General features: G+C 38.6%; 3 protein-coding genes across 5 annotated transcripts; 2 read left to right on the top strand and 1 right to left on the bottom strand.

Annotated features, from left to right (window-relative positions):
- The first annotated feature begins 73,586 nt into the window (after positions 1 to 73,586).
- On the top strand, positions 73,587 to 80,514 carry PRDX4 (peroxiredoxin 4). Of its 2 annotated transcripts, XM_026714225.2 has the most exons (7): positions 73,587 to 73,922; positions 76,012 to 76,129; positions 76,974 to 77,090; positions 77,495 to 77,617; positions 77,956 to 78,086; positions 79,317 to 79,351; positions 80,398 to 80,514. In XM_026714225.2, exons 1-7 carry the CDS (start codon positions 73,631 to 73,633, stop codon positions 80,446 to 80,448), a joined length of 867 nt encoding a protein of 288 aa, XP_026570010.1. In that variant the 5' UTR covers positions 73,587 to 73,630; the 3' UTR covers positions 80,449 to 80,514. The 2 variants fall into 2 exon arrangements, with proteins under 2 accessions (XP_026570010.1, XP_087794326.1); XM_087938200.1 differs by lacking the exon at positions 76,974 to 77,090.
- A 6,662-nt stretch (positions 80,515 to 87,176) lies between these two features.
- Positions 87,177 to 122,754, bottom strand: ACOT9 (acyl-CoA thioesterase 9). The gene is made up of 16 exons (XM_026714197.2): positions 122,456 to 122,754; positions 119,803 to 119,894; positions 119,268 to 119,294; positions 116,608 to 116,653; positions 116,072 to 116,242; positions 115,939 to 115,976; positions 114,690 to 114,773; positions 111,753 to 111,856; positions 108,103 to 108,179; positions 106,484 to 106,551; positions 106,128 to 106,239; positions 105,158 to 105,248; positions 97,701 to 97,786; positions 94,280 to 94,367; positions 91,099 to 91,249; positions 87,177 to 90,706 (listed from the first exon to the last, which is right to left on the bottom strand). The coding sequence occupies exons 1-16, from the start codon at positions 122,467 to 122,469 to the stop codon at positions 90,642 to 90,644; spliced, it is 1,314 nt and encodes a 437-aa protein (XP_026569982.1). The 5' UTR covers positions 122,470 to 122,754; the 3' UTR covers positions 87,177 to 90,641.
- SAT1 (spermidine/spermine N1-acetyltransferase 1) lies at positions 122,041 to 140,435 on the top strand. Of its 2 annotated transcripts, none has more exons than XM_087938206.1 (6): positions 122,041 to 122,112; positions 136,141 to 136,192; positions 136,280 to 136,363; positions 138,270 to 138,371; positions 138,463 to 138,503; positions 139,931 to 140,435. In XM_087938206.1, the coding sequence occupies exons 1-6, from the start codon at positions 122,056 to 122,058 to the stop codon at positions 140,099 to 140,101; spliced, it is 507 nt and encodes a 168-aa protein (XP_087794332.1). In that variant the 5' UTR covers positions 122,041 to 122,055; the 3' UTR covers positions 140,102 to 140,435. The 2 variants fall into 2 exon arrangements, with proteins under 2 accessions (XP_087794332.1, XP_026569984.1); XM_026714199.2 differs by lacking the exon at positions 122,041 to 122,112 and adding an exon at positions 134,672 to 134,980.
- Positions 140,436 to 144,179: the final 3,744 nt, after the last annotated feature.

The following is a 144,179-nucleotide window of genomic DNA, read 5'->3' as shown; positions in this document are numbered from 1 at the left end:
GCCACGTTTAGCAACTGTGATGTGAAGAATGATTTATGGGTGGTGGACAGTGGTGCATCCCACTGCATCACGAGAGATAAGACAAAGTTTATAAAAATGTCTACAAGCTCTCAGCATATATCACTCGCTAACGGCTGGCACCTCAAGGCCAAGGGTGAAGGTATTGCATACTGTCCATGCTTAAACCAGAATATAAAAATGTTGTATGTACCACAGTTAAAGATGAACTTACTTTCTGTAAGAGTATTAGACAAACTAGGTTATGTAGTTACATTTAAGGATAATAAGTGCATAATTGAAAAAGATAACAAAAGGGTAACTGCAGCTTTAAATGGAACATTGTATGTATTACATGATAGTAAGAAAGCGGAGGCACAGACTGTATTTAACAATACAAAGCCTCATAATGAATGTATCCATTTATTGCATAGGCGTTTGGGGCATGTAAATTTTAAAATGCTAAAACGCACAGTAGAGTTATCTGATGGAATAAGGTTAAAACCTTGTGATAAATATTTGCGTTGTAATGTCTGCTGTGAAGATAAGAGTAAAATATTGCCTGCAAATAGACTAAATGGTTTCAAAACTAAAGAACCTTTAGAAGTAGTATTTGCAGACATTATAGGTCCAAAGAAACCCAGTATGGGGAGTGCTCGATATATACTGAGCATTATGGACCATTACTCTAGATATGGGTTTTGCTACTTAATGAAAAGCAAAACTGAAACATATCAACATTTCTTCAACTGGTTAAAGTTTGCAGAAAGAAAGTCTAAACGGAAACTGATAACCTTGGTGACAGATAATGGTACGGAATTTGTTAATAACAAATTCCAGAATAGATTAAAGGTAGCTGGAATAGAGCACAAGAAATCTGCACCATACAGACCACAACACAACGCATTTATAGAGAGAAGAGGCCAAACACTACAGGCAGTGGTTAGAACAATGTTAACTGATTCTGGATTACCTGATTTTGTGTGGGGGGAAGCTGCAATGTGTGCTAATAACATATTAAACAACGTTGTTAACTCAACTACTGGTGAAATACCATTCACCATGTGGCATGGCAGGAAGCCTAATCTGAGTTACCTGCACACATTTGGTGCACCAGCATGGGTGCATATCCCTACACAACTCAGGCGTAAAGGGCAACACAGAGCTAAACAATTCTTCTTCGTTGGTTACCAAGCTAACCATAGGGCATATAGATTTTGGGAGAAAGGCACATCTAAGGTTTTATGTAGTGCTAATGCCCAATTTCTAGAGCACGTAGGATGGGATAAGTTAGAACAGGATAACAATAAAGAAGTGATTATTGAATCCTATAGAAATCCCATTAATTATCCCTGTAACTTTAAAAATAAACTAAAGAGAGAAGTACAGGAAGAGATAGAGCCCATAAAGGAAGAAATAGCTGAGCAAGATGAGGAACATGAACAGGTAGTAATTCAAAAAAGTCCTCATACAAGCCCTGTAATTCCCAGAAGAACTACACGAATATCTAGACCGCCTGATAGATACCAGGCTAACACAGTGTGCCAGGTAAATAGAGTTCCATATACTGTGGATGAAATTAAAATGTATCCTTCTAAAGATAAGGAAAATTGGTATGCAGCAATGAATAAGGAACTGAAATCCTTGAAGGATATGAAAGTTTATGAAAATGTGAGATTACCTGTTGATATAAATGGAAATGGATTTTTAAGATAAAAACTGATAAGGATGGAAATATAATCCATAAGGCAAGATTAGTAGCCCAAGGTTTTAGACAAAGTGCCAATGACTATGATGAAGTATTTGCACCTAGTCTTAAAGCAGCAACATTAAGGGCAGCATTAGTGTGGGCAGCAAGCAAGAAATATATAGTTAACCATCTAGATGTGGAAACTGCTTACTTGCACGCTCCACTAAGACATACTGTATATATGAAAAAACCTAGTGGATTTAAAGGTGAAAATAATAATGATTGTTGGTTGTTAAAAAAGAGCCTCTATGGTCTTAAACAATCGGGCTATGAATGGAACCAGTATATTGTGAAGGAACTGAACAATATAGGGTTTAAAGCTGGTTTAGCTGATCCATGTCTGTTTAAAAGGGAGACAAATGGGAAAATATCATTATTATTATTGTTCACTGATGATATTGCCTTGATTACTGAGACTAATGATGAAGCAAATAAAATTATAGCATCATTAGGTAAGAAAATAAAAATCAAGCAATTAGGGGAGATAAAGAGATATCTAGGTTTGAATATACTGAAAACACAGAAAGGTTTTAAGATATCTCAGGAAGATAAGATATCTAAATTGCTAATAGATTATAAGATGGAACTTTGTAAGCCTGCAAAGACTCCAATGAGTCAGGATATTTGCAAAATGGATACTCAAAGTCCCAAGTTTGATAAAGCAATATATCAATCTTTGATTGGTAGCTTATCATACATTAGCAATTGGTCAAGGCCAGATATTGCTTATAGCATTAATCAACTGGCACGACATAGTAATGATCCACTTCAATGTCATTGGAATGCATTGAAGAGAATCTTAAGATATCTTAAAGGAACATTACACCATGCACTGTATCTAGAACCAAAAGGTGATCTAATACTGAGTGCTTATGCAGATGCTAGTTTTGCATCAGAAAGAGATACAAGAAAGTCGACTTCAGGAACAGCCATAATGCTGGGTAAGACATTAATAGGTTGGAAGTCAATAAGACAACAGCATATAAGTTTGTCTACTATGGAGGCAGAATTCTCCTGTTTATCGCTATTATGTACTGAATTAATTATGTATAAACAAATGATGAATGATATGGGTATAACTGTAAATTATCCTATAATTGTACATGAAGATAATCAGGCAGCAATTCAAATGGCCACAAATATTGCTGTAAAAACTAGGAGCAAGCATACAGATTTAAGGTACCTAAACGTTAGACAATCTGTAAAGAGTAAAATGATACAGCTGGAGTACTGCATGTCGGAGGACAATATAGCTGATAATTTTACTAAAGCCCAAGGTGCCATTAAGCACCTAGAGAGTTGTGAAAAGTATGGGTTTAAATTGTAAAGGTATTATATATTTATATCACCCAAAAGGGGAGAATGTTGGGTATATGGATACACCAACTAGGTTTGGGTGAATAAATATATAAACCTAGGTTTAAGTGTTTGTAGCTTTAAGCACCAAACTGCAATGTAATTAGATAATTAAGGGTGCGGTTGCAAGCAGCAATAAAAGGCAGTGAGAGTAACGTAACACTTCCTGGTTACTGCTCCTGGTTCCTGGTCTGCTGATCTGGTTACTGGTTACTGGTCGCTTTCCTGGTCTCTCTGCCTGCTGCCTGCTGTTTACTCCTGTATGAGACGTCTGCTTGTTGGCTACTGAGCTGGATACTGTTTCTACTGAACAAAAGGACTGTTTACTTGGTGAGCTGATATCCTGTGCATACTCAGCGTTGTCTTCGAGAGAAAGGTATCGGAAGGAGAAGATAAGGACATTGTACTGACTAGTTAATGGACTAGGTTACTGGATGGATATATTGGAAAATGACATATGGACTGAATGACAATGCTTAAACTCTAAATGAATTAAATAACTATTTAAAACTACAAACAGTGTTTTTGTCTCCAGTGTATGTATACTCTTGGGCCCAGCCTCTCTCTCACGTGGCTGCCTGGCTTGACTGCTGCTGTGCACTCTGCTTGGGGGTTTGTCCCCAAACACTAACAGGTCTGATACAAGGCAAAGACGCAGGCAGAAACGTGACATACAACGTAAAAGGAAATGTCAAATCAGGGACTGAGAAAAGAGACTGACAGGCCCCTCAGGGAATATAAGGGGGCGTGTTAGCTCTGAATCCCTGTTCAGGTCAACTTGTTTATTTGAGTTAGCAGTTTCGGACAAATTATTCTGTGTAGCGTTCGCCTCTGATTTATGGTTTTGCTTGTTATCAGACTTGGCAGGCAGCTTCTGGGAAAACTGCCAAAGACGGATTCAGCCAAAGGAAGTTAACTCTGTCATTCCTGTTCCTGTCTGTTTGTGTATTTTCCTTTGGAAATTTGGACTCTCACTTTGTGGCTACAGGTGAGACAGAACATGTATATATGTATATATGTATATATGTATATATGTATATATGTATATATGTATGTATGTATGTGTTTGTGTGTGTGTGTGTGTGTGTGTGTATATATATATATATATATATATATATATATATATATGCCATAGGTGTACATACATATTACATTCAAATTCATCAACTGATATTAATTTCATTAAAAATCTTTCATGTTTCTTTTCAATTATATACTTTTTTAAAATCATTGAGAGCCTTATTCTCTTATCCTCTTTGTTTCATTTAATTACTAACAAATATTCCATTACATATCAATACCAATTTTATCTATCACTTTAATTATCTATCATATTTTCTAACTTTTTTCTATTTCTAGTATAACAATGCTATCTCATGTACCCTTGCAGAATCCTTTCTTTAAGTTAAATTTTTAACCATTGTCTCTGTGTCTTTTAAATAGGCTTATACCTTTAATTCTTGTACACTTTTCCTGTTTCTCTATGTCTTGTTTCTGTCTTTTATAACTTCTTTTCCTTTCCATCTTCCCCCTCTTCTTCTCCATCCCCTTTTTGTTCCCTTTTTAATCTGATTCTTCCTTCTGTGATCCTCCCTTCTGCTTCTTCCTAATGTTATAGCTACTTTTCAAATTACTCCTTTTTTTTGGTTGTTGCTTCAAGTCTTAAGTTTTTAACTCCCTTTCCCCCCTTTCCCTTTTTTTACCCTGCTTATAATTGCTTGGTCATTAAAGATGGCTTCTTCTTTGTCCCACTCATCTTGTTCTGCCAGCATTTCTTGTTGTTTTTCATAGTTCAAAATCTCCATTTCTAAAAATTGAAATAGGAAGCCAAAAGATCCTCTTCCCTCTTATGTTTCTTCTTTTGGTTCTTTAAGTCTCATTTTTAGCTCTTCAAGGAGTGATGCCATTTTAAAAATTTTTAAACAACCCCCAATTACTTTTATTTCATTTCATTAGGATCCATCATCCAAAATTCCAGGAATCACCCAATAATCCAAAACTGTTTCTTGCTTCTTTTCTCATTTTCTCTTTCCAGGGGCTTTGTTATCTTGCAACAAAGTTTCAGCTACAATGTGTCCTTTACAAGTCTTGTTAAAATTCCACTATCGATTCTTTTTACTTCCAGGTGATCTCCTCCATTTTTCCAGATTCCACCCTCTTTTTTTTTTCCTCCTCTGCTTTCTTTCTTTTTAAAAATTTTAAATTATCCAAGAATCTTTATCCCTTTGACACTTTATTTTCAGCTAGAAATAGCCTGTTAATGTCAAAGTGGGTTAATATCAATTACTTGTTCAGATCTCTTCTTTTTAACATTCCAAGTCAATTAAAGCTATCAATGTGAGAGAAAAAAACCCAATTCTTTTTCCTTTCCCTTTCTCTTTTGCCGCTTTAAAAATCTTTTTTTTAGGAATGGTATTAGTCTTTGTAATTCAAGTTTCAGGTACCTTAAATAGATGTTTTCTCTGTTTAACCCGGTCAGTCAAACTTTCTCCTTTAAACTTCCTCCTGCACAATCTTGTCCGGTCAGGTTCTTCTTTGAGGTGGCCATTTCTGACCACCGCTGCAACCACCTTTGGGAAAGGGAGTAATGGCCAGCCAAGGAGGAGAGATGCAGCTCTCCCTAACCCCACTGGCAGTCTCCCCCTTCTTCACCACCTCCACGGGGTGGCTTCAGCCCTGAATCCAAGCTGCTCGGGGCACTCCAGCGGCAAGCACAGATCAAAATTGTGCACGATCGCGGATTTTGGTCCATCATTGAAGAAACCCAAACTGGAAGTCCAGCACGTGTTCTAATTTTTGACTAACCTCCCAAGAGGTACTTGACCTGTTTTTGGACCTTTGACAGTCATGCACGTGCACGCACACACACACACACACACACACACACATATTTATGACCAGTTACAACATCCCACACAGTCATATGACTGAGGTTTTCTATGTTTTTTGCCACTTTCCAACAATTCCTTCTGGTTTCTGGTTTAAAATGCCCATTGGAGAAAATGGACTTGTTTAACAATCACAGTGTTTACTTAATGAATACAAGGTTCACTTAACGACCATGGTGTTTGCCTAACCCAGAACTGTTACCACCTGTTCGCATAAACCAGCTGAATCCCACCACTGAATATGGTCTAAAAGGTTTTTTTTTTAATGAAATATAATTAAAATAATATTTTCTACACATGCCAATCCTTCAGAAGTTAAATAAATGTTTCATATGTGAATTTGAACTCTTCTAGTGTGTGTGTGTGTTGCGCAATCATTTGCCAAGTTATTCACAAATACGTGAATTATCTTTTAATTAAATTATAAGAATCTATATATATAAAAATGGGTGTGTGTGTGTATGTGTTCCAGCATAACTCTGGAATGCCTCGGGCAATTTCAATCAAATGTGGTAGATGACTTACCCCCTGGAAAAAAATATTGTGGGGGTAGGATACCCTTAACACCCCTCAGAGTGTGTCTGTGTCTATGTCTGTGTCTGTGTGTCTGTGTATCTGTGTAAATTCCAGCATAACTCTGGAACACCTGGACCACTGAAATGAAAAGGAATGAATTATAACTATAGTGTCAAATCATGGTACTTTTGACAGTGATAGTGTGCATTTTGGGTTCAAATTCTGTTAAGATACAGCCTATTGTGCCTTAAAATGGTTTCTACTGTACAGGGCATGAGTCCTGACTACAGGATAAGAGAGATATAACTGCTACATCTAGACATTCATAGATAGTACAACACCGTGAGGCCTGACTACGCTATAGGAGAGATAGAGCTGTTACATAATTTCTTTATGATTTGTATATTCTACTTATACTTTTAAAACCATGTGAATAAAATTACTTTGATTTGCCACTACAGATAATAGAATAGAATAGAATAGAATAGAACAGAATAAAATAGAATCGAATCGAATAGAATCGAATAGAATCGAATAGAATAGAATAGAATAGAATAGAATAGAATAGAATAGAATAGAATTCTTTATTGGCCAAGTGTGATTGGACATACAGGAATTTGTCTTGGTGCACATACTCTCAGTATACATGAAAGAAAAGACATTTGTCAGAAGTCAAGAATCATAAGGTACGATACCTAATGATAGTCATAGGGTACAATAAGCAATCAAATCATACTAGGAAACAGTCAATATAAATCATAAGGATACAAATGACAAAGTTACAGTCCTACAATCACAAGTGAGAGGAGATGGGTGATAAGGAGTGATGAGAAGATTAACAGTAATAGTAGTGCAGACTTTGTAATAGTTGAACAGTGTTGAGGGAATTATTTTTTTAGCAGAGTGATGGCTTTCGGGGAAAAAATGTTCTTGTGTCTGGTTGTTCTGCTGTGTAGTGCTCTATAGTGTTGTTTTGAGGGAAAGAGTTGAAGCAGTTTATGTCAGGGATGTGAGGGGTCTGTAAATATTTTCATAGCCCTCTTTTTGACTCGTGCAGTATACAGGTCCTCAATGGAAGGCAGGTTGGTAGTAATTGTTTTTTCTTCAGTCCTAATTACTCTCTGAAGTCTGTGTCTGTCCTGTTGGGTTGCAGAACCAAACCAGACAGTTATGGAGGTGCGGACTCAATAATTCCTTTGTGGAACTGGATCAGCAGCTCCTTGGGCAGTTTGAGCTTTCTGAGTTGGCGCAGAAAGAACATTGTTTGTTGTGCTTTGTTGATGATGTTTTTGATGTTAGGTGTCCATTTTAGGTCATGTGATATGGTAGAACCTAGACATTTGAAGGTCTCTACTATTGATTCTATTTTGTCTAGTATTGTAAGAGGTGGTAGTATGGGAGGGTTTCATTCCTTTTTCTAATACAGGATTAATACCTGGGCAGCACCAGGTTATTTGCTAGTGTTCTATTATGACAAACTACTAGAGGTTTTGATTTATATAGATTATAAATAGTTAAGAGTCAGAACATATATTATCCTGCCGAATAAGTAACTTTTTGGAATCCTTCATGATTAGCCATTTTTCTGAGTACTGGAAAGCAGTATAGTGCAGATAGATATGTCTTGCTCCATCCTGCAGTGCTGCAGTAACTCTCCAAAGAAAAAAGCTGTTTCCATGACACTACACCCTTAATTTGAAATACGCATATAAACAGGCAGATAGAAAACAATTGTAGAACGTGCAACTGCATTTTCCCCTTCTTCAAGCTGATCTTTGGGCAGAAACAGAGGATGCTTAGAAAATTAAATGTAAAAATGATTCTGTGCAATAGGCACTCATCACCACCTTGACTTTTGTTCCTTCTTAAATTTCTGGTTGGATTCAATATGCTTTGGCTGATACAAAACAAGATTATTTTAATGAATTATACCGGCATGTATATTTGCCTTTTACCTTTCAGTCAAATTAGTCCCTCCAGTTAATGCAATTTTCTTCTTTATTAGACCTAAGCTGGTTCCATTCCTTGTTCTGTTCTTTGTAATCTGTTATGCATATGACATTTTCTGTTTATTGCGAAGGGTGGGGGATGAGTAAGTCCCAAGACATAATTGTTTGTTTCTTTCCTTCCTGCATTTTAAAAATGAATGTAATGGAAAATCTCTCTCCAAATGAAAGCTGCAATTGTAATGTATATGTAAAATATGTATATGCATATGTATATGTAAAATATGATTTATTTTAGCAGCTAGCAAGGAAACATTCTATGGCTCATACCCAATTAAAATCAAACTGGCCAAGGTGACCATGTAATTTTAAAATCATATTCTCATTTAAATAAAGATAATTGTAGTTATGCCATTTCTGAACAAAAGTGTTTCGTTTAAAGCAGTACAATAGAATTAAAATTAGTAATAAAGATTAATAAACCTGAGGACAGGGAGAGAACTATTTCAAGCAGCAAATATTATTCATGTTCTTACTTTATTAGCAAGCCTTCATACAAGATACAGTTGTACATATGTCACCTAAATTCCTAATCAAAGAGATTTCCGGGTTATCTTGTATTTTCAACTGTGTGAATCTTAAAAGTTCCTACATGCAGTAAATACATCTAGAGGGCAACAGGATAGGAAATGCTGCTATAATTGTTTGGAAGTGCTAAGATGATCAAATACAAGCAATGCAAGTTACAGTACCTTTTTCTGAATTTCTCATTTTTTTTATTGAGTGTTACAGATGAATATAAAATAAAATATAATAAAATAAAATATTATACAATAAAATATTATAAAATAAAATATTATAAAATAATAGAATAGAATAGAATAGAATAGAATAGAATAGAATAGAATAGAATAGAATAGAATAGAATAGAATATAGGCTGAATAGTTAAGACCTTGTTAATGATCCAAACTCTGTCAAGGATCTTGGAGTACTCATCTCTAATGACCTAAGTGCTAGAGCCCACTGTAACTACATAGCCAAAAAGGCATTAAGAGTTGTTAACCTAATCTTACATAGCTTTTTCTCTGGTAATATTACACTACTAAGTAGAGTATACAAAACATTTGCTAGACCAATACTCAAATACAGCTCATCAGTCTGGAACCCACATTACGTATCTGATATTAACAAAGTTGAGAAAGTCCAGAAATATTTCACAAGAAGAGTTCTCCACTCCTCTACTCATTGCAGAATACCTTATGCCACCAGACTTGAAATTCTAGACCTAGAAAACCTAGAACTACGACGCCTTCAGTCCGATCTAAGTATAGTATATAAAATCATATATTGCAATGTCCTACCTGTCAATGAATACTTCAGCTTCAACCATAACAATACAAGAGCACACAATAGATACAAACTCAAGGTTAATCACACCAAATTTGATTGCAGGAAATACAACTTCAGCAACAGAGTGGTCAATGTCTGGAATACTCTACCTGACTGTGGTTTCTTCCCCAAACCTCAAAAACTTTCACCTTAGACTTTCTACTATTGACCTCACCCCTTTCCTAAGAGGTCTGTAGGGGGCGTGCATAAGCGCACCAACGTGCCTACCATCCTTGTCCTATTGTTTCTTTTATTTTTCTTACATGTTTCCATGTATTCATAACTATTGTGACTCCGGAGTTGGAATCTGTTCCGTTGGCAGATGTGAGCTCAAGTGAAGAGGAAATGGCAGTGAATTATGAGCCGGCACTGCTGAGCAATTTGGATTGTAGTCAGGATGAGGAAATGGATTTAACTAGGAGAGACGAACCTGATTTAATAGAGCTGTCAGGACCTTCGACCTCCTCTGATTCTTCTCCTCTGGCTGAGCAACAGCCGGGAATAGCTAACCAGGAACACTTGCGAGAGTTTTCTAGTGGGGAGGAGTCTTTGGAAAGAACCTGGCTAGATGTGAGAAACAGATGTAGGTTGAGGCGTCAATCTCAATTAGGAAGGAGGCGTCGAGCCAGTGACTAATTAAGGAGATTAACACGCCCTCATAGAGGATAAAAGGAAACGGCTTGGCTGGCGAGCTTTGCCAGAAGCAAAGTGATTTATGGGAGTGAACACACGGAGAGAACTCTTTGAGGCTTTGGGATTTATAGCCATGTCAGGTTTGCCGGACAGAGTTTGGATTTATTGCTAAGGACTGAAAACCCTTCCACAGTCCTTTCGGGAGAGTTTGCTTTTTGGTTTGTGAACTGCTTGTTTCGTTTTGCCCTCCTGCATTTAAAGGGGAGACATAACACATAACTATGTTTTTACTTATACCTACTATCTTGTAAGCAATTGACAAACCAAATTAAAAAAATATATAAAAATTATGCTTAATAGGCAATATCATCAAACTTCCTTCTCAGGCTGCAAGTTGGCAATTGATTAATCAAATATTGTAAGGAAATGAATGTTTCAAATGGAAATCTTGATTAAAAGTCCTTCTGAGATTTTCAACAGTGTTAAGCTTATTGCTATTGTTCCTTCTTAGACTAGATCTGCTCCATAGCTACACTACTTTTGCATAACAGTAAAATAGATTCATTAGCTCCTCCTTCCTCATTTAATTTGTAAAGGAATCTCTCCATCAAAATCATTCAATGGCTTCTGTCTTTCATAGTAACAGTAATCTAAGCATCTACATACTGAACTATACTAGTTTAGAACACTAATATCAAAGTTTTTGTCTTTATTAATACAGGTATAAGATCAACAGATGAAATTTCTAAGCATTAAATGGTCTTAGTTCATCTGTAGCTATATTCTTAACACGCTGAATTGACTCCAAGAAAGCTCCCATAGATCTACTGTACACCTTAATATGGATGAGAAGCCAGGAATGGGATTTGGCGGTTCGCCAAACTGGCCATAACATTAACTACGGGGACAGTTCTGGTTTGTCAGGCTTCGGCGGTGGCAGGAATTCATGTTTGTGCGCGATCCCTGCCGCGCTCGCTGCTGGAGTGCCTCCAATCCAATTGGATCTGGAGGCTATAGTTATCCTGTAGGGATAACTGAAGACAGGGGAGATCCGGACAGGGGTCTGGGGACATTGTAATCCCCTTCCTCAGCCGGCTAAACTGCCTTTTCCAAAGGTGGTGGAGCGGCGGTCAGCAATGGTCGCCACAAAGAACCTCTCACCAGACAAGTTTTGCGCAGGAGGAAGTGGAGAAAGTGAAAGTCTTTGGCTGAACCGGGGCAATAAGTAACATCTGAACACCCTGGAAATTTAGCTCTTTAAAGGATACATTGCTCCCAAGGAGATTGTAAAAAGCTGCGGATGAAAGTGAAAAGGGAAAGTTTTTTTCTGCTTCACTCTCCTTCCCTACGGAGATAGCAATGGAAATCGGAAACACCCACTTTGGCAACAGAAGGTAACTAATTTTGAAAATTAAAGCCAAGGGAACATTAAAGATTTCTGAACATAGATATTTTAAAATCAATTTTTTTTGCTATAAGTGGGAAGGAAGAGGCAAATGTTTTATATTAAAATTCTGCTGGAGGAGACTGCTTGGAGTTTATAAGATCAGAGATTAAATTGTAATAAAGACTTCTAAGAAATCATTTTGGAATTGTGTAATTGAACTCTACCCCAGGAAGAGAAAGTATTAAAAGAAGAAATGCTAAATGAAACAGTTTGGGTTGATTTGGATTGCTTGATGACTTTGGAACTTTTGCAAACTATTTTTTGAAAGTTTAAAAACACTTGGATTGTTTAAAAAAAATAAAAATAAAACAATGGCATTATGTGTGGAAGAATTAAAAATGGAATTTAAAAAGCTAAAAGAAGAGGAACAAGAAGGCAAGGGCTCTTTTGGATCTGTTTTCCACTTAGAAATGGTGATTTCTACCTATCAGGAAATACAGCAATCAGAAAGTTGGGATGAAGAAGGAGAAGCCATCTTTAATGGACAAACTATTTTAGTTGATGAAGAAAACGGAAAAGGCGGAAAGAAAATGGAGAATTCACGATTTTAAAAAAACAACCAAGAAAGGGAAAAATAAGGTGAAAAATCGATATAATGTCAGAAAGCAACAGAAAAGAGAAATACAATGGAGAGGGGAGACTAAAAGGGTGGAGATTGAGAGATGGGAGGGGTAAAAAGATTAGATTTGACAAGAAAGGAAGGGAAAAAGGAAAAAGAAGTTATAAAGGCTTAAAACAAGATGCTAAAAAGCAGGGGGGTTTTTAGAGATAAAGGGTAAAATATGATTTAAAGAGATTCTGCAAAAGTACACAAGACTGTATTGTAGTATTTGTATTTGAAATAGAGTTAGAAAACTGGAATATTATATGTGTTAATAGAATATTGTAGGGAATGTGTAAAATATCTAAGATTTAATAATACCTAATATCTATGTGTAAAATATCTAAAATTTAATAATAGTCTAACTAATTAATTTGTTATGGAACATTGTTTTTTACTATATTATACGCTTATTATGTTTTTTTTAAATTTTAAAATGTTATTTAGAATGTACTAAGCAGAATCAGAATGGAAATTATGTAGTATTTTAAGTGTTAAATTGGGGGAAAGATAGAAAGGCGACATACTTCAACCAGTGATTACAGGAAAAAATTTGTATTAAAGAGAAAAGATAAATAGACAATTGAAAAAGAACGGACAAAAGATACAAGTATAATGATTTAAATTGAGATGAAGTAAATAAAATAGAATTAAGAGAGTGAAAAGAGGGGAGAAGACATATAGAAAGTAGAGAATGTTAAATAAAATTGAAATAGTATATAAGGTGAGCAGGAATTTGATTTATGTCTGTACAAAAAGATGTAACCCGGGGTTAAGCCGCTTTCTAAAAAGAAGTTTTATGTTTTCATGTTACGTGTTTTGTTCGTTTATGTTTGCTTATTGAGAATTAAGATTGTTGGATGAGAACATATGAAATTGTAAATAAGATAGATGAAAGTATAAGTTTAATGAATAAAATTGAATAGAAGTAAAGGGAAAAATAGTGAGAATTGGAAAAAGAGTAATAAGATATGAAGTTGAATATATAAGATGCATATTAAATTGTGTCTGTATGGAAATGGGATAATTCGGAACTATGCTGTACTTAAATAAGATGTTTTATTTGCTTTCTTAAAAGATGTTTTATGTTCTTACATTTTATATTTTGTTGGTTTGTATATTGTTTTTGAAAATTAATAAAAATTTGTTCTAAAAAAAAAAAACATTAACTACGGGTTCGCCCGAACCCAGGCGAACCTGTAACAGCCCATCCCTGGTGATGTAATGAACAGGGTTGTGCTCTGAAAGGGTATTATGGCTTAATGGCTTTGTCCTGGCTTGGATCTTGAGTGAGGGCTGATCCTATCACTCTGGAGCCTTTTGTCTTGTAGATAGGATGGCCCAGTCTTTCTGGGGCTATTAACAATGGTGGGGGCTCCTTTCCAAGAGCATGTTTCTCCTTTTCTAATCCAGGGAGGAAGTATAATATTCTTCCTTTTTAATATTTCCTAGAATATTTCATTCTTCTAGGAGAGGGGTGGGTGCTAACTTTCTACAACTCAAACTGGTTGAGAAATGTCTAAGTTTATTAAATTTGTTTACTTTTTTAAAATTAAAAATTAAATAACTTACGTAATTTGATGATTTTAGAATTTAAATATACATGCATATAAATTCCAAGAATATTAAAGCAATCCAGAAACTTGTTTCAAAAAAAAAACACCTGAAAGCAATACTCATGACAAGAATAGAAAAGTTTCACAGGTGGTTTCTAGGAAAATATCTAAAATCAGCATTAGCATGGATGTCAATACAAAGATGTCTTTGGTAACTGTTTGTCAATTTTCAAGCAACCCTGAAATCAGAAGAAACCACCCAGATAATGACCAGAACTACCTATCAGGACACAGTTCTCTCTTAATAATCTTCAGATATGTGTATGCACAATTTACAGGATAACCAGTACATGTGATGAAACAGTGAATATAAGGCACTCACAGAATATACTTGTTGCTTCCTGAAATATTAACCATATATTTTCATGGCAATAATGGAGGCCAATTTTAATTTACAATTTTTGATTTAGTTGGCATACCAAAATGGATCCTAGAGCCAAAATGAGAATATTGTTTAGGACAGACTTCTATAACTTGATGCCCTCCAACGTGTGAAGACTTTCATTTCCAGAATTTCTTCAGAAATCTTCAGCCAAGCTAGCTGAGAATTTTGGGAGCTATAATTTCCATATATTAGGACAACGTCAAATTGAGAAATGCTTCTTGGGCTTAGACCCCCAAGCTTAATCCTCTTCCCTCTAGTAAGAATTTCACTGAATGATCTTGTGCCAGTTATTATGTCTTGGTGTAACCTTGTCTTGTAGTAGATAAAATGAGATAAATATCCAAAAGACAAGGACTGAAAGAAAAAGAGTATACCTGAGATAAGCACATGCTTTGAATATAGAAAGAATCAGATTCAGTCGCTGCCATCTCCAGTTGAAGAACTTCATATAATATATAGATGTGGTTTCTTTAAAACATATAAATTTCAGTCAGGATAGATATGGACTCTGGTCATAGAACACCAGTCCTTAACTGCATAGCCATAGTTACCAATGTAAATCAACATACATAACAAACATAACAGTTGCCACTGCATCACAAGGACAGGATAGACATCCTTAAAATGGCGGAGGGTCCGGTGGGATGGAGCTGAATGAGACTAAATCTCACAGATGAAAGAAATGCAGAGAAAAGAGAAAAGCAACAATACTTATTCCTTTTCAAGTCATCAGATCAAGAAACAGCTATTCAATTTTTGAACAATAGATGATATTGATCGACACCAACTTATCTCTTGAATGGGATGTGGATTACTTTTCTGGAAAGCAACTGTGACACAGAAAGCTAGAGGTAGTATTAAAAAAGACTGAAATCAGATTGTGCTGGATGTTAGATTAAGAATAATCACTGTCAATTATTTTCAAAATGAGATAAATAATTTCCTAAACACAGGGGAAAGCAAGCAAGTAGGAGACCAGAATGAAAAAAAAATTCTCCTGCATGAGAAAAATGAGGCAGCAAAATTTTCAGTGGGTGGTATAAAGGCTTAGTGTATATCAGCATAAAATGTAGGTTCAAATTTTATCAATGAAGCCACATAATATCAATTTTTATCTATTTATCCATATAATATCTGGAGCAAAGATTTTTATGCAATTCTTACACAGAAACTTCCTGCATTTATTCATGTTATTATTTGAAGTATTTAATTAAAAGAAAAATAATAATATGCATCATTTATAATTCTTGGCTAACAACATCCAAAAAAAAATGAACAGATAATTCAGAGACATACAAGATGAAATTTTATGCAGATGATGTAGTACTAACAATTATGAAATCACAAAGCACTATATAGAGCCACAGTGGCCGAGTGGTTAGAATGCAGTACTGCAGAATACTTCTGCTGACTGCTGGATCCATACTGTTGGGGGCAATATGTTGACTCTGTAAAACTACTTAGAGAGAGCTGTAAAGCATTGTGAAGTAGTATATAAGTCTAAGTGCTATTGCTACTGCTATATGACATTTCCTTTATCTTATTATAACCAAAGAAATGTACTAAAAAGAAAAAAAAGAACCTCAAGAGAAACAATCCAAGCCAGGTACAGCTCTTTTTATGGGCATAAGAAGACAGCTGTGCAAAGGAGTCAGTAAAAGGCAAAAGGTAAAGGAGTTCCTGTGGATTTTACTTCACTAGTCATTGCTGACTATAGGGAGTGGCACTAATCTCCATTTCAAGACCATTGAGCCAGTGCTGTCCGAAGACATTTTCAAGGTCATGTGGCCAGCATGACATCAGGGAGCACTGCAAAGGGCTCAGTAGCCCTCTGTTTCCTTTGGGCTCTGTGCAAGCAGATAAACTATGCAAGTTTTTCTTCACTAAGGATCTATATCATAGTCCAATCCTTATATATCTTGTCAGAGTAGCATTAAGTTATTCCAACATTTCCTGATGTTCTGATTGGATAATTGCCAATATTCCAGTACTACAGACACAATTATTTAACCATGGCTCGCATAGTATATATAATACACAATATACTTTGCTTCTATCCACTCCCTAATATCTTATTTTTAAGCCCTAAAAGAACAGAGAGGTTCAACCAAGCAAGACACCTAAATGATTTCTTTACATAGGTGGGCCTCAACTTACGACCACTGATTAAGTGACTGTTCAAAATTACGATGGCAGTGAATAAATGGATTTATGATCCATGTCTGAAATTGTGGCTTGTCAGGTAAAAGCAACAGAACCACTTATGAAGAGGTTTATTGCTAGACACCTATGTTACAAGAATAACATCAGAATGACTGAATTCCTTGGCAATGGTAAGATAAGAAGGGTTCAAGTATTTGTAATTTTTTCCTGGTAAACTATTTATCTTGCTTCAGATTCATGGCTCCATTAGTACTACCAAAGACACTAAGAAAAATATGCTAGCTATATGGACAGAAAAGGCTGAGTTCCATTGTCAGGCTATAGAACTTTTCCCCATTCAATTAACAAGAATGAACTTCTGAAAACCAAACGTATCAAAAGGAATCCTTTATTGAGATGAGACAATTCATGTAGGAGTTCAAAGCAGTGTCTAAGGTCTCTCAGGCATACAGGGAGAGATAAGGGAGTTTAGAACCCCTCCCCTTATCTCAATGTGTATTTAGTGAAACAAAAGCCAGTATGTTAATTTCCCCCCACCCCTTTTGTAAAGAACAATCTTTTTTACAGTTTCCCAGGGCATACATAATTTCCCCCCACCCCCTTTCAGAACGAATTTTTCCAGAGATTCCCAGGACACATCTCACTGTGGAATTTTTATGGTCTTCTCATCTCTTGGCTGTGCCTCTCAGAGGTGATAGGTTCTGGTCATCTGAGTTTCCTCCCTCCATTGTATCATGTGTAGGTTATACAAATTCGATATAAGATTAAATACAGGTGAAACTCAAACAATTAGAATATTGTGCAAAAGTTCATTTATTTCAGTAATGCAACTTAAAAGGTGAAACTAATATATGAGATAGACTCATTACATGCAAAGCAAGATAGTTCAAGCCATGATTTGTCATAATTGTGATGATTATGGTTTACAGCTCATGAAAACCCCAAATCCTCAATCTCAGAAAATTAGAATATTACATGCAATCAATAAAACAAAGATTGTACATAGAACAATATCAGACCTCTGAAAAGTATAAGCATGCATATGTACTCAGTACTTGGTTTGGGCCCCTTTTGCAGCAATTACTGCCTCAATGCGGCGTGGCATGGAAGCTATCAGCCTGTGGCACTGCTGAGGTGTTATGGAAGACCAGGATGCTTCAATAGCGGCCTTCAGCTCTTCTGCATTGTTCAGTCTCGTGTCTCTCATGCTTCTCTTGGCAATGCCCGATAGATTCTGTATGGGGTTCAGGTCAGGCGAATTTGCTGGCCAATCAAGCACAGTAATCCCACGGTCATTGAACCAGGTTTTGGTGTTTTGGGCAGTGTCTGCAGGTGACAAGTCCTGCTGGAAAATGAAGTCAGCATCCCCATAAAGCTCGTCTGTGGAAGGAAGCATGAAGTGCTCTAAAATCTCCTGGTAGACGGCTGCGTTGACCCTGGACTTAATGAAACACAGTGGACCAACACCAGCAGATGACATGGCTCCCCAAATCAACACAGACAGTGGAAACTTCACACTGGACTTCAAGCATCTTGCAGTGTGTGCCTCTCTGTTCTTCCTCCAGACTCTGGGTCCTTGGTTTCCAAGTGAGATGCAAAAGTTGCTCTCATCAGAAAAGAGGACTTTGGACCACTGAGCAACAGACTAGTTCTGTTTTTCTTTAGCCCAGGTAAGACGCTTCTGATGTTGTTTGTTGTTCAGGAGAGGCTTGACAAGAGGAATACGACATTTGAAGCCCATGTCCAGGATCCATCTGTGTGTGGTGCCTCTTTTTTTTAAAAAAAAAAGTTTTTTATTTTAACAACAAACAAAACAACATAAGACATACAACATAAAACATAAAAACATCATCCTTCTTCATAAATTTACAAACAGTGTATCGGTTGGTTTACCACTTTTTTTGTGTGCATCCATTTCCTAAACGCTAATATAATTATATTACATAATAAATCATATTATCAATCAATAATTGTATAACCCAATATCATCACTAAGAAATCGTTTATCTATAATTTTATTAACTCATACTTTAACGAGATAACTATAATTTACTTAATTTATTTTGCAATAAATCATAAGATCATACCAAATCTATCTTAATAAAGTTTTATAAAAATAATATCAAAAAAAAATTATATCCTAAATCTAAATGTTCTATTATTATGTTTTATTATCTAACCATTGATAAAAAAGATCCCAAACTTCATAAAATTGTTTATCTTCTTGTTCTCTGATTTCAAATGTCAATTTACTCATTTCAGCACAATCCAATATTTTCTTAATAATTTCTTCCTCTGATGGAATTTTCTCACTCTTCCAGTTTTTAGCAAATACAATCCTAGCCGCCGTTAATACATTTACAATCAAATACTTCAAATTTTTATTATATGTATCAGGTAAGATTCCCAATAAAAAAATCTCTGGTTTCAAGTCTATATGTGTCTTTATCATTTTTTCCAACCATATGCGAATTTTAGTCCAATATTTTCTAGCATTCTCACAAGTCCACCACATATGGTAGTATGAGCCAGGTATCTGATGACATTTCCAGCACTTTTCAGATTTGTTCTTGAACATTCTTGCAATTCTTGTCGGGGGGAAATACCACCTGTAAAACATCTTATACAAGTTTTCTTTATAAGCTGTTGACATTGTCATTTTATAATTTTGAGACCACAATTTTTCCCATTTCTCCAAATCAATCCCATATCCAAAATTCTTCCCCCAAACAATCATCGTTTCTTTAACTTGCTCCTTCTCTAATATAATTTCCAACAGATAACTGTATAATTTTTTAATCACTTTTTCATCAGTACCTGTCAAGATCCTATCTAAATCAGTAAATTTATCATAAAATCCCTCTGTTTTAGAATCTATAAGATACCTTGAATGTATTTGCGCATATGAAAACCAATTCATCTTTATGCCTTGTTCTTCTAGTTTTTGCATTGTTTTAAGTTCACTCTTTTCATCCAATATTTCCCCATATCTAACTCTTTGTTCCTTCTCATATATTATAGGATAAGAAAAGGCTTCAATAGTTGATAACCAGACGGGGATTTTCAAATAACATTTTCTCTTAATTTTCTCCCAATTCAACCATAAAGACTCCCGTATGTAATGCCTTCTAAAGTAGCCCTGCGATTTAGTTCCCTTATACCACAGAAAAGCATGCCATCCCAGTAATAAATCATGTCCTTCTAATGTCAACAATCTGGTCTTTCTTAATGTTATCCATTCTTTAACCCACATTAAATTTGCAGCTTGGTAGTACAACTCCCAGTTCGGAAGGCCAAATCCTCCTCTAATTCTAGCATCTTGTAGAAGTTTTAATTTTATTCTGGCTTTCTTACCTTGCCATATAAACTTCAACACAATTTTATTTAATTCTTCAAAATAATCTTTACCAAGTCTAATTGGTATGGTTTGAAACAAATATAAAATTCTGGGTAAAATATTCATCTTGATTGTTGAAATTCTACCTATCAATGACAATTGTAGATTTTCCCATTTCTTCAAATCAGATGCTATCTGTTGTTTAAGTTTAATATAGTTATTCTCTTTCAATGTAGTACATCTTGATGTCAAATGTATCCCCAAATATTTAACCTTATTCGTAACTTGAATTTTCAATAAGTCTGCCAGTTCATCTCTTTGTTTTGGTAACATATTCTTTGTCAAAATCTTTGTTTTATCTTTGTTTATTTTCAGACCCGCCATCTCACCATACATCTCTATCTTTTCCAATAGTTTTAAAGCTGTTTCTAGAGGATCTTCCAGAATAAAAACCAAATCATCCACAAAGGCTTGCAGTTTAAATTCCTCCTTCTTAATTTTCATTCCTTTTATATTTGGATCCTCTCTAATATTTCTAAATATACATGCATAGATAGATAGATAGATAGATAGATAGATAGATAGATAGATAGATAGATAGATAGATAGATAGATAGATAGATAGAAAAAATAATTACTAAAGGGAGCCTCTGTTCTAAAAAAAAAACTATTAACAGTCAGAAGGGGAGAAAAAAAGAAAAGAAAATTAGATAAATATAAGAGAAAAAACCAGTCTAGTTACAGTTACTAGATCGCAATAGAAGTTCAGTGAAAACAAAAGTAAAAGTAAAAAGCCAAGCCTCAGTTTGACATTCTCTTTAAAAAATCACCGCTAGGTCAGTTTTATCATTTTTTGTCCAAAGTCTTACAGGATTCTTCTCATTTTAGAGTGTCCTTAAGTCCCGAATAAAAAAAAAGAAGATTCTCACCAGCCGATATACTTTCTCTTTCTGTCTCTTCCTTCTGGAGCTGTCACAGCTTCTGCAGCTTAAAGGCTGCCTCTCCGCTGATGGTAAAAGGGCTTCTTCTGGATCAACCTGGGACTTTGCGATGTCCCTGGGATCAGCAGAATGCACCCCTTACTATCACCGTCTCTACGGGACGGTTTAGGTCCATTAGGACCGACCAGGGGCGAAGATATCAGCTGCAATCTCAGAGCCCTGAGATTGCAGCTGTATCGCAGCGACGTGGCTCCGCCTTCTCCTGTGTGTGGTGGCTCTTGATGCACTGACTCCAGCCTCAGTCCATTCCTTGTGAAAGTCCCCAATACTTCTGAATAGCCTTTTCCTGACAATCCTCTCCAGGCTGCGGTCATCCCTGTTGCTTGTGCACCTTTTACTTCCACACTTTTCCCTTCCACATAACTTTCTATTAATGTGCTTTGATACAGCACTTTTGGGAACATCAACTTCTTTTGCAATTACCTTTTGAGGCTTTCCCTCCTTATGGATGATTTTCTGCACAACTGTCAGGTCAGCAGTCTTTCCCATGATTGTGCTTCCTACTGAACCAGACTAAGAGACCATTTAAAGGCTTAGGAACCCTTTGCGGGTGTTATGGCTTAATTAGCTGATTAGAGTGGGACATTTTGAGCCTAGAATATTGAACCTTTTCACAATATTCTAATTTTCTGAGATTGTGGATTTGGGATTTTCATGAGCTGTAAGCCATAATCATCTCAATTATGACAAATCATGGCTTGAACTATCTTGCTTTGCATGTAATGAGTCTATCTCATATATTAGTTTCACCTTTTAAGTTGCATTACTGAAATAAATGAACTTTTGCACGATATTCTAATTTTTTGAGTTTCACCTGTATATTCAGGTTACATCAAGAAAGGATTTCTTTATCAGTCTCTCCCCCACCTTTTCTTCTTCCACTGAAGAAATGACAGATATGCGGATCTGACATCCTGCCTCCTTAAAAAACAGATAGGTCTACCTGGAAAAAACAAAAATCATGCATTACATTTGCAATTCAGGATGGTTTATCAGAGTATTTTAGGTGGAACTTTCATAGTAATGTAGGTGCTTTTACATGTCGTTTGGCTACCCACACATTTTCTGAGGAAGGAAGGTGTTTCCAGGCTACTAAATATTGTGTGGATCCATAGTGAGTGCGTGAATCAAGGATATCTTTAATTTCAAAATGTTGTTCCCCATGTACCATGATGGGGGTTGGAGGTGTGGGAAGGGTTTGATGGTTTGAGCAAGCTACAGTGTAATACTGGATGAATCTTCCTAAGTGTTTTGGGAAGTTGAAGCTCTACCATCACAGGTTTAATAATTCTGGAGATGGGGAATGGGCCAATGAATTTTGCCCCAAGTTTCTTAGAGGGTTGTAATGATTTTAAGAAATTTGTGGACAAAAATACATGGTCCCCAATCTTGAAAGGTTTAGGATCGCAGCGTTTTTTGTCTGCTTGAGCTTTAAAAACTGTTCTAGCTTCCTGTAAAGATAATCTTACCACTGGCCACATGGCTTATAAGTTATCCATCCACTCCTTAAGGGAGGGGATTTCAGGTTCTTTGGTGGGTAGTTCCAGCATGGGGTTGAATTCTTGGCTCATGGCTACCTGGAATGAGGTGAACCCCATTCTGCTATGGACTGAGTTATTGTATGCTACCTCTGCAAAAGGAAGGTCAGTCCAATTGTCCTGTTGGTGATTAATAAAGCATCTTAAATATTGTTCTTATACACTGTTAGCTCTCTCTATCGATCCATCCATCTGGGGGTGACTTGATGATGACAACCCCTGGGTGGTTCCTAATAGGTTTAAAAACACCTGCCAAAATTTGGATGTGAACTGAACACCCCTATCTGAGATAATCCATTGGGGAGCTCCATGAAGGCGATAAATGTGTATTAGAAATATCTTTGCCAAGGCCTTGGCAGTTGAGATCTTTTGGCATGGAATAAAGTGAACCTGTTTGGAAAAAAAAAAACAGTTACAACCCAAATGACAGTATTTCCAGCACTTTTGGGAAGCTCCACTATAAAGTCCATAGAAATCTCTTTCCAGGATGCAGAAGGGTCTGCTACTGCTTCTAAAAGTCCAGGATATTTTCCTTGTCTTCTCTTTGCAGCAGCACAGGTGGGGCAGCTCGCAACATAGTTTTCAATGTCCTTTTTGAGGGACGGCCACCAAAACTGTCTTTTTGGGTTGTTTTTTTTTTACAAACCCAAAGTGTCCCGCTATTTTTGAGTTGTGGCAGTGTTTCATGAGGTCCATCCTCTGGCTTGCAGGGACATAAGGTTCGTTTTCTACCCAAGCCAGTCCATCTTTGAGTAAACAAGTGTTTTTGTTAGCCTGGAGCCAGTCATCCTTAAGTAGTGTCTCCTTAAATATTGATGTTGTTGTGTCTTCAGTTAGGGATGATTTTTTTTCCTCTTGTGCCCGGGTGATTACTTTGGCTGCTAGTTGGGTCAGTTGGATAATCGGTTTTATAACCTCAATCTTTTTGCTGTTGTATTGGGGTTTTCTGGACAGTGCATCTGCTAAGAAGTTCTTTCTCCCAGGAAAACATTTGAGAGTGAAATTAAACGGTTTAAAGTATTGAGCCCACCTTGCTTGTTTTTCGGAGAGTTTCCATGGATTTCTCAGGGCTTCGAGATTTTTGTGATCAGTCCATACTTCAAAGGGGATTTGGTTTCTGTCTAGGAAATGTCTCCATTGTGAGCATTGCCCACCACACAGCATATTCCTCTTTCTCCCATCTGACCCATCTTTACTTGGTTTCCGTCAGTTTCTTGGATGTATAAGCGCATGGTTGTAATTGTCCACTTCCATTCTTTTGGAGGAGGACTGCTCCAACTGCAACATCACTAGCATCTGCTTGGATGACAAAAGGTTGTTCGGGATCTGGGTGCTTAAGGACCAGTTCTGCTGAGAATAGACATTTGAGTTTCTCAAATGCCGCTTGGCATTCCATTGTCCAGATAAGGGGGTGCCTTGGTTTGGGTCCCCCCCCCTTTCATTTTTAGCAAGTTTGTGATAGGGAGGGTGATGTTTGCAAAAGCTGGAATGAATTGGCGATAAAAGTTCGCAAACCCCAGGAAGCTTTGCAGTTGTTTGTGGGTGTGCTGTGGGTCCCAGTCCATTACAGCTTTTACTTTCTTTGGGTCCATCTCTATTCCCTCATGGGATATTCTATACCCCAAGTAGTCAATTTTCTCTTGGTGGAATTCGCATTTAGATAGTTTTGCATATAGTTTAGCATTTAAGAGTTTCGTGAGGAATGCACAGAGTAGCTCGATGTGTTCTTCCATCATTTCTGTGTAGATTAAAATATCATCAAGATACACTAAAACTCCTTTATATAAAAATTCATGAAGGGTTTCATTGATCAATTTCATAAACATGGCGAGCACTTCTTGCAGTCCAAAAGGGAGCACTTTAAATTGGAAGCATCCCAATGGGATGTTAAATGCTGTCTTCCACTCATCCCCTTCCTTTATTTTGATGTGGTAATATGCCTCTCGTAGGTCTAACTTTGAAAAGAATTTTCCTTTCAAGAGGTGGGCTAACATGTCCTTCATGAGGGGGAGTGGGTACATATTCTCTATGCTAATCGCATTTAATTTCTGGTAATTCACACACAGACGCATGGAACCATCTTTCTTTTCACGGAATAATACTGGGGCAGCTATTTTTGGTCCAGTGGGTTTGATGGAACCCCTTTTTAAATTTTTATTGATAAATGCTCTGAGTTCTTCCAGTTCTCTGGGAGACATGCAGTACATTTATGGTTTGGGGAGTTTAGCCCCTGGTAGGATTTTGATAGTGCAGTCTGTGGATTGATGGTGTGGGAGTTCATCACAAGCTTCCTCACTAAATGGTTGGGCCAGGTCCTGGTACTCATTGGGGATGTTAATGGGTTCAATTGACTGTCCGGTCATGGCTGATTCTCTGTTCTCTTTATCCTTTCCTCTGAGCTTTTTGCAAATACTATGTCTCTCTGGAATTGTATGGTTCCTGTCCTCCAATTTATTTTTGAATTCCATTTCTGCAGCCATGTGAGACCTAGGACCAGCGGCTCTTCCATTCCTGGGGCTAGAATGAATGTGAGCATCTCACTATGGTTCCCTAGTCTTATTTTCATTAGTTCTGTGGTAAACCTTGCTGCCCCCCTGCTATAGTTCCATCTAATTGGCAGAAAGCAATGGGATTTTCCATTTCTTTCAGTTGGATTCCCAATTTATCTGCAAGGGAGGGGTTTATTAGGCATTGGATGCATCCCGAATCCAGCAATGCTGCAACTTCCTCCCCGTTCCCTCGGCTAGGGATAAACAGTCTCAGGGGTAGGGTGATTGGTTCAATTGGATTGCTTACCAGTGGGTCATCTTCCGGATCGCTTTTGGACTAGCTCAAGTCCCCTCGGAGCATTTGGCATTCTTCCTCTGGGTTGGGGGGGATCAGAATCCCACAGCTACTCGGCTTCTCAGGTTTCCCCCTGATGGGTGGTCTAGCTTTCTTGCAGGGGTCTTTGAATGGCATTCTGCTGTGTGGTGACCCTCCTTTCCACACTTAAAGCAACCAGACATTCTTGGAGTCATGGTGGATTGGGGTTTGAAGACTTCCCGTTTCCCCAGGGGTGGGGACCTTTTCCAAAACTTGCCAGTGTGGTACCAGGTTCGAGTCATGTCAATCTCCGCCTCCTCTGCCATCATGTACCATTCTTGCAGGAGCTTTGGGGCCCCACGGGGGTCATTTTGTCCATCTTTGAACCAACAGACTAGGATATCCTCTGGCCAGGTCATGAAATTCCTCAGTGTATTCCACTACTGGGCGATGGCCAGGTCATGAAATTCCTCGGTGTATTCCGCTACTGGGCGCCGGCCTTGTTTTACAACTCTAATGCAGTCGTGGGCTTTTCTATCAGTGAGGGGGTCCTCGAAGCGATGGCATAGGGCCATCATAAAGAAATCGAGGTTCCTTAATTCTGGGGCATTGACTTTGTGGAGCATCACCATCCACCTGGCTGCTGCCCCTTCAAGGGCCAGGGTGATGACTCGTATTTGGGACCCCTGGGTTAGGAAATTCCCCCCATATTCTTGCATGTAGGTGGGCACTTGTACCAGAAAAATCCCAGTTTCTGGGGGTCTCCATCAAATTTTACCCCCAAGGGTGGGATCTTCCTCTGCAGTTGTGTATCTCTGGGTTGACCAGGGTTAATCTCCTGATCTGAGGCACCTGGAATGGCTGCTGGTTCTTCAGCTTGTCCCTCTGCCCGATCAATCTCCACTGGATCCGGGGTGGCAGCTCAGGTTCTCTCATTTTCTGGTTCCCTTGCTCTCCTGCATTGGCGTCCTGGTGCATACCTCGTGTTGAGGTTCTCCAGGGCTTCCCTCACAAGGCGATTTATGTACCGTCTCATTCGGTCATCTGCCGGTGGCTCCTCCTGAGCCGACAGGGCCTCCAGCTCCAATTTCCACCCAGGTTTACGATTACCCCGGGTGAGGGTTACTCCTCTGGTTCTTCCATCCCAGCTGTCTCTTTTTCCTACACCTATAAACCACTGGGGCTTGGTGGAGGTCTCACAGGCAGCTTCACTGTCTTCGATGGGGTGCACCGAGTCAGTATCTGGCTGGGTAAGTGTCAATGTTTATTCCCAGCATTTGGCTCCCCCTTGCTGCATTCAGACATTTTTCTTCTTTTGCAGGGTCCCCCAGGTAAAGTGAAAGGTTTTCTTTCTTTCTTTTTTCTTTAAAAAAAATTTACTCTGGGCTGACCTCTATTGCAGATCCTGCTTTATGTCAGGCTATAGAACTTTTTCCCATTCAATTAACAAGAATGAACTTCTGAAAACCAAACTATCAAAAGGAATCCTTTATTGAGATGAGTCAATTCATTTAGGAGTTCAAAGCAGTGTCTAAGGTCTCTCAGGCATACAGGGAGAGATAAGGGAGTTTAGAACCCCTCCCCTTATCTCGATGTGTATTTAGTGAAACAAAAGCCAGTATGTTAATTCCCCCCCACCCCTTTTGTAAGGAACAATCTTTTTTACAGTTTCCTAGGGCATACCTAATTTCCCCCCACCCCCTTTCAGAATGACCTTTTCCAGAGGTTCCCAGGACACAACTCACTGTGGAATATTTATGGTCTTCTCATCTCTTGGCTGTGCCTCTCAGAGGTGATAGGTTCTGGTCATCTGAGTTTCCTCCCTCCATTGTATCATGCGTAGGTTATACAAATTCAATATAAGATTAAATATATTCAGGTTACATCAAGATGATGTAACCCCGCTTTTCTTCTTCCACCGAAGAAATGACAAATACATGGATCTGACATCCATGCATTTTCACTTAAGTCTTGCTTCTCTCACTGGAGCTTATCTCCAAGGTATGTACATGTAAAATAACAGCTAAAAACATGCCAACTAATAAAAGGCCTCTGAAGAAAAGCTCAGCCCCAGCACTCTTTATTCAGTTACCACAGAATCCTTTTGATTTGATTGCTTGCTTGATTCAACCAGAAGGCATGCAATTGACTCAGCTTTTCATCCTTCCAAGGTCAGTAAAATGAGGATTCAGATTATTATTATTATTTTTTGTAAATTTTATTTGAGTTTTCACAAAGACAAAAAAAATACAAATAAAACATCTTTTTTGGAAGCAGCATAATCCCGGGTTACATTTCTTTGTACAGACACAAATTCAGGTTCATGCTCATTTTTATATTCTATTCCATATCTTATTACTATTTTACATTTTCTGCATAGCTTCTCCCCTCTTTTAATTTTCTCAATTTTATTTTAATTATCTCATCTCAATTCAAATCATTGTATTTATATTTTTTGTCTGTCCTGTTTCAATTATCTATTATCTTTTCTCATTAAACAAAATTTCTCCTGTAGTTACTGATTGGAGTATGACGCCTTTATATCTTTTCCCTAAAATTGTAACATTCAATATATTACATAACTTCCATTCAGATTCTGCTTGGTACATTCTTAAAATACACACTGTATTCTTAAAAAAAGAAAAAAAATTATAAATGTATATAATTAAAACAACATTCCATTCCAATTCAATTCTATCATTAATATTAATATTCATTAAAGTCTTAACTTCTTTAACATTACTTTTCAATTAAATATCATACTTCTATGGGAACAATTATAAGCTTTCCATAGTTAATTTTCCCCCTCTTCACTTATATTTTATAAAACATTAACTAATTAAAATGTTCTCGTTCCTTCCTAATTCAATTTTCTCATTTATTTTATTTCACTTATTTTATTCACAAACATTTCACTAAATTACACTAACTATTTTATCCCTCATTTTAAGCATACGTTGTTTCCAATTTTCTAAAGTTATTTCTATTACTAATATAACAATACAATCTTATGTACCTTTACAGAATCCCTTTTTCAGTTAGATTTTCACCCATTATCTCTAAATAGGTCCTATTTCTCTATATCTTGCTCCGGTCCTTTGTAACTTCTTTTCCTTTCCTTCTTCCCTCTCTTCTTCTCTCTCCCCTTTTACCCCTTGTCTCTCTACCTCTATTTCTCTCTTCTGTATTCCCCTTTTCTGTTGCTTTCCAGTATTATACTTATTTTTTAAATTATTTTTCTTTTCTTTGGTTGTTTTTTTAAGTCTTAAATTCTCCATTCTCTTCCCCGCTTTCCTTTTTCTTCACCACATAGAATTACTTGGCTGTTCTTTGTCCCAGTCTTCTTGTTTTGCAGTCTTTTCTTGTTGTTTCTCATAGTTCCAAATCTCCATTTCTAAGAATTGAAAGACGAAGCCAAAAGAACCCTTCCCTTTCTTGTGCATCTTCTTTGTACTTTTAAGTTCCATTTTCAATTCATCTAGAAGTGGTGCCATTGTATAAATTTTTAAACAACCACCCAATTGATTTTAGTCATTCAAATATAATAACCAAAAATCCAAAGATCACCAAATAATCCAAATACACGCAAGCTGTTTCTTTTTTGCTCTTTTTTTTCCACTTTCTCTTCCTGGGGTTACTATTTAGTTGCAAAGTTTCAGTTAAAATGTATCTTTTAGAAGTCTTGTTGAAGATTTACTTTAGATTCTTTTTAATTCCAGGCAGTCTCGTCCCTCTTCCAGATTCTGCCCTTATTCTTTTTCTCTCCCTTCCTGCTTATGAAAAAGAAAGTTTTTAATGTCCAGAAATCTTTATTATCCCTTTGGCATTTTGTTTTATTTTCAGCTTAATTGCCTATTGATGTCAAAGCAGATTTTTCTGATTTCTTATTTAAGTCTCTTAGTTGTCAGTATAGGGAAGGAGAGAGAAGAAGAAAAAAAGCCAAACATTTCCCTTTTCACTTTCCTTTGCTGCTTCCGACTCTTCTTTGGGAGCGATGTTATTTTTTGTAAGTTTAAATTCCAGGGTACCTTGGTTGTTGCTTTTACAATTTAACCCAGTTAGCCAAACCTTTCACTTCCTCCTGCACATTCTTTTCCAGTCGAGTTCTTCTTTGTGGTGGCCATTTCTGACCACCGCTGCAACCGCCTTCAGGAAAGGGAGTAATGGCCAGCTGAGGAGAAGAGATGCGTCTCTCTTCAACCCTGCTGGCGGTCTCCCCCCTCTTAATTACCTCTATGGGGTGACTTAGCCCCAAAACCAGCCAGCCCGGGGCGCTCCAGCGGTGAGCCCAGACAGAAACCGCGCACGATCGTGGATTTCTGTCTATCACCGAAGCCCTGCAAACTGGAAGAGGGGATTCAGATTATTGAGAGCAATATGCTGATTCTGTCAACCACTTAGAGAGGTCTGTAAAGCACAATGAAGCAGTATACAAGTCCAAGTGCTATTGCTATGCAGTTAATCTTTACCTTCTTGATCAGGGGTGTCAAACTCAATTTCATTGAGGGCCACAGCAGGGTTGTGTTTAACCATGAGGGGGGGCATAGCCAGGGGGGCATAGCCAGGGGGGCATGGCCAGCTTGACATCTGTTTTTGCCCATAACAACCTCTTGCAACCCCCTGCCAGTGAAATCGGAGCTCAGGGGGGCCCAATGCGCCCCCTGAGCTCTGATTTTGCTGCCAGAGGCACAGCAATCCACCCCTTAGCTGTTTCCAGGTGGCCTGTGGGCCAGATCTAAGCACCCTGTGGACCAGATCTGGTCCACAGGCCTTGAGTTTGATACCCCTGTTCTTGATCTTCCTTGCCCTTTTGTACACCATTTTTACTATTACTACAATTTTTTTTCATTTCAGCTTTTTTTTTCTTACTTCTCCATTTCTTTTCTCCAAGCTGCAGTCATGTCACATTTTTTGGGTTAACTCACAGCCGTGCCCAGAACTGCACCATTTCTTCTTTGTCAGGTGTTAGCTGGTCTCTCCATTGATGGATTGGTAGAAATGTTTGTAATTCAACAGAAATTGGAGATTCTGCCTGTGGTGTGCAATTTGAGCTTCATATCTGCTGGAAGTATGATATGATATCATTCATGCCATATTTTCTTGATTATGGCTTATATTTGGTGCTTTATTATTTCCAGTGTTTTCTTTAACTTTCTTGTCTCTAGGTAATATTTCTTGATCAGTTATATTTTGATCATTTTGTTCTTCAGCTTTTTTTTGTTTCATCTATTTTAGCTTGACTAATCTTATTCATGCTGATCACCTGATCTCCTATTTTTATTATGCACTATTTAGCTATTTAGCTTATTGCATCCAAAATCTTCAGTTATAACTAAAGCTGCATTGTACATCAGTTGGTTTTCTTGCAGTTTTCTGGTGCTTGCCTTTAATATTCCAGTATTGGCATTTTTTAATAATTGTGGTAGCAGATTTTTTTTTTTTTTTGTAACAAGCTTCAATGTGGGCAACCTTATTCTCAGGGGTGGGATTCTATCAGTTCAGACTGTTTCAGGAGAACCGGTAGTTCTGGTGAGCATTTGGTCCCACCCACCCATCCCTGCTCTTTCCTGTGCTTTATTTCATTGTTTTAGAGCACAGCTGATTCACGCAGCAGAGTGGTTTGCTGCGCCTCAGATATTTTATTCACAGGGGCTGCAGTAGAAGGTAAGTATTAGAGCTGAAAATTGTTTTTTTAAACGCTGTGCATGCGTGTGGAGCAGACGTTTGGCATGCAATGCACGCACTCACCGAACCAGTTGTTACACTGGTTGAATCGCACCACTGCTTATTCTGTTGTTTTTGTACTGTTCTGGATGCTCAGTTATTTTTCACTTCAATTCCGTAGTAGAGATTTTCAGTCATCCAGGTCATGGTTGTCCCAAAGGTGCTTTTTCTGGAGGCAACTGGACTTTCTTGTTTTTTTCTTTTGAAGATGTTTTGCTTCTCATCCAAGAAGCTTCTTTAGCTCTGACAGGATAGTTCAGTTCCACTTCTTTTTCAGTTAGATGATTTTGTTCTTTCTGGGTAGAAGATAGAGGAAAGGGTGCCTGGTTTGGAAATGAAAACAGTTAATAGCAATACTGGATTCCTCTAATACCAATTCCTTCTTATTTGTCTACCTCTGGCAAGGCTTTGATTTCCTCACCCTCGATCAACCTTTGCCCTTGGTCAACCTTTGCAGTTGTACCAGTTCTACTTCTGTGAATACTTCATTTTGGATTTACTTCGTTGATCTGCTAGTTTCTATTTTGTTATTTCTGATTCTGGATGTTGTTCTTTCTAGTGCATTCTTTTCAGATAACCTATTCTCATTGGAGTTGATTTGTCAGAACAAATCTTTTCTCCACCATTCTGCTGTTACGATAAGTTCTTTCATTTCAGCTTCTTTTTTATTATTATCCATCTCCTTTAACCAAGGAGATGGATAATAATATTCTTTGTTGTATTTCTTTGGGTTATCGCATATCTACACTTGATTATCTGTATCTTCTGCCTGCCCAAATGGCTTGTAGACTGTAAAATTCTCTCCCTCCCTCTCTCCCTCCCTACCCAAATTTTTTTGATAGGAATTTATTCTTGCTTTTCTATTCATTGTTTTCTTTACATATAGTATAACCCTAACCCTTTCTCTTCAGTTTGTTTCGTTTGAATAAACTATATCCTTCCAATGCTATGTGGTAAATATGAGTATTATCCCACCAGGTTTCAGTGATACCTATCATATCATAGTTATCTTCTTGATTAAGGATCACTAATTTTCACTGTTCTCATGGTCCATTTTCAATATTTGTGTTTTGATGTAGAAATATCTAGATCTTGAATACCACCTAATGGTGTCTCTGTTGTTGAATCTTGCAAAGCTTTGAGTCCTCACCTATCCTCTTACTTACATCCCTTTGAGCTGTTCTTTATTAGTCCTACAGTAGTTGTTGGTTCTATATTTAGTTCTTCAATTTTTATTTTATTTATTTATTTTGATTTGTCAATTACTTGCAAGATAATAGGTATAAGTATATACATAGTTATGAATACATGAAATGGGTATTTCATGAAATTTTGCCACCTTCTACCTTTTATTCTAATTTAATATTCTAATATATTATTTCCTATAAAACTAGTGAACTCTGCCAAACACTTTTTTCCAGTTTTTGTAAGATATCTGTTGTATCTTCTCAGAAATACTTCATGAAGTGATTTTTCTTATTGACATAATACCCAAACCCTTCTAGATAACACAATTCCCATAACCACTTGTTGGTTTCTGGGTCCTGTTTCTTCTTCTTGCATCATGACCCTCAACTGGACGGGCTGATTAAATAATTAACTGTGCTTCCAGTTTCTCATCTTCCTTTCTAACACTCATAATTTCCAAGATTGTTCAGGTTTCTCCTTCATTTGTGCCCACTTGCATCAAGGTAAAAATATGGTTATTTAAAAAAGAATTTAAATAATCAATGTGATCTCTCCATCTTGACCTCAACAACAACACACTTTTCCAGATATTATATCAGTTTTGCACACAGACCTCAATTCTTTTTTAAAAAGAATCACCCACCACCATGATAAGCTTTATTTTTAAGAATAAGTAGTTTTCGGGGGCTTTTTAGTGCATGGATGCCCAAGTAATTTCTACAAAACTCTATTACTAATACTAATATTGTGCAAAAATCTAAATTGTCAAGTTAGTGGGACATCTAATTGATTTAGAAAGTCTAATTAGATTGAACTGGATTACTTCAGATTGAATCAGATGATACAGATTATTCTGATCATGGGCAAAAAAAGGTCTTTACAAATCATTCTAGAATCTTTCAGATCTTTCAGATTAACAGAGTTGGAAGGGACCTTGCAGGTCATCTTGTCCAACACCCTGCCCAAGCAGGAGACCTACAACATTTCTGACAGATAGCAGTCCAGTCTTTTCTTGAAAACTTCTTTACATATATGTAAACAGATTTTTAGAAATCAGTTTGGAAATCTGGAATGAATCAACTTAATTCAATTTAAGCATTCAAGCAAGATCAGAATAATAATTCTGCTTCAAATTAATTCTGATTTTGACAATACTAATTAATATATTAATGAGACTATTAAACATTCAGACAATGCCTAAATTTTTGGATTCTTGTAAATACCCAATTCATAATACTTAATGTGCGTTCAAAATGTTTAATGATAATACATTATTATACCCCATTGTGACTATATAAATAAACTTGGAATTTTATCTAGTACTTAGAACAATATATATACTAAAATATCATTCAATATACTACTAAAGAATTTCTAGCAAAGCAAAAGTACTTCCTGAACAAAGAACAGTTTTTCCCAAATTCAGTATCCATCAAATGTGTTGAATTACAACTCTGATACTAATAGATGTTAACCAAGCATTGTCCATACTGCCTGGGAATTATAAGGCTGAGTGCTGGTATAGATTTTTCTTTTTTGACCACAGTACAACAAATGGCAGCACTATAGCAACCTCTCGAAGTTGCTATGCTGACAGAATTTCAATGTATCCCCAGCTCTCAAGGATGATGCCATCCTAGTGCTGTTTTTTCCAGGCTTTGTTTCAAAGGGAAGGTAATTGTTACTTGGATGCTGAAGAAGAAAATCATACAACACCAATATTGTAAGGGTCACATTTTGAGAGGAAAGACACGCAAAGCATGTAGAACAAAATTAATGATGTCCATTTCTGAAAAATGTAGTCACATAACATTAAATATTTATTGTCATAGATAGAAAAGTTATTGCATGAAGAAAAGGGGCAATTAATATATGGTGATAAACATCAGCACAAATATCTGTTGCTAAAAAAGCTTCACTGAAAATATATTTAAATGCAAGTACCAGAGTACAAATGCAGTAAAGCATAATGATGTTTTTTTTCTCCCATCGATTACTGTGGTATTGACTTCTGTTACTAGGATGCACAATAACAGAAAACAAATTATATTACATCTTTCCTAGTTTCTTTGACCTTGAGAGCCGTTGACCTTATTTTTTTTTTCTATTAAGCTCATGAAGATAAACCACCTATATAAAAAGAAAGCATGTACCAATTAAGTTGATACAAGACATTAGCAAACAAATTCCCTGGTTTTTTTTCTTTCCAGAATTGAAAATGCAAATCGTAAATCACTGAACCGGTAGTTACACTGGTCGGATCCCATCCCTGATTGCCTGCAGGATTGAGGACACTTATTCTGGGCTCCCCCATCTAATCTTAAATGACTTAAATGAGGAAATAGAAGGGGAACTTACCAAATTTGCAGATGATACTAAGTTGGCAGGAATAGCTAACACCCAAGAAGATAGGCTCAAGATCCAGATGGATCTTGACAGACTAGAACACTGGGCCATATCTAACAAAATGAAATTCAATATAGAGAAAATTAAAGTCCTACACTTAGGCAAGAAAAACCAAAAATATACACATAGACTAGGTGAAACCAGGCTTAACAGCAGTAACTGTGAGAGGGACCTTGGAGTCTTAGTGGACAGCAAATTAAATATGAGCCAGCAGTGTGCAGCAGCCGCTGCCAAAAAAGCCAATGCAATCTTAAATTGCATTAATAGTGGGATACAATCAAGATCAAGGGAGGTACTAATACCACTCTTTTTAATTATTTTTTTATTTAGAGTACATACAATTCATCTTCCATTTAATGGTTTGTCATCTGGGTACAAATATATTGTGCAGTAACAAAGTTTACATACATGTTCATTTTCTATATTTCACTAGTCTATTAGCTATTTCTAGCTTTCATATTTTTTCTCTAGCCATCAATAAAATAATTCCCATATCTTATAATATTCAGTTTGCTCCTTCTCTTTAATTGCAAGTGTTAATCTATTTATTTCTGCACATTCTAATATTTTTAAATCACATTTTCATCAGTAGGAATCTCTTTGCTTTTCCAATTTTGAGCAAATACAATTCTAGCTGCAGTTAATACATGAAGAAGATAGGCTGAGATATGCATTCTCTTTACTATAAATTTCAGGAAATTCCCCAACAGAAATATTTCAGGTTTTAAATCAATATGCTGTTGTATCATCTTTTCCAACCACATGTGTATTTTTGTCCAATATTTTTAGCTTCTACACATGTCCACCACATATGATAATATGATATAGGTGTTTGGTGGCATTTCCAACATTTAGCTGATTTATCTTTAAACATCCTTGCCAATCTTGCCAGTGCTAAATGCCATCTATAAAACATCTTATACAAGTTTTCTTTGTATGCAGTTGACATTGTTAACTTATAATTTCTATCCCACAATTTCTGCCATTTATCTAATTCTATTGTGTAACCAAATTTTTTTGCCCATACTGTCATTGTCTCCTTCACTTGTTCCTCTTTTAATTTAATACCCAACAGTACAATTTTTTATCAATTTTTCTTCTGTTCCTGTTAATATTTTATCCAGTTCTGTCAGTTCTCTATAAAAACCATATAATTTTGCATCTTTTTTATATCTAGATTGTATTTGCATGTGTGAATACCCAATCATTTTGATTCCTTGCTCTTTCCAATTCTTGTTTAATTTTGAGCTCACCCTTTTCATTCAAAATATCTAACAACATTTCCTATATTAAAAATGTTTGGATGTATCAGTGCTTCTATTATTGAAAGCCAAACTGGTATTTTCGAATAGTGCTATTCTCTGATTTTCTCCCATACTAGCAATAAAGCATTTCTTATATAGTGTCTTTGAAAGTAATCATGTATTTTTCCCACACCATAGAAAGACACGCCAATCCAATTGCAAATCATGTCCCTATAAGGTCAATAATCTTGTATTCCTCAGTATGATCCATTCTTTCATCCATGTTAACACCGGAGCCTGATAATATCATTCCCAATTTGGCAGTCCAAAACCTCCACTCATTCTTTTGTCCTGTAGCATTTTTAAATTAATTCTTGCTTTTTCCCTTGCCATATAAATTTTAATATTATTTTATTCAGATGCTCAAAATATTTTTCCAGCTTTATCAGGACAGTTTAAAACAACTACAATAACCAATCAATATCAAGGGCGATACTAATACCACTCTATAAAGCCTTAGTAACACCATAACTAGAGTACTGCATCCAGGTTTGGTCACCACACTATAAAAAGATGTTGAAACTCTAGAAAGAGTGCAGAGAAGAGCAACCAATATGATTAGGGGACTAGAGGCTAAAACATGATGAACAGTTGCAGGAACTGAGCATGGCTAGTCTAGTGAGGAGGACCAGGGGAGACATGATAGCTGTGTTCCAATATTTGAGGGACTGCCACAGAGAGGAAGGAGTCAAGCTATTTTCTAAGGCACTGAAAGCCAGACAAGGAATAATGTCTGGAAATTGAACAAGGAGAGATTCAACCTGGAAATAAGGAGAAATTTTCTGACAGTGAGAGCAATCAACCAATGGAATAGCTTCCCTTCAGAAGTTGTGGGTGCTTCACTGGAAGCTTTCAAGAAGAGACTGGACTACCATCTGTCAGAAATGGTATAGGGTCTCCTGCTTGGGCAAGAGGTTGGACTAGATGACCTACAAGGTCCCTTCCAACTCTGTTATTTTGTTCTGAGAAGATCTGTTGTAGGGCTCTTGCAGGTTTATTTGGTGGTAATGACAAGAAGAAACGGCTCCAAACAATGGCCAAAATAGTTACTTATCATTTTATTTTTCCACAATAACTTAAAATGACATTGCATTCAGTATTCAAAGTATCAATGCATAACTAGTTGAAAATTCTGAAATTCTCTAATAGATCTTGCATTTTTAAATAGGTAAAAAGCTAATCAAATGTTTTCATAGAGCCATGCTCTATAAGATTCTAATGCAGGGGTATCAAACTCAATTTCACTGAGGGTCGCATCAGAATTACGGTTGCTCTCAAAGGACCAGTAGCTGGGTAGCCACGACCAGATGGACATGGCTGGGTGGGTGTGGCTAGGTGAGTGTGGCCAGCTCGACACTGCTCACTGGCTATGGCTGGTTCGGGGTGGCTGGATCAGAACCTGTGTTGGTATTCAGCCAGTTCGCACTGGTTTGGGTGAGCCAGTAGCAATGATTTGGCATGGGTTGCCGAACTGGTAGTGACTTCTGGCTGCCACGCCCCTGACCCAGTCACCTGGTCACTGCTCACTCTCTTGTCCTGCCCACCCAATGTTTGCTCACCCCACCCACCCGACGCCTGCCCGCCCAATCACTCCTCACCTCCTATGCAGTACATTGGGTCCTTGGGGCTTGCCTGTAATCTTCCTACATGATGCCTGTGCCCCAACTGAGCAGCCCTGATCTACCTACTCACAGGTAAGCCTGCAAGTTGTGCTAGCCCCCCCCACCCCACCATTCCCAGATTTTGCTGAAGGATCCCCCACTGTCTCCAGGCTTGGCTGGCTGGCTTCCCCACCAGCGCAGCCCTATCCCAGGTGGTGGCACTGGCTAGGGCCTAGCTCGCTGCCCCTCCCAGTCCCTAGACTTGGCTGGCTGGCTTCCCAACCAGTCTGGCCCCATCCTGGGTGTGGCACTGGCTGGGGCCTAACTAGCTGTCCCCCCCTCACTGTCCCCGGACTTAGCTGGATTCTCCACGAGTGCGGCCCCATCCCAGGTGGCAGCACTGGCTGGAGCCTACCTATCTGCCTTCCCCCCATCTCCGGGCTTTGCTGGATGGCTTCCCCACCAGCGTGGCCCTATCCCAGGTGGTGGCACTGGCTGGGGCCTAACTAGCTGCCCCCACCACCATCACCAGGCTTGGCTAGCTGGCTAAGCTGCCACGCAGCATTCTCCCAGCTGTCCCTACCACCTGGCAGCCACAGCACAGCAAGCGGAGGTGGAGGTGCTCTGACCAGGAGGGCAGGGACTCCCAGGGCTGCCTCCCACAGCAGCATCTCTACAGCAGCGCCGCCGCCTCTGCTGCCTCCCACTTCCTTTTGTCCCCCAGGAGAAGCGAGCAGCGGCAGAGGTGTTCCAACCAGGAGGGCAGGTGGATGTCCCGGGGCTACCCGCTTTCTTTGTTCTTCTGCTGCCCACTGCTCTGGAGTTCGCCGGATTAGTTTGTCCTAGACCAGGTGTGTGTATGAGAGAGAAACTGTGTGTGGGGGGGGTGGAGAGAAACAAGAAAAAAAGAGAGAGAGAAAGAAGGGAGGAAGGAAGGAAGGAAGGAAGGAAGGAAGGAAGGAAGGAAGGAAGGAAGGAAGGAAGGAAGGAAAGAAAGAAAGAAAGAAAGAAAGAAAGAAAGAAGAAAGGAAGGAAGAAGGAAGGAAGGAAGGAAGAAGGAAGGAAGGAAGGAAAGAAAGAAAGAAAGAAAGAAAGGAAGGAAGGAAGGAAGGAAGGAAGGAAGGAAGGAAGGAAGGAAGAAGAAAGAAAGAGAAAGAAAAAGAAAGAAAGAAAGAAAGAAAGAAAGAAAGAAAGAAAGGGAAATAGGAGGGAAGGAAAGAGAAAGAGAGAGAGAATGTTGTGCTATTATTTTTAATTGTTCCATTATTTATCAAATATTAATATTTTACTGTCCCTACACCTAGAGTGATTTTACTGCCTTTGTTTTGCCCAGGCTACCACATATTTTTCAGGTTTTACATGCAATGTCTATAGTCCAGAGCATAAATACATGTGTGTTTAACAGAGTTGAAAGGGACTTTGGAGGTCTTCTAGTCCAGCCCCCTGATCAGGCAGGAAAACTGAGGATGCCAAACTCTGAGTAGAGGTCCTGGGAAAGGTGTCCGAATAACAGAATAACACTTAGAAGGGACCTTGGGGGGAACCCTATACCATTTCAGAGAAATGGCTGTCCAGTCTTAAAAACTTCCAGTCAGGAAGTTTCTCCTTAGTTTTAAGTTGCTTCTCTCTTTGTTCAGTTTCCATCCATTGCTTCTTGTTTGCCTTCTGGTGCTTTGAAAAATACATTGCCCCCCCCCCCACTTTTTTTTTTCTGGCAGCCCCTTAAAAGCCTGTTGTCTATCACAATCTTGGGCAAAGCATGTGAGCCATTTCCTCATTTCAGTGGTCCATGAATGTACATCTATAATATGTAGATAATAAAGTCCAAAAAAAAGGTGAACAACATTTTTACAGAACTATAAATACAGAACTATAGATACGTTTTAGCCTACAGGCCTTTAATCTTCTTAGTTGCTCTTTGTTGCACTTTTTCCAAAGTCTCAACATCTTTTTTGTAATGTGATGATCAAAACTGGATGCAGTATTGCAGAGGTAGTCTTACCAAGGCTTTATAAAATGGTACTAATACTTCATGTGATTTAGATTCTATGCCTCGGTTTATACAGTTAATGATTGAATTAATCTTTTTTGGCTGCCACTGAACACTACTGACTCATGTTTAAGTGATTGTCCACTAAGACTCCAAGGTCCCTCTCACAGTTACTGTTTCGGAGCCAGGTTCCACCTAATCTGTACTTGTACCTTTGGTTTTTTTCTGCTCAGGTGTAAAACTTTGCTTTAAATTTCATTTTATTGGATAAGCACCATTGTCCTCAGCTTGTCTGCTGGGGTGTTGGCTATTCCTGCCAGCTTAATGTCATCTGCAAATTTGATGAGTTCTCATTAAATATGATGAGATAAGCATCAAATATGAGACGAGTAGCGTTTGCTCAGCAGCCAAAAAAGTCAATGCAATCCTAAACTGCATTAACAGAGGGATACAATCAAGATCAAGGGAGCTACTAATACCATTCTATAAAGCCTTAGTAAGACCACACCTAGAATACTGCATCCAGTTTTGGTCACTACACTATAAAAAAGATGTTAAGACGCTAGAAAAAGTGCAGAGAAAAGCAACCAGGATGGTTAGGGGACTAGAGACTAAATCATATGGAGAACAGTTACAGGAACTGGGCTTGGCTTGGCTAGTCTAGTAAAGAGAAGGACCAGTGATAACAGTGTTCCAATATTTGTGGGACTGCCACAGAGAGGAAGGGGTCAAGCTATTTTCTAAAGCACCTGAAGGCCAGACAAGTAATCATGGATGGAAACTGATCAAAGAGAGATTCAACCAAGAAATAAGGAGACGTTTTCTGACAGTGAAAAAAATCAACCAATGGAACAGTATGCCTACAGAGGTTGTGGGAGCTTCATCACTAAAGGCTTTCAAGAAGAGATTTGCCATTTGTCAGAAATGATGTAGGGTCTCCTGCCTGGGCAGGGGGTTGGACTACAATTTAGATGACCTACAATTCAGTAATTCAGAGAAATCTTTTTCTGCATAAGCACACATAGCATCTTATTGCTAGGCTACGATCATCAATAAAATTATCTAAAAAAAATATTCATCTTTATCCTATTAGTGTCCTTTATCCTATTAGTGTACCAAAAATATTCCGTTTCATTTATAAGTACATTTACCAGCATTGGGCCATTTTGTTGTCAGCAAATATTCTAATAAATTGATATAAGATAGTGCCGACCCATGTGACAATTTTTTTTTCGTGGCTGCTTTCTACAAGCCTCATGTTACCATTGTTCATCCCCAGCTCCTTCCATAAGAAAGAAACATATTGAAATAAGTTAAAAGTCAACAAATAAGAATTTAAATATCAATGAAAAATCATATCTTAAAACATAAAAAAACAGCAGTTGAAACAGAGGGGAGGAAAGAGTCTCAACATGCTGCAGTGTAGCCACCCACACTTAGCCCTTGCATACACAATACGTTCCTCCAGCCCCTTCTGCATCAGTGCTTCAGAATAATACATGTTGGATTTTGGCTATAATTAATCTATTTAAATAATATTTAATAATAGATGCTTGCTATATGCTTTGTATATCATCAGGTATGAATAAAAGTACTAGTGAAGTACTAATAATAGCAACATGATACATCCTGTTCAGTTTTGGTGGATTGTTGTTGGAGGGAGGGAACAAGGCTGAAAATAGTTCCATTGCTATGGCATTGCAAGTAAAAAATCTTGTTGCCCTGTTACTATTTTGTAAATTAAGCCTGCAGCCAAGTCTGTTGCAAATTCGAACAATAATTTAAGGAAATATTTCAGCCAAGAAAACAAGTTGCTTCATTGATTTCTTTCAAAGAAATTCACATACTTTTTCTGCTTATTATATTTTAAAAATATTTTATTTTATTTCACAGATTACTCTGACAAAAGAGAGCCAATCAGATTTAAACTCCCCTCCAAGAAAAGAAAATTATTTTTAAAATGAACCTAAAGCACCATCTAGTGGGAGAAGAAGAAATTATTTATACATTGAAGGAATAGACTAAAACTTATATAGGAATGTGCTGTCTCGTTCACAGGCAACTTTACCACCAAGCTCACATTTATTACCTTTGCAGGTTTGGCCTTTGGTGATGGATAGATCCTGAGTTGCCTGATTATGTTTGTGTTATCAGCCTTCATAGCTTAAAATCAAATCTTTAAAAATTCTGCTTTCCTAGTTAAAGTGTTAATATTCCAAAATTATTTGAATATATAGTTTTCTGCTGTTATTAATTCAATAGCAACTTATTTCCAGTGGTGGGATTCAAATCATTTAACAACTGGTTCTCTGCCCTAATGGCCGGCTAGGTAGGTGTGGCTGGGTGGTCATGTGACTGGGTGGTTGTGGCCAAATGGATGTCACTCACATTGAAGGGTGTCTCTCCTCTCCTCAACATGCCCTACCCCCTCGCCCCTCCCCTTTTTGTCACACTCAGCCTTGCTTCACCTACCACCGCTTACTTCAAAGGCCTCAACATATCTATAGTTGTGTAAAAATGTTGTTTGTCTTTTTTTGACTTTATTATCTTTATTATCTGCCTCTCCATATTATAAATGTACTTTCATGGACCACTGAAATGAGGAAATGGCTCACATGCTTTGCCCAAGAGTGTGATAGGCAGGTCACAAAACAGGCTTTTGAGGGGCTACCACAAAGAAGCGGGGGGTGCAATGTATTTTCCAAAGCAGCAAAAGGCAAACAAGAAGCTGTTGGAGTTTGTAGCAATCCAGCTAGCACACAAGCAAATAATTCAGCAGGATTCATTATATAGAAAAAACGTCTTTATATACAATAATATAAACATGATGCATGTATACAATACCCATGCAGGTCTTGCAATGTGGTAGAGAGAAGAAGTAACAAGTACTCTCAAGTAAAAACAAATGAACTCTCTTATACACAGAACAATTAAGCTAAGACACACCAAGGCTCCAAACCGTCTCACATGGCTCACATAACAAATCCTGTGTCTCAGTCACCAAACAGTCCCCATTGGCTGACTTGTCACCATGGCTATTCCCGTTCATGAATTCTTATACACTGACATTCCTCCCTTTATTACTGGAATAGACATAAAACCAAATAACTTAATATTCTTCCCAATGGCTTGATCATTATTATATCTACCATTATATCTGTCCTTTTAAGAACAGTGAAGCAAGCTAATTAATTTACATTTGATGGCTTCTCTGACATTACAATATTTAATATCTACATGCCGGTTTCTATTTTTTACTCTGACACCTGTTGCAAGCAGCATTATCTTCAAACACTGTTACAGCTTCATTTACCTTCATTTACCTATGTTTAAATCCTGTAACAGCTGTATGTACCAAGTTACCTCTGAACAAAGTTCAGATACAGTAATAATTTCTGCCTCTGCCGTAGAAATGTAGTTGTTTGTTGTCTGGACTTCCAATCAGTTAAAGCCCCTCCAAATAATACCACAATCCCAGAATTGGGCTTTCTGGTTTTTACATCATTGGCATAATCACTGTCAACATAACATTTTAACTTTAATTCTTCAGAGACCTGTATTTGAAGACCCAAATTCATAGTTCCCTTCAAATACCTGAGAATCCTTTTTACACCCATCCAATGCAATTGCATTGAAGCAGCAGTAAAGCAACTTAAGATGCTTACTGCACAAGCTATGTTTTGTCTGGACCACTGTGACAGATATAACAGGCTCCCTATTGATGACTGATATATCTCTTCATCACAGGCTTCACTTATGTCCTCAGCCAAATTGTTATGAAAATCTGTGCTTATACAGTGCTGGAGCAGAATTACAATCCTTCATGTTATATTTCTCCAACAGCTGTTCAATCTTTCTTCTTTGAATGAGAACATAACTACCTTTCTCAATATTTTGTATCTCTACACCATTTTTTTGTGTAGAGAATTTTGTATTTCACCCAAATTTTTCAGTTCAAACTTCTCTAACTGATTAGCAAATTCTTTTACCTGTGACACATCATTTGCAATGAAACAAAGATCATCCCCAAATGCTAATAATTGACAATCCCCACCTTGTAACTTTCCAGTATATATGTAACCATCAGCTTTGCAACTTGAACCCAAAACCCTTTAATGCCGTATCTAAACAGATATTTCAATTCCTGGCTGACTGCTTCAGCCCATAAATGGCCTTGTTCAATTTATACACAGTGTTAAGCTTTTTACTTTCATATCCTGATGCTTGAACCATATAATTCTGCATTGAGGAATGCTATGGTTATATCAAAATGCCAAATTTTATAGTCATGTGCCACTGCCAATGCTAGTGCCAACTTTATGCTTTCATTCTTTACCATAGGTGCAAATGCCTCATCATAGTGCATGTTTTTCCTCTGTGAAAAACTTTTGTGCCACTTATCTTGCATTATATTGGATCTCATTGTTGGGTAGTACTTTCTTTTTGTATACCCATTTACATCCTATGGCTTTGCAACCCTGTGGCAAAGTCATAGATGTGAACATTTTATGTTCACCCATGGATTTCATCTCTTTGCCTATGGCTTTTTTCCACTTTACTTGTTCAATTTTAGATAATGCCAATACTTTTTAAAATTCCTTGGCTCATACCACACATTACACACTTTTACTTCGCTAGCAGAATACCTGTCAGGTGGAATCCCCTTGTTCCATTGCTTTGACCTGCATGGCCTTGACTGATCCTATGTTTCAACCCTTTCTTGCTTCATATCTGAGTCATCATCTTCTGACTCCTTTTTTCCTTTTCTTGTTCTTTTTCAGCTTCTCCTCCCTGAACACTGACACTGTTACTGAGTTACCGCCACTAAGTGGATCACCATCACTAAGTGAATCATTCCAAAAATTGGCATCAATTATGTTCCAATTTTGCTCTGCAAAGCTAGCAGACCTGGAAATCACTATTATTTTGCTCCCATCACTAAAGCGATAGCTCTTTAAGCCAGGCTCATAGCACATAAATCTGAGCTTTCTAGCCTTTAGTTGACCTTTTCTCCTGATTGTTTTTGGAATATACACCCATGCATTGCTTCCAAACACCCTGTCAGGCTACAGAACTTTTTCCCATTCAGTTAACAAGAATGAACTTCTGAAAACCAAATGTATCAAAAGGAATCCTTTATTGAGATGAGACAATTCATGTAGGAGTTCAAAGCAGTATCTAAGGTCTCTCAGGCATACAGGGATAGATAAGGGAGTTTAGAACCCCTCCCCTTATCTCGATGTGTATTTAGTGAAACCAAAGTCAGTATGTTAATTCCCCCCATCCCTTTTGTAGAAACGATCTTTTTTACAGTTTCCCAGGGCATACCTAATTTTCCCCCACCCCCTTTTTAGAACAAACTTTTCCAGAGGTTCCCAGGACACATCTCACTATGGAATTTTTATGGTCTTCTCATCTCCTGGCTGTGCCTCTCAGAGGTGATAGGTTCCGGCCATCTGGGTTTCCTCCCTCTATTGTATCATGTGTAGGTTATACAAATTCAATATAAGATTAAATATATTCAGGTTACATCAAGAAATGATTTCTTTATCAGTCTCCCCCCCACTTTCCTTCTTCCACTGAAGAAATGACAGATATATGGATCTGACACACCCTTAAATGTGCCAGAGATGGCTTTCTCTCATATAACACTGCATATGGAGTATCATTAATAGATGAACTCCACAGCCTATTGATTAAATAATTAGCAGTAAACATGATTTCACCTTAATATGATCTGCTCAGACCAGAATCCTCCAGCAGTGAGTCCTTCATTGTTTGTAAGATTCCATTCTTCCTCTCAGGTACACCATTCTCAGCGGCTGTGTATGGATATGTGCGTCTGTGTTTTATTCCTAACTGGCCCAGCAAACTCAACTTCATCTGGGTAGTCAAGGTGTATCTTAATTGGAATTGATTGCAATTAAATTAAAATTCATTGTAAATATTTATAATTAATTATCTCATTAGTTAATCAATTAATTAATAAATTAACTTATAAAATTAAAAAAGAGGGGGAATTAAATCAATTGCATAGGGATCCCTGTCCATACTGGTGCAGGTCCCTAGGCATGCCAACCGCCAGTAAAATTAAACCTCATATTCACACAACTCCTGTAACTAGGGGTTGTAATGGAAAGCAGAAGTTCCATCAGCTCCACTGGTTTCAGGCTCTGGAGTGGCAGCCACAAAAGCCAGAAAAACTATGACTAAGACCAAGAGTAAATCATCTGATTCTAAAAAGCCTTCAAAGGCCACTGAAAAGGATGCCAAGAGGTACCAGAGAGCACTAGAAAAACAACTCAAAAGGTGCCTTCGTGATGCTGAAAGAATAAGCAAATAGTATCTCCTCAAACAATAGCTCCTGTTCCAGTACCAATCCCAGCTTCTCCCCTGGATCTGTCAACACAATCCAGGCGCTGTAACATCTCGCAAGACCAAACAAATCAACTGTATTATTTGTACCGTGGGTTCCGGGGGTGACATTCATGCCTACAGCTGCTGGCCTGAGAGCAGAGGAATCTCTTCCCCAAGAAATTCCTTCACATATGAGACTCTGGATGGAACAAGCTATTAAGCAAGGCATTGGAGCAGGAGTGCAACAGGCCCTCATGGCTAGGCAACAACAGGCAGAACCCGAACACGATCTTCAATCGCATAGATCGCTAAGCAGAGCCAAATCTATTCAACTTCAGGTACCTTCCCAGGGAGCAAATCTCCTAATATCTCATACGCACGACCATGGGCTTCAATATAGGGAAGACCAAATAGACCAGTTGGAACAGGTTGTGTCTGTTTCTTCTCAGGACAGTGATTTATCCTTGTCTGAGACAGAGCAGATAGAGAAGGACATGTCAGACATTGAGGGCTTAGCACCCAATTAACTCAATTTCATGGGTCTGTCCCACCCACATTTATTTAAATCTTTACTGTTCAAGGCAAAGAACATGGCACGCCTTGGCAATCCGAACTCTACCTCCCAACTGCCTTCAGTGAAGAAGGAGTCAGATGATTTAATTTTTTCTCAACTTGTCAAAGAGGCGAAAGTTATTCCAGTCCCACAAATGTTTACTGAATTAGTTCAGAAACAATGGTCCTCTTATCCCAGTCCAACGGGATATGATAGGAAATTCTACAACTTAGAACCAGATTTCTCTAACTCTCTACTAGCCTCTGTCATAGATGAGCCAGTAGTTGCTCTAGCCTCTCCTTCTGCTATACCTAGCGAAGCGGAGGAAGCTCTTAAGCCAGAGGACAAGAGAGCAGAATTAGCCCTTTGCCGGGTTCACTTAGCAGATGCCTGGGCTATCAGGGTGGCTACAGCAGCCTCATTCTTTACCAGATCTTTCCTAAGGTGGCTTTGTCATCTGAGAGATTCCATTCTCTCATCGAACACCAGAGCGCATCAGGTCATAGCCAAAGTCATGACTGCTGCAGAATTCTCTGCAGATGCAACCTTTAATTTGGTCAAATTTTCATCTAGAGCCATAGTGTCACATGTCACGGCATGACACCTACTTTGGCTCCAACATTGGCAAGTGGACATCAAACATAAATGGAAATTAGCATCTGCCCCTTTAAAAGGGCTAAGTTATTTGGATCTGCCCTGGATCCACTTTTGGTGGAATCATGGAATAAGAAAAAGATCCTCTCCTCTCTTTTTCGCAAGCCAGACAGTAGAACTTCCCAGTCCTTTCTCCCCTTCTATCAAGGATACTACTCCCAAAGATCACAAAGGCCCTTTGGGTATAGACAAAGACAGCAGGAAGAAAGATCTGACTTTGGGGACAAAAATAGGAGGGGAGGCCAGAACAAAAGGTCCTTTCATGCAACAGGCAACAGGCCCTTTCGTCACCCCAAGTAAAATAATTCCTGATTCTCCCATAGGAGGATGGTTAAGGCTATTTGCAGAACAATGGGAATCTACACTATTGGAAGCTTGGGTCAGAGAGACAATAAGATCAGGTCTTTCTCTCTCTCTGGAATTCCTCTCCACACCCCTGAACTTTTTCATGATGTGGCCTGTTTCAAGGGATTCTACCAAAAGGACTCTTATGGAGACTGCAATCCAGCATTTGTTGGAGATCCATGCAATCCAACCTGTTCTGGCGGATCAATGCTCAAGGGGGTGGAGAACCATTCTAGATTTAAAATGCCTAAATTGCTTCCTGATTTCAGATGAGCTCCTTACAATCAATCGTCCTCAGTATTAGACAAGGAGACATCTTAACGTCAATAGACTTAACAGAGGCATATTTACACATTCCCATCAGACCCACACACAGCAAATTCCTGAGATTCTGTTATAATAACCACCATTTTGAATATAAAGCTCTTTGATTTGGCCTAGCTTCTGTCCCCCGAACCTTTACAAAAGTTCTAGCAGCATTAGCAGCCCATCTTAGAAGTCACCCTATTAGGTTACAATGCTATCTCAATGACATATTAATTTTGTCATCATCCAGCTGACAAGCTGAACTAGATACTCAGATTACTTTACAAGCTCTACAAGAGCACAGTTTTTCAATAAATTGAGCCAAGAGTCATTTAACACCTTCAACTCGGCTCCTACAGTTGAGAGCTATCATTGATACAGTGGCTGTAAGGGTATTCCTATCACCAGATAGGCAGAGTAGCATTAAGCAGTTATCAAAGGAGATTAGGACTACGAAAAGAGTATCCCTGGCCCAATTATCCAAACTGCTAGGAAAAATGATCTCCTGCATTTCTATTATTCCCTGGGCCCAACTCCACTCCAGAACCCTTCAATGGTTTCTGCTCCCATATCAGCGGTCAGGAAGGAGCAATTCTATATCCAAGGTCACCATTCCATCAAAGGTCCTCATCTCGCTACACTGATGAACCACAGTAAACATCAACAAGGGCTGTCTTTTCAAGGACCCTCACAGACAGACTATCACAACAGACGTCAGTCCCTCACAGCTCAGGGTCATTGGTCCATGACAGAACAGGCCTGCAGCATAAATTGTGTTATGTCTCACCTGTACCAACAAGGTGAGAAGTCCAAATTTCCAACTAAACACAAACAAGCAAGCAAGTCCGGTAATTACAGGGTTAAATTCCTTGAGCTGATAAAGTTCTTGGCAATCTCACACAAGCTGTCTGCCAAGTCCGACAATAAAGCAGGAACATAAATCACAAGCTGTCTTGGCACACAGGATATTCCAAAGCTTCTCTCACTAAGTAACACGTTGTCCTGAACAAGTTCCCAGAGGGAACACACCCACTTTTATTCCCTGTGGGGCATGTCAGTCCCTCATCTCAGTTTCTGATTCGTCCTTTCTTTCTACGTTGCAGCTCACATTTTTGCCTGCGCCGTTGCCTCGCATCAAGCCAGCATTCCTCAGCTTGATCCTCAGTCAGAGGCCCTGATACGCTCTCCTGGTTATCTGCTGACACCTGAGGCACAATCAGGGAGGAAGGTCTTGCCGAAGAGAAAAGTCCTGGGGAGGAAGGCAACTCCAAATCTTCATCCTCTAACAAAGCAGGCTCAAACCTCAGAGCCAAATCCTCCTCTTCCTCATTGTCCAAATCTTCGTCCTTTAACAAAGCAGGCTCAAATCTCAGAGCCAAATCCTCCTCTTCCTCATTGTCCAAGTCTTTGTCCTCTAACAAAGCAGGCTCAAACCTCCAAGCCACAACAAATTGGCTGGAGTTGAGGGCAGTACATCTGGCCCTCCACAAATTTCTATCTCTGATTCAAGGGCAACATGTCCTAATCCTGACCGACAATGTGTCCACAAAGACCCATATAAACAGGCAGGGGGCACCATTCAAAATCACTGATGAGAGAGACAGAGAAGCTGTGCCACTGGGCAGAGAGGAACTTGATCTCCATCAAAGCAGAACACATCTTGGAACAGTCCAACACCCAGGCAGACTGGTTGAGCAGGGCCACTTTCGACCATTCCGAGTGGTGCCTGCACCCGAGACTGTTCCAGGAGATGTCATATCTGTTCAGCCAACCGATCATAGACCTCTTGGCCTCACCTATCAACACACAGCTCCCAAGGTTCATGTCAAGATTTCCAACATAAAGAGCAGAGGGAGTCAACACTCTATGCTGTGGCTGGCCTCAAGATCTCCTCTTTGCCTTCCCTCCTCTCCCACTGATTCCCAAAGTGGTCCAAAAGCTTTTAGAGGAGAAAGCAGAATTGTTGTTGGTGACAACTTACAGGCCAAGACATCCGTGGTTCGTGGATCTCAGGAATCTATCAATAACAGACCCATGGAGAATCCTGCTGGACAGAGTTTTGCACACACAGGGTCCAATTCAACATCTGGACCCACAATGTCTGCACCTAGCCATATGGCACTTGAGAGGAGATATCTGAAAGGTGAGAAACTCTCCAGTAAAGCATCTCTATGATCCAAGCAGCTAGACGGCCATCAATGAACCAAATATACAACACCACCTGGCAGCTAAAAATACCAAAGGAGTATCTTTTTAGTTGACATCAGTGAGACAAGATCTCTGCATTTTTCATTCTGACAGAGTTGACCTTTGTCTACATCCAACCTTCATTCCCAAAATTAATTCGACCTTCCACAGAGCTCAGGAGTTGATACTCCCCAACTTCTGTTCTAGACCATCTCACAGTCTAGAGCGACAATGGCATTTATTAGATGTAAGACGTGCACTCTGAATCTATATAGACAGAACTGCATCTTTTAGAAAAACGGAGGTGCTCTTCGTCTCTTTTCAACCAGCTACTCAAGGCAGGAAGGTCACATCATCGACAATTGGCAGGTGGCTACAAGCCACGATTGCAAAGTCATTGCCTGTACCCACGGGCATTACAGCACATTCAATAGGAGTGCTGCAACATCAGCTGCTTGGGCCACTCAAGCGTCAATCGAAGAAATATGTAGGGCAGCAATGTGGGCTTCAATGTCGCCTTTCATAAGGCACTATAAACTGGATGTTTTTCTTCCACTGAAGCAGCCTTTGGCAGACAAGTGTTACAACGAATCCACACGTAACAAAAGGGGACTCCAACCAGACAGAGACCCTCCTGTAGAACACACCAAGCTTTGGTATGTCCCATGTCTGGATGCTCTGAACAGCTCATCTGGAGAAGGGGGGTTGGTGCTTACGTGATACGCCCATTCTCTGTGAGCTGTGAAGAGCATCCAGCCCCACCCAGAGTCCGTCTGGTGGTCCAATTCTGGCCAAGTCTATAGAGCAAAGGTGAAGGAGAATGACGATGAACTTATCACTTCAACTTCGCCAAAACTGGGGACACTAAGGAGGACCCTCAAAGATAAGTGTCCTCAGAATTCAGCTCAGCCTATCAGATGACAGAAGAAAGCGCCTTCCATGTCTAGATGCTCTTCACAGCTCACAGAGAATGGGCATATCAGGTAAGCACTAATGCCCCTTCCCAGGTGCAAGATGGTACCAAAAAAGAGGATGAATTGTCATATGTTGGAATTACATATTAAGAGTTACACCTCTGAAAATGAGGAACATAAGGGAAGCTATATTTATCTGATTTTGGAACTATGAAAAGATTGCTGGACTGTTATATAACTATAACAAATAAGCTTGTTATGTTCTGTAACTTGTTATGTTCTGTAGCAAATGTCAGCTTTTTGGCTAGAACATGGGACTGTAATATTTTTGACATACATGTATGTGAAAAAGATCTTGGGTCATCCTGACCTGAACAGAACTGGTTAATGATCTATTGTATTACAAAATTACCCAGATGGTCATAACAGGAAGACAAGCCATGAGAATGAGTTACTTTCCAAGAGATGGGCGTCTGGGAGGAGTTAGTGGAAAAATACCTAGAGAAAGTCCCTAAAATTACTAAAAGAAAGAATGGAACGTAACATACATATATGTAAAACCCTATAAATGTAGTAACCACTCTAGGTGTGATGCAGTGGTGGGATTCAAAATTTTTTACTGCCGGTTCTGTGGGCATGGCTTGGTGGGCATGGCATGGCTTGGTGGGTATGGCAGGGGAAGGTTACTGCAAAATCCCATTCCCTCCCCATCCCACTAACCTGCTTCTGAGTTCCGTTTTCCTGTGCAGGGCAACAAAAGAAGACCCAGCCGATCAGCTGAGACTCAGGAGGCAGAAAATAGATGGGGGTGGGGCCAGTCAGACGTGGCATTTGCCGGTCCTCCTAGCTACTCAAAATTTCCACTACCGGTTCTCCAGAACTGGTCAGAATCTGCTGAATACCACCTCTGGTGTGGCATCTTTATACTCCTAATGTTAAGGAGATGAAGTCCTATTCCGATATTTGCAAATTTTTTGAATAAAAAAGCTTTTTTACGGTTCTTTGGTTGTTGAATCTATTTTTGGCATATATAACAGTCCACTAAAGAGAGAAGATGGCAAGGAAGTAACAGGCAATATGTGAAAGCAGAGCTGCTTGACTCATTCTTTGCATCAGTCTTCAGGCAAAAAGAAACGATAGCCCAATCTACCAAAAACATACAGTAATTGTAAAAGACAGACTAGAAATAAAAATTAAAATGAGCAAAAATATTGTAAGAGAACACCTGTCTAACCTTGATTAATATAAATCATTGACAGCTGATGAATTACATCCCAGAGTTCTGAAGGAGCTGGCAGATGTTACCTCAAAACCACTGTACCATATTAAAAATCCTGGAGCACTGGGGAACTACCAGAGGACTGGAAAATAGCTGGTGTGGTTTTCATCTCCAAAAAATGGAAAAGTCAGACCTAGGAAATTACAGACCAATCAGCCTAGATCTAGAAACATCTAGAAATGAATAAAGTTATTAATAGGTAGTCTATTTCTACCATCATCTCTTGCTTGTTTTAGTATTTCAATTCTTGTTCATTTTTTGGCATGTTTTCCATACTCCTCTCTTAGTGTTTTATATCTTCATGCATCATTCATATTTAATCTAAGTATTCCCTGTGTCTCTACCTCTCTCTCTCTCTCTCTCTCTCTCCCCCTAACATTCACTATGTCTATCAATGTCTCTATCCTCACTTCAGAAATGTCCTTTTGATTATCCGATTCTATTTTTTGATCTCTTAATGTGTAATCTATCTGATCTGTTTCATCCATTTTGAGTATCTCCTCCTTGTCTTTTTTATTTATTTGTGTTTTATCAGCTCTATCCTTTCCTCTGTTTTTTCTATTTTCTCCTCTATTTTCAGGGTTACCTGTTTATTTTTCATTGTCATTTGCTGAGCTTTTTCTGGTCTCACAACTATATCAAGTAACAAATCCTTTATCTCCTTGTGGTTCTTTGTTATGGTTTCATGAATACTTTGATCAATAATATTTCTTTTTGAAATATACTTATTTTTCCCTGTTGGAGCATTTTGTTTTATCTTAATAAATCACAAAGTTTCTGAATAATCTACCAAGGGCTCAATCTCTCCGTTGTCTGTAACACCAAAAAGCCAGTATTAAAACATTTCTCTTAGTCCCCAAATCATTCCTCAGGATGCACAGTATTTATTGTTCTTTGTAGTCCTCCACCAGTCAGTTTACTTCTTCCAAGTTTCCCAATAAGTCTTTTTCCCCCTTTAATTCCTGTATGCTAAGGTTTCGCCATATCTTCATAAACCATGTAGCCAACTCTTTAGTTTCGATAATTCCAGATTTTTGTAAGACACTTTACATAGCAATTTTCGAAAGTCTCAAAAAAATTGCTTCTTAGCCATGAAGAAAATAGATATGAGACATTATGCAAAGAGAAAAAAAGAAAGCAAAACAATCTCCCAGATGTTACTTCAAGGGCATTTCCAGACTTGTAAAAATATAGTGTAGTTTCTTTCACCAGAAGATGGCACCACCACCTACGTTTTCAACGTTATATCCAATTTAAAAGCTAAAAACCTACTTCCAATTTTGTTCAAGCATTTTTTTCCAAAAATCAACCAAATGTTTCCAGCATTTTAAAATGCCATTTCAAAATGTTGCCAATAAAGTATTGTCACAAAATGAACCCAATAAAACATGGAGACAGCAACACAAACAAAACAATTCTTACTTTGTCAGAGGTTTATTTCATGAGCAATTTGGAACATGAATAGCCATCAAAGTAAATCAATACAGCATTACTTACATCAGCAACCCATTGCAATGAGGTCCAAAGAAAATAGCTGGATCCAGCTAGGAATAGGTATAAAAGAAGGAGATGGGTTTCAAATCATGGCCACTGATAGTAGCAAGGAATAGCTACTATCAGTGGCTGTGATTTGAAATCCATCTCCTTCTTTTATACCCTTTCTTCTGACAGCCCCTTAGTAAGTAGAATTTTACTGAAGTTACTTCCTTGTTCTCTTATACTGACAGGCAGTCTCTACATACACCCCTGTACATCTCAGACCTCTATCCATCAGCTACTTTCAGTTCCTTATTTTCCAATGCCCAAGACACTCTTAGTCCAAAATTGCTTCTGAAACTAATTACTTTGCAGATACATGTTGCAAATAGCGCTAGCACAGCAAATTACAAATATTTTCGTTATGCTTAGAAAATCATTCTAGCTGATACTTTAATATACAGCATTTTATTTCAAACCTGCTATCATTTTGTGGCCTATATAGTTGCAGCAGTTTCATAGCCCAGATTTTCTCTTCTCTCAGTCCCTCTGCTTTGTCCTATAGGACAACATCAACATTTGTATATAGCTATTAGCTTATAGTACCTCAAGCCTCTTAATCAATCTATTTCCTTAAGTAATCATTCTTCATGTAAGATGAAAAAGGAATCTATTTTGATTTGCAGCATTTTACAATGAAGTATTAGAAGAGTGGGTATTCAATCTGGCTGAAAAGTATTGCCCTTTCTCATAGGAGTATAGCCATGGTCACTAGATATCACAGATGCAATAGATGGGGCTCTTTGTTCTTGGATAGATTGGGAAGACACCCTAGAGACCTGAGAGGCAATGGACCTTATGGAAGGTGCTCTGCTAATCTCCAGCAAAGAACCTCTGGATCTCCTCATTGTGGCATGGGTTGTGATAGTCATAAGGGGCACTGGGGAAGGTCTTGGGACTATAGTGGATTTGCACTTCTTGATTATTACAAGTATGACACACAGCAGAAACAAGATGGATAATACTGAGATTAGAAGAAGCATAATCTTTTCTCCTATACCAGAAAATAGCTGTGAAAGTAATCCAAGGATGCCTCCATTATAAAATAACCCATAAGCAGCCATAGGCCCTTCTTTGTAGTCTTTGACAGCTTGGCTAAGTTTATTAATATTTTCAAATAGACTACGATTACCATCAGGGATAAACACACAGCATGAAAAGCCTATACGTTTGAAGACACCTCTTCCCTTGCCAACATCATGTCAAGGGCTAATTGATTCTGTAAGACAGTGGTTCTTATTGCTGAAATTTCTGCCCCAACTATTTCAAACCCTAGTGCAGGAGTATTAGTGGTTGTTTCAAGAAGGAGGAAGAACATTTTACACTGTTCCCATAACATATTAACACCCAATTGGGGAATAAGAGTTCCAAAGAACTGATTCCAGCCATTGTACAGGAAAGTGGTGTTGGACAGGGTGTGGGGCACAGGAGATGTGGGGCTATGAGGATATCAGGGCTCAAGCAGTGGCAAAAAGGCCAGGGAAGATAGTTCCCACATAACACCTGCCCTTCCAGCCTAGGGGAAATTTACGATAGGCTGATGTTCCACAGATGAAGTGGAAACCTGGAGGAGCTACAAGGTGGGGGGTGGGATCCTGGAGAGGTGAGAATAGACCAACCCACATTGTGTTGTTGACAAATGGAGCAGGTGAAACAAATTTGCTTAGTCATGACATGTACTTCAGGGAAAAACCATTCCTTGTTGACAGTTGAAGATACTCCGTCCTGGCCAACATGGGCAGGCCCACGTTGGAGACAAATGATGTAAGGCAATAAAGATCGGGGGCACACAGGACATCCATCAGGATGGCACCAGATCTTGTTGTCATCAGGGACACAGGCAGTGTTCGTCCACATATGTTGCTCAGAAGCTGGAGAAGAGGCCTGAGCATTAAGCAATTCTTCAAGCAGAGCAGAAGGAGGAAAGGTGTCCACAGCACAAAGGAGAGTAGAAGAGAGGTCAGGGAGGGTTAAAGCAGCATTTTTAGCATTGGTAAGAGAGTTGCCAATCGCTACTTCATCGGTGGAGGATTGGTGGGTGTTGAGGTAATTCCCCGTTAGGAGAATGAGCGCACACAGGGAGACGTAGTGAGAGTGGTGAAGAATAACACACAACCAGCACACAGATACACTGTATAGTAAAATGTACGTTTTTACTTCCAGTAAACGGTTAAGCAAAGTTCAACAAACAGCCCAAGTCATTCACGGTTAAAGCAGTCAGTTTTCAGTCCCGGGATAATCCAAAAACGAAGTCCAGTATCATAAACAGTTAAGTAATCAGACTCATATCAAATCCAAGAAGAACTATGATCAACAACAGTCAATAGGGAAAATGCAGGAACGGCAACACTCTCAACAACAGGACAGAACAACCCAGGTTTCTGGCTCTATCTTATGGCCATTTGAGGAACCACACCTTATTACAATTTTAGCATTCCCTTAAAGAGACAGTATTAAAATGTCTATCCTGGTTTATATATTTTCCAACCCAACTGTTAGGTGACTTACATTCCTAACATTCTATAATATATACAACTTTACATTCTAAGTCCATAAGCCTCGCAGCAAGCATTATGCTTTACAGAGCCTTGGGCTTTTGTAAAATGATCTGCGATGTTATTTTCTGACATACAGTATTCCAGTTTAATCATTTTACTTTGCACACATTGTCTCACATTTAAATATCTTAAATCTGTGTGTTTTGATCTTGTCTTTAGAGCAAGACTGGAAGCCATCTGTATTGCTGATTGATTGTCTTCATAAACAACAATAGAATCTGTTACATCAATTCCCATGTCAATCAATATTTGCTTATAACAAACTAAATCTGTACATAATAAAGACAAACATGAGAATTCAGCCTCCATTGTTGATAAACTTAAATGTTTCTGTCAAATAGACCTCCATCCAATCAACACCTTTCCCAATAATACTACAGTACCCGATGTAGATTTACATGTATTTATGTCTGTAGCAAAACTTGCATCAGCATATGCAGTTAGACTTAGTTCATCCTTAGGCTCCAAATACAATGCATAATGCAATGTTTGTTTCAGATATCTTAACACATGCTTAGCAGCTTGCCAGTGCATTTCAGTTGGCTCAGCGTTAAATCTGGCTAATTGCTTAACACAGTATGCTATATCTGGCCTTGACCAATTACTGAGAAGATAAACTACCAATCAAGGACTGATAAATGTTCTTATCAAAAACAGGACTTTGAACATCACTATGGCTAAACTCCTGGCTCATCGGTGTTTTAGCCAGTTTACAAAGTTCCGTTTTAAAACTTTTTAGTAATTGGTTAATTTTATCTGCCTGTGAGATTTTGAATCCTCCCCTGGTTTTATCTATCTTTAAACCAAGATATTGTTTAATTTCACCTAACTGTTTTATCTTAAATTTCTTTTCTAACAGTGACATTATTTTGGTAGCTTCTTGTTCAGTTTTGGTGATTAATGCTATGTCATCAGTAAACAATAGCAACAATGAAATTACACCATTACTTTCTCTTTTAAACAAACATGGATCAGCCATGCCCGTTACAAAACCTATCTTAGTTAATTCCTTAACACTGGTTCCACTCATATCCTGATTGCTTCAAGCCATAAAAACTCTTTTTCAATCTCCAGCAATCAGTTGTATTATCATTTTTGATACCCAAAGTTTTCTTTAAATATATAGTGTGTTACAACGGTGCATGCAGATATGCCATCTCTACATCTAAATGATTTATAATGTATTTCTCCTTAGCTGCCCACACTAAAGCTGCTCGTAATGTGGCAGCTTTCAGACTAGGTGCAAACACCTCATCATAGTCGTTTGCTGCCTGATTGAACCCTTGTGCTACTAACCTGGCTTTATGGGTAACAGTCCCATCTACACTAGTTTTAAGTTTATAAATCCATTAAATTGTTACAGGATGCAAGAATAAGAGGAGGATTTGCTTTGCCCAATTGGGAATTATACTACCAAGTGACAAGTCTGATGTGGGTAAAGGAGTGGATAACGTTAAGGAATACTAGACTTTTGAATTTAGAAGGACATGACTTGCTGTTAGGGTGGCATGCCTTCCTCTGGTATAAGGGAACTAAAACACAGGGGTATTTTAGAAGACATTATATTCGAGAAGCATTGTTTCTAAACTGGGAGAAGATAAAAAAGCAATATTATTTAAAAATTCCACTATGGTTATCTACTATTGAAGCTGTTTTTCTATCCAATAAAATATAAAAAAGAACAAACAGTTAGATATGGTGAGATATTGAATGAAAAGGGTGAACTTAAATCTATACAAAAATTAGAGGAACAAGGTATAAAGATGAATTGGTTTTCATATTTGCAAATACAATCTAGATTTAATAAAGATGTTAAAACAGAAGATATCTATGACAAGTTGACTGATTTAGATAAAATTTTGACAGGTACTGGTGAAAAAGTAATCAAAAAACTTTATGGACATTTGCTAGAGTTTAAATTAGAGGAAGAACAAGTAAAAGAAACAATGATTGTGTGGGGGAAAAATTTCAGATATGGGATTGACTTAGATAAATGGCAAAAATTGTGGTCTCAAAATTATAAAATGACAATGTCAACTGCGTATAAAGAAAATTTGTATAAGATGTTTTACAGGTGGCACTTACCCCTGATGAGAATTGCCAGGATGTTCAAAGAGAAATTGGATAAATGTTGGAAATGTCATCAGATACCTGGTTCATATTACCACATGTGGTGGACATGCTCAGACGCAAAAAGATATTGGACTATAATCCACACGTGGTTGGAAAAAAATGACAAAACAACACATAGACTTTAAGCCTGAGATATTTTTATTGGGAATTATACCGGAAATATATTGCAAAGAATTGAAATATTTGATTGTAAATGTTTTAACAGCGGCTAGAATTGTATTTGCTAAGAACTGGAAAAATGAAAAAATACCTACACAGGAGGAAATTATTAAGAAAATCATGGACTGTGCCAAAATGAGTAAATTGACATTTGAAATTAGAGAACAAGAGGATAAACAATTTTATATGATATGGGATTTATTTTATCAATGGTTAGATAAAAAGACATGGTAAAAAAATAGACTACTAAGCCTTACAATAAAAGTTAATAGATTGATATAGAATACAATATAAAATATATAACCACTGGATGAATGTATAAGATTAAATCATAATGAAAATTAGAATATCTCGTATAAAATGATGGAAAAATAGTCAAATGAATGTTTAATAATTGATATTATATAAGCACAAGCTAGATTGATAAGGTGAGAATTTATATAACTTGTGTGTAATGGTAAAAAAAGGATAGCACAAAAGATTGTAACCAACTGACACACTGTATGTATATAATTGAAAGATGTTTTTAAGTTTTTATGTTTTGTTCGTATGTTTGTTGTAAAAAATAAAAACTTTGTTAAAAAAAAAGTTTATAAACCCATTTACATCCTATGACATGTTTACCAGGTGGTAACCTTTGTAAGGATTTCAGTTCCTTATCCATTGCTTCCTGCCAAGCAGCCTAATCCTTAGTAGGATACAGTTTAAGTTCAATATAGTTATTTGGAACTGTATTCACTTGGCATACAACACTAGCCTCATATCTATCAGGTGGTCATGTTACTCGTGTTGAATGTCTTGGTAATACAGGGCTTACTGGTGGACTCACCTGTTCCACCTGCTCCCGTTCTCCTACCTCCTCCTGTGCCTGTTCTCCTACTTCCTCCTGTGCCTGTTCTTCCTCTTTAATGGCTATTCGTGGTTTACTTATTTCATTTTTAGGGACTACTTGGGTGTCAATTATAACATCATTGTTGGATTCCTGCTCCAGTTTATTCCACTCAATGTGCTCAAGAAATTTAGTACTAGTGCTACAATAAACATGAGCTGTGCCTTGATCCCAAAATCTAAATGATCTATGGTTGGCCTTGTAACCTATGAAAAATAATTTCTTAGCTCTATGTTTCCCTTTCAGTCTTACTTGTGAGGGAATATGCACCCATGCTGGAGCTCCAAATGTGTGTAGATAACTTAAATTTGGTTTTCTGCCATGCCGAGTGAATGGTAATTCACCAGTTGTTGTATTCACCACATTGTTTAACACATGATTGCTACACATTATGGCCTCACCCCACAGTCTTTCAGGTAAACCTGAATCAGATAACATAGTGCGAGCCATGGCTTGTAACATTTGCCCTCTTCATTCTACAAATTAGTTATGTTGTGGCCTGTAAGGTGCGGAACGTTTATGCTCAACCCCAGCCAATTTCAGCATAGTTTGGAATCTCTTGTTAATAAACTCAGTCCCGTTATGAGTTACTAAAGTAATTACTTTACTCCTCATTTTTCTTTCAGCAAATCTTAGCCAGTTAAAGAAATGTTGGAATGTTTCTGTTTTGTTTTTCATGAGATAGCAGAAACGGTATCGTGAGTAATGGTCAATGATATTCAAAACATAGCAGGCACCTCCCAAACTGGGTTTCTTAGGACCAATTATGTCAGCAAACACAACCTCTAAAGGTTCTTTGGTCTTAAACCCATTAAGTCTGTTTGTTGGAGTAACCTTGCTCTTCTCCTGGCTACAGGCATTACAATTTAAATACTTGTTACAGGGTTTTAATTTTACTCCCTCTGACAATTCAACATTTTGAAATTAATGTGCCCCAGACGTCTATGCAGTAAACGTATACATTCGTCATATGGCTTAACATTGTTATAAACTGAGTTAGCCATCTTCAACTGATCATCATGTATCACATATAAATCATTCTCTAAAGTAGCAGTAACACTTTTACCCTCTTTCTCTATTATACAGTTATCTCTCCTAAAAGTTACTACATAACCAAGATTAACTAAAGCCCTTACTGATAGCAAACTAAATTTTAGTTTAGGTACATATAACATAGCTAAATGTTCGTTTATACAAGAACAATATGCAGTACCTTCACCAGACGCTTTCATCTTCCATCCATTTGCCAGTGATACATGTTGCTTACTCGTAGACATCTTTATAAACCTCTCTCTATCTTTAGTAATGCATTGCGATGCTCCACTATCAACAACCCACAAATCATCGTTTACAGTTGAATTGCTAGACATAGCTAAACTAACATTCTTCTTGGCCTTCTGGTGATTACTAGTATTCTGTCTTTTTCCCTTCTTACAATATTTAACCCATGTCCCTTAGCCCTACAAGAAAAACATTTCCTAACAGTATAGGCAGTTGAAAACAAATCATCTTCTTGTGGCTGTTCCTTCCTCAGTTGGTCCCTATCCAGTCGTCTTCTTGCTTCTTCTAACAACCTTCCAGTTATGACAGTCAGTGTCAGTTCATCTCTGGTCAGGACTTCCAGTGAAGATACGTCATCATCATAACCTTCATCCAACGAGGAAAGAATGATGTAAACTTGATGTAGCTCTGAAAATATCAGTTCCTTTTCATGTAGCTCTTGAAAAGTTCTTTTCATGAAGTTCAAATGAGTTAACATATCTCCTCCTTTCAGAAGACGTGCTCTAAACAGTTTATGTGTAAGATGTATGTGTGCACCTACGCTGTCACGAATGTAAATCTTCAAATTATCCCAACACCTAACAGCAGACTCTTCTCCACGAAAATGGACTAGCTGCCGGTCACTCATGTTAGTCCAATTATACAAAGAGCTCGTTCATTGTTCTGTTTAAAGTCAGCTAACTTCTTGCCATCGTCATCATCTGGATCCCAAGCATTTACATCCGGTGGGTCCTGAACTGCATTCCATAACCCTTCTCTACACAGAAGTAGACTGCACTTCATAGACCAGGAAACATAGTTTGTTCCATCCAACTGGATTATCAGTGATAGACTTGTTGACGGGTCTTGTGCCATCTTTACCAGGAGAGTAACCCACAATTAAACAGTAAACATCTGTCTGTATACGATACTGTGTATTCACACTAACTCTCAGTTATCTGAGCCTGTTATGGTCTGGGCCCATAACCAGTGTTGAGGTAATTCCCCATTAGGAGAATGAGAGGTCAGGGAGGGTTAAAGCAGCATTTTTAGCATCAGTAAGAGAGTTGCCAATCGCTACTTCATCGGTGGAGGATTGGTGGGTGTTGAGGTAATTCCCCATTAGGAGAATGAGCGCACACAGGGAGATGTAGTGAGAGTGGTGAAGAATAACACACAACCAGCACACAGATACACTGTATAGTAAAATGTATGTTTTTACTTCCAGTAAATGGTTAAGCAAAGTTCAACAAACAGTCCAAGTCATTCACGGTTAAAGCAGTCAGTTTTCAGTCCACACATTTGACTATTGCCACTGCAGAGGGTAATTGAAATGCTTCCAAAAGGTCCTTAACTTCATAGGGGAACCTTGAGCAGTCAAAAATTCCACACATTTGCCATAGCTGCCAAAATCATGAACTACGCCAAAGGCATAGCAGCTGTCAGTATAGATGGTGGCAGAACATCCAGCAGCCAATTGCAGGGCCCGTGTGAGTGCAACAAGTTCAGTGACCTGTACAGACTTAGAAGCCCTTATGTCCCTTAGCAGCAAGATGTTGAAAAGATCACCAACATACTGAATTAATACAGATTGCATAGAGAACTGTATATCAGCCAAATCTTGGTGCAAGATCTGAGAAAAGATAGAAGGGGATTCACAATAGCCTTGTGGTAAGCAACACCAGGTGAGTTGTAAGCCATCATGTTGGAAAGCAAATAAAAACTGGAAATCAGGGTTATGGGAATGGAAAAGAAAGCAGAAGCAAGATCTACTACCATAAAATAACGAGCAGAAGCAGGGACAGAAGATATAATAATAGCAGGGTTAGAAACAGTGGGATATGAAGGAATAACAATGATATTAAATGTAAGCAAATCCTATACGAACCTCCATTTATCTGTGGCTTTCTTTTGAACAGGTAAAATAGGTGTATTACAAGGGCTGTGAGTGGGAACCCAAATACCTTGCTCCCAAAGCAACTAAATTGCAGGATGGCTTCCTTAGAAATGGGGTACTGGGGAATATGAGGAAGGGATTTGGAAGGGTCAAGTTGGATACGGCTGGGCTCAGCTGAGCATATGCACCCAACTTCTGCTGGCTCATATTTAAACGTTTGTCCACTAGGACTCTGAGATCCCTCTCACAGTTACTACTATTGAGCAAGGTACTACATATACTGAACTTGTGCATTTGATTTTTCTTGCCTAAACGTAAAACTTTATTTTTTTTACCATTGAATTTCATTTTGTTAGATAGCTCCCAACATTCAATTTGAAGGAAAATTTGAATTTCTAATAGTTTTATTAATTTATATGACATACAAAAAGAATACAAAAGCAAATATTAGGTAAGGAAAGGAAAGGAAAAAGGGAAGTGGATAATGGGGAAAAGCAAGGGAAAAAGAAAAAAAAGGCATTGACTTCCAACTCCTTTGGTGCAGTAAAATAAGGCATTAAGAGCTACACTCAACTTTTTACTTTTTCATAGTAATAGAAACAAGCCTTTTCTATAACAACAAATCAAGTCCAATGAAACTCTCAACCACCCATTGGATCAAATGCATGGATGAAGGAAAACCAAACCTTCTTGATGTTTGGAAAACAAAAGTTTTTAATTCCTTCTTGTGCAAGGACACCAAGAACACAGTCAAGCAATATATCATCTGTTATTACCCCTCATTATCCAATCATAGTCATTGTAGTCAATCCCCATAGCTTAATTAATCCACCATTAGCTACATTCACATCAACATGTCCACAACAAAATGGCTCCCCATCAGTACATTCTTAGTGTGTACTCTCCAGGATCTTTGCTGGTGTATCGGAATCGCCACCCTTCCGGATCACTACCATCATCGAAGCCCCATTGGTTGCTTGTGTTGTGTGGTCGCGACAGGCTGTCCCCTCTACCAGGATCCAGTCTATAAAACAATACAAATTATATCAATATTTAAATTACTACTGTGGTCCAGGCTTATCTGGATACTTGGCATAAAACTGCCTTAAAAGTTGGTTTGCACACATGTCTGATACTTTCACCCATGTTGCCTCTGTTTCAGGATATCCCTTCCATCTTACTAGATATTGCAAGACCTTCCTGCGTATTCAGGAATCTAGGATTTTGTCAATCTCAGCATGGGTAGAGTCCCCAGATGTAACAGGTTCTTCAATCTGGGGTACACTATTGTGTTCTACAGGCTTCAGTAAACTAGCGTGAAACACAGGATGAATTTGGTGTAATCGTGGTGGTAATTTAAATTGTACAGTGACAGGATTAATCACTTTAGTGACCTGGAAAGGTCTGATATATTTTGACCCTAGTTTCCTTTTAGGTTTAATTATATATATTTGGTTGACAGGTAAATATAATCGCTGACTTGGAATGGTTTATGCTCTCTTCTCTTCTTGTTTGCCTGTTGTTTGTATTCTTGTGCTGTTCTGTTGAGGGTCTCTTTTACTTTTTTCCAACTATCTTGTACTTTTTTAGACCACATTTTAGCACTGATAGGATGCTTGTCATCACATTGCAAGTTTGGCATTGGAACAAATTCTACCCCATTTACTATTTGGAATGGGCTACACCCTGTGCTTTTATGAATAGCATTGTTATATGCTACTTCAGTGAACAGAAGTAGATCAGCCCATTCTCGCTGTTGATAAGACACATATGATCGTAGATATCTCTCAACCATCGCATTGGCTCTTTCAGTAGCACAATTGGTGCTAGGGTGATATGCGGAACTAAGACCTTGAGAGGACCCTAAGAGACGTACAAACGCTCTCCAAAACCGTGCAGTAAAATTGCACACCCCTATCCGACATTATTTTTCTGGATGTCCCATGCAGCCAGTATATGTGTCGTATGAATAGGCCTGCTAATTTCATTGCTGAGGGTAAACCTTTACAGGGTATGAAATGGGCTTGTTTTGAAAACAAGTTTATGATAGTCCATATTGCAGTGTATCCTTTACGGCTTGGCAATTGTACAATAAAGTCCATGGCTATGTCTTGCCATGGCTGGTTGGGATCTGAGACAGTTTGTAATAGCTCCAAAGGTTTCCTGACCCTTGTTTTCACAATAGCACAGACATAACATTCATTAGTGTATTGTTCAATTTCTGATCTCATATGGGGCCACCAGAACTGCTGCCTTGCCAAATGCAAGGTTTTCAGAAATCCAAAGTGCTCGGCCTGCCTAACATCATGACATTGGGCTAACACCTTTTTTCAACAAACTTATGGAACATATATTTTGTCTGGGTATAAAGCCAACCCATCTTTATACAAGCGGACAGCCTTATTGTTTTTAAACCAGACATCCTTTTCTGCTGCATCTTATAAGTCTTTCTTGCTTATCTTGTGTATGCGCAATACATGAATTTGTTCAGTTGCTGTTCCAATAGAGATCATAGATTGAATAACCTCATCCCTACATGAATTGTATTGGGGCAGTCGGGAGAATGCATCCGCCATGAAATTTCTACCTCCAGGAACATATCGTAGCTGGAAATCAAAATGTTTAAAATACAAGGCCCACCTCACCTGTTTAGGGGACAGTTTTCTCGGCTATTGTAAAGCCTACAAATTTTTATGATCTCTCCATACTTCAAATTTTTCTTTTAATCCTTCTAGTAGATGTCACCATGTACTAAGTGCCCATTTTACAGCAAATGCCTCTTACTCCCAAATAGCCCACCTCCTTTCTTTTTTCTTTTTAATAAAAGTTTTATTTAAGTTTTCACAAAACATACAAATACAAATAAAATATATTTTTTTGAGAACAGCGTGGCCCCGGGTTATCACTTCTCCATACAGACATAAATTCAATACATATTTATCTTATACATTCTAATCCATATCTTATAACTATTTTCACATTTTTTTCAATAGCTTTTCCCTTTCTTTACTTCCTATAGCCTTATTTTAAATTATCTCATTCCTTTCTTAATCCAATTACATATCTTTTTCTAATTTTTAAAATCTTTCTAATCAATGTTTTTATACTTTCATCTGTCCTGTTTACAATTTTATATTATCTTTTCTCAAAAAGCAAATTTTCCCCTGTAATTACTAGACTGGAGTGTAATACCTTTGTATCTTTTTTCAAATCTTATTTAAAAATTTAAGTTACATCTTTACAGTTATAACATTCATTTTCTGACCTCTATTTTATAACACATACCTATTTTCAATTGAATTCTGCTTGGTACATTCCCTTAAAATACACACTGAATTCTTAAAAGAAAAAAGGATATATGTATATATCTGTGTGTGTGTGTGTATAAAAACAATAGTAAATGGAATAATTATTCTATTCAAATACAGCTCTGCCATTAATATTAATAACAATATTTTACATTTCTATTTCTTTTAACAAACATTACCTAGTAATATCAGTTGTCTTTCACTTTAATCATCTATATTTCATATTTTACTTATTACTGTCTTTAAATAAAAAAACCAAACTAGTTATTAACAATAGTCCATAAAGTTATTATTCTTATTCAAGTTCATCTTGTCAACTGATAAAAATCTTCCATGTTTCTTTTCAGTTTTTTTAAACATTCTTTTTAAATCATTGAGAGCCTTATTCTCTTTACAAACAAATATTCCACTACACATCAATAAAAAAAAATTCTATCACTTTAATCATCTGACATATTTTCTAACCCTTTTCTATTTCTAATATAACATTGCTGTCCCATGCACCCTTGCAGAATCCTCTCCTTAAGTTAAATTTTAACCATTGTCTCTGTGTCTTTTAAATAGGCTTATACCTTTAATTCTTGTACGTTTTTCCTGTACCTCTATATCTTGTTTCTGTCTTTTGTAGCTTCTTTTCCTTTCCCTCTTCCCTCTCGTCTTCTCCCTCCCCTTTTTATTCCCTTTTCTATCTGATTCTCTCTTCTGTGATCCTCCCTTCTGCTTCTTCCTAATATTATGATTACTTTTCAAATTACTCTTTTTTTTGGTTGATGCTTCGGTGCTTAAGTTTTTAACTCCCTTTCCCCCATTTCCCTTTTTACCCCAGTTAAAATTGCTTGATCATTAAAGATGGCTTCTTCGTTGTCCCGCCCTTCTTGTTCTGCCAGCGTTTCTTGTTGTTTTTCATAGTTCAAGATCTCCATTTCTAAAAATTGAAATACAAAGCCAAAAGATCCTCTTCCGTCTTGTGTTTCTTCTTTTTGTTCTTTAAGTCTCATTTTTAACTCTTCAAGGAGTTATGCCATTTTAAAAAAATTTAAACAACCCCCAGCTGATTTTATTTTATTTCATTAGGATCCTCCATCCAAAGTTCCAGGAATCATCCAATAATCCAGAACTGTTTCTTGCTTCTTTTCTCACTTTCTCTTTCCAGGGGCTTTATCTTGTAACAAAGTTTCAGCTACAATGTATCTTTTGCAAGCCTTGTTAAAATTCCACTATCAATTTTTTTAAAGTTCCAGCTGGTCTCCTCCCCTTTCCAGATTCCACCCTCATTTTTCCTTTTTCCCTCCACTGCTTTCTTTCTTTTTTTTTAAAGAAAGTTTTTAAATTATCCAAAATTCTTTATCTCTTTGAGACTTTATTTTCAGCTAGAAATAGTCTATTAATGTCAAAGTGAATTAGTATCAATTTCTTATTCGAATCTCTTCTTCTTAATGTTCCAAGTCAGTTAAAACTATCGATGTTAGAGGAAAAAAAGCCAATTCCGTTTCCTTTCCCTTTCTCTTTCACAGCTTAAAATCTTTTTTAAGAATAATATTAGTCTTTAAAATTCAGGTTTCGGGTACCTTAAATAGATGTTCTCCATTCAACCCGGTCAGTCAAACTTTCTCCTTTAAACTTCCTCCAGCACAATCTTGTCCGGTCGGGTTCTTCTTTGAGGTGGCCATTTCTGACCACTGCTGCAACTGCCTTTGGGAAAAGGAGTAATGGCCAGCCAAGGAGGAGAGATGCGGCTCTCCTCAACCTTGCTGATGGCTCCCCCTTCTTCACCACCTCTACGCGGTGGCTTCAGCCCCAAATCCAGGCAGCTCAGGGCACTCCAGCGGCGAGCATGGATCAAAACCGCAGACGATCATGATTTCGGTCCATCACTGAAGAAACCCAAACTGGAAGTCCCACCCTCTTTCTGTAGGTGTAAATTTTCATGATGTATAAGTGCATGGTTGTAATTGTCCTTCCATGTTATATTGCAGTAGAACAGCTCTACAGCAACATCGTTTGCATCAGCTTGTACTATAAAACTCTTATTAGTATCTGGATGTTTTAAAATCGGCTCTTGAGAAAATAAGGCTTGTAAACTGTCGAATGCTTGCTGACATTCTATTGACCCAACAATGGGTTGGCTGGGTTTTGGTTTTGGTGATTGGTGTTTTGCCTTTAATAATTCTGTCAGTGGTAATGGGATTTGTGCAAACTTGAGAATAAACTGCCTGTAAAAGTTTGCAAAGCCTAGAAAACTTTGTAACTGTTTTCTTGCTTTGGGGGCTTTCCACTCGACCACTGCTTTTACTTTATTGGGAGCCATCTCTAACCCTTTATTTGATATTCTGTACCCCAGATAATCCAACCATGTGCAATGAAACTCACACTTTGAAAGCTTCACATACAACTTAGCCTCAAGTAATTTTTTCAGAACAGTTCGCACCAAAGCCACATATTCTTCCATTGTTTCAGTATAAATCAGAATATCACCAAGTATACCAGAACACCACAATATAAATGTTCTTGCAATACTTCCTTCATAAGTTGCATAAAAATTGCAGGTGCTCCCTGTAGCCCAAATGGCATAACATTAAAATGGAAGCTCCCGAGGAGATAATTGAAAGTAGTCTTCCACTCATCCCCATCTCTGATTCGAACATGGTAGTCGGCTTCACATAAATCTAACTTAGTGAAATAACGGCCGGTTGCTAACGTTGCTAACAAATCGTTGATTAACGGGAGGAGATATACATTGTCTACACAAATAGCATTGAGCCCACAGAAGTCCACACATAAACGTAACCTGCCATCCTTTTTCTCATGAAACAAAACAGGGACAGCTATATGTGATCTCCCTGGTTGGATGAATCCACAAGCCAGATTCTTTGCGATGTATTTTCTCATTTCATTCATCTCCTTCAGAGTCATTGCATACATGCGCGGTTTCGGAAACTTCACCCCAGGAATCAAATCAATTGCGCAATCCTTTGCTCTATGTGGTGGTAATGCTTCACATTCCTTTTTGCTAAACACATCTGACAAGTCTTCATACACATCCAGGTAAGATGGTGGCTCTGAGTCAACCACAGCTGATACGGCCTCTCTATTTTGTGTGCATGGAGGGGGCATAGGGCCAGCTACAATGTGTGTTGGGTATAACAATGATACACCAACTAAGTTTGGGTGAATAAATATATAAACCAAGGTTTGGGTGTTTGTAACTTGTAGCTTTAAGCACCAAACTGCTTGTAATTAACTAATTAAGGGTGCGGTTACAAACGGCAATAAAAGGCAGTAAGAGAAACGTAATCTCTCTGCTTGATCTCTGCTTGATTTCTGCTTGCTACTGTTTGTTTGCTACTATTTGAATACCTGAACGAAAGGACTACTTCATTGATGTGCTGATATCCTGTGAATACTCAGCGTTGTCTTCAAAAGGAAAGGTATCAGAGGAGAAGATATCTTTACAAGCAGATAAGGATATAGAACTGACTAGTACATGGACTAAGTTACTGAATGGATATATTTGTGAATGACATATGGACTGATTGACAATGTTTAAACTCGAATTGGATTAAACAACTATTTAAACTACAAACAGTGTTTGTCATCAGTGTGTGTAAACCCTAGGGCCCTTCCTCTCTCATTTGGCTGCCTGGCTTGACTGCTGCTGCACATTCTGTTTTTGGGGGGTTTGTCCCCAAACACTAACAATGTGTAACTTCCAGAAACCATCCTCCCACCATATTGTGGGCTTCCATTTATCTAACCACACTAAACCCAAGATCAGTGCCTCCCACATGTCTGGTACTACAATAAATCGTAAACTCCCAATGACTCCCTATCTCTAGTTTGATGGGTTGTCATTACAGTGATAGGACCCCCACCCAATAACAAACCATCAACCTGTTCAAATTGCATAGGTTTGGGCAGATCCTCCAATGGTGATTTCAATTCATCAACCACCCATTTACTAACTAAACATCTAGTACATCCAGTGTCAATCCATGCTCCATATCTACCCCTTACTTTGCTTATCTGATTCTCCGATACCACTGGTATAACAAATGGTCATATGGGATTACTCACCAAATCATCAGCCTCTGGACTGTCCTCTCCACTATCATATAGCCCAGACTACTCTGGGTGGGTGGCCATCATGTGTGTCTTTTCACGACCACTGGATAGTATATCTGTATCCGCTTTTTGTAACACACATTGAGACCTTTCAGAGCTAGCCAACCTTTGCTTCGCCCCACGTGCCATACCACTATCTTGTACATTACTAATAGTGGCGCCAGGAACCTGAGCCACTTGTTTTCTATAATCTGTGTCTATAGATGGACACTCTACCACTTGATGACCCAATCCTTGACATCGAAAACATCTCAACGGCACCCTTCCTCTACCATTACCTTTGCCCTCTTCTCCCATCTTTCCCTGTGCTGTTAAATGAGTTAATGCTCCCATCTTCTGTCTTCTGGGGCCCTCGAGTGTGGGTCGAAATTCCTGTAACCCAACATTCAACTCTACAACCATTTTATACCATTCCCCCAGTTTCTGAGGGAACCCCCGCTATAAAGACAAGCTTGCCTCAATCCTTTGTCCAAGCCACACTTAAACTCCCTAATCAATAATCTTTCAGGCCAGGTATGCAACCTAGTTGCCAACTTTTGAAACTCTCTCAAATATTCTACAGCAGGTCTCCCCTCCCGCCTTAATGACATCAATGCTTCTTCATACTGATGGATCCTCGACCTATCTTCAAACTGAACCCTAAGTGCATCCAAAAACAATCCAACATCGATCAATTCCTTCACTGTGCAACTCCGCCACCCAATCGGTAGCATCACCTGTTAATACCGCCATTATAGCAACTATAATAGACCACTGTGAAGGGTAGCAATTGGAATATAATTCCAGACGGTTCACAACTTGGCTTAAAAATAATGCCAACCTGTCAGGGTTCCCATCGAATGATGATTGTATAGGAGGTGAACCCCAGACCATGTGTTGGGGCCAATACCCAGATACTCCTGACGGACCCCAGGATGACACTGACTGCCTACCCCCCATCGGCCCATCTCTACAGTCTACTCTTGAACCTACCAGTTTAGAACTTGTACTCCAAGCTCCAGACACTCCTACTACATCTGCTAATGATGAATCTACTCCCGCAGAAAACTCTTCCTCCGACCTCCTACTCATATCCTTGCTATCTCTCACACTTAAACTGAAAAAGGACATGTCCTCAGTTCTAATTCCGCCCCCCCGGACTGTCCCAAACACTTCTGGGGGTGGAGTCTCGAATACTCAGTTCGCCATACTTGACATGGAGCAATTCCAAAGTACTAGCATTTAAACTGGTGGTAGAAGTACTCCACTCGTCCTCATCAGCAATCCGATGTTCCCACCACTTTTCAAATGTTCCAGAGGCCAGCAGCAAATAAGTGGCAGGCTTCCCTTGTGAAACCTTCCCTCCAATATCATCCCTCAACTCCAGTCCTAATTTTCATTCTTTCCGGATTTTCAGCCTTACTACATGTTGAGAATCCTCCTCCCGCCTTGCGTTATCGAATTGTACACCTTCAACGGGAACCATAGCTTCATCCAGTTGGGTTGAGGGTTGCTCAGGCAATGCATCAGCTCCACCAGCTGCAGCAGCCTCCTCCTCCTCCGAAGTGTCTACCAAACCCACGTCAACATTGGCACCTTCAGCCATAATGCCATAAAGGAATAAGAAATGGAAAGAAGAGAGCTGACTTTCCTCTCAACTGTCCATTGGGTCAAATGCATGGATGAAGGAAAACCAAAGCTCCTCGATGTTTGGAAAACAAAAGTTTTTAATTCTTTCTTGTGCAAGGATACCAAGAAGACAGTCAAGCAATATAAATATAATCAGCTCTAACCTGAGTTTAACAGAACCCTGTATTTATAGAGACTTCCCATTATTACCCAGTATTATCTGTTATTACCCCTCATTATCCAATCATAGTCATTGTAGTCAATCCCCATAGCTTAATTAATCCACCATTAGCTACATACACATCAACATGTCTGCAACAAAACGGCTCCCCATCAGTACATTCTTTGTGTGTACTCTCCAGGATCTTTGCTGGTGTATCGGAATCGCCACCCTTCCGGATCACTACCATCATTGGAGCCCTGTTGGTCGCTTGTGTTATGTGGTCGCGACAGAAACTCTGAATATGAGGCTACTGATAATCAGTTTTATTTTTGGCCAAAGCAAAACTGGGTGACCTTTAATCTTCCACCTTAAACAGCAAGGCAGAGAGGAAAGCAGGCGCTTTCAAAAACTTTTTTCTTGAACTTCTTATACTTTACACAATTTACACAGATCATCATAGTGTTAGAAATATTATTTTGTATCATGCAAACTTCATAATTTGCTCAGCGCTCTGAAAACAAAGAACCTTAGAAGGCAAAAGGAATACATTTTCTAGCATAGAATACATTTTCAGAGCTTTGTTAGGGGGTGCTATCTCACATTAAGTTGCTGACAATACACAAACAGGCAGAATTCACATTTTGTATTTCACAAGTTACTTTAGCTAGGCTAAGCTTGGCAATTATGATAGAGTATATTCATTAACTGGCAGAGACATGGTTAACAAAGTCAACAAGTGAGTAAGCATGGCAACAGACCAGCCAATGGGAGCTGACAGACTGGGTGTGGTTTGGCTCTGTGTGCTTTGCTCAAAATTGAAACTGAAAACTAACTTGTCTTGCTTGCTGAAATCCAATTCTGTTCTGAGCCCTCTGAGCTGCTGCCTGTGTATTTGCTTGTTACATTGAAAGAATCTGTAAATGGTATTGTAAACTTTACTCATATTAATAAGTTTATAAAGAAGTTAATGATCCTGCTGAATCAGTGTGTGTGTTTTCTGGACATGAATTTATGCTGCAAATTCTAACAAATTAACCTAGAGGCTTTATTTTTGGAGTTGGCACATTAGATTACAATGGAGTTCAACTCAGCAGGGAATCAAACGATGAGTTAAGCACACTCTGTGTACTCTCTAATCCTTTCAGAGCCATCTATATAGTTGGCTTCCTCTTTCAATAAACTCCTTAAGGGCCCACATCTGCTGTGGGCTATTAAGAAAGACTGGGGGCTGCTTTCTGCCTCTATGAACATGTTTCTCCATTTCTCCTTTTGGGGAAATATAATATTCTGCTTCTTTTAATATTGCCCAAAATATTTTATTCTTCTAGGAGGGGGAGGGGGCTTTCCATACTTGGTACTCGAATATTGTTATGCCTAAAAGTGGTACAATCTTTGAAAAGGCTGAAAAGCACTGGTCAGGACCACCTTAGCGTTAGATCTCCACAGAGAAAATCTACCTATGTGATTGCTAAAAATCGACGCTGACTTGATGGCATATAATCAATAGCGCTGATATATTAGGTTTTAAATCTATTTAAAAGCACGAGATTCGAACCGCGTAGTTTTAGAAGAAGAGCCTCTAAACTCCTGAACAATGACTTTCAGAAAACGGAGGAGGTTTCTCTCTCCTGGGTCCCCACAAAACCGCCACAGCTAGCGAAGCGCGGCCGCTGCTGGGTTTGCGCATCTCCCAGAGTGGGACGGCCATCGGTCCCGCCCCAGAAAGCAGCTCGGCTGGTTGGTTCTTCCTCCTCCGGGTCTCCCCTGCCCTTCCTTCCCCTTTCGTGTTCTGCCAGCTGTGTGAGGGAGACGTGTGGCTCATGGAAGTCGGAAGGCTGGCGCGCGGGCCGCCGAGCGAAAGCCAGGAGGAAGCGAGGCTGAGCGGGAGGCGCCGGCGGTTGAAACCCGTGTCAGAACCGTTAGCAATCTGCTCCATGGTTTTCCTGATGTTGGCGGCCACGATGTCCGAGGAGATGGGGGGCGCTGAGGCTGTCCAGAGCTTCGGCTACGGCGACGAGAAGTGCCACTACTACGCCGGGGGCGAGGTGTATCCTGGCGAAGCATCGCGAGTGCCCGTCAAAGACCATTCACTCCACCTCAGCAAGGCCAAGAGTAAGTGCACAAAAAGGCCGCCGCGCCATATGGCCGAGAGAAGGGGACGGGGCGAGGCGGAGCTGCCCGAGTCAGCCTCTGCTTTGTCTTTTCAGTCCTTGAATGGCAGAAAAACCCGATGGCCCCGTTTTCTTCCGTTCGCCTTAGCTGTACCATTCCTGTTGCAAGTTGGGCTTCCTGTCGTTGCTGGAGTCAGTCCGCAAACTTGAAAGGCCATCCTTGTCGCACAGCGCCTGATCTATTGCCCTTAAGAACATTTGGTCTTCCTCAGTCAGGCTCCAATAATGGTTTGCGCTTAGGGTGGGAGGCCGTGGGAAGTTCACATCTGGAGTTCTATTAGGGAGAAAGCAGATGCCTTGCATGGTAACAACAAAAGCCCATGGTAGAGCTTGAAAGATATGTACTGTGATGCCAGTGTTCCTTCGGGACAAAAGTTGTCACAGCAAGTCTCTTCTTGCTCACTTGTCATATATGATGACAACAATATGGAGCTAATAAAAAGACTTTCTTCAAAAACTCAGAAAAGGATTGAAATATGAACTTTTTGATAGCCAGAATGAGCAGAGAAGAAATGGGTTAAATTGAACAGAAATCACAAATATTGAATGTTGTTCCAAATACCTGCTAAGTAAAACTTCAGAGAAAGGACATATCAGGAAAAACCAACCATATAAAGACGCAAGAAACACTTGTTTGGGGCCTAGTTCTGAAATGGTAGAAAAATATTACTACACTTAATACATTTCTAAAAATTTCTAATGTTTCATGGGAAATTCCAAGGACTAATTATATTAGAGTTCATAATAAATTAACTAAATGGCACGACAGATAAAACCTATTCTTTTAATCTGACATATACCTACTTGACTTTCTTTGTAAGTTTTACTAGAATTATTTGCAAAACTCCTACACCGCCTTATTTCTTGGTTGCATCTATCATTAGATTATAGGCAAATGTTTTAAACAGCTATTTTTATAGATTAAAAATTGTTATTAATCCAATACAGAGTTCTTGGGAAATAATTTTAAAATATTAGACATTTTAAAAATATCCATACTGCATACATATTCTGTTACAAGCATGTTCCAATAACATCCTCAGTTATCTTTCTAACTTACAGTATTATATACTGAGAGTATACAGGGAAGTATAAAAGAACATAGATAGGTATAAAATTGCTCAGTTAAGAATTTAGTGTTTCTTTTCTAACCTAAATTATGATTCAGTCTCTATTTGTTATGATCTCAAGTCTGATCTTTGTTTCAGTAGCATTAGGTACCTGCTTCTATGTAATTTTACATATTCTGTGTGTATATATTAAACTTATGTAATTTGTGTACATATGTGTGTATATATAATTGTGTGTGTATGTGTGTGTGTATATATACACACACTGAATCATGTGAAGAGTAATATTTTGCAGAAATTTGTCAGCATATTTAAGCACTATGAACATAAAGAGTTACCATTTTTGTAGCAGACAATATACTGTCAACATTTCGATTCATTGCCTTAACAAAAAGGCAATATCCATAGCCTTATTACCACAAATATCTTCTATTTTATTTTAGACTTTAAATATTGCCAACTGTCGAAGACACTCAGTGCTTTATAATAAATGTCTGTAATACTTTTACTAGGCAACTATTTTTACATAGCTTAACCTTTACTATATTTTTAAAAAATTAAACTGATTTTAAAATAATTTAACTTTATTTTATACATTCCAAATAATACCTCATAGAATGAAGCTTAGCCATTATTTCCAAACAATAAAAGCATTTTCAATCCTTAAACATTTGGGATGGCATTTCTACATATATCAGTTTTAAAAACTGATAATTCATGAATTTATTTTAGTTTAACAATTCTATATTTTGCTGCAGTAAATAATAAAAGCAAAAGTTAAAAGAAATGTATAAAAATTTGCCTACTACTCAGTTTTTGAAACAAAATTGCACTTTTCATTTACTAGAATGAAAATATTACCCATTCACTTTGAGTGACACCACTGTTTATATATTATTTATTTGAAATAAAATCAAAATGTTGATTTTAAATGTTTTCATATTTTGTTTGTTGTTTTAGTTTCTAAACCAGCACCTGACTGGGAGGGAACAGCTGTCATCAATGGAGAGTTTAAAGAACTGAAATTAGCAGATTTGGAAGGAAAATACGTTATTTTCTTCTTTTATCCTCTTGATTTGTAAGCAAATGTGTTAGTACATCATATTTATTAAGCAAAAATATTTAATAGGTATTTCCATACATAGACAAAAAAAATAGATGAAAGGAATTAAGGGATTTTTTTCCCCCATGTTGAATAGCAATAGCACTTATATACTGCCTCACAGTGCTTTACAGCTCTCTCTAAGCAGTTTAAAGAGTGAGCATCAACAATCTGGTCCCTCAACAATCTGGGTCCTCATTTACCGACCTCAGAAGGATGGAAGGCTGAGTCAACCTTGAGCTGCTCAGAATCAAACTCCTGGAGTGGGCAGTGAGCTAGCCCTACAGTACTGCCTTCTAACCACTGCGCCACCACATTTTAATGTCTGAAAACATTAAAATGGGAGAAGGAATATATAGTACTGAAAATGGCCAGCTTTGAAGACCTATCATTGTTGGCTATTTTAAGCATGATTGATAATAAATGGAAGATATAAATCTGTGATACAGATTTTAGAATATACACAAAATATTTTACTTATTCTTGCAACTGTAAAATTGCAGAAGTTTACTAAGTTATATTGAAAAAAGTTGAATATGTGAAATTGATTTATTTATGTTACCGAATAAGTGCTTATTAATATCTTAATGTCATAAAATACGCAGTTATATTGGCACTGTAAGGATATGCCCATGCATAGCACTTGTCTGAAATGTTCACAATAGAATATTAGTACCCAATATAATAAGGGTACAGTTCAAAAAAATTTCTTAAACACTATGGAAAAGATATTCTTGCATTAGTAATATAGCATTTAAAATAATACAGCATTTAAACTATTATTTCAGTTTTAAAATATCTAATTTCAATCTCTCTCCAGTACATTTGTGTGTCCAACAGAAATAATAGCATTTAGTGACAGAATTGAAGAATTCAGAGCAATTGATGCTGAAGTGGTAGCTTGCTCAGTAGATTCACAGTTCACTCATTTAGCATGGTACGTTCTTTTTCCTATCTTTTTATTTATACAAATTGGTAGTTAACCATTTAGCTTTGTAAAATTCAAAATGTGATACCTGAAAATTTTATTATAAAATCAATAGGATTTCAATTTATAATCCTTATGCCATAAATTTTAAATTTATCTGAAGTAATTGTATGTATGAGTCATGAAAATAACATTGAGGTATCTCAACAAGGGTGAGAACCACAGGGTGCCTCACTCTTTCATTAAGAATTTTTTTGCTTAATTTTATACAATGGAACTGAATTCTCATTTTTGTGATTAAATATGCTTTGGGAACATGTTTATTTATGATACCAATAATTATCTATACAAGATCAATGTAAAGTATAAAATAATGCTTTAACTGAATATTTGGCTACTTTTTATTGTAATAGGATAAATACACCTAGAAAACAAGGAGGACTTGGACCAGTGAAGATACCTCTTCTTTCTGATTTAACACACCAGATTTCAAAAGACTATGGAGTTTATCTAGAGGACCAAGGACATGCTCTTAGGTATAATATTAACTATTCTGGTTTTTTTATACATATAGTGCAGCAGTGACAAATGAAATACAGAATGGCTCAACTTTTTAAATCAAATATTTGTTATTATATCTTGTGTGGTGCAACACTTAATTATTTAGTTAATAATTACCAAAATTGTTTTAGTAACCCCAGATCTATGTGTTCAAATAATGGTGGAATTAAACATAGTACAAAGCATTTAGAGGATTTTTAATAATTTTGATCTAGTATAAAAGATCTGGTATAATAAAGGGTGCAGCAGATACATCATTTGCTGTTTTCAAAAATGATTTTTTTTCTTGTTCATTTTTTTCACCTTTTCACAGAGGTCTGTTTATTATTGATGACAAGAAAATTCTTCGACAAATAACAATGAATGATCTTCCTGTTGGCAGATCAGTAGATGAAACCCTTCGTCTAATACAAGCATTCCAATATACTGACAAACATGGAGAAGGTACTTCTCTATTCAGTTTTGTGCAGTAGTTAAGGCGCTGGCCTAGAAACTAGGAGATTCTGAATTCTATCCTGTCTTAGGCATGAAAACTGGCTGGATGATTTTGGGCTGATCACTCTCTCTCAGTCCAACTTACTTCACAGCTTTGTTGTTGTGAGAAAAATAGGAGGAAGAAAGAGTATTATGTGTGTTCGCTGCTTTGAGTTACTTATAAAGTAATAAAGATGGGATAAAAGTCTAATAAATGTTTTGATAGTAACAGTAATTAAATACAAAGTTATAACACTTGGAATATGGTTCATTATTCCCTCAAAATTCCAAACTGGAATAATCCTGAAATTGTAGTATCTTTCTCCTCACTATACAAAAAAGGGAAGCAGTAGGCATTCCCTTTCTTCATATCGTTATTCAGATTTTTAAAAATCCTACTTATATTCATAGATCCATAATAACCAGAACTATACCATTAAACTGGTATCATTACTAATAGACACTGCCACAGATGGTATCAAATCTATGTCAAATGTGTAATCTATCCTTTTGACATCTTCATCAAGATTATTCACATTTGATCAGCAGAACGACTAAGTACCTACTGTTTAATTTGATATTTCTGATCTATGTCACTGGAGAATCTGGGGTATTTTGCTTGTATTGAGAAAATATATTGGAAAGTGCTATAGATAACCTACTTTCATTGTCTAAACTGCATTTTCTGCTTGTAAAACATATTACTAATATTCAAATACATAACATGTTTCTTTGTGTGTTGAAGTTAAACACATGTACCCAGAAACAAGTCATTGGTTTAAGAATTACAGCATAATAAAATATGTAGAAGTTAACTTTGAATTTGGTTAAACATTCATGTAATTAGAAAACAAGATCTTTATACATATGCACAGCAAAAATGAGATGTTCATGTTTATATCACTCTTGATCTTCAATAAGTTTATGAAGAAATAAACTAAAATGTTATTTAGTGCTGAAGCAATGCCTATATCCTAGAATATATGTTCTAGATACAAAGGGCTATCTGAAAAACTCTCAGCCTAGTAGGCCTGCGTACTTAGAATTAGGACTTCACAGTCAAATTTTTATTTGCAGAAAATATTTTTTTAATCCTTATAGTAGATACTTGTCCTCAATAATTCTACAGAACAAGATTAAAAAGTCAAGTTTATTTGTTAATTTTTAACCAATATATTAACATCTTCATTATTTTCTCAGTTTGTCCTGCTGGCTGGAAACCAGGCAGTGAAACAGTAAGTTGTATTTTTTAAGCATTACCATTTGAAAAATGCCTATTAACACACACAGTCCTAACAGAAAATGTCACATAGGGAAATGTCACCCATATGCTAAAAATAGAATGAACGTTTGCTGCAATACTACTGTGACATTTTACGCGCTTTAGGTACATCTCATTACCCTGTCATCTTGCTTGGCATAGTGGCATTTAGGGCCTATGCCAGACCTGAACTACTAATTATTTACATCTATTCAAATGCTGAACTTTCTCTCAGGTATGCTTGAAGCATGTGGCAATAATTCCTTCACCACATGCAAATGTTATAATATCAAGAAATTATTGCAGTTTTCAATTCAGTCAGTCAAGATAGAAATTCAGAGTGAGCAAACTATTTCTAATGCTTTATTTTTCATTTTTTGAATTTGGAAAAATATATTTCAAAAAGAAGTATGCCACTTATATAAATATTTTCTTAAGAGTTGATATTGTAGATTGAATTAATATCCAAATTTTTCTATAGAATTCTATAGCACTTCAACAGAAAATTATTATTTGAGTTAGATGTAGATTGCAAAAACACCTGAGCCATTATGTTTTAGGCATTTTTTTTCTGCCATTATCAGCATGCCTTCCTCAAATCTTAAAAAAACCCACCTATGTTATCATTTCTTATTTTTACAAAACTCCTTAACTGGCATTGGCCATCGCCATTTTTAAAGAGAATATTGTAAGTATACTTATAGTTAGGCTGGATGGGACTAAATAAAGCGAAGAGCCAAAATAGCTATTAAAGAATTTATAATTTCCCTTTTTTAAATAAAGTAGAATTTATATAAGATCAACATAATGTAGAGTGTTGGTATGTTGATAACTGTATCTGTTTTAAATCAATCTGAAGATTCTTTGAAAATGTGGTGATAAGGAAAAGAGTTGCAAATGAAGTTTTTTAAATATATAATGTAAGAAATAATTTTAGGCTATAGATTAATAATATAGTTTTTCAAAACCAACCTATCAAAAGACTGTCTTTTGATAGTACTACTTTTTTTTCTTTTGCAGATAATTCCAGATCCTGCTGGAAAATTGAAGTATTTTGGTAAAGTGAACTGACTGCTTTCTTCTAAACAGACAGCTTTCAACTAAACATTATAAATAAAATTCCATTAATTTTGGTAATTTCCTTGGGATTTTCTGTCCTTTTTTATAGTAATTTTATTAAAATTACAATTAAAAAGATAAACTAAAACAAAGTAAAATAAAAGAATAAAAAGAAAATGCAGTAAAGAAAGCAAATAGAAAAACGGAAAGAAACAAAATATAGTAAATTTATAAAGTCATATATAAAATACTTCTGTCTTCATCACATGAACAATTTCAGTAATACCTTCTTTTAAAATACAACAAATAATCTCTTTTTCCCATATCTTATCTTTTAACTATAAACAAATCCTTAAAGCTTGTTCAATCTTGATCAGCAAAGGTTCATTAAATGTTACCGCAAATAATGTACCTATTTTAAACATCAGATAACTATATATTCTTTCCTTTTACTTCTAACATCTTAATTTTAGTCCCTTCAAATGATGTCCTAGAACTTAATTTCATTTTTTCTTTGCCCCGTTTAAGAAAATTCTTCAAACCTTAAACAAGTATCTTTTGTAAATCCAATATTGGAAAATTTTCCAGATAATTCTTTTGGTTTGTATTTGTATGTCCTCTTTAATTATTAAGACATCAACCAATTTTATTTCTATGTCCAGTGTGGCAACTTTTTCCATATGATTCTTGTGTCCTGTTATTTTAAAATCCTGACCATATCAGTCTGAGTTTTGTCTGATAAAACCTGTTCCTCTTCCATAATATCTTTAAAATACAATCTATCTATAGAGACAGACATTCTTAAAATCAAATTCTGGGTCCATTGTTAAAAAATTCTTTTAATATGACTAGTATTAAAATATTTTGTTCCATTCTATGTTAATGTAAGTGTTCTCCTTTAATTGTAAACTTCAGTATCTTCTGTTTCCTTCTAGCAGCTAACATTCAAAGTCTCATCCTATAATTTTTTTAAAGAGAATTCAAAACAAAAGCACTCTCCCATGGGGAAAGTAAAATAATTAATTCCAATTATTTCAGATTCTTAGTTTGCAATTTTCCAAAATCAAAGTTCTCATTACCCTTTTGCTGTTTATTCCAAAAAATATTTAAGATCCTTAAATTTGTATTTAAAAGTTCCTTCACTAGAACTGAAGAAAACTCACCCTGTGCTGTAAAACATGTTGATCCAAAGGATCTTAAAACAAAAAATTTCTGAAAATGATCAAAAAAGGAAGTATGTGAATCCACGTACTTTAAAAATACTTGATCACAGTTTGAGCAAAAAGATGGTCCAGGAGGGATATGGTGAATTGAAGTTAACTCTATTAAAAGGAAGACTGTGATAGAATAAAGAGCTGGCAAGTAGACTGGTTTTTCATAATATCTCTCCTGACAAGATGTCACGCAATCACCTGCAAATGCTCTGTACAGTTGCTCCTTGCAAGGAAACTGGGAGATTTAGAGCTGTGTATGATGATGGAATAGCCATATTTTTTATTAGTTGTTCTGCTACAATATAAAATGCATGTGTGGAGGGAAATTGAAATAGTGAAGCACTATGAAGTGGTGTATTAAGTTAAATCTCATAGCTGCCGACCTCGCATCTCTTGATTGGCACCTTCTGTTAACAGGTTGTATAACTGCAGAAGACTATTATAACACTTTTTTGCTTGAAGTCAATAGTGTCATTAATCTATACATACCTAAAATAACCCCTAAAGCCAAAAAAAATAAAAAAAATAAATTACTCATAACAATAAGGAAGTTACAATCCAAGAAAAAATTTCTTTGGCTAGAAAAAAAAACTGGCTATGTAGCTAACTTTAAAAACTGCTACAAAACCTTATGCCGCCATATAAAGGCTGAGTGTGCCAATCACCATTGCAAACAGGAGGAAGAGCTGTTAAACTTGAACGCATCCCGAGCCTTCTATAATTTCGTAAATGCCAAACTGAAAGACTCAGAAACTATCCCACCCCCTAAAAGAGCCTATCTAGTAAGATGAGGCTGTTAAGGCCAACCTCTTTAATACGTTCTTCAGTTCAGTCTTCGTTGACAGCAGTGGCTGCTGCCCCACATTTCCTAGTTGTACCACAACAAATTGTAATAATTTACTACATATTGATTTTACAGTAGATAATGTTGAAATGGCACTAAGTAATCTAAAGCCAGTTCTATCTATTGGCCCTAGTGGAATATGTGCCTACTTTTTGAAAAAGCTTGCCACTGCCTTAGCTGAACCTCTGTGCACAATCTATGAGGTATCTTTTAGAAGCAGCTCGTTGCCCAACTTATGGTCATTAGCCACGGTCATACCTATTTTTAAAAAGGGAGAGCCTAATCTAGTAGAAAATTACAGACCAATCTCACTGTGTTGCGTCACCTGTAAAGTCATGGAATCAATTATAAACCAATCCATCACCCTCCACTTAGAAACAAATAACCTGCTTTCTAACAAGCAGTTTGGTTTCAGAAAAAATTTGTCCTGAAATCTGCAACTCCTACACGGCAGAAACATTTGGACTACACATCTTGACCAGGGCCAGGGTAAAGCAATAGATGCAATTTACATAGACTTCCGCAAAGCCTTTGATTCAGTGGTACATGACAAACTACTGTTGAAACTGAATTCTTACTGCATCTCCAGATCCCTGTACAAGTGGATAGCTGCGTTCCTGTCAAACAGGCAACAAATAGTCAAAATAGGGAGGGTACCAGTTGACAGCAGTGTCCCCCAAGGCAGTGTTTTAGGACCCGCACTCTTTCTGCTTCACATCAACACCAATGCAAACGTATTAAAAGCAGTGTCCTCTTTGCCAATGACATAAAATTATTTAACACCACTGACAATGCTGCTGCCTTACAAAGAGACCTTGACTGTGTCAGAATGGTCACATAATTGGCAACTCCAAATTTCAACTAAAATGCTCTGTCCTACGCATTGGCAATAAAAATCAGAACATCAAATACAAATTGGGCAGAAATCTCGTAGGCGACCCTTACTTTGTCAAGGACCTAGGAGTACTCATCTGAAATGATCTAAGCCCCAGAGCTCACTGTAACAGCATTGCCAAAAAGGCATTAAGAGTTGTTAACCTTATTTTGTGAAGCTTCTTCTCCGGTAACATTGAATTGCTAACTAGGGCATACAAAACCTTTGCCAGACCAATTCTTGAATACAGCTCGTCCATCTCGAATCCACGCTGTACATCGGATATTAACACAATTGAGCAGGTTCAGAGGTATTTCTCAAGAAGAGTACTCCACTCCTCTACTCATAATAGAATTCCCTGTGCCTACAGGCTTGAAATTTTGGGCTTAGACAATCTGAAACTGCGCTGCCTGCGGTCCAATCTAAGCATAGTTGTCTGCTACAACATCTTGCCTGCCAACGACTTCTTCAGCTTCAATCATAATAATACATAGGCAAACAATCAATACAAACTCAAGGTAAACTGCTCCAAACTCGATTGCAGAAAATATGACTTCAGCAACGGAGTGGGTAACGCCTGGAATGTTCTACCCGACTCCATTGTTACAGCTTCAATCTCAAACTCTACAGTGGACCTCACCCCATTCTTAAGAGGTCCTTAAAGGGGGCTTGCATAAGTGCACCAGCGTGCCTACCGTCCCTGTCTTACTGTCCCCATTTATTTGTATTTACTTCCTTTGTTCATGTTTATGTTCATACCTATACTTGTTATCTTGTACATGTTTGACAAATAAATAAGTTATTTCTACTTAATTAAAAGCCATGTGCAAGGACGAACACTTACCTAAGGTTGAATCCAAGAGATTATCCAAGTGAAGTAAATTCCAAAGTAAACCCCTGCAGCCCTAATCAGGATATATATATAATCTGTAGGTCTAGGTGTGTTCGGGTCTTTTCCCATGTAAGATTAAGAGTACCTTGGTTATGTTTTGGTGAGGTCCCACTCGCCATCCTCAGGCTGGTGCTTTCGGCTTCGTGCCAGTGCAAGCAGTGTGTGATCGGAGCTGCCGTCTCTATAAATACTGGTGATGGGGGCTGGTGTGCTGGGCTGTTTGGCTGCGCTGCTGCCTCTTGATTGGTTGATGGAGTTGATGTTGGTATAATGGGCTGTGTGATGGCCTTGTGAGTTTTGTTGTGGAGATATCCTGGATCTTGTGCTGTAATCTGGGTCATTTGTAGTGATCTTTTTTCCATTAGCCTCTCGTGTTTTAACGGCTTGGGTAATGGGTTGTGTGATGGGCTTGAGAGTTATTTTGTTGTGGTTTCCTGGGTCCTGCATTGTAATCTCCTGGGTCGTTTGTGTTTTGATCTCTTTTCCATTAGCCTCCTGTGTAGTAACGGCTTGAGTAATAGGTTGTGTGATGACCTTGTGAGACTTATTGCTATGGTATCCTTGGTCTTGTGCTGTGATATCCTGGGTCATTTGCTGTGTTGCAACTTCTTGAGTTCTTGTGGTGTAATTTCCTGAGTTTTCTGATGTGATATCCTGAGCGGGTGGCTGTGATGTAGCATTCTGGGTTTTAGTCTGGCTTTGAGTTTGAGGTCTGGATCTGTGTTCCTCACGTGTGTCAGCTTGTTTGGTTTTGGGGTCGGGTACGACAGCTGGCGAAGCAGCCGTGGTCTGTTTTCTGGATGGTGGTTGTCCTTCTTTTATAGGATGGGCTTGGGCCTGGGTCTGATGAGTGGGATTGGCGGTGATGTCCCGTGTTGTTTTGGGTCTGGTGTTGGTTTTCATGGCTGGGACTCATTTGTTGGTGAGGGCTAGCTTCCAGATGTCTGGTAGGCGGGAGGTATCGTCCCGTCTATTCATGTTATGGAGATGTTTCTCTTTTGGCACGAAGCTGAAAGCACCAGCCTGAGGATGGCAAGTGGGACCTCGTCGAAACGTTGCCAAGATACTCTTAATCTTACACGGGAAAAGACCTGAACACACCTAGACCTACATACCTGTACCTGTGAAAATCTATGAAAACATGTGTGTGTATGTGTATGTATATGTATATATGTGTGTGTGTATATATGTATAAGTGTGTGTGTGTGTGTATATATAATTTTCTTAAGTTTTCGCAGGTACTTACATGTATGGTATTCAGCTTTGTTTGGGTATTTTCCCACGTCATTATAGTTGTGCTTTTAAAGTTGTAGCAACGTTTCAGCAGAATCTCATCTGCCATCATCAGGCTTCTGTCAGACTTTCACAGCCGTTTCTGTTTTAAATTTGGTGCTAGCCTACTGCTGTGCCAGAATGGTTTTTTCTTCATCCTGATTGGTTGGGAGTCTTGGTCTGTGTTTATTGGTCTTGGAGTTTTCTGTGTTCTGATTGATTGGTGTTTCTAATATCTTGTCTGTTTTGTAGCTTTTTTTTGTCTTGATTGGCTGGCAACATTGTGTTTCCTGTATTGGAGGCTTTTAGTGTGGCTTGGCTCCAAGTAAACGGACGGCTATCATTTATTAGGAAGCTAGGTTTCATCTGGGTGCCTGGTTGGGGTGTGTTTGAGCTGGAGGTATCAGGGGGATCTGTTTGTGCCCAGGTGTTTGCCTGGCTTGTGGTGTGGAGATTTTTTTGTTTGTGAGTGCAGGCTTCCACCACCAGACTGTCAATTAAATACCAACCACCCAAACACCTCATGGAACTAGCAGAACACTGCTTAACCAACACATTTCATATACAGAGGACAAAATAAAAGCAAATTGAAGGAGCCCCTATGGGATCACCACTGTCACCCGTCATTGCAAACCTGTTCATGGAAGAATTCGAATCCAGAGCCCTAGCCAATGCCACCCACAAACCCAAACTATGGCTAAGATATATCGATGACACATTTGTTATTTGGCCCCATGGAAAAAAAGATATATATAAATATGCATTAGTTAATCCCTTTCAGCCTCTCAATTTATGTAGACTCTGAATAATCCCCCTTGACAGTACATTCTAGAGATATTGGCTGCTATAAAAACTCATGTGGAGTACAAGTATAAGCAAAAATAAAGTCTGCACAAGCATAGCATTCCTGACTAATGGAAAAGGCAATGCACTTTTGCTGTTGCAGTCATCTGTAACGGACGGTCAGATGTTTATAGGAACCAGTATAATCCAGATTTACCACTAGCAACAAAAGCTTTCCAATTTTACTTAAGGAGTGATATCCCAAATTTAGTAGAATGATGCCTTTTTAAAAGCTGCAACTGGACTATAGAATATATAATTATTCAAATTATTACTATTCTATAACTAGTGCTTCTCACTGTTCTGAAAACTTTTATTTGTAGTTTGGGTTTTTTTGTTGGTTTTACTGTTCTGCATGCCACCCAGGGTTGCTATTTACAGTTTCAGCTGCTATATAAATATTTAAAATAAATAAAATTTGAAGCCTTTCATAATAATGAACCTGATATTTAATATAATTTGAATATTGTTAAGGATCTTATTGTTTCGAGAATTTTGAAAATGTTTAATGCGGTAGTGAGCAGAAAATAAACGTTCAGTTGGAAACTACATATACCTCATACAGATAGTTTGAGCTTGCAAATACTATAGTACAGAGATATTTCCAAATGATTTCCTGTCAATGCCAAATTTAAATTTAAGTTAATGATTTCATAAGGATCATGATTATGGTTTAGAGAATGGAATAGCTAAATTAAATATTCCAAACAATTCAGTTTCACTATTAGCAAGTGAATAATCAGCATTAATAAATGAAACTAATTCAAACAATTATAGGATAAAAATGGAGATGGATGGATATCTGATTGTTACATATTTATTAGGTTATTATGAAGAGACAGAATATTCAATAGCAGTATTCCAATGTGTAAGATCAGTTTTATTTTCCCAACTCGTTTCTGAAAGCAAGCTTTAACTAGAAAGACCTAATGAAAAACTTGTAATAAAAGCAAAAATCTTAAGAAATATCAGGAAATGCTTCTAAAGAAACCAAATATATTAGAGAACCTAAAGGAACAGTAATTTCCTGTTAAGTAATAAACCACCATATAAATTACACAGATGTAACTGTCTGCAGTAGAATTGTTGCTCTTTTACTTATGATCAGTTCTGTCTCTGACACTTTCACTTAAGAGTAATCTCTTGATTCCAGCTTCTAAAAAGCTACCCCAACTAAACAGTGTTGTAGAGATTTTGGAAAATAATATAGTGGATCCCATATAGTGGATCCTTATACTTGATATGCTTACCAAAATCTTCACAGTGGTTTTTAGAAGAGAATTGACACTTGAAAATTTCCATAGTTGTAGCCAATATTATTTTGAACTTAGCATGCATTTTTAATGACCTTAAAATCCAACCAAAAGAAAAATAAACAGAATATGGTTTCTAAATTATATTAATTCCTAGCAATCTAAATTTTTAAATACCAAATCCATCATCTTGGACCTTTTCATAACATATAATTCTGAGTCTGCCATTGATCTATGTATTATTATTAGCTCATTTAGTGAAGAAATGGATGACTGTATTCTCCATTAATTGGAGCTTTCAACTCATAACAAAGACAGAGCATTGTACTTGAACATGATTGATCAGTATATTTGATTCAGACAAAAGATATTTCAGTCATGTCATAAGATCCACTAATTAACATGTTTTGTTTTTAGATATAAATCAATATTTTCTAAAAATTATTCAAGGAAACATGTAAAAAAATCTAAGAAGCAGAATTAACAAACTGTGTTGACCCAGGGCAGGGCACGGAGGCAACACAGCCTTGTCACCTGACCTCTATCGCTCCTCATCTCCACTGCCTGCCCTCTTTTCTCCTTTTCTCAGACATCCTGCCCCCATTCTTCCCTGCTGGCAAGCTGTCCCAGGCCCAAAGGACCTGGGGCTGCCTCATCCTACTCCTTCCCATATTACACTGGAGCTAACGCTGCCCCCTCCACCTCGGTTGGCCCCAGCTCTGGCTCATCTTCTTCCACGAACTTGGGCTCTGACGGGGCCATGACACAAACATTGTCTCACTTGGATTTAGCTTTAAGCAGTTCATTCATACTAAGTATTCTATTAATGACAGCAGAACTATCCTGAAGTAAAAAAAAATAGAAATTGTGAACATAGAGAGCTATTTGTACAGGAACATGGAAACAAAATGTTACAAAATAAATACCTGCACACCCCTACCTACTGAAAATTCAGTGATGCTTCTATGGTCTTAGAGCAAAGTAGCACTCCAGCCTGTTGCCAATATTGTTCAGGTGAAAAGCTGGAATAAGTGCCCCTAGTTAATCCTGTTTAAGTAATTTGCAATTCAAATATCTGCTTCAAGTTTTATTAGTCATTTTACTCAATGTTGGTAAACTTAAATATAAAAGGGTTATTTAATAGCCTAGAAAGTATTAATAACTCAGATTTAAAAAATCAGAGTCCATATTTCCTTATAAACTACAAACATTACTATGATGTACATAAAAGGTCGTGATATTTCTCAGTCTATTTTAATTACATGGTTTTCAAACTTTGAAACTTTGAGACATAGTTTTTTGTAATTATTTTTCTGTCAAGAAAGCCCCTGAATATTTTAGATCTTCTCAGAAGTTTCAGGTGATTTTTCCCCCTATTCTTACAATGCCAGGAAATAATCAGAATCATTGTTTTCTAATTGTGTGGGATCAAATCATCTGCAACATCATACTACAGATAAATTTTAATAATGATGGCAAGTCAATCTGATTTTCAGAGACGCTTATATGCTGCTATTAGTTTTTTCTGTGAAAACTCTGAAGTTTCAAAAGTATCTTCAAGATTCCTTGAGCATTAGAAAATCATTTTAATCCAACTGCGGCTCCCATGTGCTCACCACCTATGTGAAAAAGAAAGCGAAAGACAAACCAGGCAGAATGTCCATCCAGGAAAAAGAAAACGGAAAGGCAGAAAGAGCCAGGCAAAAAGTCACATCCTTCTACCCCTGGGTCACTTCACCCTTCCAGAGAGAAGCCAGTTTCAATCCAGCTTCTAGGGTGCAGCACAGAATGGGGCACACAGGCAGCCTCCCCTGAGCAGTGCCAGCTGGAAATCAGGTGGCAAGGTAAACCCCTCCCCAAAAGCTCCAGGCACTAAAATGGGCCCATCTCTCTTTAGCAGCTGCCCAGGCCCGCCAGAGGGCAAGGCCAGCATCTACCAGTACTGAAACGCAGTGGTGCAGGACCAAAGCAGCAAGGGGAGGAGGAGGCAGCAGCCACAGCCAGGCAGGTGTTCTGCTAGGTGGCAGCAGGAACCAAAAAAAAAGCCCCTCCAGCAGCTGACATGGCTGATGCATAGCGGTGATCGAGACCTTTCACTGTCACTTCCCCCTGGCTCCAAAACAGCAGAAAGGGACAAGGTAAAGAGACCGAGCCTCCCACACCCATCCTCCATAGCATGGCATCTGACCTGGGAGGGGAGTGAAAGGGAAGAGGTGGGCTGTTAGCCAGGTCATTGAATGGGTGGGGGAGGTTGCAGTGGTCTGGCTGCAGGGGTCCTTAGGTACGCAGCTCCAGGGTGCGTATGACTGCTCCCCCACCACCTGCTTCGTCTGACCTCGTGGCAGTACCACACACCCTCCTGCCATTGCAGCCGTGGGATCTTAACTAGGGCTTATTTTTGGAGTAGGACTTATACTTATTTTTGTTGGTAGGTGCATGCATAAAAATCAAGCTAGGGCTTATTTTGGGGGTGGGTCTTATTTTTTTTGGAAAACGCGGTAATTAAAAAAAAACTTAAAAAACAACTACCAATCAGCACAATGAGATTTTTTATGGATCCAAAAGGAAAGGGGAAAATATCTTAATTGGCCCAATATAGTGTCCCCACTTTATCTTGCATACGTTGAAATAATGTACAAGTTTTTAAAAATATGAAAGATATTCAGAAGCATTGTTCTATACTATTTTCTATATGTCCTATTCAATAGTAGCTTTTTTCTTTTTGCTACTGGCTATTTTATTACACAATATTTTGCCCATCCCAATAATAATTGGACCCTCAGCAAGATATTCTATATTTGTTTTATGCTTAAACATATGAAGAATATATGCAATGAGAACATTAAAATATTTGTATAAATAGTAACAAAAATACTTTGATAGAAATCTAAAACCTTTATAATATTTCTGTACTGTTTTAAGTTTTGGGGGTAAAAATACTTTTCTGTTCTTTCTGATAACCATTATGTTTGAAGTTTCCAAGGTCATCCAAAGCTATAACTCTATGCAGATCCTATGTTGTGTTTTCTTTCATAACTGAATCAAAGTGCCGTTTTCCATCCAAATACAACATAGATTCTGAAAGAAAAGCAAGAATGTCAAGTTTCATAAGATCACATAATCAACTGAAAGCTCAGGGCTTTTTTATTTTTCATAATTTTCTTTACATATTAATTTTTTAAGCCTGCTCTTTCCAGATAGATAAAACAAGTGTTCTCGTCTTCAACATAAGAATGCTTAATTAGTTCTTTAATATAAAATAATTTGTATAATACAAACTGAACAAACTGAAGATCAATATAGAGGAATCTGAAAGCTGATTAGTATGCTATAGTACCAGATAAATGAAGCTATGAGAGAGAGAAAAAACAAGCAGGATCATATTTCTAAAGGTCACAACTTTTAAATTCATTGATTATAAATTAATTTTTTATTCACATAGACAGTGAGATATTGAAATGACTACTCACCACCATATGTCTTGGGAACAACATCTGGTATTTCCTTCTCTATCATAAATGTGAAATGGAAGACATTGGTTGTATGGTGTACCCTGGTGTCTGGATCATACACTTCACTATGCACCCGAACCTGGATATTATTTTTTTCAGTATAACATACCTTTAAAAATTAAAAATTAGGATCACCTGGTTATTGGGTATAAACTTTCAAAAATGAATAAAGTATGCATGACATTTTATTACAGGTAGTCCTCCTCTATAACAATTTGTTCAGCAATAGTTCAAAGTTACGAGGATTGGTTACAACTGGTCATTGAAGTTCCAGCCATCCCAGCGCCTCACTAGTCACGTGATCACAATCTGGACACTTGGCAACTAGTTCACACTTCCAACTGGTTGCCAAGCTCCTCGCTATTACATCACCACCATCTGCAACAAAGGTGTTTTTTCAAGAGGCAACTGGACTTTCTGGTTTTTCTTTGAAGACATTTCACTTCTCATCCAAGAAGCTTCTTCAGTTTTGACTGAAGAACAATCAACCGGTGGAATAGCTTTCCTTCAGAAGTTGTGGGAGCTTCATCACTGGAAACTTTCAAGAAAGGAGTGGACTGCCATTTGTCAGAAATGGTGTAGGATCTCCTGCTTGGGCAGGAGGTTGGACTAGAAGACCTACAAGATCCCCTCAAACTCTGAATGGAAGGATTTGTACTCCTTGTAGACAGCTGGTCATTTGCATTTTTTTAGAGAGTCATTAAGGCCTGGAGATTTATCTGTGTTATCAGGATCACCTGAATGGTGCAAATGGGTGTGGAGCCTTCTTGGAACTGTTGAAAGGACTGTGTTGTAAACTGGAGATAGATGATGTCATATCCCCCCCTTCTGTTGAGAGAGGACTGTTCAATTTTGACATAGATGCCCTATTTGACCCCTCTTTCCTCTCTGTCCAAAATGTGGACTTTGCTGTCTCAAAAGAATGGCCTTCGTTTTTTAAATGCACTTCTGAATCTAGTCCTGATGGGTTTGTTCTTCTATGTTGTGCTATATGTTTATGAAGTGGTTGTTTCCCCAATGTACAGATCTGCACAAGGCTCACTGTATTATACTGCATATAGCACATTGCTAAGTTTGTGTCGGGCTGTTTTATCCTTGGGGTGGACAAGCTTCTGCCTTAGTGTATTTTGGGGGTTGAAGTGTGCACATATGTTGTGTTGGCTGAAGATTCTCCTGAACTTTTCAATATTCCTGCAATGTATGGAATGACATTGCTTTGTTTATTATTCTCTTCATTGTCTGTTATAGAGGAGCTCCTGTAGAGTCTTTTTTGAGATTTGTTGAAGGCCCACTTGGGATAGACATACATTCTGTGAGCTTCCTTCAGTGGTGGGATTCAAATAATTTAATAACTGGTTCTCTTCCCTAATGACTGGCTGGGTAGGTGTGGCTGGGTGGTCATGTGACTGGGTGGGCATAGCTAATTTGACATCACTCACATGAGTGGTGCCTGCTTGGGCCAGGCGGGGTTGGGGAGGGACTCCAGGGGTCTCTGGTGGCTGGGACAGAAGGAAAGAAAGAGGGAAAGCGCCCCGCCGGCCAGGCACTGAAGCGCCATCAAATACGAGGTTTTTGTGGGCAGAAGAGCCTGCCCCACCCACCACCACCCAGATGCCCTTGCTTCACCCAAGTATTTCTTTGCCTACCTGATTTCCAGCTCCGTTGCATTTCTTGCAGTCGTACACAGGGAAACAAAAGTTTGTGGGACTAAAAAAACTCCTATCGATCAAATTCAACTTCTCACAACAATAACAACAAAAAGATCTTGCGAGGAGTGAACTTATTTTTTAGTCCCACAAACTTGTTTCCCTGCACATGACAGTGAGAAACACAACAGAGCTGGAAATCAGGTAGGCAAAGAAATGGGGGAAGCAAGGGCATCTGGGCGGTGGTGGGTAGAGCAAGATCCGTAGTGCTGCGCTGCAATGGAAAAATAGGCAATGGAGCGGCCGATGCAAGGGAAGGAAGAGGCCACTTTCCCTCTTTCCCTGCTCTTCCTCCTTCTCTTGTGCCGACCGATCGCTACATTTCCCATTTCTCAATTGGAGCACAGTGCCCAGGATCCACTTTGATAGCCGGGGGGGGGGGAATAATTTTCCTGGCCAAACTAACCCCACAGTCTCTCCTATATTGGGCCCAACTTTGATCGTGCTAACAACTTAATTCCTCGCCCCTCATACTTTTGCCCGCAGACTGACCAACATCCCCTGTACACAGCTCCATGGGGAGGGGGGAATCCCTCCAATTCTTCACCTTCCCACCCGAGCTCTTGTGAGCATCAACTCCTTGTCTCTATGGTAAACCCCCCGTTCTTTGGAAACCTTCCTCTTAAAGGAGCCACGCCAGAAGGCTGAAACAGCTGCAAGACAAGCACCCTCAGAAACAGCCTTTTGGCAAAAGGTGGAAAAGCTAGCCATGCAAGGAGTGGCTGGGAAAGAGGGGTGGGGTAGGGCCAGCCAATGGTGGAATCAGCCAGCAGAAACCATTAGTAACTGGCTGAATCCCATCACTTGGCTTCCTTGATACGTATTAGTTCTTTTAAAGTCCAGTTCCCTCTTGAAAAAGCACCTTTGGGACAACCATGACCTGGATTACTGAGAATCCCCATAGACAGCATCTGCAACCTTTCTTATTGGCTTCCGCAGAAAGTCAATGGAGAAGACATCAAGGAAGGTTGCAAGTTACTGGGGAAGTCTTCCCCACCCTTATACTCTCTGCCAGCATCTCTGTGCTTGCATTGTGCCGGCCATTTGCACATACCTTGTACCTTCACACACCCACTCCCATAATTCTGCACACCCCCTTCCTCCCTCCCCAACCCCCCCCCTCCACCAATCATTTACCTTACAAGCCAGTATGGGATTTGCAACTTCCTGCTGGCTTCCCCAATGACATTGGTTATAGGAAGTCAGCAGGAAGTTGCCTTACCTAACAATCATGTGCAGCTTAGTTAACGACAGCAACCATGATTGCAGAGATTGATAGTGAAGCAGTCACGCAAATTCCAATTTCCATTTTAAGTGAAGGACTTCTCATATTTAAAGAAGATCAGTATTTATCCAACTTCTTAATGTTCAAAGATGGGAGTATTCCAAACATTTTAAAGTAGTTTGATCTATTAATATGTTTAGTCTATTACCTGGGAAGAAAGTAATAGTAAGGATCCAATTTCAACTGGTTTTTGAAACATAATATCATCTACAGCTACCACATAAGGTCTGGAGTTTCTGGTATATGAAAAAAACAATGTAATCATGCATATTTACACATACACATATTTTTAAAAGATGTACATGTATTGCTTTATATTTTAAATTATATTCCATGTTAGAAACTTATTATGATCCTGAAATGTATTAATAATATAAAACATTAGTACGGTATATAAAATAGACATTAATTATACATCTTTTCCAAACTCTTTGGACTACAGATTCCCAGGTGTACATGTCAATCCAATAAAAGAAAATCTGAGGGAATCCTCGATTACTGCTCAAATTCGTAACTGCTTACTGTAGTATACTATACACACAGTAGTAAGTATAAAGACTTCATTATTTCACTAAGCTATAATCAGCTTAAGCATCCAAGGAGCTGATTTTACAGTTCATAAGCTATTATTCAATAAGCTATTTTACAACGAGTAAAAATAACAACAGATATATGTTATTTAAAAACAAGGTGGAATTCTACAACCATTCAAATATAACATGATTTTCTACTTAAAAATTATTTGATTTATACTGCACTTGTTTTCTTTTCCACCAGTGCCAAGAGCATACATCCCTACATTTGAATGCAAAAATACATAAATGGTAACATCGGATATGATATCAATAATTTCCTTTGTAAGTGAAACTTGATCAAATGCTAAAGGGTACACCTAAAAAAGAATGTCTCCAGGGAGCACAAGAACTTTGCAACTTTGTAAGATAACATAGACTCAAATTTTCCATCAACATAATCTACTAATTATCTGCAAATTATCTTTTCTCCTGTCTTTTCTCTACTGCAGCTCCCTACAGCTAGCAATAACTCTTAGCCTTCTTATCCCTCTGTTTCTCTGCACTGGTGATATTTGTTCCTTACACACTGTCTAGTAACATCATCAATAGCTATTGAATTTATTGCAATGATACTTGCTTATTTATTAAATAAATATTGTTTCTTACAGCTGCCACAATCTTGAATTGGTAATATTGACTGCTCTGTGAACCCAATACAGATAGTCTTTGACTTACAGCCATTCATTTAGTGACGATTCAAAGTTACAACAGCACTGAAAAAAGTTATTTATGTCTGTTTTTCACATGATCATTGCAGCATCCCCCTGGTCATATGATCAAAATTTGGATACTTGGCAACTGGCATATATTTATGTCCCAGGGTCATGTGATCATCCTTTACAACCTTCTGACAAGCAAAGTCAGTGGGGAATCCAGATTCACTTAACAACTGTGTTACTAAATTAACAGCTGCAGTGGTTCACTTAATTGTGATAAGAAAATGGGGCAAAACTCACAACAGTCTTGCTTAGCAATAGAAATTTTAGACTCAGTTGTGGTCATAAATCAAGGATTATCTGTATCCTACTCAGAATGAGATGGGAAGAATTGATGGTGTCATCTCAGCAAACTGATTTCTGCCACACAGGGTCAACAGATAAATAAAATCTCATTTCCTGCCCTCTTAAGTTATATCCATATTCACTGTCATCTGACACAGGATTCAATTAGTATTTATAAATTAGTCTTAACTATACTGGGCCAACCAAAAATATGTGAAAATATTATATCAGGCAATACAGTTACAACTGTAAAATCACATAGTGACTTAAAATTAAGTGGTTTTTGCAAAAATGAAAAGAAAAGGGCATGGTAGTTAATTTAATTTAATATAGTGTTATTTATTTATTTTCCTGTCTCTGCTCAAATACAGTAGCCATGAGAGGGATTTGAAGTCCCAGTGGATGATCATGAACTACCAGTGTGCAGCAGCAGCCAGAAAAGCTAATACAATCCTTGGTTGTATAAACAGCGGTATAGAATCAAAATCATGTGAAGTATTAGTACTGCTTTTTAAAGCCTTTGTAAGGCCACATCTAGAATATTGCAATACAGTTTGGATCACCACATTACAAAAAGGACACTGAGACTTTGGAAAAAGTGCAAAGAGCAACTAAGATGATTATGATTAAAGGCCTGGACATTAAAACGTATGAAGAATGGTTGCAGGATTTCGGTTTGGCTAGCCTAGAGAAAAGCAGGACTGGGCGCAGGCATAATAGCAGTATTCCAGTATTTGAGGGGTTGCCACAAGGAGGAGGGGGTCAACTTATTTTCCAAAGCACCAGAGGGCAGGACAAGAAACGATGGAAACTAATCAAGGAGAAAAGCAATCTGGAATTAAGTAGAAACTTCCTAACAGTGAGGACCAGTTAGAACAGCTTGCCATCAAAAGTTGTGGGTGCTACATTACTGGAGATTTTTAAGAAGAAACTCGACAGTCACTTGTCTGAAATGGTATATGGTCTCCTGCTTGGCTTAAAAGGCCTCCAAGGTCTTTTCCAGTTCTATTCTGATTATTGATTGATTGATTGATTTATCTTAAATTTTCACTCATTACCAAGGCTTATGCTTTGTATATTAGTACCTCTAAAATTAGGCCAAATATATCTGCATCCAGCGCAGGAATGCTATAGAACAAATAATTCACAGCAGGGCTGTTATTGAATTAGGCAGCAAAAGGTTTTAAGTTCACACGCACACCAGCCTCACATCTTCCAAAAATCTTTCCATGGCTGCTATTTTTGCTAGCCATCCCTCTTTTCAGCATCTTCCTACCAACTTGCCTATCCCAATGGCTTCAGCATTTTCCCATATCTGCCACTGATATGCCCAGTGGCCCTCTCCCCAATCTTTCCAGCATCTTCCCACCAGCCTGCTTTCTCATTTTCTATTGTATGCTTTACAGATAGTCCTTCACTTACAATAGTTTGTTTAGTGATCGTTCAGAGTTACAACAGGACTGAAAAAAATGATTTATGACCATTTTTCACACTTACAACCATTGCAGCATCCCCATGGTCACGTGATCAAAATTCAGACACTTGGCAATTGACTCAATGGCGGTTGTAGTGTCCTGGGTCATGTGATCACCTTTTACAACCTAACAAGCAAAGTCAATGGGGAAGCCAGATTCACTTAACAATTGTGTTACTAACTTAACTGCAATAATTTGCTTAACAACTGTGGCAAGAAAGGTCATAAAATGGGGCAAAACTCACTTAACAAATGTCTCATTTAGTGACAGAAATTTGGGGCTCAATTGTGGTCATAAGTCAAGGACTACTTGTAACATTTTAAACCATGTACATTCTAGTCAATTCAGTTCAGTTTGAGAATGAGAACAGATGAGACGTGACTTAAAGGGGAAAAGAGAACCCCTTATCCCAAAAGCCTGGGAAGAGATGCTAATGAGAGATTGACATCGCTCTTCCCTAATACTCTGGCAATGTTATATTTCAAGTGAGAGGAAGAGAGACATAGCCTAACACTTACCCATAACTGTAGGCAGTAGCCCATCCAAGTTCATATGCTTTTCTCATGAGAAAGCCTCCAAAGATTCTGTTGAAAATGTTACGTTCCTATATTCACAAATATTCATAGGACGAATGAATTTTGAGCATTTACACAGAAATTACTAAAGACAGTGGTTATCAGACCATCTACTGTAGTACAGTTACTTCCTAAAATGATAAATAGATTTCTTAATGATTTCATTGGGGTTAGAGTTGGGCAAGAAATAAATTTACCAATTATTTAAATAATTAAAATTTAAGTATCAAAGGAATTTATAAACTTTATAAAACTGCACTTGCCCACAGGATGCAGACAAAGCCCAGGGGAGACTGACAGAATTCCCGTTCTCTATGTGAAAATAGGTTAAGTTTTTTTTTTTAAAGTGACACCTTCCTCCACAGCTATTACAACTAACATATGCACACACACAGAATGCCAAGACACACTATGAAAAATCCAGACAGTGTACACCTACATACAGCTCTTTGAAATTAAGAGCAATTTGTATTATTAGAATATTCCAATAAAAAATTCAAAGTGCAGAATCATGGACCTTCTGAAAACACAGAACCACAATAACCTAGTCAGTTATAAAACAAGATGAGATAAACAAGGATTTATTCCTTCTATCAACTGAAATGCTACTTTTGTTCTAGAAGAATTACATACCTGTCATTACTCTATGCAGAATGCCAAAATCAGCAGACACAGAGCATATAATAAGAAGCTAGAAGCTATTTAGTCAAATTTCCAGAAAGTTCTGCTAAAACCAATGTAGAAGCATATGAAGTACATAATTATGTTCTGGAAGGGAGAAGAATCACTGATAAGATCCATAGAGCTATCTTTGCATAATTTCCAGTAACTAGTTAATTCAAGTGCCTTTTTTTTTTTTTACCAATAAACAAGTTATTGCTTAAGAATCAGTTTGGTATAGTGGTTAAAACATCCAGTTAAAAACTGGATGACTGTGAAGTCTAGTCCTGTCTTAGGTGTGAAGCCAGCTGGGTGACCTTGGGACAGTCACTCTCAGCCCTGGGAATGGCAAATTACTTCTAAGAAGCCTTGCCAAGAAAACCCGCAGAGTCTTGTCCACACAGTCCACACAGTCACCAGGAATCAACTCTAACTTAAAGGCACACACAGAAAAGCTATTGCTTAACTGTGCTGCTTGCTCCAAATAAGTTGTAGTATACAAGAAGTGATGCATATAATGTATGTCTTTATGTTTATAAAAAGTGCTAATCTACTTTCTTGCAAACTTTTGTTATATTCTAAAACAGTGTCGGTATGTGCTCCTTTCAAAATCCAAGAAAGAAATACTCAGACTCCATGGTTCAGAGCAAAGTTCTTCTTTTACTGGAAGATGAAAAGGAAGCTACAAATGGAATTCGAAGTGAGAATTTGGCGCGCAGATCACACATACAAAGAAATGGAATTGTTCCCACCCCCCAAAGTCCAGAAGTCTCTGCCAATTAAAAGTTCCGAATGTGATCATGTGAGCATCTTCAGGTAGTGATGAGGCCTCTGTCCGTTGACCTTGACATATTTTGATAAGACCCGCAGCTGCGCAAAAAGGATAGAGGCTAGGAAAGAAATGGAAAATTGGAAAGAAGAAATCCCCCTTCTTCTGCCCACAGTAAAAGAATGCAAAACACCTCCAGCTCTCTTCCCCCCGTTGCTAATGACAGCCGAAAGAAGTAAGCCTAGTAGTAGAGATACTAAGGGAGAAATAAAGGATAATAGTTGGGGTACCCGAAGAGATCTTGAGGCTGACATTGGACCCCCTAGAAAAAAAAGACATTAGTCCCTGTAAGAGAGAATAAAAAGATATGTTAAGCATTGCATACATTCTTATGGTTTATCAGGATACTTAGTATAAAATTTCTTTAGCAGGTCAGGAGCTCTAACGTCTTTTTCGCTCACCCACTCAGCATGAGAGGGGGAAATGTTTCCAGGCTACAAGATATTGTAGGCGACCCTCCTTTTTCGAGAGTCTAAAATCTCTCTAACTTCAAAATGTTGTTCACCTTCAATCAACAATGGGACGGGGGATCAGTCTGGGTCGGTCTCAATGTACAGGTGTGTTCGGGTTTTAGCAGGCTGACATGGAAAACAGGATGAATGCGACGAAGAGTCTTTGGTAGCGTCAATTGAACTGTCACGGGATTCACAATTCCGCTCAATAGGAAAGGCCCCACATACTTAGGGCCTAACTTCTTTGATCTCTGAGTGGTTTGCATATACTTGGTTGAGAGGAATACTTTGTCGCCTACTTGATACGACTGTTGTGGGGCTCTTTTCTTGTCTGCAAACTTCTTATGGGATTGATGCGCTTCGTCCAGAGCTTTGCGGCGACTGGCCAATTGAGTTGTAGTTGAGATATCCAGTCATCCAATGACTGGATATTGGGTTTCTCGCGAGGAAGTTCAGGTATGGGTACAAAATCTTGTCCCGTGGCCACTTTGAACGGGGTAAAACCAGTGCTGCTGTGAACGGAGTTGTTATACGCTACTTCGGCAAAAGGTAGCAGGTCCACCCAGTTGTCTTGCTGATAATTTATGTAACATCGGAGATATTGCTCTAGTACCCGTTAGTCCTCTCGCAGGCCCCATTAGTTTGGGGGTGGTGGGCGGAGCTTAACCCTTGGGTGGAGCCTATCAACTTCAAAAATTCCTCCAGAAGTTCGAGGTAAATTGAACTCCTCGATCTGATATTATACGTTCAGGAACACCATGCAGTCTGTAGACGTGTATAATGAACAGTTTGGCTAACGACTTCGCCGAGGGAATCTTGGTGCAAGGTATGAAATGTGCCTGTTTGGAAAACAAGTCGGTCACCACCCAGATCACCGTGTGCCCAGCACTCTCAGGTAAATCTACTATAAAGTCCATAGAGATTTCCTTCCAAGGGGCAGTTGGCCTGGCCACATTCTGCAACAGACCTGGCGGCTTACCGGAGGTCTCTTAGCTGAGGCGCAAACTGGGCAGCTTGCTACATAAGTTTCAATGTCCTTTTTCAAAGAGGGCCACCAGAACTGCCGTTTCACCAGGTGTAAGGTCTTCACGAAACCAAAGTGACCCGCTGCCTTGGAATCATGAGTTTGTTGTAATACTTGGCTCCTCAATGTTTTAGGTACATACAGCTTCGCTCCCATCCAGGCTAACCCATCTCTAACAGTGCAGTTATTTGCATTTGCCTGGAACCATTCATCTGTTTTCAAAGCGCCTTTAAATTGTTCGATCAAATCATTGGACAGATCTGCCTCTTGTTTCTTCTTTTGCGCCCTGGTGACCACTGGTGCTGCCAGCTGTGTGGTGGGCACAATCGGACTTATCACTTCTTTTCGAACACTGTTGTATTGTGGCATCCTAGATAAAGCATCCGCCATAAAATTCTTTCCTCCTGGGATGTACTTCAGAAAGAAATTGAATCGCTTGAAGTACTGGGCCCACCTAACTTGCTTAGGAGATAGTTTCCGAGGCGTTTTTAAGGCCTCCAGGTTTTTATGATCAGTCCAAACCTCAAATGGGTATCTCGCGCCTTCTAGAAAATGCCTCCAGGTCATTAGAGCCCAGCAGACTGCAAAAGCTTCTTTCTCCCAGACAGCCCATCTACGTTCAGTGTCAGTTAATTTACGGGATGTGTAGGCACACGGTTGTAGTGTCCCCTTCTCGTTTAATTGAAGTAAGACCGCTCCTACCGCTACATCACTTGCATCAGCTTGATCACGAAGGGGACATCCATGTCCGGATGCTTTAGCACTGGCTCGGCAGCAAATAGTCTTTTTAGCTTCTCAAAAGCGCTTGGCACTCCATAGACCAATTCAACGGCTGGCTAGGCTTTGGCTTCGCTTCTCCCTTTGTTTTTAGGAGGTTGGTGATAGGCATGGCTATTTTAGCAAAACATGGGATGAATTGCCGGTAAAAGTTAGCAAATCCAAGGAAACTTTGAAGTTGTTTTCGGGTTCTTGGTGGGGCCCACTCCAATACGGCTCGTACCTTCTCCGGGTCCATCTCAAGACCCTCGGGTGAGATACGATATCCCAGGTAGTCAATCTTTTCTTGATGGAACTCACATTTGGACAATTTGGCGTACAATTTGGCAGCGCGCAATTTGTGCAGCACGGACCGCACCAGTTTCACATGCTGGTCTCTGGTCTCCGAGTAGATAAGGATATCGTCAAGGTAGACCAAAACCCCTTGTATAAATGTTCGTGGAGCACTTGGTTGATCAATTGCATGAAGACAGCTGGTGCCCCTGTAGGCCAAACGGGAGAACATTGAATTGGAAGCAACCTATTGGGCAGTTGAATGCAGTTTTCCACTCGTCTCCCTCTTTAATTCGGATTCGGTAATAGGCCTCCCTCAAGTCCAGTTTCGTGAAGATCTTCCCCTTGGCCAGGTGAGCCAACATGTCCTTCATTAGAGGGAGGGGTACACATTTTCCACAGATACCGCGTTCAAATTTCGGTAGTCCACCACCAAGCGCTTGGAGCCATCTTTCTTCTCGCGGAACATCACAGGGCCGCCACTCGAGGTCTGACAGGTTGGATGAACCCTCGTTTCAAATTCTTGTCGATAAACGATCTCAATTCCTCTAACTCCTTTGGGGTCATCGAATACATCTTTGGTTTCGGTAGTGTCACCCCGTAGAAATTCAATGCTGCAATCGGTTGACCGATGGGGAGGGAGCTCATCGGAGGCCTCTTCGCTAAAAACTTCTCTTAGGTCCCAGTACTCTTCGGGATTTTCTCCTCCCCTTCTATGCGCTCGGCCCCTGTGGAAGCTGTCTCAGCAGGGGTTTGGGGCTTGGGATGGGGATTCTCCCGGTTTAAGGGGGTTTGCTCCTCCTTCCTGGAGGTTGGTCAGTACGAATCCGTATCCACCCCTTTCTCCAGTTTACTTGGGGATTCCATTTCCCGAAGCCAGGCAATCCCAAGATTAGGGAGTGTTCCATCCCGGGAGCCACAATAAAGCACAAGGTCTCGCTGTGGGTTCCCATGGTCATCTCTAAGGGCTCCGTTATAAACCGTGCAGGGCAACCCCCGCTTCAGACCCATCTAATTGGTAAAAGGATATGGGCGTTTTCAAATTTCTCAGTCCAATGCCCATGCCTTTAACTACTTTCATGCTAATTAGGCACCTCGTGCACCCCGAGTCCAATAAGGCCAGCATTTCCCTCAGTACCCGAGGTGGGCACCCTTAATTTAATTGGAATGGTAAGGGGGCCTCGGTTAGGACTTACCGAGACATCATCTTCCGAGTCGGTCTCACTCTCGCCGGGAGGAGTCGGGGGTCCCAGCTCTTTTCCGCTGGGGGAGTGACTTCTACAACCTCCCCTATTGTTAGCCCGGTTTCGCGAGGCCTGGTTGGGGAGGATTCGGGCTTCCTTCCAGGGCCCCGTCCTTTTTGGATCTGGTTTGACTCGACAATCCGCACCGGGTGGCCTTCCTTCCCACAACGGAAACAGGCAGTGGATTTGGCCCTTGTCATCACCCCTCCCTTCCGGGGCTTAGGGATCTCTCGGGCCGAGGAGGGAGCATGGTGCTCCATGCGGAGCCTCCTCTGCGTCTACTTCTGGCTAGATCTATTTCCACCTCTTCCGCTAACAGGTACCACAACTGCAAGTCATGGGGATCCCTTCTGGAGATGCACATGTGGTATACCTCTTCATTTAGGCCATCTTTGTAGGCTTCTATTAGAGCTTCCTGGGACCAGCCTCGAATGCGATATGCCAGCTGTCTGAACTCTTGGGTGTAGTCAGCAACTGATCTTCCCCTTGAGTTATGGTTTTCATCCTGATCCTGGCCCTTCTCTCTGCCAGAGGGTCTTCAAACCTCCTCCTCAAGGCAGTCATAAAACATCAAGGCTTCGCAGTTGGGGGAGTTATCATTATACAGAGTCACCACCCAGTCAGCTGCCATCCCTCCAGGGTTCTGGTAACACATCTTACTTTGGCTGCTTCAGAGGTGAACTCCCTTTCATATTCTGCCATATAGCTTCCAACCTGCACCAGGAAAAACCCCAAGTCCTTGGGATTTCCTCCAAACTTCACATCTAAGGAGGGCAGGTGGCGTCTTCTAGGCATTACCCCGCTGCTGGGGCTCCCCAGACGGGAGCTGGTGGTTGCGCCGGCGTGGGATGGGCCAGGGGGTGGTGGCAGCCCGACTTCCCAGGCTGAACTCGCTCTCTTCCCCTCATATGTTGGAGCCCTGCCGGGTTTCTCATAAGCATCCTTAAAGCTTTTCCCGGCTTGATCCAGCCTGCATTCCATCTCCTCCCCTTGCCACAGCCGTTCCCTCGCACCTCTTCGACTTACAGTGATTCCAGGAGGGGGCTTCCGGATTTTTCCATCCAACTCCTAACGACCATCTGGGCATCTCGGTTGGAGTTTCTTCCAGTGTAAGGTCAGCTAACAAATCGGTGGCTGGCATCTCTGGTAACAGCATTTGCTGCCCCCACAGCTCCCTGCTCATCCTCCTCGCTGGCTGGAGATGACATGATGTGAAAACCCCTCGGAAGAAAAATTGGTGTTTTCTCCGGTGGGCTGATGGGGACTTTCGGAATAATGTCGGTATGTGCTCCTTTCAAAATCCAAGAAAGAAATACTCAGACTCCATGGTTCAGAGCAAAGTTCTTCTTTTACTGGAAGATGAAAAGGAAGCTACAAATGGAATTCCGAAAGTGAGAATTTGGCGCGCAGATCACACATACAAAGAAATGGAATTGTTCCCACCCCCCCAAAGTCCAGAAGTCTCTGCCAATTAAAAGTTCCGAATGTGATCATGTGAGCATCTTCAGGTAGTGATGAGGCCTCTGTCCGTTGACCTTGACATATTTTGATAAGACCTCGCAGCTGCGCAAAAAGGATAGAGGCTAGGAAAGAAATGGAAAATTGGAAAGAAGAAATCCCCCCCCTTCTTCTGCCCACAGTAAAAGAATGCAAAACACCTCCAGCTCTCTTCCCCCCCGTTGCTAATGACAGCCGAAAGAAGTAAGCCTAGTAGTAGAGATACTAAGGGAGAAATAAAGGATAATAGTTGGGGTACCCGAAGAGATCTTGAGGCTGACAAACAGAATACCTCAGGGCCATAGATTAATAAAACTACAAACTGGCTTTGTTGCATTTAATTGGAATTAAGGAAAATACGCTTCAAATTTCTACCAGTCAGAGTTACAAGCACAAACTGGCAATACTCACATTATATATTTGATGTTCATTTCTTGAGTAATATAGCTACAAAGTTTCTTTAAATATTAAGGGCAGAGAGAAATTAAATTTCTGAAGATGTTTCATGACTTTATGGTTATGAATATTTTTCAAGAAATCAAATTGCCAAATAGCTATTATAGAAAGTACCATATCATGTACCAATTTGAAGCAACAGTCAAACACAAGGATTAGTCTATATCAAGCTATAGCTCAGTAAATACCTGTGGATGGCAGATTTCCAAACCCTTTAATTTTGTGTCTTCCATCCATACAGAATTGGGTAGCAATACCCGACTACGAAAACTTACTGTCCTAAAAGATGGAGAATACATAAATTTGTCAAGAACACCATTCAATCCCAATATTGTGAATTTCAATCTATCTAAGACTAAATGGATACCACTGCATCCACATGCTGATAATGGGAATAGGACCTTAGGTTTACCCACATATTTTACCTTGTCTTCTCTGATACCTAAGCAAGATGGTCAACAATAAGGATTGATGGCACTGCAGTACAATATCTGGAGACCCCATATTTGATATAGATGTTGGCAAATCCAAGAACATCTTGTTATTCTTTCCCATCACTATGCTATAAACATATTCGGCTTTCAAACTGTCCCTTCTCCAATTCTTCTCTATAACAACCATCTTGTGAAGTAGACTGGATCAAAGTTACATACTGTGCACTTAAAAGGTAAAGGTAAAGGTTCTCCTCGAATATACATGCCAGTCGTTTCCGGCTCTTACAAAGCCAAAGAGCCAACGCTGTCTGACAACATCTCCATGGTCATGTGGCCGGCATGACAAAACACCGAAGGCACATGGAACACTTACCTTCCCACCAAAGTGGTCCTAATTTTTCTACTTGCATTTTTACATGCTTTCGAACTGCTAGGCTCAGTGGCTAAGACACTGAGCTTGTCTATCAGAAAGGTTGGCAGTTCGGCGGTTCGAATCCCTAGCACCACATAACAGTGAGCTCCCATTACTTGTCCCAGCTTCCACCAACTGTGCACTTATAACCAAATAAATTTAACTCTGACTGCCTAATCACATTCTAACAGATAACTGCTGCACCATGCTGTCTGGGAGTCCTCCAAATTGTAATTCTAATATACATGAAATGCATCGAGTTTGGAAAACGTTTATAAAATGTTTATAAATGTTTATAAATGAACTCCCTACCTTGAATCCAGAGTATTCAGGAACATATTGTGGATAATATTTCTTTCATCTGCAGTAGGAGCAACCTTCAATAAAGAAGCCCTACTAGATTCAAGTCGCCTGATCTTGTTCTCTGATTAATGGAATGAAACATGTAAAATGAATGACAATTGGCTTCCAACAGCTTTATTTCATGCCTTTTTCAAAAATGATGAATAATACTTTTCTGAAATCTGTGTGTTTTAGACTGCTGTAGGTATCAAACTATTTTACTCCCAAAGAACCTATGTTTCCCCCAATTATTTAGGAATGGCCACAAAACAAAATTTCTCCATTGCCCCCTTCCCAAAAAACAACCAGGCTAAGAGTGTACTTACTTTCTCCTTCATTGAAGATTTTTTCTTCCTCTGGGGTTTTAACTATTAATGGATTGACAAATGCTGGTCTGAGGATATATTTGAAAAAAATCAAAACAATATGCATTACTGGGGGGAAATGAAATGTTTTGGCTGCAATCGAGCATAGTTAATTTATGCAGAAGTTCATTTGCAGAAATCTGCATGTTTACTTTAGTGTTTTAAAACAACTTTTTTTCTTATTTCAACAACACAAATGATTTAACTTGAAAAGACAATGATCTAAAGAGGACAGCCAATGCAGTCTACTAGGACAATGTAGCATTTCAGATCTGAAGGCAAAGCATGCTTCAGAGCATGCAGGGAAATGAAAACATAACATCTGTCTAGGGTTAAGTATGTCTATGGAGCCTACAATAGCTAAAAAATCCACAATAAGGCCCAGCTGCTATAAGGAATTGTAAATACTGTGGAAGCTACATTCATTACCTGTGCACTCTCCTTTTCCCCTTCAATCTAAAATACTGTACAGCTATATAGTCTGACCTAATTTGGAATTTTGCACCATTCATTTTGTTGCTGCCTTATAGTTTTTGTTGACATTAATATTGATACTCCTGGTTTTTATCTTATATCTAGCTCTGTTCTGCTATTCTACTTTTTTTCTTTTTGAATTGACTTGAATTGAAATATTTTGTTTTATACACTTTAACTGGCCACATGCTACTCAGAGAACTCTAGTTAGGGCAAAATAAACAGTATAAGTAAACAAATAAGTCACCAAAATTAACATAATAGGTTAGCACCCTTAACATATTCTGGAGTCCTTTATAGTCTAGGACTGAAATAAATAAAATAATAAAATAAGCAATGAACTATTTTCAAACACATGTATGTTTAACACCAAAAATACAATCTTACACCTTTAAACATAGTTTTTAGCTACAGATTTAAGCCAATTTCAAAACTAGCAAATTGAATCAATGCCATTATGACTTATTGAATGAAAGGCAAAAATAGGATCTGAGAAGGAGGAAGGGTGACACAGAAATCAGAACTGCACTTTCCAGCTAGCCACAATACGAGTACTCGCTTAAAAACAACATACTTAGCAACTGTTCAAATTACAATGGGGCTAAAAACAAATTATGATCAGTTCTCACAATCACAACAGTTGCAGCATCTCCATGGTCATATGATCACAATTCCAGCTCTTGGCAATAGTTGCATTTACAATTGTTGCAGCATTTCACAGTTAGGTGATCCCCATTTGGAACCTTCCTAGTTGGCTTCCAACAAGCAAGGTCAATGGGGAAGCCAGCAGGAAATTGCAACTCATGGTCACATGGTGTCTTGCTTAGCAACCATTTTAGTTAGCAATAGTGCAATGGGAATCATTAAATGAGGATTACCTGTAATTGGAAAGTTACAGATAAAAATGGAAACATCTATACCTGACTGAACACAGTAGAGAACCTATGATATTGCTGAACTAGAATCCTCTGCTTCCCACTAGTCATGCAACCAGAAGCTGGTGGGGTTTGAAGTTCCACAGTAATTGAAGGTCAACAGGTTCATCACATTTGACCATCATTTGTATTCCTCTCTGATTTTTAAAAATAAACTGCTAGGAACATTACCTTTTATTTTCTGGATCACGGGCCACCATGACAAAAGTTGCATCTAACACAGGGCAATAGATTCCTCCATCAAGTAACTAAAATAAAAGAATATGAGAGATGAAAAAAAAAATGATTAGAATCAGCATCCAGTGATCATTCAATTAAAACTTGATATACTGTTTCAACTCCTTCATGGCAAAGGGGCTTGCATAGCTCAATGAAGCTATGAGCTATGCCGCACAAGGTCACCCAAGACAGACAGGTCATAGTAGAGAGTTCTGACAAAACGTGATCCACTGGAGAAGGAAATAGAAACCCACTCCAGTATATTTGCCATGAAAACCCCATGGACAGTACCAAAAGGCAAAAAGATATGGCGCTGGAAGATGAGCTCCTCAGGTCAGAAGGTGTCCAATATGCTACTGGAGAAGAGCAGAGGGCTAATACTAGTAGCGCCAGAAAGAATGAAACAACTGGGCCAAAGCCGAAAGGACACTCAACTGTGAATGGATCTGGTGGTAAAAGGAAAGTTTGATGCTGCAAAGATCTATATTCCATAGGAACCTGGAATGTAAGATCCATGAATCAAAGAAAGCTGGACGTGCTCAAACGAGATGACAAGACTGAACATTGACATCTTAGGAATCAGTGAACTAAAAAAGGACAGGAATGAATGAATGTAATTCAGATGACCACTAGGTATACTACTGTGGGCAAGAATCCCTCAGAAGAAATGGAGTAGCCTTCACAGTCAATAAAAGAGTAGGAAAAGCAATGCTGGGATACAATCCCTGAAATAACAGAATGATCTCAGTTCGAATCCAAGGCAAACCATTCAACATCACAGTAATCCAAGTCTATGCCCCAACCACTGATGCTGAAGAGGATGAAATTGACTGGTTCTATGAAGCCCTAACAACACCTTCTAGAATTAACACCAAAAAAAATGATGTCTTTATCATCATGGAGGATTGGAATGCCAAAGTAGGAAGCCAAAAGATAACTGGAATAACAGGCAGATTTGGCCTTGATAGTACAAAATGAAACAGGGCACAGGCTGATAGAATTTTGTCAAGAAAATACAATGGCCACAGCAAACACTCTTTTCCAACAACCCAAGAGATGACGCTACACATGGACATCACCAGACAGTCAACACAGAAATCAGATTGACTATGTGCTCTGCAGACAAAGATGTAGAAACTCTATACAGTCAGTAAAAACAAGACCAGGAGCTGACTATGGCTCAGATCATGAGCTTCTCTTTGCAAAATTTAGACTTAAATTGAGAAAGTAGGAAAAAGCACTAGGCCACTCAAGTATGAACTAAATCATATCCCTGATGAATATACAATAGAGGTGACAAATAGATTTAAGGAATTAGATCTGATAGACAGAGTGCCTGAAGAACTACAGACAGTGGTTTGCAACATTGTACAAGAAGTAGCAACTAAAACCATCCCACAGAAAAAGAAATGCAAGAAACAAAATGGCTGGTTGAGGAAGCTTTGCAAATAGCTAAGAAAAGAAGGGAAGTGAAAGGGAAGGGAGAAAGAGAAAGATACACCCAATTGAATACAGAATTCCAGAGAATAGCTAGAAAGGATAAGAATGCCTTCTTAAATTAACAGTGCAAAGAAATAGAAGAAAACAATAGAATAGGAAGGACCAGAGATCTCTTCAAGAAAATTGGAGATGTGAAGGGAACATTTCATGGAAAGATGGGCATGATAAAAGACCAAAATGGCAGGGACCTAACAGAGGCAGAAGATATTAAGAAAAGGTTGCAAAATTACACAGAACTATACAAGAATGAGCTTAACATCCCTGATAACCATGATGGGGTGGTCACTGACCTCGAGCCAGTCATCGTAGAATCTGAAGTAAAATGGGCCTTAGAAAATCTGAGCAACAACAAAGCTAGTGGAGGTGACAGTATTCCAGCTGAGCTATTCAAAATCTTAAAAAGAGATGCAGTAAAAGATGCCAGCAAATTTGGAAAACTCAACAGTGGCCACAGGATTGGAAAAGTTTAGTTTACATTCCAATTCCAAAGAAAGGCAATGCCTAAGAATGTTCAAACTACTGCACCATTGCACTCATTTCACATGCCAGCAAAGTTATGCTCAAAATCCTACAAGCTAGGCTCCAGCAGTATGTGGATCTAGAATTACCAGAAGTAGGGCGGGATTTTGAAGGGGCAGAGGAACTAGAGATCAAATTGCCAATATATGCTGGATCATGGAGAAAGCTCGGGAGTTCCAGAAAAATATATACTTCTGCTTCACTGACTATGCTAAAGCCTTTGATTATGTGGATCACAACAAATTGTGGCAAGTTCTTAAAGAGATGGGAGTTAATTGTCTCTTAAGAAACCTATATGCCGGTCAAGAAGCAACAGTGAGAACTGGATTGGTTCAAATTGGGAAAGGAGTTCGGCAAGGCTGTATACTGTTGCCCTGCCTATTTAACTTATATGCAGAGCACGCCATGAGAAAGGCAAAGCTAGAAAGTTGGAATTAAGATTGCCGGGAGAAATATCAACAACCTCAGATATGCGGATGATACCATTCTAATGGCAGAAAGTGAAGAGAAACTAAAGAGCCTCTTGATGCAGGTGAAGGACAGTGCAAAAGTTGGCTTGAAACTCAACATTAAGAAAACTAAGATCATGGCATCCGACCCTCTCAATTCCTGGCAAATAGATGGGGAAGAAATGGAGGTAGCGACAGATTTTATTTTCCTGGGCTCCAAGATCACTGCGGATGGGGACTATAGCCAAGAAATTAAAAGACACTTGCTCCTTGGGAGGAAAGCTATGGCAAGTCTAGACAACATACTAAAAAGCAAAGACATCACCCTGCCAACAAAAGTGCACATAGTCAAGGCTATGGTTTTCCCAGTTGCAATGTATGGCTGTGAACATTGGACCATAAGAGAGGCTGAGCGTCAAAGAATTGAGGCCTTTGAACTATGGTGCTGTAGAAGACTCCTGTGAGTCCCTTGGACTGCAAGGTGATCAAACCAGTCAGACCTAGGGGAAATCAACCCTGACTGCTCTTTAGAAGGCCTGTACTGAAGATGAAACTCAGATACTTTGGGCACCTAATGAGAAGGAAGGACTCACTGGAGAAGAACCTAATGCTGGGAAAGACTGAGGGCAAAAGAAGGGGACCACAGAAAATGAGGTGGCTGGATGGAGTCACTGAAGCAGTAGGCGTGAGCTTAAATGGACTCTGGGGGATGGTAAAGGACAGGAAGGCCTGGAGGAATGTTGTCCATGGGGTCGCGATGGGTTGGACATGACTTTGCAACTAACAACAACACTTTCAGAACTGAACTAATTTTTTCTGTGGATACCAAAAAGAAAAAAGGCAAGGAAATTTAAGTAGAATACATATTGCAATATTTATTAAAAAGGGTTTATAAGTAAGATTCTCCTTGTCAATTTAATTGTGCCAGTCAAAAATTACATTCTCTTCAAACAGATCACAATACACTTTAATAAACAAGGATATTACATTCCAGTTTGTACTTATTCCTTTTGAATACTGTTTTACTATTTGGCTAACCTGCCACAGGATTTTATTAAAGGATGCAGAATAGCTTGCCAAATGTAAGAATCTAAATTCAGACTCTTAGAGCAAATGAAGCTCACTATCATTAACCTGAAGCATGTGTATCTTCACTTCCATTGAAGTTTTTCCAACCCAGGAAACATTCCCGGTGAACTTGATATCACAATCCGGATGAATATGCTGCTTCCATAAACCTAAAAGGATAGAAGGGGGTCAGAGCACAGATTCTAAGGACTGATAATCAATATTTATCTAAGGGAGGACAGTACTAATTTAAGAGATCAATTTCGGGTCAGCAACTTTTTCAAGCAGCAGGCAGCTTCATGCAACGTTGTAGTATCAATTATTTTCCACTGCACTCCTGCAACTCAAGCAAGAACATTGACCCTCTTGGTAATCTTGCAAGAATTTGGCCTTTTTAAAATGTTAAACACCATTATTTAATTTTCCAGAAAAAAGTAACATATCTTTTCTGTTTGTATAATACAATATCTAGCATATGTGATATAATGTCTAGCCGACGGAGTGATATATTTATTCAGTTGGACGTTTGAGTAAAATGGATGGGATACATTCAAAAATGACATGTTGGCAACAAATATATATTCATCAGAACATGAAATCATTCCTGACTTCCGGTGGCATACTTATTGACAACAGACCAGAGACCACGACTGTGCACGGCTTTGATCCGTGCTTGCCTGTTGGATAGGTCCTTAAAGGACCGGATTCATCACACCCACCTCGTAGGGATGGGGGACGAGGGGGAAACCACCAGTTGGGTCGAGGGGAGACGCATCTCCCCTCCCTGGCTTGGTAAACTCCCCTAGAAGACAGGGAGAAGCGGCAGTCTTTAATGGCTTCCCTGAAGACGAGAAGCTTCCAGGACACAAGTTTGTGCTGGAGAGTGAAAGTGGTGAGCGGCGTGTAACTGGATAAAAGACTTTGAACATTCTTTTTGATAACCCCGAAAAGCGGAAAGAAAGAGCCCTCGTTTGGAAGAGAGGTAGTGGCAAACGAGAAATAAGAGGAAAATATAAGGTAAAGAAAAAACTGGAAATAAAAGAATTGTATGTAATTAGAGACTAAATTTGGAATAACATACAGAATTGGACATTAATCAGGCATTAGATAAAATGCTGGACTTATTTGGAATTGATAAAATTTAATATTAATACTATGGAAGAGTGAATTAAAAATAAAAGAATACTAAGAAAAAAGTGATATAGAGCACCACCTAAGGGTTAAAGATTTTCCTCTCTTATGTTTTTATGGAAAATTACTGGTCGTATAAATATTTTGAAAGAGAGAAGAAATGGAATAAAAGATTATTAATATAACAAGATCCCCGGAAGCTTTATAAAAAAAGAGGAGGATTACAGTAAAATATAAAAGAATGCAATACTTTGGGACTATTGGAGGTTCACTGTGACAAGAAAACAGAAGAAAGGGAAAGTGAGATAAACGGAGACATTTGACAAGGACTATAATAGAAAAACTTAACCTTTAATAAAATAATTAACTTAATAATTATAATTATAATATAATATAATAGATAATTATAAATAATTAACTTAATAGACCAAAGAAATGGAAGAAATAAGCAAAGAATTTAAGTCAGAGCTCCAAACTGTGAGAAAGATGTTTAAAGAAAGAATGAGCTGGTGGAGATAATGCTGAGTAAAGTAATGGCATCACAGCTCGCAGAAGAACAAAGGACGCTCAGAGAAGATGAATTAAAAGACGAAAATAACAGCCTTGATGAGTATGAAGAACAAGGACCATTGTCAAAGGACAAAAAGGACTTAAAACAGAGATATCAACAACAGAGACAACAAATAAAAGATAAGACACCCAAAACTAAGAAGAAGAAGGGAATATGTAAGAAGAAACCCCCCCAAAAGAGAACTGAAAAGTGGGGGGGGGGGGGACATGGCTGACAGGCAGAGGGAAATAAAAATAAAACTAGAAGGAAAAACAAAGAAAGACTGGAGAAATTTAGAAAAGGGAAACCTAGCCAAAATTAAAAGGAATGATAAAGTTACGAGATTTAGAGATAAGGGTTAGGGATTGTATAAGGGGGATACCACATGGGAATGTATATTGGTATCTAGTTTAAAACTTGTTGGAAATTATTCTAGGATTATATAACTATATATATGTAACTGTATATGAATTATACTGTTACGAACCCTTACATTGGAGGATTAAAACAGGGGAATGGAAATGTATTAAAATATATAGATAAATTTTGGATAAGTGTTAAGGAAGAAAAAATACCATTATTAATGATTATAAATTTTGGCCAAGTAGAAAGTTGGAAAATGTTATTATTAATGATTAAAATAAAAGTGAAGATGAAATGAGATATATTAAGAAATCATTTTAGCGATTTCAGGGGGGGATACCTTAAAATATATGTTTTAAAATATACAGTTGATTATTTAATGTTAATATGTTTAAAGTGGGGGAATGAATTATTAAATTAGATAGACTGACGGAATATATCATGTGGATCTTAAATATATTGGTTTTGTCTTATTTTTATTCTTTTTAGGTTTATATTGGCCTAGGAAAAATTAAGGATAATAATGATGTGTAATGTTAAATAAAATAGGCGCTAAGTTGAAAACAAAAATAATAGGGGATAAAGAACTGGGAATCTATATGTGGATGAAATGATATTGAATTAATGAATTGAAACTTATTTAAAGATGAGTGAAATGGATAATGATATGAGATGATATTATATAAGATCGGTGGAAATGAAAGTATGATTATGTACAAGTGTTATAATCTGGAACCACATTGCCCATGTAAAAAGATGTGTAAAAATTAAAAAAGTAAAAACTTTTTTGGGGAAAAAAAAAGAACATGAAATCATTCCTTAAAAATGTCATCTAAAAGTGTCAGGATAGCTTTGTTTTCTCTTTTGCAACATTAGAGTTTAAATCTCAGCTGTTTTTCACTGAATAACAGTGTGAACTTCCCAGACAGATATAAATCCATTAATAATTAAACACCTACCAATTTTATCCACAAGTGCTGTAACAATTGATAAAGGAGATCTTGGAGTAGCTTCATTTTTTGTGTGAGTATAACAAATAAGAACTGTAAACAAATAAATAGAAATGGTCTATTAATTCTGCTTAGAACTTATATATTTCTCCTAAGGATTGTTGGAAAGTTTTCAGTATGATCTTTGTATCATCCAAAGACATTTTTAAATGTACTAAGTTTATAGAATACCTGCCTTATAATATGATTAAACAGAGCTCAGTCTGAAAAATTAAGACTAGTAAGGATAATTTATTTTATTTATTACAGTATGTAATATTGTGCAGTGGCTTGCCCTGTCAGTGTTGTTGGGGCTGTTGTTTTCTCCTTTGTACTTCCTTGGTTAGGCTGTTCTTTACTTCTTCCTTGTCTGAAATGGTAGTTTCTCAATTAGGGTATTAGGGTACACTAGGTCAAGCTACTATATACAAACAAGGACCAAACCCCACTCCATTCTAGCATTGAAGATGTTACCTAGTTGGGTAATGAAACTTCTACAAATGAACAATCAAGTTCAGAAAGTACCAAGGTCTTGACATATTCTCTAATATATTCTCTTCTATTAGTAAACAACTACTTAGAAATAACTACTTATAAAATAACATAGCAGGAAAATAACAAAAACTGCCGCCAAACTTTTAACGGATAATTGATTACACTGTTTTTTAATTTGGATTACACAGAACTTAATATTCTGTTTTCAGTTTATATGTTTTTATAGAGTTTATACAAATAAAAAAGTGGTATATAAGTAATGAATTAATAAAGCAAAAAATTACATGCTCACTTATTCACTTATGAAGCATTTTTCACTGCTACAAAAAAATACATTAAGCAGGAAGTCACAATAATATTATCTGCACTTTTAAAGTTCTAAATAATTAACTCAATGTAATTCATTAAGCATAACTGCTTTCAGAATAGATGGGGAGAAAAAAATTTAAAGGTTCAACCAATTTTTCGACCTTCCTTCGCTGATCCCACTGAGACACTTCATTACCAATTTTCATCTTACCCAAGGAACCACAGTCATTAAGAACAATGCTAACTGTAATATCAGTTCAAGTGGTTCCAAAAGAGAACAGCCAGTTTCAAAGATATTCCTCTGCAGTATATTTAATTAACAATGACATAGATATTATATTAATCCAAATGTGTTCAAATTTTTCCAACCTATCAGATCACTAGAAAGAAATGAAATGATGTAAGCACCACATACCTCCTAAGCTGTCAAGGTCTTCAAGTAGACGACCAAATCTAAAATATTACACAGTAATTAATCTGTATGCATTTTAGAGCACCAACAACCAAATGTTTTATTTTATTGAAAAATGAAAGTAGTCTATTTTTACCTGACAGTGTTTTGCATATTGAGATATTTTTCCCTTATTTCGGGCTCACTTCCTAAAGGCAAGATAACTTCTATATAGCTGTCTTTCATTTTCCTAGGAGGAAGGTCACCCTGGGTTTTAGCAAGAAGTGTATGTAAGGCTTTTCTTTCATTCATTGCTTGCACATGGTCTCTGGAGGAAGGGTAAAACAAAATCAGATTATGCCATGTGGGTAAAAACAATCAAACTTCAGTTTATCAGATTTCAGATACAATGGACAAAATCCGTTTGTTGGTTTAGGCATGTATAAAATCTCATTTGCACTTAATCGGCATTTGAGTCTTACACACTCTTTCCCCCATTAGTCAGTTAAATCATAGGTTTACTCTATTAAGCAGCTACAGGATATTATTAATCTGCAATAATATATTGTAATACATTCTTTCACCTCTAAAAAATGCAATTATACCATGAGATAGATAGATAGATAGATAGATAGATAGATAGATAGATAGATAGATAGATAGATAGATAGATATACACATACAATATCATACCTCCAATTGGTGGATGCTCCCACTAGCTCTCTCAATTTACTTCGCACTGAAACAAAATAAAACCCAGTCAGAAATATTTAATGGGATAAATCTGACCAAGGTCCATTACAGTACTGCACTTTTGAAAAGCAGACATATAAGCAGAAGTCATGCAAAGAATGGCTAAAAATCAAAAGCTGGCCAGGTTCACTGAGATTCCAATGAATGGTATATTTAATAATGAATGGATGCTTTATCATTTCTGTAACATTTAATTTTCAAAAAAATCCAGTTATCAAGAAAACTTATTTGTTTCTTTTGAATTTAAATTTCAGGCTACCTACTCCTTCATAAACCTGAATGGTATATAGGGGTTAAAAAAGAACAAAACATTATCACTAAAACCATGAAGGATCATGCAAGAATATTTGGATATTGTGGCCTATTCTTGATTGTTGCCCAGCAAGAAAGGTTTGACATTCCAAAATAAATATTCAAATCACGTCACTGTATATACACATCTATACTCATTTATCCTGAAACTGCAAGGAAACTTTAAACAAGGAGCAGGTTTACCTTTACATAGCTAATAGGATACCAATACACATCTAAAAATGCATACCTAGATTCTGTAAATGAATCAAATGCATTTTCTGATACATCTCAATCATAACCATCAGCATTTATGTTTTATCAAAATGTTACACTCTAACAGGAAAGGAACATTAAAATTGAAAACTTAGATTCTAAGGAAATATGGAAGAATCAGAAGGGAATAGCATCTATGGAAATGTGGAGTTAGATGAGAGTTGATATCTTTTTTAAAAATTTATATTACAGTCCTTGACTTAATTCAGTTCAGTTAATGACAGCATGAAGTTACAACAGCATTGAAAAAAGTGACTTATTACTATTTTTCACATTTATGGCTGTTGCAGCATCCCCATAATCATGACATCGAAATTTGGATGCTGGGCAGCTGACTCATATTTATGACGGTTGCAGTGTCCTGGCATCCTGGGATTTCTTTTGCAACCTTCTGACAAGCAAAGTCAATGGAGAAGCCAGATTCACTTAACAATCATTAACTTAACTGCAGTGATTCACTTAACAAGGGTAGCAAGAAAGGTAATAAAATACGGCAAAACAATAACAAATGTCCTGCTTAGCAACAGAAATTTTGGGCTCAATTGTGGCCATAAACAAGGACTACCTGTAGATTGATCCAAGTTGTTTCTTTGTACCTTGAGTCCTATTTCATTCTACCTTCACTGTGTGTCTGTGTGTTCACATGCACATACATGCACACACAAACATCACACCTAGAAGATAACTGGTTAAACCCAAAGATTCTGACAGATTTTCTTTTTCTTTACCCTACTGTCTTCAAGCCTCAGTTCACTCCTTAACATTAACTTTATTTGAGTCAGAAGCACCTTCAAAGTATAAACATATAGCATTCAGCACTGAATAAATATAATAGGTATAAAATAAGTCATAAAAATATAGCAAATGTAAAAAGTATGTAAAATAAGTTAAAACTAAACAACTTGTATGTTATTCTGAAATCTACAGTCTGTTTCTGAAAAGGACTGTATCCTACATCCCAGCCAATCTGTTCACTACAGAATGCTAAAAATAGGTTTCACCAATCTTATCCAAGTAAATACACACACACATTTTCTCTATTAATTTTCTCTATTAGTGGGGACAGCAACCAGATCCCCTCCCGCCGTGAGCAGTAGTACGGATTGTAAATATGTGGGCAAATGCTTAAAGCAGCTGCATCTTTCCAAGGACTACGGAAGAAGAAAAGCATTGTGTTTAAGGTATTTCTGATAAATGCTACATGTATATGTACCAGAAGCACCTACTTTCCTTTCAATATGAAGCATTGCACAGCCTTAATATTTTTTCTTACAACTTTACTGTGAAATACAAGAAAATTTCAAATGGAAAATGAAATTATCTGATCTCCCCATTAACACTGATGATGAAGGGCAAGTAAGAGCCTTTTTGGGAAGCACTCTTGGATGCTTTGCTTTAGCCCAAAACATAAGTGAAATACAAGATGTCCCGAGGAAAAGAAAAAAAAGAAAATAAGACCAAGAATAAATCCTCTAAAGAAGATACAAATAAGATGGATGGATGAAATAATATACTGTACTATTGGACTTCACATTTATTTCCAAACGTTTCATATCTGCCAGAGAGGATCTGCCAATTGCTTTGATTGGTCAGCAAAGAAGGGAGTGTATTCCACTGACAGAAAGCAGATAAATGCATAAGAACTTCTGATGGATGACAAACCAAGGTACTAATATTTAGAGTTCAAGTTCCGATCTAAATATGATATTTTGGGACAGCCACATTTTTATCCCCCATAGGGAAAAAAGTAGGGAGGACATAGCTTTTGGAGTGCTCAGAGGTAGAGATATAAATGCAATAAATAAATAAATTGCAAGCATAGATCAAGAAGCCAATAGGATATAAAATTGCAGGTGATTAACTAGTTATAGGTTAATTAGTATAAACTCATTTAGTACCATAAAGAGGAATGATTCAAAATTGCCAGAAAATATGAACTTACATTTTCATTAAACCTCCAATAAAGAAAGAAGCAGCATAACAAAGCAGACAAACAATCCTAATTAAAAAGCATACAGAATACCACAACATACCATTATTCACATGAATGGGGAAATGTCCTATGAAAGAAAAAAACAATTAGACTATCAGATAATTTTTTTAAAGGGAAAAGGAAAACCAACTATTACTTTTCAAGTCAGTCACACAAGATGTATGCTCAAGTACTTATTAATATATTCTGCAATACTGATAACTTACTTCTGTCTCAAAGTTAAAATTATTTAATTTTCCAGGCAAATACAGTATGGCAGAAGATCAAACTATAAGAGTTTATTTTTTTCTTCAGTTTCATATTCCCATGTTTATTTGTTTGTTTCATCTAAATCTCTGTTAGAAAGAAAAGTTTTTATTACCTAATAAGATCTGGCCAAAACATATTTGATATAAAAAGCTTTGTCACTAAAAACTAAAAAAGTACCCTTATTATTGTACTTTTCTAGTTAATTCTATAGCTTCTAAGAAATAGATAATCACTAAACCCAAATTACTACATGGCTTGATACCTGAGGAAAAGAAACAGCAACACAGACAATTATAGCTTTCTGAATTTACTATTAGTTACATTACCTTCTTCCACGTCCTGAATAACCTGGGAGCCATTGCTAGATGACATCAGCATCCTAAACAGAATAGGATGGGCCTTGCTTAATGAAAACCATCTGTATCAAAAGGAAAATACAGAATTGTTAATAATGCCAGCATAGCATTAGATTCCTTAATCCTAGATTTAAGGTCAATACAATGAATGGAACTATCTTCCTCTATTTTAATGTCCTCCAGAAATGTTGGGATTACAGCCCCAATAGTCTTATCCAGAGTCACCTTTGGAATACCTTAAACTGGCAATGTGCAAAATAAGTTGCCATAAAACAGATATGAATTGTGTCTGCTTGCTACTTTGAGTTATTTATAAAAATAATAAAGGTCAATAGAAAACAAGCATCGTATACAATGGCATAACAGTTTCAAAAGAGCGATCATCATCACACTTATACAAATCCCATAACCTATTTAATCTACATCTGCATATAATCATATGTGCAAAGAATTTGCTTTCCAATGATTGAGGGGGGGAATATTTCAAAAGCTATCCAGACAAAAATAATTATCAAACATATAAAAATCCACTTTTTTCATTTGCACATGGAGAAAGAAATGAGACGAGACAACATACTGCACAGGACTATAAATCCCTAGCTTCATATGACACATGCTTGGAATTCATAAGAATCTTTGCATTAAGAGAAAGTTTCCAGAGTACTCCTAGGAATTTGTCCACTACTCTTTTCAGAATTATAAATAAGCCTGTTCTGAGATTTCGTCTCACATTAAATTTCATTTCAGTATTTGAGATTGTTAGCCCAGAGCAATTGAGATAGCTGAATAGGGTATAAGCTTTGACTATTTATTTCCACTTAGCCATTTTGTAGCTATTTCCCATTATTGGATTAAATCTTAGCCTATCTTCCTTGAGTTGGCCAAAAATATTGCCATTCCAAATTTGTCCAACTTATTTCCTCCATTTTGGGCCTGGCTTTATGCCAAACGCTTTTATCCTCATTAGTCAGAGTGCTTCTATAATCCTCCATTAGCTTCTCTTTCACTCTGATGTTGTTGTCATCCATCTTTTCTATCAGCCCTGTAGCTTGAGAAAAATAAGTAAAAATCAGGATTCTATAACAAGGAAAACTAGAGCTGGTTTATTTACTCTAATCCCATGTCAGTCTTTAAATAAACCCACTTCTGCCTTCTATTCCTCTCTCCTCTTCCTAAGGTTACTTTTAAAGATTACAGTATGAGATATTTTTTACAGAGTCTTTAGTTGAAAGTTGAAACTTGCTAAATTGCAACAAAGAAAACTATTAAAATTTACAAAGATGCTTGGGCATTTTTAAACATTTCTCTAAGCCTGTCCCTACATTAATCACTTTGTAAAATCATCATTTTTTAGAATGTATTATATTGGGCAGTTATGCTTTTATGATCCCTGATGAGTCAATAAGATATTATATTATGTTGATATATATTCTAAATATCTTAATAGTTAGATAAAAATTAAACAGAATGAAAGTATAATCCTAACTGAGAAGCCAATAATCAGAAGAAAAATAACAGTAGTGGGGGTTGAACAATGACCAAAAGCATTGTGGCATGATTAATTTTCTAAATACATCTGACATTTATATCAACACCAGAGGCTGGTCACTCCGATACCGTTAAAAAAGGATGCAAGCTAGCAAATATTAATATACTCTGTTGTCTACAATAGGACTCTTCTGAAGTTTCAGGACGGTAGGGTAGGGTAGGGTAGAAGAGAAGAGAAGAGAAGAATAATGAAAGCAAACTGGTTCCATATTGAGTTGAGATCTGATCAGAGGTATTTCTGTGTGGTCAAAGTGGGGCACTGGAATTTAGGATGTGAAATTAAATTACAAAGGACCTGTATCTTGTCTGAAATACATCGTTCCTACTTTCTGTTACCCAGGGGCTTGTACCTCTTTGACCATGTCCCTATGTACAACGAAAGGAAAATTTGCAACTCATCTCCAAATATGGAGAAATGTTTCTAAATATCTCAGAACGTACTAACCTTAAGAAACAAACCGTGCTATTCCCAAATAAACCAACTGCACTGCAGTTTAGCATAAACTCTGATTCATACAATACACTAAGACTTTATGTGACTATTTGGTATTGTCTTAACCACGGTGGATTGTAAGTGGGTTTACAGAATTATATCGGATTTCACAAAAATTGTAAAACCTCCTACAACTGAAGGAAGCAAGATTGGGGGAGACGACATTGCATAGTACGATCTTCATGTGCGGAAGGAGCTGCAATAAATCTAATTTTCTAGAATACAGCGAATCCGATAAGGTAGGCGAAAAGTAAGCGCAGATCCAAAACAGCAACGTTCAATATTCCTCCGGTGGCCTTTCTCCAACCAGAGTTTTTCTCACACTGCGCAAATCGAAAGGCTCTAGGCCCACTGAACGGACGGGCGGGGGAGGGGGGGGCTTTGCCGTTAGGAAACGCTTGGTTTTGTGATCCGAGTGTACAAAGAAAATCGCCGCCTTAAATCGCCTATAGCACTCGACTAACCTAACGGAAGCGTGTTCTGCTCCCGACTCGTTACTCTCTTTTTTTTGTTCTGGCCTCACCTAGCTTGTTGTAATGGCAGAATCGCGGAATAGTGCTGAAGTTGCTATAAATCACTTACCTGCGGGATAGCATTTTGCTCCAAAGATCGCTAAAAGGCCTGGTTTTGGCGAAACCCCTGCTTTGGCCTCTCTGCTGGAGCCGCAGTGTAAGTCACGGGTGGCGTCTGTCAACGACCACGCCTGGAAACAGGAACTTGGCTGTGCCGGCTAGATTGGCTCAGACTTTCCCATTCTTCAGCAAGGCTTCCTGCTCTTCCCTCCTAAGACAAGAGCAGGTAACCGCGCTCGGTTCTTACTTGAATTTAGAACTCCAGCTCTTGATTTCATTGGCCAATTGCCTAATAATCGTTGATCAAGTGAGGAATCACTACCTTTGGGGGACGGAGGAGCTGTCGTTTCTGATTACTGGGTTCGGTTTACTTTTTGCCCACCACTAGTCTTAAAATCTCCCCCCTCACTCTCTAACCACCAAGTAGGTAAAGTGAAGCTAGAAGTAAGTTAGGGGGAGGAAGAAAAAAACAGTTCCATGAGACTTAAGAACAATGTAAGCAATCTAATACAAAAGATAGAAAAGAAAGAGATTGGAAGAGCAGGAGAGGTTTTTTGTTTCATTCCCAAACTTGTGGGAGCTACTGGAAGATCAGAGAAATCTCAGAAAGATGCATCAAGAGGTATCTACAACACTGACAAAAAGGACACCAAAAGGAGAGTCCTACACTCACCCTATGTCCAGCAGTGAGCAAACCAAGAAGAATTTCAAGTGCTGGGACATGGCCAAGCAGTGGCCAAAGAGAAGAACTTCTACCAAAGCCTTGGGGAGAACTAGAGAGGCTAGGGGTTAAAATTGGTTCTCCATCAATAGGGACCATGAGTGAAAGTTGTCATAGCAGGAGTAATGAGAAAGTCCAAAAAGGAACTGAGAGGAGCTAACAGCAACAATGGCTTTAACTGATCCTCAAGTGAGCCCAACACTTGAAATCAGGTGACAGCAAACAAGTGATCTACATCTGAAGGACTTTTGCTGCCAAGGGAATCAATAGTTGTATTAAAGTATTTAATAGGTGCTACCATCACAGCTACATGGTAATTTATGTAAAATTGGTATCAACCTCCTGGACAGTTCTGTCAGAAGCAGTACAGTCAATAACACAAATTAAAGTTAGATAAATTAATTAAAATTAAGGCTGTAACCCTGACTGGATTGATAGTTTTCTATCTAGGCTGTTGGTTTGAGCTCCAAGTATAAAAAATTGGTTGCAAATGTTTCATCACCATTCAAGAAGACATCATCGGTGCATTTTGAACTGTGCTGATCTTTCAGAACACAGCTCTTTAAATACCTTTTTATAACATACAAATTAGTCTGAATGTTGTTTGTTCAGATATTTCTGAGACATGGTCTGATTTAAAACTGATTGGCTGTCTGTTGTTGCTGGGCTGTAGTTAAGTACCATCTGTGTGATGCAGATAAGGATTAGAGTTGTTTTATGGGTGCTTCTGAGTCATGGTCTGGTTTCACCTTGTTTGGTGAAGCTAGGCAGAATCGCATCCTATACCTGTACAATCAGCACAGCCCCCCACCCAAAGCTGTGTGCTTTCTCTACTTCTCTTCTCCCTATATATCAATGACTGCATCTCAAATGATCCATTTGTTAAAATACTGAAGTTTGCTGATGACACAACAGTGATTGGTCTCATTCGAGACAATTATGAATCTGCATACAGACAGGAGGTTATACAACTTGCCTCATGGTATAACCAGAACAAAACTGGTTATATGGAACTGAACACACTCAAAACTGTAGAAATGGTGGTAGACTTTAGAAGAAACCCTCCCATACTACCACCTCTTACAATACTAGACAACACTGTATCAAGAGTAGAGACCTTCAAATTTCTAGGTTCTATCATATCACAAGACCAAAAATGGACACCTAACATCAAAAACGTCATCAAAAAAGCACAAGAAAGAATGTTCTTTCTGCACCAACTCAGAAAGCTCAAACTGCCAAGGATCTGCTGATTCGGTTCTACAGAGGAATCATTGAGTCTGTCATCTGCACCTCTATGACTGTCTGGTTTGGTTCTGCAACCCAACAGGACAGACACAGACTTCAGAGAGTAATTAGGACTGTAGAAAAAACAGTTACTACCAACCTGCCTTCAATTGAGGACCTGTATACTGCACGAGTCAAAAAGAGGGCTGTGAAAATATTTACAGACCCCTCACATCCCGGACATAAACTGTTTCAATTCCTTTCCTCAAAACAACGCTATAGAGCACTGCACACCAGAACAACTAGACACAAGAACAGCTTTTTCCCGAAAGCCATCATTCTGCTAAACAAATAATTCCCCTAAATCTTGTCATCAGTCCTTATCACCCATCCCCTCCCACTTGTGACTGTGTGACTGTAACTTTGTCACTTGTATACTTACAATTTATATTGACTGTTTCCTAGTATGATTGATTGCTTATTGTACCCTATGACTATCATTAGGTGTCGTACCTTATGATTCTTGACTCCTGACAAATGTATCTTTTCTTTTATGTATACTGAGGGTATTTACACCAAGACAAATTCCTGTATGTCCAATCACACTTGGCCAATAAAGTATTCTATTCTATTCTATTCTATTCTATTCTATTCTATTCTATTCTATTCTATTCTATTCTATTCTATTCTATTCGATAGTTTGAGTGGCTGGCTGTTATTATTGAGATGTGGTCCAAATTCTTGTGAGCCGATGGGTGCCTATAGATGGATGTATCCTAGGGGTCTGCAACCTTAAACACTCAAAGAGCCATTTGGACCTGTTTCCCACAGAAAACACCTGAGTGGGTGTGGCCAACTCGTCACTCACTCCCAAGTCACATAATCCCCCCAGCCATGCCTACCCGGGTTTTGTGGCTCCCTGTGTTTTCTTTTCTGTGGGAAACATCTCTCTCCCCCCACATCTGTCTCCCTCTCTCTCATCTCTCTGTCTCCCTCTCTCTGTGTCTCTCTGTCTCTTTCTGTCTCTTTCTCCCTCTCTCTCATCTCTCTGTCTCTGTCTGTCTCTCATCTCTCTCTATTTCTTTCTCCCTCTCTCCGTCTCATCTCTGTCTCTCTTTCTCCCTGTCTTTCTTTCTTTCTTTCTTTCTTTCTTTCTTTCTTTCTTTCTTTCTTTCTTTCTTTCTTTCTTTCTTTCTTTCTTTCTTTCTTTCTTTGTCTCTCTCCTCTCCCTCTGTATCTCTTTTTCTCTATCTCTCATCTCTCTGTCTGTATCTCTCATCTCTGTCTTTCATCTCTTTCTCCATCTCTGTCTGTCTCTCTGATCTCTCTTTATCTCTCTCTCTCTCTCTCTCTCTCTCTCTCTCGTGTGTGTATTCCCTCTTGAACCATTTCCAAAAACAGGCAAGGGTTGGGGTTTTTTTGCCCCCCAGCTCTGGCTCCCTGTCAGATGAACCCACTACTGGCTGGCCCCACCCCTCGCCCTCCCCTCCGAGTCACTCCTCGCCTGGCCTCAAGAAGGTAAGGGCAATGGCAGAGGATGGAGACACACTCCATGTTCGAAAATGGGAGCAAAGCGCCACTTGCCTTATCTCGCAGGTGCTTCTCCCAGTCCTTGTTGAAGTTGCATGGGCCCCAGTCTCTTGGAGAGACACGCAACTTGCTCTCCACCCTGAGACACTGGCCCAGCCCGGATACAGCTGATGCTCCGCATCTTAATGGGCTGCAGGAGGAGGAGGGGACGCCATCTACCCCATTGTGAAGCATGCTAAATTTAACTGTGCTGTGCAAGGTGCTGCAAGAGTAGCAGGCAGGCTATGGAGGTGATGAGAGCAGCGGCATCAGCCACAGCTGGGCCGGGCCAGTGTCTTGGGGCAGAGAGCAAATTGCACATCTCCCCAAGCAACTGAGATGCATGCAGCACCAATAAGGGCCAGAAGAAGCACCTACAAGATGAGGCAAGTAGGTAAGGGGTGCTATATTCCCGCTCTGGAATATGGAGCAAGTCTCCATCCCCTGCTATCACCCTTACCTTCTCAGACCAGGCGAGGAGTTACTGGAAGGGGTGGGTGAGGGAAGGGGCCAGCCAGTGGTGGGTTCAGCTGACAGGGAGCCACAGCAGAGGGATGAAACAGTCGCATGCAGCTCTGGAGCCGTGGGTTGCTGACACCCGATGTATCCTGTAGGAGTTGCTTGACCTTTTATATGTGGTCAGACTTGTCTAGTAAGATTATCATTCGACTTTTGTCATCTGGTAAGACAACAATATTGTTATCAAGTTTTTTTCCAAAAGTTTTTTATTTGCAATAGATCTTTCCTTTAAACAGTGTGTCAACTGGTACATATATCTTGTGCTAACAATTATAGTTTAGTACTTTTCTTACAACAACAACAACAACAACAACAACAATAATAATAACAACAACATTCCTTAATAAATCATTATCTCTTATATCTATTATCTTTATAAACAATCTTAACTTTTTTCTTTATATATTCATCTACTCCATTTTAACTTGTTTTATTTTCCAACCATTGATAAAATAAACCCCATACCATGTAATATTCAGTTTCTTCTTTTTCTTTAATTGTCAGTATTAGTCTATTCATCTCTGTACATTCAAATATTTTCTCAATCACTTTTTCCTCTGCCGGAATTTTATTGCTTTTCCAATTCTGAGCAAATACAATCCTGGCTGCTGTTAATATATGGATAATCAAGTATATTTTATCTTTACTGTAACATTCAGGTACATCCCTAGTAAAAATATTTCAGGTTTCAAATCTATATGTTGCTTTATCATTTTTTCCAACTATGTGTGTATTTTTGTCCAACATCTTTTTGTTTCTACACATGTCCACCACACATGGTAATATGATCCGGGTGTCCAGTGGCACTTCCAGCATTTAGCTGATTTATCTTTAAACATCTTCGCCAGTTTTACTAGTGCAAAGTGCCATCTATAAAACATCTTATACAGATTCTTTGTATGCTGTCGATATTGTTAATTTACAGTTTCTTTCCCACAGCTTCTGCCATTTATCTAGTAGTATGGTATACCCGAAATTTTTTGTCCATGCTATCATCATTTCCTTTACTTGCTCTTGGTCTAATTTAACACCTGGTAACAGTACAATTTTTTGATCAGCTTATCTTCTGTTCCTGTTAATATTTTATCCAGCTCTGTCAATTCCTTATGAATACCTTCAACTTTAACATATTTTTCATATGTTGATTGTATTTGCATATATGAATACCAATTCATATCAACCCTTTGTTCATTCAATTCTTGTTTTGTTTTGAGCTCACCCCTTTCATTCAGTATATCCTTATATGTAACAATAGTTCCCATTTTACAAACATTTGGGTGTCTAAGTGTTTCTGTTGTCAATAACCAGACTGGGATTTTCAAATAATGTTCTCTAGTTTTTTCCCATGTTAACAATAAAGCATTCCTAATAAAATGCTTTGAAAGTAACCATGTATTTTGCTTCTTCAATACCATAAAAAGGTGTGCCAGCCCAACTGCAAATCATGCCCCTCCAATAACATTGTATTTCTTACAGTAATCCATTCCTTCATCTGTGTTAGTACCGTAGCTTGATGATATAATTCCAAATTAGGTAACCCAAACCCTCCTCTAGTTCCTGCATCCTGCAGCATTTTAAAGTTAATTCTTGCTTTTTTCCCTTGCCATATATATTTCAATACTATTCCGTTAATGTCATAAAAATATTTTTTCTCCAGTTTTATCAGAATTGTTTGAAACAGATGCAATAGTTTTGGTAGTATATTCATCTTAATTGTTGCTATTCTTTCTGTTAATGATAACTGCATATTCCCCCATTTTTCCAATCTGTCTTGATTTGTTGTTTCAATTTGTAATAATTATTTCCCTTAATTGTTCCACATCTGGCCGTTAACTGAATCCCCAGATATTTTACTTTCTTTGTAATCTGAATATCTAATCTCTCCATTAACTCTCTTTTCTGTTTCTCTGTCATATTTTTACCAATATTTTAGTTTTCCTTTTGTTTATTTTGAATCCTGCCACTTTTCCATATTCCTCTATCTTATTTATCAATTTAGCTCCTGTTCCTAGTGGTTCTTCTAATATAAAAACCAAATCAGCTGCAAATGCCTGTAATTTGTATTCTTTTCTTATTTCCATCCCTTTTATCTCCTTGTCTTTCCTAATATTTCTATTTAACACTTCTAAAGTTAATACAAAAAGTAATGGTGACAAGGAGCACCCTTGCCTTGTTCCGTTCTTAATGTTAATTTTTCCAATCAATTATCCATTTACCATCACCTTTGCATATTGTTTGTGATATATTATCTTAATCATTTTAATAAACCTTTCCCCAAAGTCCATTTCTTCCATTTGTGCCAGCATAAACTGCCAGTTCATGTTATCAAAAGCCATCTGTGCATCTAGAAATATTAATGCCATCTGTTTTTCTGGATGTGCTTCATAATATTCCAGAGTGTTCATGATTATTCTCATATTGTCTTTTATTTGTCTCCTAGGCAAAAGAGTTTATGCCACTTCTAACAGGTTTATTTGCATTTTCGAAAAAGTTTTGTTTGGAACTTTTTACTTTTTGTGCTAATTCTTTGTCTATTATTTCCATTTTGTGCTATATTACAGTGGTCGCCAACTGATAGGCTATGGGCTACTGATGGTCTATGAGAAAATTTTGGTGGTCCGCAGAGAAATTTTACCCCTAAAGCAGTTAATCCAGGATGTGTGGGAACACAAGGCTGCACCACCCACATGGTCTGTGGGAACACAAGGCTTGCATCACTTGCATTGCGAACAACATGAGGTAGTGAGGGGAGGGGGAAAGGGCAGGGGGGGGAACTTGCCCCATGTGCCCCATGCGCCTTTCCTGGCCACTGGGCTGCTTCTTTCCACTTCTTTCTTCTGCTTTTGGCTGCACACAAGGAAAGCAGCAAAAGTGTTTCTTTCTCTCTCCCAAACTCCACCAGAAATGAGTCTTTGGGACCCTTCAAGACATCCTACTCCACGAGGCTGCGCTGGCAAAGACTCATTTTTGGCAGAGTTTGGGGGAGAGAAAGACTTCTGCTGCTTCTGCTGCTTTCCTTGCATGAAGCCAAAAGTCTCTCTCCCCCTGAGAACAGAGCTGGAGCTGGTATCCTGCGATCCCAAATGAAGCATGATTGATCAGTAGGAAAACGGGGTGGGGAATTTCCCTGCAGACTTTTTAAAAGATTTTCACAGGATCTCTGCAGACAGAGACCCTGGGAAAATCCTCCAAAAAGTCTGCAGGAAAAGATATTTTATTTGTTGTCTCTTTATAATCTCTTTGTAGTCTGTCTTGTAATAATCCGAGCAAGTCAAACCAAATTTTAATCCACAATGAGGTTGCTATGACTTCTCCTAAATTTCTTTCTTCAGGTTCTTTTATACCCTAATCCAAGTCATATTTATTGTGCTTTCCAAAAAGAAGAGAGTATACAAAAAAACAATAAAAATATGGTATAACAGCATTATAGCAAAAAAAGAAGATAAAATATTAAAAAACTAAAAATTAAAAAATAAGCAGGAAAAAGAGCAAGAAAAAGGAAAAATTTCCCTTGAAAATTTAGTTAAAAATTTAAAACAATAAAGAAGAAAAAAATTGCAAAAAGCTAACATAAAATAATGTCCATAAATTAACATGGTAGTATTATAATAAGTAAAAAGTAAAATCCACATTAGGCCACCAGCTTTCAAACTCCAACCATCAGTTTTTCTCCAACAATAAATTCCACACTGCAGACTTGCAGTTGTTAGACAAAACAGTCCAGGAGAAAGGGATTTAATCTTCTATTTTTTTGTGTCTCTTTTGTTCTTTTAGTTTCCTAGAGTCACACTATTTATGATTAAAGTTGTATGTCATTATCTGTCTATTCACATAGTATCAAGATCATGTAGTCTTTCCCTGTTTCTCCCTCTGCCTTCTATTTTCCTCTTTTGCCTTTAGATGGCACTGTTGCACTGCTTTCTTTTTTTCTTTGCTGTAATAATCCTTTTTATTTTAGGTCCTTCAAAGTTTATGTTCAGATGCAGTAAATTAAAAAGTCACAAGAAACAAAAAGGGAAAATCCAAATGTCTCTTCTTATTTCCCTTAGCTTAATCCAATAATTTCAACAAGTCAGGTCCAGTTTTAATATTACTCTCCATTCACAAATCCTTGATTAATGACTTCCTTTCTCTATTTGTTCTGGAAACCACTTTCCTCATAGCTTTTTTCGGGGGCGGGGGGGGTTAACCCACCTCCACCTTTATCTTTGGCTTTCTCTTTCACCCTTTTCTCCCTGGGGGCTCTTTTTTAAAAGTATTTTTAAAAAATTCTTTTTCACTCAGTTCGATCACACTTTCTAGTTCTTCTTTCCATTGGCAGCTGCCCCAGCCTCGTAGTGGCTCATAATGGCTGCTTTTCTTTCCAATCAGCTGGAGAGATTGTCTCTGGATCAACTAGGGATATTGCAGTATCCCTGGGATCGACAGAGTATTCCCCTCCTTGATTATCGCCCCTCCAAGGCGATTTAGGGCAAAATGGACCACCAGCTGTCAGAATTTTGACAGCAACCCAGGAGCTCTGAGAAACTCAGTCGTATCACCACAACGTCAGCTCTGCCCCAATATTGTTATCAGTTTTGATGGACTTCATTGCTGTTCCTGTTTTATAAAGATGCTGGAATTTTGTTTGTATCTCAGCATTGGGACAATGGTCTGACATATTTGTTGTTAGGCTTCTTTGCTGAGATCTTTCTATTTTAAGGTGTTTTCTAGGCTTGCTAGAAATTCTGTTTTTGATGCATCTTCGTGGTTGAAGTTGAATCCCTTAATCAGGACTTGTTGTTCCTCATCTTTGAGTTGTCAGTTGGATAGGTTCTTGATCCAGGCTCGTTCGTTGTTGTGAGAGTTGTTAGCTGTTAGTCTGGATAGCTTACTTCACAGGGCAGTGTGCTTCTTTTCTCTTTTATTTATTGTTCTGTGCTCGATTGCTGCATTCAAACTTTGCATAAGTTGTGGTCATGCAGAGGTGGTATTCAGCCGGTTCAGCCCAGTTCAGCCAAACTGGTTGTTAACTTTGTGTGTAGTTCAGAGAACTGGTTAATCACACCACTGCCTGGCCCCGGCCCTCCCCTCTCCAGCATTCCTTGCCTAGGCCGGCCTCTCCTAAGGCTATTTTGGCATCTTGGTGCTCCTTCATGGGTGGCAACCTGCAGATAGAGGCAACAGTGGGGCAGCCCTCCCTCCGTGGGCCCGGTGCCCTTCCTCCTCCTCAGAACTGCTGCCATTCCTGCACCCAAGCGAGGCTGCCCTCTTGGTCTGCATCTGCCGCCTGAGTGCACTCTACATCTGCCTGCACAAGTTCATCAAGCAGTTTGCCGAGCACACTCTGCTGCCGCCTGCCATCCAACCACAGGTGCACCCTTCCTGGCCTGCGTGATGGACTGTGGCACCGGGTGAGGCCAGAGACACAGAAAGAGAGAGGTATGAATGGGTGATTGAGACTGAGTATGTGGCTGATATTTGGCTTCTAGCACCAGAGGGGGTGGGGAAGGGAAGCAGCCAGGCTGCCACTGCCTTTCATTGGGGCGCATGTAGCGAGATGGGTTTCCTCTTGCCATCTCTTTTCTCCCCCTCGCCAGGCATGGCAGCACTTCCTGCCCTTCACTTAGCCACCCCCCCCTTATCAATGCAATTTGTGGTTGGCAGGTGGGGAGAGGTGGGGAGGGGGAGGAAGGGTATTCCCAACTCCTGGGCTGACTGGCTTCTTCCTGGCAGCTGTTTCTCTGCCTTTCAGCATCAACCATCAAAGATGAGGCTTTTGTGGGCAGAAGAGCTGTGCTACAACGGAGAAATGGGAAATAGAGCGGCCAGCATGAGGGAAAGACGAGGAACACAGAAAGAGGAGAAACAGCCTCTTCCTTCTTTAATGTTGGCCACTCAGTTGCCCGTTTCCCCATTACAGCACAGTACCATGGAGCTTGTCCCACCCCCCACCCCCCACACGCTCTCGCTTCCTCCAAACATTTCTTTGCCTGCCTGATTTCCAGCTCCGTTGTGTTCCTCCGTCGCGTTTCTCACCATTATGTACAGGGAAACAAAAGTTTGTGGGACTTTTGTGCTTTTCCTCTTTCCCTGCTTTTCATCTTTCCCTTGTGCCAGCCTCTCCATTGCAGCACGGTGCCCAGGATCCGCTTTGATAGTGAGGGGGGAGGGAAATGGAGCAGCCAGCTTGAAGGAAGAAGGCCGCTTTTCCTCTTTCCCTGCTCTTCTTTCCCTCATGCAGGCCTCTCCATTGCAGCGCAGCACCCAGGATCCACTTTGATAGCAGGGCTCCCCTAAGCCTACGATGGAATAATAAGCCCCAATCTTTACACTGGAGGACGGGAAGGGAAGGTTTTTTGGTGCAGGACCATTGCTCAGGCACCCCCTCACTGCCCATCTCATGGCAGAGCAACTTCTCCATCACTGGGTGTTAGACAAGGGAAAGCAGCTGGAGCAGGGTGTGGTGGGGAAGACTTGTGTGAAAAAGTACGAGCCAGGGAGGCAAATTGGAGACAGAAGAGGGGTGACTGGAGAGGGCCTCTCTCTCTCTCCCCGATCCCTGATTTATTGGGGAGATGGAAGAGGCAAGAAGCAGGGTGGAGAAGGGAGCAGGGCGGCCGTCTCCTTTTCCATGGTTGGAAGCAGCCAAAATCTGCCCAAGAGAGCTTGGCGGTGATCCAGAGGACAAAATCAGTTTTCTTTTTTTTCCTTTTTTTTTTTGCACAAAAGGAGGGGGGAGAGTGCACAGGATGTGGGCCTGCTAACGTGTGATCCCCAAAGTGGCCATAATGCAGGGCAGTGCAGCCCTCTAAGCCAAAATGGCTGGTTTCCCAACTTGTTTGAGCTTAGCCTAACGCATGAATAGAGGCACGAAGCTGGACTGGCTGCATATCATCCTGGCTGTGGTTAGGAACCCAGCTAGGGCTAGCTGTCAGTCCCCAACGGGGTGGTCTCCAGCGGTGTCAGTCTTAACTTCTCAGGCCAGGCAAGGAGTGGTTGGGAGGGAAAAGGGCCAGTGCAGTAAGAGGCAGGGCGAGGCAAGGCACCCTTCAATGTGAGTGATGTTGATGTAAGTGATTAGGACAGAAAACCGATTGTTAAATTATTTGGATCCCACCACTGGTCCAATGGTATTGTTGCATAAGAGCTTTTGTTCATTGAAGCATTTTATGTATTTGTTAAAACAGTTGTGAGTGTCTGTTATCATCAGTCAGATCATGCATTTACCATTCTGTTTTGCCATTCTGTTTTCTGTAATGTAGTTAATGCTTTGAGAAAGTATGTTTTGTTGTAGGCATTCATAAAGGAAGAATAGTTGCTAGTGTATGGAAGCTTCTCTGCAAGTGAAGGTCTCCCAATGACAAGTGACGTTGAGCGTTGGACGCCCAAAGGTGGCTGCAGTGTGTTTGAATATTAGTAGCTCAGGTTGGTAGGCTGTTGATTTGAGCTCCAAGCTTGGCAATTTGGTTGCAAATGTTTTGTCACCATTCGAGGATACTTCATTAGTGCATTTTGAATTGTGCTCATCTGTCAGAATACAGCTCTTTAAATACCTTTTTATGAGATGTAAGTTAGTCTGAATTTTGTTTGTTGGGGTATTTCTGAGTCATGGTCTGATTTTGGGCTGTTTGGCTGGCTGTTGTTGCTGGGCTGTAGTTAAGTACCGTCTGTGTGATGCAGATTAGGATTACAGTTGTTATCTAGGTATTTCTGAGTCATGGACATGACCATGGACGTGCTCAGATCATGACTCAAAAGCACCCAGATAACTAATCCTAATGTGGCATATGGAGTGGGGGCGAATATGCAAACCTCTTCTACAATAGCCTCATATTGATGCTGCAAAGTAAAAACTACTTGTAGTTGTTCTAAATATGGGGAACTTTTGAAAGAACATCTGCTACAGAATTGAAAGGGATTGCTTGAAAGAGGATTAGAGTAGAATGATTTATGGTAGAGATAAGCAGTCTGGTTTCCCTCCAGATGTTTCCAGCTTGGAACTGATCAGAACTAAACCCCAAAGCATCTGGATATCCTAGCTGCCCACACTTAAAAGATCTCTGTACGGAACATGATCTGCTCCATAAGATGGTGCTGTCCGCGCAACCCAAAGCCTGGGTAACTTTTTATGCAGCCTCAGTGCGTCATTTCCTAGAAAGATGAGGTAATCAGTAGAATGAAAGTGGGGGAGGGAAGGATGTGTGAAGTGGCGTTTGTGATTGGCCGAGAGGACTATAAATAAAGGCGCTAGCGGAAGCTATTTAGGCAGTGTTACTGGCGCTCGTTCACCGGGTTTGCGTTTGTTCTCGGTGCTTGAGGGAATGCTGGCTGCCTGACCGCCTGTGCCGCCAACGCCGCGCCCGGGACGCGAATGAAGAAACTTCTTCTATTGCTCTTCAACTATCGGGGACTCGCGAGAGGGGGGGGACGCAAGGGAAAACGTCGCCGAAAATGGCCGCTTTCCATATCCGAGCCGCGCGGCCCGAGGACTGCGCTGATATTCTGCGCCTCATAAAGGTATACCTCGCTTCGTGTCGGTCTGGGAGCCTCGCCCGATCGCCGCACGCAACTCCGACTGTTGGGGAAAATCTTAATAAAGTTAAGCCCAACGCCGTCCGGTTCGCCTCCTTTTGTTCTTATCGGAACAAATAACAATTTTTGCGTAATATAAAATATGGGGCTCTGGAGACATCGGAGGGAAGGGAGTGGGAAAGCGACGGTTTACCCCAGGAACCTGAAAAGCGGTGCGATTCCCCACACGGGTTCGGCTACTTTTCTCAACAGCCTTCCAGAGAGCATGAGACTCTCGGGAGACATCCGCACGGTCGACAGCAAAACGCACTACAATAACAGACGGAGTCCTGACTGCCTTTTTTCTTGCTATTCTTTATATACAATTTCTCCTTTAAGAAAACAAAGGTTTCCTGGCATTTTAAGAATCAGCATTTTGTTTGTGCGATATGTTTTCATGTGCCGAACTCTACAAAAGCATCTTTACAAAAGCTGGCCTTTAATCTGTTAGAAAATTAAGTAGTTGTGATTAATTCTAGATAACGTGCATTGTATTTATATTGTTTAATTTCCCTCCAACTTTTGCTGTTCTTTTTTCTCCTGTTCAAACTATAAATTAGATATTTTATCATATTACCTTTTTATTGTTATATTACCTTTATTATGTAGAATATAACAAAACTTAAGCAATTATGAGATGTATTTGTTTAAAATAAGCTCAAACTGATGTTTTTACTGCAATAAAGTAACAGCAGACAATATTTTACTGCCAAATATTTAAACTTCTCCAACTGAACTTTTACCTTTGTCCTAAAGTGCTATGCTATGCTACACTACTTGTTTAATTTTCTTGTTTTTTTAAAAAAAATAGGTTAAATCTAACATTTCACTTAGGGGCAAAAGTCCTAGGGTGGGGTGGGGGTGGAGATTGTTTTGTCAACCCTGAAACAACCTTTCCTCCCTTTGGAAACACATCTTTGCCCTCATAAATTGGCAAAGAATTCCTTCCTCTTAGGAGGAGGAGTCTTTATGATCACTAACCTCTGTGATACTATTAATAAGAAAGTGGGTTAAAACACATAACTTTCCAAATAAAAATAAATGAACTTGTGGCTCTTTATGCCTAATGGAATAGAAAATTAGCCATAATATTTTGTTTTGGACAGGAGCTTGCTAAATACGAAGATATGAAAGATCAAGTAATACTGACTGAAAAAGGTAATGGTATACTTTAAAATAAATCTAGTTAATTTACATGGGAGATTGGGAAATTAGTTAAATCATCCATATGTTCTCATTCTGCAGATCTTCTTGAGGATGGTTTTGGAGAACATCCTTTCTACCACTGCCTTGTTGCAGAAGTGCCAAAAGAACACTGGACACCTGAAGGTGAAACAAACATTGTAATGTTTAGAAAAAGATTAAGATTTAAACATCTTTAATAGAATTATACATATATTCCCAGGTTAATACTGAAAACATGAAAATATATATTGGATTCAGATCTTGTCTTCCATGAATGGAAGGGTTTTTTTAAAAATCTAATTGATCAGTTCTGCTGGCAGGTAATGGGAGGAGACATTTTTAATGATTCCTTCCTTCCCATCCGCATAAGTACCTACTCTGGAGAATCTAAGGACCATCCAGAATGGCATAATAGCTGACAGTGCAGGGAGATCTAGAGGGGAGGGTTAGAGAATCACCTCTCCTGTTCCCTGCTGGCTGGATTCTACTGAGCATTTCATTCAAGGAATGCTCCTATTGGCAAGAGCAAATTCTGAATCCAACTTGATGTCTTTTGTTTTTGCTTTTTAAAAAAAATTGCTTTGTTATCCTTAACACCATGGAGAACCAGGTATCCAGGTATAACAGTAGAAGAAAAAGTGTAATTCCACTTCATTTCATGGTTATTGTTTGACCCTAACTTATCGCAATGCAAATCTGTTAAATCTCATTTTCTTTAATTTGTCCCAATCTTCAGGTTACAGTCTCTAGCTTCGCCATGTACATGGCCCTTCCGTGTACATGGATGGGCGGGGAGGTAACTAAAAGATCGTTACACAATAAAGTAGATGATCATGATATATGAGGTAAGGTCTCCAGGGACAAATACTATTCCCAAACATTTACCTCAAGTAAGAAGAAAGTATAAAAACACTCGGTAGATCAGAAATCATACATGTAATTTCTGTTTTTAGAAATCTATAAAGCATATTAGACTATACAATCAAATTGGAGTCAGTAATGTCTTATGCAGATGTAACTGGAAAAGGCCAAAAATTGAAAAGTGAACACTTGCTCCTTTTTAAAAGTAGTAGTGAAAAACACTGGTAGCAATTAACATGGCTGCTTCAATTCAACTGAAGATTCAGCTGCAATTCAGCTGCTTTTAATAATGTTTAGATGTCACAGATGAAACAAATGCTGTTGCCTCCTTTAAAGCACCTTTGCATTGTAAATAAAACTTCAGAATTTATTTAGAAGATAAATACCAAGGACTTTGATTCGGGAAAAGTCCTGATATATAAATGTAAGAACAGTCAATTACCACAGCATTCTGATCTGCCGTTGTGAATTTGTTGAAGTTTGTATTGATCCAACATGGTATAAATAGGATATGGAAGGAGTATTTTTAACAACAACAACAAAATTCTAATTTTAATGGCAAACTGACACAACTGGCCATACATTTCAGCTGTACAGTTACTACAGTTTCAGCTGTACAGTTACTGGGCATGTGCAAGTTCAGTTAACTGCATCTTATTAATATGACATTTTCTTCTACCAGTTTTTAATTGATAGGGATCTGTACTCTGCTACTACTTATTGCATTTATTGAATTTCAAATGTTTACTTTTGCAGCATAACAGATTACTGTATTTTCCACTCTATAAGATGCACTTTCCCCCCAAAAAAGTAGGTGGTAATGTCTGTGTATCGGTTGCCAGTCGGTTGCCGAGCCACAGGGGTGAAGTCCTTTTACAGTGCTGAACCCCGCCTCTTCTGTCTTTGTCATTGCCCATCTCTTCTGTCTCTTTTCTGCAATGGAGGAGTCAATAGGCAGAGCTGGCACATGAGACAACACTTATCTGTGGTCCTCTCAGGTTTTGCCTGATTTTTTTTTCCTCCTCTAAACCTAGGTGCATTGTATGGTCAGGTGCATCTTACAGTGCAAAAGATATGGTAATTTTGCATGATTACAATATATATTTTGATAAATGCATGTAAAATTTGAAATACACTTCTGTTTTAATGATGTACTACCTATGTAAAATAAAAATACCTTTCATTGCAGGTTATAGTATTGTGGGCTTTGCCATGTATTATTTTACTTATGATCCATGGATTGGAAAATTGCTGTATCTTGAAGATTTCTTTGTGATGAATGAATTCAGAGGTATCTTAGATATTAAACATTAGTATTTTAGAATCATGTTATAAGCTGTATACAAATCTGATTTATAAAATTAAAATTTTCCCATCTTTAGGCTCGGGCATTGGTTCAGAAATTCTGAGGAATCTAAGTCAGGTAAGTAGATGATTATGACTTTCCATTGTATGGGGGGAAAAGCAACTGATCAATTAAAGTTATTTCCAGTACAAATGGAAATTTCATCTGATCCATTCATACTTTGTTTTACTCATTGATGACTATCTAGTGGGTCTCTAAGAACAATTTTCAAAGATCTTTGTTTCCAGGAAATAATTTTAGAAGATATATATGAATTACTGATCATGTAATTCCCTTTTGGTTCTAAGCTGAGTTATATAAAACATAGAAATTAGAAAAAGTAAGCCAACAAATATTAAAGGCACGAAATAAGAAAAACATACTTAAAATTACTTTACCCCAAACCATTTAATTAATTCTCCATATTTTCCAACCTTGTAAACTATGCTTACTTCCCACATATGTACACTTAATTTGATATATTACTTTTTGTTCAGTTATTCAAAAACAATGATAAATCTGTTACACATTTTAAATGCTCATTTTGATTAGGATTCTTTCACAGACAGGATGCTATATTCAAAATATATTTGTGCATTGAAGTGTGATACTCTTTCCTCAGCAAAAAAAGTATTTGCATGATCTTAATTCAATCTACATTTGAGCTCTTTGTGATAACACACTGAATCATAGTTCTAAAACCTGTTCAAAAAATTATTTTTAAATACAGTCAAAGCAATAAGGAATTCTTAGTCCCATAAAGCCAATATTATTGAAATGCTATTGTTGAAATAGTATATGTAGTTCTTACTTAACTATGGCTATTGGGACTAGAATTTCCATTGCTAAGTGATGCAGCTATAAAACACATGACTATGCTGCTTAGTAATGGAAATTCTGGCCCCAGTTGTCATTCTTCAGCAAACCATTGCCTGTTGTTAACCAGGAAAGTCACATAATTGCCATTTGCCTGCTTCCCTATTGACACTGCTTATAGGAAGCCAACAAAGGCTGTGACATTGTAATTATGAACTAGGTGCCAAGTCTTGATCGTTATCATGTGAGTAGGGACATTGCACCAGCTGTAAGTACAAGGAGCGGTCTTAACTACCACTTGTTCAGCACTGTCTTTAAGTTTGATCATTAAAAGAGGAACACCTGTATGTTAAATGTATTGCAGTATTCATCCAGTTTTTCAGTGACTTTATACTATGTTGTGAAAGTTTTTAAAAATTAATATTGAGGTTAACCTATAAAACACTCATCTTGGGTTGCAAAGCAATCAAAAATACATTTGGAATTATTTTTTGTAGCTGTCTGGGAATCTGTAATTTTGAGGCATTCTTAATGCAATTCAAATAAGCACACAAGGAATATTTAAACTTGGCACTAATTTTAATATATATTTATATATAGATATATACATTTACAGGTACCATGTCTTAAGACCACAAATATGCCGCTACTTTTACTCCTATGTTCATGTTCTTTATTTCTTTCTTCAGATTGCTGTCAAATGCCGTTGCAGCAGTATGCACTTCTTAGTAGCAGAATGGAATGAACCTTCCATTAAATTTTACAAAAGACGCGGAGCTTCTGATCTATCATCTGAGGAAGGATGGAGACTCTTCAAAATAGACAAAGAGTATTTGATGAAGATGGCAACTGAAGAATAAGTGTTGTCAACCCAATAACCCAAATACAAATTAAACGTGTAATTTCTCAGTTTGCTAGCCCTGTATTACTTTTCTTTCATTTTAATATTGAAATAGTTAATATATATCTTAAACCTAAAGCTCTAATATTAATAGTGTAGATGTTACTGTATTGTGGAGTTCTGAGACTCCAACGTAGCAACAGTTTACTGTCAGTACATCTCTGATCCTGAAATGTCTTATTTGTAACTTCATTGTAAGTATCCTTCAAATGTGTACAGTGTACACTATGGTATTTTTTGTTTTCAATTATTTACATTTATGAGAAAATAAATGTTTTCTTAGTGATCACAAATGCTTATGTCAACTTTTATTTACTGGCCTTCTCCAATTGTTTATATACATTGCTGTCTTTTTGGAATCTCATATCTCACATATTATCACTACCTTGTATCCCTTTTAATCCACCAATTTGAAGAGCATTCAAGATATTACTAGACATTTAATTCATTGGGAAGTTTCACACAGATTTAAGATAAGGCAACCTAGGAAAAGTAAACTAGTAGGGTGCTAGTAGGGTGCTATCATTTTTAAGGATTTTCAAGCTTGACACTAGAGTACACAAGGTACACAAAGGGGGAAAAGTAGTGAAATAAATTAGGGAAGGAGAAGTCTTTCCGCTGATTTCCTTCTGTTCCCAAAATATTTTAGTCACATTGCAGATAAGCATATGATTCATTGGTTCAACTACTATAGGCAATCCACAACAACATTTTTCCCTATCATAATGCCCAGTGTTCCTTTCTACATTATTTTCCATTATTCAAAATACACAGTAACCTGCAATCCTATAATGCACATAATCTTTCTTGCCTGTTAACGTATTCTGGATATAGCTAATTAAAGTTCTGCTTTCCTGTGGACATGCAAAGATATGTAATCTGAAGTGGGCCACAATTCTAAAAGGTTTTGGCATATGACTGTTCAGTTCTGTTTGATTTATATTCTGCCATCTTTAATATCCCTATTGCAAAACACTTATAACTAGACTTTTGGAAAGTGTATTTTCATATATATAGACAGTCCATGGAATCCAATATTCCTGTACAATCATTTCTATTCGCATTTCCTAATATTTTTGATAGAAACACTGATCAAAATATCACATACAGGTTTGAATTCCTTCATCTTTTTATACAGAGCCTCTGTTGACTAATAGAGGACAATATTTGTAGCTCAGGGTTGAAGTGAGGTGGTCTCTGGGCTTGGTTTTTTTCTTGCAGATGTTTCATTACCCAAACTAGGTAAAGTCATCAGTGTTTGGCACTGATTAGGTTACCTGGTTTTAGCTAATGTCTGCACAAAAATAAACAAGCTCAGATAGCACCAAGGATGCGGTTAATTAATTTCATCATTTTTTGGTAAATTCACTATCACCTTATGGAAAAGCAACACATCTTTTGAGATCACAGCACCAGTCTGAACATGGCTGTTACAATATCTCTGAAGAGAATGTCAGATCCCTATCGTGATACTGTCATTTCTTTGGGGAGGGGGGCTTGGATCATTTATTCACTTACTGCCTTCTTCCTTTTTCCTACATATCCTGTAATCCCTTAGTTTATAACCCTAGCAATGACACCTGTCTGCCCTGTGCTTTGATTTACCTTTGGGGAATGTGTAAGGGGGGAGGGTCATCTGTTTTATTTCTGCTCAGAAGCCTCTGGAGAGAAGCGCCTGGGAACAGTTCCTTATCTCCTTCCCAGGACAGCTGTTTTCACATCTGCACCTGTGGATTGGCCTATTCAACATCAGACTGAAGGGAGGGGTTTCTAACTCCTTTACCCTAATGGAATTGCCGAAGGGGAATTTAGATCCTGCTTTGCTCTTGTCTTGCAATCACTTCCTTTCAATAAAAGTTTCCTTTTGAAATGCTGTTTCAAGAGTTTGTATTTTCTTAAATGGGGAGGAGAGGTGGGACCTTACATAAAGCAGGATCTGCAAAAGTGGTCAACCCAGAGAAGCAAATTCGCTCTACCGAGGGGACCTTATAAACAATGTCTGAACAAAGTGTTGAGCAAGGGGAGGCAGAATGCCACTGTGAGACCTCTGTCACCACCCAGCCAAATGCCGGCTCCATCTGCCCCATCAAAGTCATCAAAGCTGTGTTGGAAGGCTCCACAAAGTCCAGGTGGTCAATCAGAGTGGGGAAGAAAGACAATTGAGACAATAGAACCAGAGGAGTCAGCCTCACCCATGGCAGCTGGCAACCGGGCTGGAAATGTGAACTGGAAGCCATGTCAGACCAAGAAGAACTGACTGAGGAACTGGCCGGGGACAATCGACTTGAGAAACATGTCATGTGATTCGTGATGGAAGCTTTCAAGAATTTCAGAGTCGGGGGGAAGTTGGATCCTCGCCGAGGGGGGGTGGGGCTGAAGCTGCAGCAGCAGCCAATGGATCTGGAACCGCCACCCCAGATCCAGCAGCCCATCCACTGCTGCTGCAGACCAGCAGCTGCCCTGCCAAATCTGCCCCATGCAGTGCCATCTCCTACGAATGTCCCTGGTCAGCCCAGAGCACTGCAGCTGGAAACCCCACCCCCCATGAAGTAGAGTATGGCAACCCACAACAACTGGGGTTCTTCCTGGCACATGTCCTCACATACATGCAAGAGTACGGGTGGGATTTCAAAACCCAGGGTACCTGAGTTCGAGTTGTCATCCTGGTGCTAGAAGGAGGGGCGGCCAGATGGATAGTGAGCCTCCACAATGCCAATGCTCCCAAGATGAGAAATTGCAACCGTTTTATGATGGCTTTTCACCACCAGTTTGACAACCCCCTGGCAGACCAAAAAGCTCGTGATTGCATCAGAACCATGAAGCAGAGCCACCAGCTGGTGGCTGAATACACTGAGGAATTCTGAGACCTCACCTGCAGGGTAGCCTGTCCAGAAGACATCCTGGTGAACTGGATCAGAGTTAGCCTGAATGACGACCTCTACCAAGCCTGCTGTGATGACCCGGGATGTGACACAAAGGCAACACAGTCAAATAAGCAAGAAGAGTCCCTTTATTATCTACAACTTTGCCCTCTAGTGTCCAGGTTATCTTTGGCTGGAGAAAAACTCTCCTAGGAACTGTCTTTACGTGGAGGAAATTCAGTCCAAAAATGAAATACATACAAACTGTAACTAAAAATCCAAACAAACCACACTGCAGTAATTAACTTGACAGGGCAGGAGAAGGAATTGCAGACTGGAAAGCACAGCAAAACACACAAAGTTGGGAAGATGCCAGGAACACACATAAACCTTGATGAAACTAGATAATTCACAATTTGCTCCCAACTACTTGCTGTGCGCAACTTCCCTTTTTAAATTAGTTGTAGCTGTGTTCCCAGCTACAACTAATGAAGGGAATCAGGGCCCTTTCCTCCCCCATAAGCCATGCAACTCATTTCCCTCCCTTCCTCCCTGCGAGGCCTAGGATGAAGAAGGTGTGGGCCTGGGTCCTTCTCCGAACCCCCTCTCCCTTACTCTACCTCTCCCCTGCTCTGCCCAGCAGGACTTTGCCCTTCCCCAGTTTCTTCCACAGGCAATGGAGCCACACACCCACTCCCTGTCAGCTGCTTGGCCTCCCCCTCTGAATCAGATTCCAACAGGGGCATGACACCTGCCTAGCCAGAGGAGCCCCAAACCGTATACATGAATGATATATCCTAGCCAAAGAGGTAGAGATCGACCTGGCCAGTACTGAGCAGGGGAAGCTTTGAAGAGATCCCTACCCTGGGAAAATGGGAGGCATCCAAGCCAAAAACCGCCCTAGCGCTGAGATCATCAGCCTGTTACAAGTGCGGGAAGGAGGGGCACTGTACAGCTGAGTGCCTTTTGAAAACTCCTGCCTGGAAACCTGAATTCCTGTCAGGTGGGAAGCCCGTGAAAACCACCCCATGCAGAAAAGACAATGCACAGAGAAGTGGAGAGGCTGTGGAGTTTCGTCCCCTCGCAAAATCGGGAGAAGGAACTTCGGCACCACCAGGAGAAGGACCAAGCCAGTTCGAAAGCAACCCTGAAGACGACCCACTGATAAGCGAACCA

This window comes from Pseudonaja textilis, chromosome 8 (genome assembly GCF_049901715.1).
Source record: "Pseudonaja textilis isolate UNSWEBS1 chromosome 8, rPseTex1.2, whole genome shotgun sequence".
NCBI lineage: Eukaryota > Metazoa > Chordata > Lepidosauria > Squamata > Elapidae > Pseudonaja > Pseudonaja textilis.
Note: the sequence above shows the minus strand (reverse complement) of the source record. Positions and strands in the feature narration are given on the sequence as shown.

Bases quoted from the DNA above. Each gene is read 5' to 3' on its own strand.
- PRDX4 (XM_026714225.2), top strand. From the start codon at position 73,631: ATGGAAGTCGGAAGGCTGGCGCGCGGGCCGCCGAGCGAAAGCCAGGAG. The intron at 73,923-76,011 runs GTAAGTGCACAA...TTGTTGTTTTAG, and splicing joins CCACCTCAGCAAGGCCAAGA to TTTCTAAACCAGCACCTGAC. The intron at 77,618-77,955 runs GTATAATATTAA...ACCTTTTCACAG, and splicing joins GACCAAGGACATGCTCTTAG to AGGTCTGTTTATTATTGATG.
- ACOT9 (XM_026714197.2), bottom strand. The intron at 111,857-114,689 runs GTAGGTGTTTAA...CTATCCTTTTAG, and splicing joins AGCACTTGTGGATAAAATTG to GTTTATGGAAGCAGCATATT. The intron at 105,249-106,127 runs GTAGGGAGTTCA...TCCATCTTTTAG, and splicing joins CTGAATACTCTGGATTCAAG to GACAGTAAGTTTTCGTAGTC.
- SAT1 (XM_026714199.2), top strand. From the start codon at position 134,915: ATGGCCGCTTTCCATATCCGAGCCGCGCGGCCCGAGGACTGCGCTGAT. The intron at 136,193-136,279 runs GTAATGGTATAC...CTCATTCTGCAG, and splicing joins AGTAATACTGACTGAAAAAG to ATCTTCTTGAGGATGGTTTT. The intron at 138,372-138,462 runs GTATCTTAGATA...TCCCATCTTTAG, and splicing joins TGTGATGAATGAATTCAGAG to GCTCGGGCATTGGTTCAGAA.